Here is a 142,285-nt window from a genome sequence, read left to right as displayed (position 1 = left end):
GTGGTACACCCTGTGTCCCTGGTAGCTGTGGATGCTGCAGGAGCCCATCCCCGAGCCCTGGCTGAGCTGCTGGCAGAGTTCCCCTGGACAACGTGTGGTGGGATGCTTGCATGCCTTCATTTGCTCACTGTTCATCTGGTTGTATTTCATCTAAGACCCACACCTCTGCTTTATTTCCAATAGACTGGTGTGTTCCTCCAGGACTGAGGACAGGGTGATGGGCTGGAGGTCCTTTCTGGCCATTTCTGTGGTGGTTTGTGAGACCCTTCTCACCATCAACCCTTCGGCAAAGCCCCAGCACATGGAGAGGGCTGACCCTTCCCTCAGGAGGGCACAGGCTGGCTGAGAAGGGCAGAAGGTTTCTCTGGTGATTTCTCTGTAACTTGGGATGATTTTCCCATGTTTGCTTTGAGTGCTCTAGAGGCTGCCACTCTTAACACACAGCTCCAGTAAAACTCTTCTGCCTACAGACCTCTCCTAAAGAACTCCGGTTTTGACCGATATCATCATATTGTTTAATTCATTTGATATACAGAGACAGTTAGTGAAATATGCATGCTATACTAGATTAAAGAGAAATGTAACTTCAATTGGTATCTGATGTGCACTTTGCAATAACTGCTATTAGTTGTCTATAAAACTCCTAGACATCATTTGATTTTATTACCATTATATTATTTTACTTGGGAACATATAGAAGGAGTGGTGATTGCAGGTCTTCAAGTGCTTACTGGGAAATATTTAACACAGAATGTTTTATTTATTAGCATAAAGAGACACAATGGATTGTTGGTGATTAAAGTGATGATACTGCTGCCATACTTGTCAAAAATATAGACCTAATTCAATAGAAAGGCGACAGTCAGTCTCCATGTTGATCTATGCTGAAGCAAACTGCCTCTGAAAGCAGTACAAAGCCTGAATTGGCCTCTTAATTTTATGCTCTAGGGCATAGTATAAAAAAGGGAATTCTTTCTAAGTGCCTGTAATTGCATGTTACCAGAACCTAAAATATAAGCCAAAATTTTGAAATTATAAGTGTTAAGCTTTCCATTTCAATTCCTTCCCCTCCTCCTCCTCCAAAAAAAAAATAATCAAAAGAGAGCTTTAAAATGCCTCTCTATCCCACATCATTAATAAAATATACAGCATACTTAGCCTTTAATTGCAAATGTACATTTTGAATGAAAGTACTTTTTTAAAAAATAAATAATTTTTCTTCTCTCTCAGCCATCCAGCGCCGGAGCCGGGGACCCGCTCGCCCCAGCCGGACGTGTCACCCTCCATTTTGAAGTGGTGCGTTTCAAACAGCAGCAATCTCCTGCATGTTTTAGGTCTGCTTGTATGGGCTGGGGTATTGTTTGCCTCACTTAGACGGGTAAGGCTTTGAATTAGCTAAGTCGTGCAGGTCAGATGGGCCTGGCTAAGTGCTGTGTATCAAGAGGAGGGAGGAAGCCCAGCAGCCCCCCAGTTGGGTTTGGGGGCTGGCAGGGCAGTGCAGGGGCAGGCTCTGCCCAGCCTGGCAAGGCTGATGCTAGAGGTTGGGCCAGCACAGTGACGCCAGGGAGGTTTGTCAGCAAGTCCAAGCGGTTCAGGTGGAGCAGCTTTGCAGTGGCAGCCCAAAGTGGGAAGGGCTTGTGTCCTTCCTTTGCCCTGTGCTGAAATGGGATTCGTTTTGCACAGACACACCACAGCATCTGCCTTGATAAAAGTCAAATATCTGCCCCCCCCCCCCCCCGGCCTTGCATGGATCTGTGTTTACAACTTCACTCTTTTGAGCAGACAGCAGGAAAAAAAATATAAGATTAACCATTTTGTATGCTTGATGGTTTCATTGGACAGGCAATAAATCAATACAATTGAATTGGAGAAGATAGTGTTCAAATGCTATTATCTGTCTCTCTGTTATTGAGCTGGGATCCTCGGACTGACTTACTGAGATCCCTCCACCTCCATGATTCCCTTCCCCAGGAAACCTGCGGGGTTCAACCTGCTCCAGGGCTCACCCAAACCCACTGGGCAGTCCTGCACTTTGCTGCAGATTTCATCCTTTTTGGGTTTGTTACCCCAGACACATCCCTTCTGGATTTGCTGATACATGGTTAGGTTGTTAAGAGTGCGAGCAGGAAATCATCTTAAATGCTAACTCTGGTGAAAGATACTGTGCTCATATCCACAGAGGAGAAATCTGTCTGCAGAGCCGAGGGTGGCAATGCCACCTGCCCCAAGGGAGAGTTTCCAGGGCTGGAAGCAGGGGCTTTAGAGATCTAATCTGGTCCTACGCATATTTGTTTTGGCCTTCTAGCGGCGAGTTTGCCAGCGAAGGTCACGCTGCCGCAGTCCATGCAATTGTGGGCATTTGTTTATTCAGGGCTGCCTGGAGAGTACAGGGATTTTACCCAAAGGAATCTCCTGGTGCTCCCTGCCTGATTTGGGTGCCTGTATTTCCATAGCTTTCCAGGGAAGATGATAGCACTGTGAAGTTTGGTTTTTTGCAGAAAAGTAGAGTTGTCTGTAACAGCTTAAGATACCCAAAAGGCCAGATTTAATGTTGATTAAATGGATCTGACTCCAGCAAAGTTGCTGTTAAATTATACCTTCATAAATTAAAGGTTAGTCAACCCAAAAGTTAAACACTGCAAGGACTGATGCTGATTGCAAGTCTTTAAAGATGTTTTGCTAGCAAAATATTCTGTTTCTCTAACACAATTTCAATATTTTAAGGTCATACCGTGGTGGCATAAAGGTTAAAAATTCTTTGTTTACGGGTGAAATCCCTACTCCTCCTGCTATCCTAGATCTTTTCCCGGACCCAACAATTTGATAAATTTTCCCTTCGACATATGTAATTTCAGAGTGCCCTCTGGTGTACAGACATCTTCAATGCAGCGCCCTCGCTCATGCGTCCTCCTCTGACAAATCCACCTGCTTCTAACACTTGGCATTTGTTTATCCTTGTTGCTTCACGTTTCCTACGAGGGAGCATCAGACCCAAATGCGAGTCCCTGTCCTGTAATGCACTGACATGACCTTAGCTTGAGTACCCTGAGAGCTCCCAGACTTTGCATTAGTTAATGAAAGGTTCTGCTTATCTGATGGCAAAATCAGAGCCCAAAACTGTGATGAAGATGGTTTAATGTTGCCACTGATGTGAAAAATACTTGGAGTGTGGGGCCTTAGTTGAGTCTAAGAGAAGCAGCTTCTCTCAGCAGTGACACCCCTCTCGGTGTGGTGCCACTGAAGGCGGTGAGCCTCGCTGCACAGATGTGGCTGCAGAACTAATCTGTGTTTTCCAATGTATTAACAAGAAACAAGTGAGCCAAAATAATCCTTGCTCTAGCTCCAGTGGATTTAACATACCTAGATGATGATGTTCTTACACTGACTAATGACATTTATATCAGCTGAGAATCCAATCCCTTTTTTCATTACATGGAGTGACTTTTAAAATATCTATTAGTTTTGGAAACAACTCTACAGAATGCTGTGTCTTGTAAAACCAGTGGAGCCTCTGTGAACCAGAGGCTACACACCCTTTAGCACTATATGGAGGAGCAGGTGTGCTATGGGATGGTGCTAGGAGGACCAGTGGAGGTACTGTGGCTCTGCAGGGACCTTGGATGCTGGCAGCAGGTGACAATAAAAGCACACCAGGTCTAACAGTCTGAGACCCCCTCTGTTGACCTTTGCTTCCCTATGGGCAACATATACATTGTGGGTTTGCACCTGATTGCAGCTGCTTCCATTTAGATTGGGTCTGATGCAACCTGTTGGTGGACACTGTTATGGCCGTGACAGAGCATGGAAGGACACCATCATGGACCTTATGGAGCTGATCCACCTGGCCTCCTGCTCAGATCCAGCATAGCCACGTGCCACTTGCTCTGAGGGATGCCCGGGCACACAGGAGGTGTCCCTGCCAGGTGGTAAGGTGTGTTTGCTAGCCAGGAACGTACAACAGTGATGAACCATCCTGCAAGTGAGTGCAACACAGTGACAGCACGTGGGCAATGCTAACTTTGGAAGTGCCAAGCGCTAACTGATCTGTCAACAGCTAGTTATTAAAGGTGTTCCTGGGACACAACTTCCCACCTCAAAACCCTGCTGGTGAAGAAGCCGGAGGGATTCTGGGCTCTTGCCGAGGTGACAGAAATGGCAGATGATAACTGTAGTGACTGACAAGTGCCGCTTTATAATTAAATGCTAAAAGGCACCACAACGAAGGCAAATGAAATTGATGAGTCCAACCTGGCAGCAGCAGGAAGCTGCTGAGATGTTGTCATGGTCCACTTGGTGGACTTGCAATGGTTTGTTTGCTACGATCTCGAAAGTGCAAAATTAAGATGACCAACACCAAAGGGGATAGAAGTAATCAAACAGTAAAACTGTATTGTGTTACCCGTGAAGCAGCATGCAATAGTTAGAGATGGGTGAAAGAAAGGAGAAAAGTAAAGTTTAGAGAGAGAAGGAAGAGAGGTTATAGCTACCACCACTCGTCCCAAGACGTCCTAACGGTCCTGGGTTCGGCTGATGCTGTGTCGTCAATTGTTGTGATCCTTGGTGGGGAAGCTTCAAATTTTCGTTGCCCAGAAGTCATCTTTTATGCTTAGTAACACACCCTACTCCTCCTCTGCCTCAGGGATGTCCGCGCTTCCCAGAATTCAATTATCATATCTCCGCCCTTCTTGAGCGGGGCCATCGCCATGTGCAGGGGGAGTGTCCGGGGCGTGGTCAGTCTCGGAGGCAGACAGCCTTCAACCGGGAGGTGAGTTTTGGTATTATCATGAAGCCAAGTTCGTCTAAAGTTCATGATTTCTTCATCGATGTTATGGCAACAGTTGCGATCCATCTTTTCTGACAGTGGCTATGCGGTTATCTCTAACAGCTCTGGCTGGGCCCAGGTACTGAACAATAGCCCAGCACTGCCTGTGCCACACAGGTCGGTGCTCAGGAGAACAGCTCAGCACTGCCTGTGCCACACAGTTCTGCATTCAGGAGCCTTTGCACCACATTCCACTCCAGGGATCAGCAACTGTGTTCCAAACAGACCGTTGTCAGGTACCTCACTGTCCGTGACCCTGATGACAGTGTTGAGACAATGCTGATTTCTGACCGACTCTTACAGATGTGTGCAGTGCATCTGGTTGTGTCAGACCAGGTAACATTTTTACTTAACAAAACAAGCAAAGATGCTGGCAAATAGGCAAAGAGTTCTGCAGCGACTTGTTAGAGATTTGCAAATAGAGAGCAAAGCCTGAAAAGTGCAGTACAAGACAGATGAGAACTCTTATTCTGAGGTTGCTGTCAGCACTCAGGTTCCCAAATTTGAGATTAAATTGAAGTATTGAAAAATCATCTATTTCTTCTTGAGGAAGCTGGAAATCCCCTTTCTTGTAAAGGAAGCTCTACATTCTTTTGAGAACTAACATCCTATAGGACCCTAACCACTGGTAAACCCATAACCTGCTTTTTGAAAGTCTGGATCACACAGACATGCCCCATTCATGTCCAGAGTTCCCAACTGGTATGGGAAATGCAAAGAATTAAACAGGAGGTCCACGTGCTTTTCCTTTGTGTCATCCAGGAATCGAGTTGGGTAACTTTGCTATTGTATGTAACTGCTCTGGGGATTAGTTTTCCCCACTATAGGATGAAGCCATGAGTTGAGCATCAAGATGATCATGTGAATATTTTGTCACTTTTCCATCTTGACCTGCTGCAAATTACCACCAGCAGTAAAACATAGAGTCTTCATCTGAAATCGTTCCACAGTGGAAGACTGTTCAGTTATGGCAGGGAGTCCTACATGCTTGTACTATCACCTGCATTGGAAAACTGTCAGAGGTGGCTATGCCTGGATGGAAATGGCCAGCCAAAATATCATAAACCTGTGCTGCTAGACCTGAAACCCTACTGCAATATGTGAACAGCCTCAAAACTGAACTTGATTATAGATCTGAGTCTTACAACCAGCACTGTGGTGTATGTATAGTGGGCTGGAGTCAAGCCTGGGTCAAAGGGCTCTTGAGCTGCAGGTCTGCCTGGAACATCTGGCATTAAACCTGGATTGAGAAGCCCCTCGCCTCCTCCCTGTTTGGATCCGACTGAATGCTCAGCCAGCCCTAGTGTCTGGCTGCCAACAGTGTCTGGAAGAAATGTATGACAGCAGTTTAAGATTACAGCGATGTTTTCCTCAGAATATCTGCCCAAGCAGTTCAAGGACTTCTTGAGCCAGAGAAGTGTGTTTTGCCTACTCCCCCTTGACTGATTTTTCTTTTCCCATGAGTGTCCAACGCAAAGTTCTGGTGTCCCCAGCATCCTGTGGCAGTGACTTCCACAGTTCTGCTACGTGTCGGGTGAGGATCTGCCCCCTCCTTTTTTTTTTTTTTAATTTAATCTGCCACTACAAGTTTCATTTTATGCCCTCTATTTCTCGTATTAGGAGAGACAGCAGACAGTTGTTTCTTGTTCTCCATGCTTCTTGTTATTGAATAGTCCTTTATTTTGTCTTTTTTCACAACAGGACTATTGCTACCTATAGTAGTCAAGATGTGGTTGTACCCTGCACTCATACACTGACCTAATGATATTTTCTGTTTCTCTCCCAGTGATTTCTAACATTCAATTTGATTTTTTGACCTTTGCAGTGCTTCAGACAGATCATAGAGCTGTGTATTACATCTCTAAAGTCACACTTGTGATCAGAGATCAGACCAGAGCCCATTGTTTCATCCATAAAATTTTCACAATAGTAGTTTGTAAATGTGACAAACGTTCATTTATTCAGTAAATATCTTTGTCTAAAACCTCTAGAAGTCTATAAGCATATAAGCATATCTCTATATATAAGCCCATAAGGTGAACTCAGGATGTTTTGTGTGCAGGAGCGAGTAAACCACCCTGGAATGCTGCTGCAATGCTAAAAACCTCATCCTGCTGCCGCAACTGGGCCAATATAACCCAGAATGCAGAAAGGTTTAATACTATTGCTTACATTATATAAGCTCAGTAAAGTCCAGGAAAGAAAATGATATATGGGGATGACTTTAAACATCCATCTTCTTCTTTTTCATGATTCTGATGTGGTTTATTTTGGAATACCTTTCCCGGGCTTGTCTCTACAAACTTGAGAGCTGTGATCTAGATCCTTGTGTGTAACCACATGGCTCCGGATTCCTGGTTTCTAAGAGTGCCCTCTAGCACAAGCTGGGAACATGGATAATAGAAGAGCTCACCACATGTGTCTCACATAGCATGACTTTCCTGGCCATGACCTTGATGCTGGAGGAGGTACTTGATGCATCAAAATTCCTTACCATGAGCAGCCAAAAACTTGGGGTTCTTTAATTTCCTTCCCTGCAGCATCCTCAGCCTTCAAGATGCTCTGATGAAGAGTCAAGGAACTGAGAGAATGCAGTAGTGAAGTAGTGAGGGTTGAAATTTGCACATTTCCTGGCTGAAAAAAATAGAGGCATGAAATGATACAGCCATCAACATGATGTTCTTCTGTCTTTATATCCAGCATGGGGTCCCTGCAGACTGTTGTGGAGAGGGTGAAATGCAGCAGTGCAGGAGCTGGGATGAGACAAAACACTGGCCTTTCCAGGCTTGTGTGAAGATCCTGCAGATTTTTATTTTTGTGGGTTTTTTGGCAGGGAGGGATGATGGGAGACAAACATAAGGGCTTGCTGGAGATGTGGCCTGTCTGCCTGTTGCTCTAAGTTGAGAGAGCAGAAGTAATGTTGGCCATGCTTTTGACTCTCTTGACATCAGCTATGTAGGCCAGTGGGATCTTGGGGACAAAACAGGACCTTTCACTGGTGTGCTTGAGGTCCTTGCAGAACATGTGAGCATGTCAAACACAGTAGAGAACCATGGGAAGGATAAAGGAGGATTATTTTCTTTCCCTGAACAGATTTCTTTTGAATGTGGTAACTGCGAGAGGTGCCCAGGAAGGCAGAAAATATTCTCACTGAGCCAAATGGGGTTTGGCAGACAGTTCAGTGATGTTTCTTGGCCTGCAAGTTAATTTGGATCATCCCATCCCAGCTCAGAGGTCTGTGACTGTGGCTGAGTGCCCTCAGCCTCCACCATGCAAGACCTTCTAGTAAGCAACCCTCTAGCAGGAGAGGTGTAGGTAGGCAGTCAGAGAGACCTCATCTGGGAGACCTGGAGGAATGTATGAAATGTGGGAGATAAGGCAGATAGGTATGTATTGGGGTCACTAGATGGTGCTGTTGATCTTTAAATGAGAACAGACAGCGCTCAGAAGAGGGAATGAACTTGTACCCAGAGCATCTGCCCAAAATTATTATTGACTAACAGCATCTTACATGCTTCCCAAACATCAAATGGACCTGCACTTCAGACTCTGACAGTGAAGCTATAGAGACAAAGGAGCACAACAAACACAGGAAAATCAGGAACTGGACAAGCCTGTGCTATGCCCCACCCCATGGCTTTAGCTCTGCCCTTCCCAGAGCCTGCAGGAACCATGGGGCATGGGGGAGAATATTTTAAAGCCTGTACTGCAGAAGAAGTAGATGTAAAAAGTGACCACCAGAAGAGGCTGCGTTTATGTGGAGTACCATCTATCCTCTTCCATCTTCATGGCCTTGGTCACCTCTAGGTGGCCGGCAGACCTCATGCACATTGGCAGTGATGCAGAACATCCTTCTGGATCAAGTTCATTGGACTTAACAAGTAGAGAAGTGCTGTGGGCTGGCAGCGGGTATAGTAGTAGTGCACAGCATCAAATGATATTCCAGGGAGACATCATTGTAGACAAGCTCATGGGGCAAGGTCATCTGGCGTTGCTGGAGCAGAGTAGCTGAAACGGTTATGTGTAGTCTGCCTCACCAGCTTTACACAGACGTGGCTTATGAAGCTCTTCAATGCCGTATATTTTCCTGAGACAACTCAGCCCCACCAACTCCAAACTTTTACTGCTCCTTTTACTGGGAGGTGGTCTCACCTCTGGGAGCAGCAGGGCACAGAAAGTTTCCAAGTATGTTTACTTTTAGGGCCAGTTTTTTCCAGGAGAAATTCCAGAAAACAGTGCAGGTGAAGAAGCAATCTTTGCCTAGGACACAACCTGGAGTCATAGTTCCCAGGGAGGAAACAGCATCTGGGAGTGCCGATAGGTTTGTGTGGCCAGGTTTTGGTAGCGGGAGCTACAGGGGTGGTTTCTGTGAGAAGCTGCTAGAAGCTTCCCCTAGTCTGATAAAGCCAAGGCCAGCCGGCTCCAAGACGGACCCGCTGCTGGCCAAGGCCAAGGCCATCAGTGACGGCGGTAGTGTCTCTGTGATAACACATTTAAGAACAGGAAAAAAAACCTGTGTGGCAGCAGTCAGAAGGGAGGAGTGAGAACATGTAAGAAAAACAACTCTGCAGACACCAGGGTCAGTGGAGGAGGGCAGGAGGTGCTCCAGGCACCGGAGCAGATTCCCCTGCAGCCCGTGGTGCAGTCCCTGGTGAGGCAGCTGTGCCTGCGCCCAGGGGGGTCACCGGAGGAGCAGGTGCCACCTGCAGCCCCGGGAAGAGCCCACGCCGGAGCAGGGGGATGCCCGAGGGAGGCTGTGACCCCGTGGGAAGCCCACGCTGGAGCAGGCTCCTGGCAGGGCCTGTGGCCCCGTGGGGAGAGGAGCCCACGCTGGACAGGTTTGCTGGCAGGACTGGTGACCCCATAGAAGGGACCCACGCAGGAGCAGTTCGTGAAGAGCTGCAACCTGTGGGAAGGACCCACATTGGAGAAGTTCATGGAGGACTGTCCCCCTGAGGAGGAGGGAGAGGCAGAAACAACAGGTGATGAACTGACCAAAACCCCCCATCCCCTGCACCACTGTGCTGCTTAGTGGGGAGGAGGTAGAGAAATGAGCAGCAAAATTGAGCCTGGGAAGAAGGGAGGGGTGTTTTTAAGATGTGGTTGTATCTCTCTACTGTGATGTGATTGGTAATAAATTAAATCAATTTTCCTGAGTTGAGTTTGTTTTGCCGTGACAGTAATGGCTGGGTGATCTCTCCCTGTCCTTCTTGACCCACGAGCCTTTCGTTACATTTTCTCTCCCCTGTCCAGCTGAGGAGGAGGGGAGTGATAGAGTAGCTTTGCTGGGCCCCTGGCTTCCAGCCAGGGTCAGCCCACCACATTGTTCTAAAATGTTGTCACAAAGCAGTCTATGTGCACAATATACAGAAGTTGTTAGAATTCAGTTTATCTGCTAATTATATCTTGTTTAAGGACCAGATACCCTCATTGGGTAAGGACTGCCCTGAATATTGACAAGGGCTTGTGAAAATGTTCAGGATACTATTTCCCCTTGAATTGTTTCTGGTACACAGTTTTTCCCTCTTTTCTTTAAAGGTATGGCTCTAACACATGTCCAGCATGAAGGCAGGCAAGTAGAGACAACTCATCCCTGCATCAGGTCATATAATTCAATGGGTCAAGCATCCTTACACCCTGTCATCTTTCCTCCCTCCCTACCCGAAATGTGGCCATGCTAACCCAGGTACTCCAACATGTAGCTCTCGTGACACTCAGAGCCCTGACCCTACTATGTATCCTGGTTTGTGACCTGTTGATATGGCCCAAGTCACCACAAAAATCCAACTGTTTACTTTTGCAAACACTTGGCTGAGATCCAGGCTAGTACCATTCATTTGGGCATTAGTAGAACCATATCTGAACCTCAGCTTCATGCAAAAAAGACCAGTGTACAGTTTTGATTTATTTTTTTTAAGGGACCTATATTCAGGTACATGTTGTATTATTTCCAAATTAGAACTAATTATCCCATACTCAGGGCTTGATCATTCATACCAAATGTTTGGATCCTGTGTCTGTTGGTACAGCTTTTAGAGTATTTAAGGGGAAAAAAAAAAAAGGAAGAAAAAAAAGAGAGAAACTTCAGGCTATCTCAAGTTTTGCTGTTGTGATGCTAACACCTAGTATAATCTAGCTGTGTAATTTTATTTCTTATCATCAATGTGATACCTGAGTGCCTTCCTTGTGGACATCCTGGCTTGTCTGTCATTCCTCCCTTTTAGGGATGAATGTGTGAAATCGGGGCCTAACATGAGAAGGATCCCATTAAAGTTATATGCAAGAATATAGAAGAGGTGGAGCAGCAGCATCATGTGCTGTCACAAGCATATAGACCAGGTTGTCAGCCTCCCTTGGCTCCCCTTCCAGTGTGCAGCTTTCTCCAGTGATGAAGGATCTCTTGATGCAGATCTTCATGCAGCTCTGCATAAATCCTGTGTTATAGACAACGGTGAGGATGGAACAGACAGTATGTTAAAGAAAGATGATGAAGAAATCTAGTGCCCACCCAGGCAGCCGTAAAAAGCAGACTGCAGGTAAGGATGGTCTTCTATCACATCTCCCTGTCCTGAGCTGGCTGCAAACCCACCAGGAAGTGAAGGGAAATTACAACCTCGAGGACAAGTCTTCTCAAAGCAACTCTGCAGGGCAGTGCAGTTCTCACCTGTGCTGCAGCTCCGTGTTTAGGGCACAGGTTGGCCTGACAGCTCTGTCCTCGCTGCCGCTGCAATGCAGGAGCAGTGTCCTGCTCCTGCTGCCCGGTGCTGCTAACAGTGTACTAATGGTAACAGCTAGTGCCTCCCTTGTGCTGCCCCATCCCATGATTGCAATCTGCAGGTGTTTCAGGTTTAATTGAAATACTTGGATTTTCAGGCTTGCAAGTGGTCTTTTTGATATCAAGGAATGGTAAGTGTTTTGATACCTTTTAAGATTTTGGCCCTGAGTTCACTGGGGCAGAAATTATTGACTGGTGAAAGGAGGAGGAACCTGGTGAAGAGGTTATGAGACAGCTGTGGGGCAACACAGCTGAAGATTATGTCATTATGTCAGCGTGTAAATTAAGATTGCATAGGAAATCTTTATTGTGTCTGCAGCTTCTGATTGCTTGACTGCAACTGTGCTGTGGCTTTAACTGTGTTTAAAATGCAATTTCCTAAGTTTTGTAAAAGCTTACTAAAAAGAGAATTCCATTAAGGGAAACCATGTTGACTCCGATTTCTTTCCCAATTCTCCCTGTACAGCTATTTCTAAATCACTTGTAAGCTTTTTCAGCTATGCTGAGTATTACATAGCATAGAGATGAGCAGAGTAAAATGATCGATATTGTAATGGACTTCTTATCCTAGTACATGACAGAAATAATAAATGTCATGATATATGACAGCCCTTCTAAAGCCCTATGGAGCCAAACGAGATGCAGTAAGCATATATCTCCTACTTCCTACTCCTGTTTTGCTTCTCTGTGTCTGTCCTTTGTTTCCTCCCACATTTATTTCCTCAGTAATGGAAGACTGTAATTGAATTAAAAGTGACTCTGTATGAATGAGAACATGCTGTGGCTGCACCACTCCCCTTCGACAGCACTGGGTGGACTCCTGTAACTGCAGTCTGCTTTGTGACCTGCGTGGAGCAGGTTCTGTGGTGGTTTTGACCAGTAGCCATGTACTCCTGTTGGCATTACACCAGGTAAACGTACATACAAACAGCTGCAGCCTCTTTCACTATTACCATGTAGCATTCACGTTCCTGATCCAGTCTGTTTGCCATTCAGGTCATGCCAAACCTTCATTTTAAATTTTGATACTAGTTCCCGTTGTCAAGCCAAATCAAAGTGTTCTTATCTGCATCTGTACAGCTCTTCTTGGCTGAGATGGCTGATCAATTAATGATGCCTTTCTTCTGCCAGTGACACCCGCCACCATGCTCAGTGGATTTTCCTGCCTCTGCTGCTTCATGAATCCCTGTGTGTATCTTCTCTATACTGCATTGCCAAACTGCCATTCTTACTACATTAAGGGTCACTCTTAGGAGTAGAAATAAACACGGTTCCTTCGCTGGTTTCCTAAGGACATTTTAAGCGGAGTAAATGGGAAGGGGTGTTCATAATGCTTAAGTGATCACCCTGCTCTCCTCTTTTTTTGACTTTGACATCTATTAGGGTGTTATTTCTATACATACAAGTGATGCATAGGTCGCACATTAACTATGTTCCTACCATAAGATGCAAAGGAAGAAAACAGTTTTTCTGGCTTTGCTTAAGTACTCTTGCCACATGCTACAAGTTTGTCACCTCATGTTTAAGAGAAGAGCTAGTAGGAAGATGAGAATAGAAATGGAAAAAAACCCAAACCCACCAGTAATTTTAACCCATATCAGTATTTCCAAACCAGCTGTAATTAGCATTGGTTAGTTACTGCACCACTGTAGCAAACTGGCCCAGACAAACTGCAGAGACAGAGCCCTCCACAGTGTGACCGCACTGGTGTCACCGTGAGCAGGGTACCGGACCAGATGGCCTCCAGAGGTGCCTTCCCGCCAAAATTATCCTGTGATTCTAAAAGAGGGCTCACAGAGCAGCCCAGGTCCCCTACCCTCACTCAGGTAGTAAGCTGCACTACTGTTTATTCCTATACCTTGTTTTCACACACAATTCAATTTTATTATTATTGAATTTTAGTTAGCCTGTGGCAATCCACTTGACAACACCTCAGTATATGATCTACTTTAATGTTAACAGGATCGTAGGGGGATGTATCCTGGTGAAGCCACAGCTCAAATAACCTTCTATTTGGAAAACTAATTGTATCTTACAAATAGGAAACTATTTGAAAAGAAGCTGAATGTACTGTGGAACTGTACTTACTGGTTTTCAAAGAGGTGAGCTTTGTGGGGGAGTGAGAAAGAAGGTGAATGCCACATTTTGACAGGTAAGATTCACTTTACCACTGTGTCAGTTCTTTTTTGTTTCAGTTTGTCTCATTTTCAGCAACAGAATGTAATGTTCTTCCTTCACAAATACGAATGCAGTTATGATGAATATGAGTTACACATTTCAAATTAATGGACAGACACGAGCATTAAGAGACTATATACTTTTGAAGAGTGGGTGTTCAAGTAAAAGTAATCTTGAGATTTGCTACTTCACAGCACCCAAGACACCTGGCTCTTACAGGTCAGTCCCTGGACATGAGGGCCAGCCATGGAGTAATGCATATGCAAATATTTTCAGGCCTTGTGGCACAGTACAAAAAAAACCCAAAACCCTTTTAATTCTCGTGACACACAGATGCCCCCACATGCCAATTCACATGAGGTAGTTCACTTGCATCTCATAGCAGCTGAAAGGGGCTTCCCAAAATATTGTTGCTCCCTGGTCCTCAGAGCCCAGCAGCACAGGGAACAGTAACTCAGAATGGCAACTCATCCTAATAGGTAATTATAGGAGATAATAATAAATCTAATAGGAGACACGAAGAGTGTCTTTTGTTTGTTTGATCAAAGCTGAGAGGAGTCGTCCGTTTGTGGCACATGCAGTAGCAGAACAGGGACAAAACATTGCATCGCAACAGGCCCTTCCTCTATGCGGAGGAGCGCTGGGAGATGCAGCTCCTGCCTTGCTCAAGCTCCTCCGTGGCTCGGGTCTAGAAGCCCTAAGGCTGTGCTTCCACTTCTCGGTCGGGGTTGTTGCTTAGGCCACAGCATTCGCATTCAGCCTTCGCTGCCTCACAGCGAGCCCCTGCCCCCGGGGGCGCCGAGCCGCCAGGGGGAGGCTGCCCACGGCGCCCCGCTGCCGGGCGGGCTCTCACGCTCTCGCCTCCAAGCTGGGCCCGTCCCCTTGAGGGCACCTTCCGGCCAACCGCCCGAGGGAGGCGCCTGAGGAGAGCGGCGGGGCGCAGCCACCCACGGAACGCGCAGGCTGCGCCCGCCGCGGGCCGCAAGGCCCTCCGCGCCGGGAGCCGGCCGCGCCCGCGGACAGCCATTTCCCGCCCGGCCGCCCCCTCAGGCTACAGCGGCCATGCGGGCACCGGCCCGGGCAGCACTCGCTGCCCTTCCCCCGCCAGGCGTTCCGGCGGGGACACGCCGGCCCCACGCGTGCGAGAGCGGCCGCCCGAGCCCCGCGGGCCCGCCGCCGCGCCGCCAGGCCGGGCCGGCGCCGTCCGTCTGCCATTTTGTACTCGCCGCGGCCCTCCCCCGCCCCGCGCCGCGCCGCGGGCCGCGCTCGCGACCACCCCTCGGCGTGAGCGCGCGGCGGCGGGGCGGGGCGGGGCGGCGCGTGCGCGGCGGCGGGGCGCGGGGGCGTGACCGGCGCGAGGGTCTCGCGAGAGCGCGCGGGCTATATCTGGGGGTGGGCGGGCACGGGGCTTCCTTTAGTGCGCGTCCGCCGGCAGCGCCGCATCCCGCCCGCTCCGCCCGCGCCAGCAGGCCCAGAAGATGGAGGACAGCGCCATGGACATGGAGAGCATGGGCCCCCTGCGCCCGCAGACATTCCTCTTCGGTAACGGCGCCGCGCGCCCGGAGCCTGCCGGCTCCTTCCCTCCGCCTCGCTGCCTCGGGGCCGGGCGGGAGGCGGCGGGGCCCGCGGGGGGTGGGGGGGGCTGTGGCGCGGTGCCGGCCCTGTGCCGCGCATCGGGGAGGGCGGGGGAAGGCCTCGGCGGGGGAGGGGGCGCCCCGGTGCCGTTGCCGCCGCGCGCTCCCCCGCGACGCGCCCCCCCCCCCCCCCCCCACGTGGCGCGCCGCTCGCACGTGGCGGAGGCCCGGCCCGGCCCGCCGCGCTTTTGTTCCCTGCTCTGCCCGCCGTTCCCAGGGACTCGGAGCGCCGGGCTCCGGGCCGCCGCCGAGCACATGGCAGCGCGGCGGGAGGCGGAGCACGTGGGGGGCGGCGGGCCCGCGCTTAGCTCCTTGCTTGCCGCCGGCCCCGCCACCGCCATTGGGCGTCCCGGGAGATGGCGTATCCTCGGGCAGCGCGGAGGGCGGCGGGCGCGGATGCTCTTAAAACCGATGGGCTTGGAAAGACCACGCTGGCACCTGCGTGGTCGGTAGTAGGCCGCAGGCTCGCCTGGGATTTTCCTCACCCCACGTGTTTCTGTTCTTGTGGCCGGGAAGGCCGTTGCTTTTCTGTGCAAGTGCAGAGCCTTGAAGCAACAAGTTTTAAAATAATGAGGAGTTAGCAAATAACTCGCGTCTGAATAAAACAGTGCGCTTATAATGCAATGGTCTTTTCACAGGCTGCGAGCTTAAAGCAGATAAGGAGTATCAGTTCAAAGTAGATGATGAAGAAAACGAGCATCAGTTGTCTTTGAGAACGGCAAGTATCGCTTGATTTTAAAGCTGCATGTTTTAACTTTTTATAGTTAAGTATAGTGGTGTGCGATGTTGTGAGAAGTGAGTTTTTTACCGTGTACGTTAATGTCCTTAAACTTGTTTTATACTTGTTAGCGGTTTTATATTAAATGATAAACTCTTACTGGTAGTGGATCGTGCCATGTCTTTTTAAATATTTCTTTTATGAAAAAAAGTTTTAAAATATTCACTGATGTTTTGTTTACAACAAGCAACACAAGGCTGGGAAAGTTTAAAAACGAATTCACAGCAGGGTAATAAATGTATACTAAACCGAATTAAAGGTCAGAATATGCACTCTTGACATATCTAGTGCAGTAGTTGAGATGGTACAGGAGCACAGGCTGAGGATGGATGTATGAGAATCCTACATGGGCACAGTTTAGTAGACTTTACCAGAAATTTTTTTAAAGAGCTTTTCCATATATTCCTGAACATAATTCCAGTGCTTTTTTCCATAAGCAGCTAATAAACCTTCCACCTCTCATTTAGATTGTTATGTTTTGATTTATTATCCTTGGTGTGACCCCGTCTGAGGATGGAACTGGGAAACTCCATCTTTCATTCAGATAATTTGTCTAACAGACTCTTCACTGAGCAGGTTATTCCTGAAAACCAGTATATGTACACTGGGAGTTCTTAGATGTGTCCTGAGATCTTTCTGTTGCCACACAAGCAAGACATAATACTTAAAGGCCTTTGTTCTGGCCTAAGCCTGTTCCTTTTGGTTAGCAGAAAGGTAATATGCCCCAACTTCACATGCAAGGAATTTGAGAGTTGTAACATCTCTCCGCTTCTGTGATTTATTACTGTGTTTAAATACAAAGAGATACCTGGACACAAGAGAGTCTTAAAATTGTGGATTACTTCCTACAGTGGAATTGCTTACTAGAGAGACTTGCATCATAATGCTCTCCAAACTAATTTTGTGATACTAACATTTTAATACAGGCAATTATGGTTTTGTGAATCATGTGTCTTCAGTCCTTGCATTTTATGAAAATTACAGCCTGGACTTGACAGTGACTAGTTTGTTCTTAATTAGAATTTCTTTTGAGGGAAGAATATAACAGTAAAGTATGTATAGGACAAGTTCATGTGGTTAGTTCTTGTATCTGAGTGTTTGTCATGCAGATGAAGTTAGTGAGCTGTATGGCTTTATCCAAACATCCTGGTTTTGAATAATTGTTTATAGCATCTCTTCTGTTGCTATGCCTTTTCATGGGGCTTGAAGCAGATGGATGCATACCAGTACTTATTTTTTAGGGAAAAAATGTCTAATTCAGTAATCTGTCTCTTTAAAGACAAAGAATGACATACAGAAGTGGGTGTTGAAAGTAACAAATGACAAACTGGAAATGTCTAAGAAGCTTGGAAGATCTTAGACATAGCTACAAACAAACAGAAAATGCCTTGTCAGGCAGAGGAAGGAGTTGATGGAAGATAAAGCAGGAAGGTAGCAAATAGTCCATGAGTGATCTGTGCACCTGATAAAAGACTAGATGTGTAAGGGTTGACACATGTCAGTTCAGATACAGATGTGGTGATGGACTTGGGTATGAGGTACAGGAAGAGGTGGTAAGAAAAGAAGGATAAAAGTGAACAGGGGAGGAGGATTGATGCATGTAGAGGTAAAGTGGCATGACGGTTTCTATAGATGTCTTACTAACGATAGCTGAGAACATAGAGGGATGATCACTGCTTCATTACCTATTTATTGCCAGTGTGCATGCCTTCAGTGCAGAAATTAAGCCCATGAATGGACACTTGCCAGACATTCGGTAAATAAATTGTAAGTACCATAGTATTGCTTGAACTGGTGCAAATGACAGGAGTAACTGGGGGTGGAGGGCATGCTCTTAAACTCTTTTCCTGGTGGGTAGTCTCCCAGTTACAGACTCAAGTGTTGTTGCCAGCCCATTTGAGAGGTGAGATCAGAACAGCAGTTTCACCTCTTTAAATTTACAGTAACAAAACTTGCCAGGAGTAGTGAATCCTATATCCTATTTCTCAGCCTTCAGGCTGATACATCTAGTCTGGATCATTATAGCCTGTCTAGAACGCAGCTCTTGGAGAATGGAAACTTAAGTTGTATATGCCTCTGCCTGGAGTGTTGACAACTACATCTTCCATGGAGGGTGGAAAGCTTTCTTTTCATGGGCTTTCAGAAAGGAAACAGCCTTGTTCACTGGTCTCTGGAATAAATGGTACTTAAAGGGATATTTGGTTTTTCCATCTCTTGCATGTAATTGTGACTTGGATGTCAGAGTTCGGAGAACTGGAATTTCAGGCCTCTCCCATGTCTGTTGCTCATTTGCCTCCCTACAGCTATGATTTTTGAATCTTAGGAAAGTGCTGGACTTGCACTCAGTGTAAGGAATCCAGGCACTTGAGTTTTGAAATGCTCTGGGACAGCAGCTCTTAGTCCTTGGTGAATCAATGCACAGGGCATAGGCATAAATGACCTTACTGACGTGGGCAGTTGTTAAGACAGCTTAACTCCCCACTGAATATCAAGTAAAAAGTGTGTAGTGTGATAAAGTGAAGCAGTTGGCAGATGAAACATGTTTGGAAGGGGAAGGATAAAGGCAGTGATGCTGCAGTAGTGGTAGCAGTTGTTTCCATTCCTCTAGGCATGTGTCTAGTTCCCTTGGGTGGGCTTCAGTGCTGACTGTACTTATCACTGACCTGTTTGAATGCAATAATCCAGTAGCAAAGGTCTACTTGCCACTCATCAAAACACGTGGCTGGAGTTGCACCTTGCAACTGCCAGTGTTATTGGGGATAGAGGATATTGGCTTGGGGAGGCGTGCAGCTGAATCATTAGCGGTCAGAAATGCAAACTTCAGATGCAGCACAGTGAATGGAGTTTAAAATAATTGAGAATATTTGGGCAGATTCTGAGTATGTGCACTGTTCTTTACTTCACAGGTTACTTTAGGGGCTGGAGCCAAAGACGAATTACACATTGTAGAAGCAGAAGCACTGGACTATGAAGGCAACCCTGTTAAAGTAGTACTGGCATCTCTGAAAATGTCAGTGCAGCCTACGGTAAGTCCAGGAACTTGGAAAAATCTGTTAGTTAGGTCTCAGGTGAAAGACAAGTCAGAAGAGGTTTTGGTTGACTGAATTTTAGTGAGTGCACACTGGTCAGTGGGTTCAGACAAGTGTCAGTTTTGCCATGTGTAGTAACTACAAGCTAAATATGAATATTTTTCTTGTGCCTCTAGACTTAACTCTGGTCAGCTGGAGATTACAGAATTTTGTTCAAATAATGCATTTTTTTAAGAGGTGATAGTAATTATACATGTCATCTCTGTGTATACAAATTACACATTTGTAAACAGATGCATTTATATCCTGTGTTGCTTTCTTTGAGCCTGGGGTGAGAAAGATTAAGTTTTTCTGCAGTTCCCAAGCTCTTAAGAGATTCTAAAGATGACTGCTACCCTTTCTTGATTTAAGGGCACCCTACTTGTCATTCCTGCCATCTGGAATGTAACTTGAACCAGCGTTGCCGATGATGTACGAGTGGAACTACACAATACTGGTGGCAGGTGTGATGGATAATGTTCAAGTTGGCATTGCTGCCAAGATGAGTAGAAACAAATGTGGATTGGTCTGGCTTTGACAAGTGTGCTTTAATTATGACAAGCAATGAGAATGTAGTAAACCCTGTTATGGCTTATTGACCCTGATTTGACTAATCACTTCTGGAACATTCTGTCACATGGAAACTGGGAGTAGCTATTAGCCTTGGAGTCTACAGATGTTTGTACTGTTGGTTTTATTTGAATGGATTCTCTATTAAGCACACTTTGCCTTCAATATTGTGAATGAATAAGTAACGATGCTTTTTTCCTTAGGTTTCATTAGGTGGCTTTGAGATCACACCACCAGTGGTCTTGAGGTTGAAATGTGGTTCAGGGCCTGTTTACGTCAGTGGTCAACATCTTGTAGGTATGTGTTGCTATGGTTACTAACCTGTGATCTTGGTACCTGTCAGCACCAACAGAATTTGAGTGATGTTTCTGGTATCTCAAGCAGTACTTTCTCTAATGCTGACCCTGTGAATCTTTAATTCACTGCTCTGAGGCATGAGATAACTTGTAGGACAGAGGAGTTCAGAGAAATGCTTGCATACCTTTTCTTGCCTCTTGTTTTGTATGGATGAGGCATGTATAAGCCTTGCAATTTGAGCTCTGATTTATCTTCTTAAAAAGGGGTGTTAGTTTCCCTGTGTTAGTGTCTCACATCAAAAAAGCTGTGAGCTTTCTGCTTACCAGTTGAGAGTGTGAGAAGAGTGCCCATTAAATAGTTCTGAGTTTGCACTAAAAACTAAGCTAGGACTATCCTCTATTGTAGAATTGTCTTCAAAACTAACCTTGCTCTCTAGAAGTTCTCTTAAATGTGTCTCCCTAGAAAGGGAACAAATTTTATTCTTAACTTTGTATGGCTGCTTTTCTGTGAGGAATGCTACAGGCAGTGTATGGATGGCTATTAACCCATTTTGGATTTCAGTGTAGCATTGGCTGCAGCCATCAGAAAATTTCTGATCTCAGTGGTTAGATCGCTAGTAGGAAGAAGCTTCCTTCTATCAAGTCAACAGCTCAGTAAGACCCTGTCTAGTTGTGGGTGATACTCTTCTGTTTGGTTCTTACTAGCATTCTTGCTTTAATTATTATTGAATGAAGTGGGTTTTTTACATATTGCCATCATTTTACCAGCATTAGAGGAAGAACCAGAATCAGACGATGAGGAAGATGATACAAAAGTTGTGAACACTTCAGCAAAAAGACCAGCAAGTGGAGGAGGAGCTAAAACACCACAGGTGTGTTGTGTGTGTGTGTATATATATATATGTCCCTTTAGCTTGTCTGTAGAATTTTCTTTTTGTTTGGTATTATGATGCCTCTAGGAGTAAGCAGTTAGATGGCTTGCTGTGATTTAGTATGTGCTTTATGGATATCTGTGGGGAAGGATTATTTTGTATTTGGATCTGGACAAGTACTAAATTACAAAAGTGTAGTTAAGCACAGATAGTTTCCAAAGCTTTGCTGGAGGGGCTAATATGAAAGCTGCTTCTATCTGGAAGTTTTGCCTGCTGCAGTAGCTGAGTGTGTCCAGATTCTAGTGTACTGCAAAAGTTGAAATGCTGACTGAAGCACTGTAGTGTAGAAGGAAGGGTTTGTATGCTCTGAGTGTGCTGTAAATTTGTCAATAGCTTTTGACTTGGCAGCTGTAACATGTTGGGTTTTAGCTAAATTGATGGAAAATAGTTTTGTAATTATGCCTCAAATTACTTCAGATCAAGGTTGTTGGTTTTTCAAGATAAAATGGTATTGACACTTAGCATGATCTTTTTATAGAAAAAGGCAAAACTAGCAGAAGATGATGAGGAGGATGATGAAGATGACGAGGATGACGATGAGTATGTGTTGTTTTGAGAATGTGTTTTGAAGTACAGGGTTAACTTTCAGAATACAAATTATGTGACAGCTGATTGATAAGTGAGCAAGCTACTCTATCTTGGCTACAAAAAAAGCCAGAATTACCTCAAGTTTATCTCCACAATGCAATCTAAAAGTGTTACTCAAATATGTCATACTGGGTTATAAAACGTAGTCTCATGTAATTCATTAACTTTAAATGAACTTAAATTTCTTTAGTCATGGAAGTCCTAAGATACATGTTTTCAGTCAGTATTAAAGCAGAAGGGAATGCACTTAACTGCAGTAAGTGGAGTGTTTGGCCTGACACCTTGCCATATGTTGGAAAAAGATATAGGATAGACTTGGGAATATTACTTGCTTCCTTCATGAGTAAAACGTTTTATTGGGAGGGAGGGTGAATAATTTGTAATGTGGTTAAAGCTGTAGTATGAATCTTGAGTTACGGTGAGTGACTTAACTTTCTAATTGTAGTGATGAGGATGACTTAGAGGATGATGAGGAAGAAATGAAAACACCAATGAAGAAAGTAAGTGGCATATATACACACACATTGTGACCCTCTTCACCTGTGAAGTGTTTAAGGAACTTGAAAGGAATTGAGTGATAACACCAGATGGGCTTAATATTTGCATCTAAGCTTATTCAGACAGGGGGAGTAAGTTAAGACACCTCTTAAGTTACTAGTAGGTGTTAATTAACAGTCCCAGTTGAGTCATCTTTAAAGATTCATCTGAAGACCCCTAAAGCAGAAGGGGGGAGGGAAAGCTGTGTTTGCATAACTGGTTAGGTTTGAACTCTGTTGTCATGCAGAAGCTAATTGAGGTGTCCTCTTTGTGGAGTGTTCTGTTTTGTAATGGACTAGATATCAATACAAGGCATGGCAGTAACTGGGCAGATAGTCCTTTAATGAGCTTAAGCACAACAGTTTGGAATGTGTAAATGAGATGGTTTTGGTTTAGCTTTGTGTAAAGAAATTGTAGTAGGACATTCACTTCAGTGTGAATGCATATCCAATCCATGTTTTATTTTGCTGCGGAGAGGGGTGGCTGGGTTTTCAGCAGCATGCATATACACATGTGCAGTTGTCAAATTGGTATGATTTTGTGTAGGGCTGCTGAGCCCCAAAACAATCCTGCTCAAAGGTGTGGGTTGTGCTTTGCCATTTCAGTTCTGCATGCTGTGAAAAAGGTCTTTTTAGCAACCTAACTTTCAATAAAAGAAGGATCTAAATGTGTGAGCCTGTTGGAAAAGGTTCATTTCAGGCAGCCAAGTGCTTGAATGTGAAATTACATCAGCCCTTGAGTGCCATCTGGTGGTAAAATAAACTGTAAGACAGCTTGGCAACTGCAGAGGTAGAAGGTAGTAGGGTTTTTTTTGAAACTTGTGTACTTTGGCTTGAGCTTGTATGTTCGTATCCGGTGTCTAGAAACAAACATTTAGTGTTTTACTTCACTATATGCAGCTCTGTCCTAATGAATTTCTATGGGTGATAGTGCACAGTAGTTTAAGGCCTGGTAAAGACAATCTGAATGGCAGATTTCCTGCCTTCTAATTAAATCTAGGGTGGTTGAATGAAATGATCCCTTGATTTATGAAGGAATGTAGGAATTCAAATCTTCAATATGCATGTGGCATTGCCCACGCACATCTCAGATGATACTTATATATGAAATGCCAAATGAGGTAATGGTTGTGTTCCAAAAAACAAGTAGCACTGAGTCAGATCTTGGAATTACAGTGCCGTCTAGAACTAGTCTTAGGCAATGTCCCCAAAAGTCTGCATGGCAATATATAAGGACAGCTGTAATATATAAGGAAAATGTAGTGGAGGTCCCATGTGTAGCAAAACTTGATCTCTGTTATGTTATACATTGTGCTGCACTGGCAGTTATTCATTTGAGTTCCTGTAGCACACATGCTTTTTGCTTCAAATAATGGACGCTGATGATGTTGCATGGACAATGAGAATGCTTTTTGTTTGATGTTAAATAGTACGTATTTGTCACTAAGTCTTGAGTATTATATTTACAAGCTTAACATTTACTAGCAGTTTTTCATGGCAGATGAACTTAAGTGCTTTCTTTTCAGCCTGTCCGTGAGGCTTCAGGAAAAAATATGCAGAAAGCAAAGCAAAATGGAAAAGACTCTAAGCCGTCCACGCCAGCATCTAAATCAAAAGTGAGTAAAACAAATGCTTATTCTAGAGTGGAAGCTAGTTTTCTTGCCTAAAGGTAACTCTAAATAATGTACTAACCATTAAGATAGGTTTTTGAATATGAAGCGTGCTGGAGATACTGTTTGTTCATTGCTTCATGTTGCCCTGTGAAACTCTTCAGTGATTCATATACCTACAACAGCCAAGATTGAAGATCAGACATTCTATCCCTTTTGAGTATTGGTGATTCCATGGTTTAAAATACAAATCTTTTTTTTTGTGCAGTTGCTTGTACAAGAGGATGAGTACAGTAGTAATTCCAAACTTAAATATTGTTCTTTTCCTGAAGAATGTGTTGAAAGCACAAATGCAACTTCCGTGACTTTTTGAAAACTATCTGAACTATCTATGTGATAGCTAGTTCTTCTATTCCATATAAATTCTTAGGTTTTCACATTATTGTTTTTAGAAAACTTTATCTTGTATACTAAGTAGCTTTATGTGCAAGTTGCTAATGAAATGAATTATTTTCAGACTCCAGATTCCAAGAAGGATAAATCTCTAACTCCAAAAACACCGAAAGTCCCTCTGTCATTAGAGGAGATTAAAGCAAAAATGCAAGCGTCTGTAGATAAGGTGAGTTTTTATAAACTTGGTATTTCTTAGCCTTATTTTTACATGCCCACAGATGAGAAGAATTTTATGTTTTTAAGAAATGGTTGCATGTCACTGTGCTGTTATCAGGGTATATTGATAGAGAAGCTCAGGAATGAAAACTTACTCGGGGCAAAAAGCCTCTGTACTCATGAGAAACTCCTTGTCTTTGTATTCTTCAAGTAGTGGTGATTAGTAACTTGGTATTTCTTAGTGAACTATCTCAGTTAAAATTTGAAAAAAACCCAAAAAAAACCCCATCACACAACAAAACAGCAAAAACCAAAGCAGCGAACCTTGGGTGGTATTTATTCTGAAGGTGTCTTAACTAGTGTACACATCTTATTTTGGGCAACTAGAGTAAAGGAGAGTTTTTTACCTGCTTGGAGTAGCCTGGTCCTAGAGCAGTCTCCAGCTTGGATACCCAGATGCTTGTAGAGCTTTACGACTTCCAGAAGGGGGAGACAAGTGATTGTGATATGCATTAATGAATCAATGAAGACCTGAAAGCATTTGCTTTCTGAACTGGAGCGCTGGGGTTAATGGGAGTCTCCCCTCAATGGATGTTTCATCTTTTTGAAGGTCACAGGGCAGTGACTCGGTTTCTGGTTATCAACTCTGACTAGCACTTCATGCTTATGCATGTGAGTATTGTTAGCTGCTATTTAAGTATAAAAAAGAAAATGACATTTTGGATGTAGCTGGTTGGGTAAAAGTATAGCAGGTAATAGCATTACTTCCCCCCTTTAGCCAAGTTTAGAAACCTGTGAGCTAGCTAGGAGTGCAGTTGAGTACACAGCAGTACTGCAGGACCTGACATCTAGACTATACAAGTCCTGGTTTTACTTCACTAGCTCAGGAGTGTGCTTATAGATTGTATGCTCATTTGTGACTGAAACAGATTCTTTAGTGGAGACTTATTTGACTGATTTTATTTTTGATTGATGAAGAATTCTGTTTGGATTTTTTTTCAGTTTGGTCTGATGCAACAAACTTCTTCCCCCTTACAGTGACAATCAAATCATCTAAAGAATTAGGATTGTCTCCTGCTTAAGATTCTTAATGTTTTGAGGTAGTTCTGTCCCAGGAATGAATGCAAAATAAGACAAAAAATGTTTCCGTGCAGAGTGGATGTAGAGTGAGCAATTGTGATTGCGATCAGGATCGAAATGCATCTCCCTAAATTGTGAACCTGACAGTGATGGATGGTATCATTCTGCTAGGTCAGACTAACCTCTTGGATCTAGTGGATGCTAGGGTGGTTTTTTGCATGACTCAGAGGAGCCTCGTTTAGTGTTATTTCTGCAGTGTAAGCAGAAGCGGCTGAGCTGCTCGCAGTAGGCAGATGTCTCTATGGAGGGAAGCATGCAGACCAGATGACTGGCAAGTAGCTTTAGAATATACTCGCTGTTGCTGAAGAGTGTTTTTACTGGGAAATGCTGTGTAAGCACAAACATGTAGAAGCTATAGCAGGCAGCTTAATTGAATATTTTCCAAGCTGGTGTGAGAACATACCTTAGTAAGGCAAAAGGCTTGTGCACTGCCATATACAATAGCATTTCTAGCTGATAGCCAGCAAGTTAGCAGCTTTAAAAAAACACTTTATTAAATTAATAAGTAATATCTACAAGCTATCAGGAAAGCGTTAGTACTTAACAGAATCCAGAGGTAAGGCACTGTCCAAATCCAAGCTTCTTGGTTGCAGTTTCAGATACTACTAATGTAGCTTTGTTTACTTTGAACATAAAATTGTTGTCTTCTGCAGTGTGCTGAGTAGCAGCGAAGTGTACTTGCATAATTGGCTGAGTATATTTCAACTGATGTACTTGAAAAATGGGGAAAACTACTCATGGAGCCTATGAAAGTAAATCGGTGTTGCTTAAAATTATGTGCTGCATTATTTTGCCTGGAGATAGGAAGAGATGTGAAGATAAATCTAGATCTGTGAATTATTACTGAATCTGCTTTGTACATTTGAGTATGTACAAAGACAATTTCAGAGATACAAGCAAATGTCTCTGGAACAGTTCTTCAAATTCGTATAACTAATGTATTAGAATCAACCTTAAAGGGGGTGTGGAACATCAGTTAATTTTTTGCTTTAGTGAGCTGAAGTCAAAAAAATGTACCTGTGAAGGACAGTAATGTCTCAGGTTGCATGCTGTAGCTAGAATCTGTAAATACGGAATTAGTTTTTCTGAATAGCGTATGAATGTTGACTACAAACAAGGTTATTCAAGTGGTGAATGCTTGCTGTTAGGTTTCTGAGCATAAGCAAAGATGCTTGTACAGCCATTTTAGTGTGTAGGCACTCCTGTGAGAAATACCTGGGTACTGTAGTTGAGTGAACTTTTAAAAATGGTTTAAAAGCAGATTGGGTTGGGATGTTGCAAGGTGAGTTCAGTAAAATTCCATCTGCATTGCAAAGGGTTTAAGCTTCATAAGTTACTTATTGGAAGCATTAGATGACCTGCATACACTAAAGCTTGCTTTTTTTCAAAATAGGGTTCTTCCCTTCCTAAGCTGGAACCCAAATTTGCCAACTATGTTAAGAATTGCTTCAGGACGGAGGACCAGAAGGTAACTGAATTTATTGGAACTTGATAAAGTCCAAAAACTTTTATAACCTGACTTAAGGATTCTTTTCCACTTCTTAATCTTTACAATCTTTGGACTGTTTCAAAGGGTTACAAACCACGAACAATACTTCAAATTAAATAAATGGGAACGGTTTTAAGGGTTTAGTTGGCTAAGATGGGAAAGCTAATATTTTATTACATTTTTCCAGCTTTTATATGGTTGGTAAATTATCTCTTGCTTACTAAACCCACAGAATTTTCCTTTTGGCACCACATTGGCTAAGGAAATGAGCTGTGGTTTTCCTTGCTGCTGAATTTGGCCACCTAGGCCTGTCTGCTGTTCAGCCTTTTGTTGGGGAGGGTGTCTGGGAGGGGGAACTGTTTTGTGATTGAGATTATGGTTTTCTTGCTACATTTTCTCCCAAAGTCAACTGAACTCTTGTAAGAGGGCAAGCCAAAAGGTGGTATCAGGAAGCAACTTTCTGAATTAGTTATTACTCAACGTATACTAGGCTAAAATGTGTCTTAGATTTCCCTATCAAAATTCCTGCGAGTTAAAACTTTCTTCCAATGACAAAATTCCTTATGCTTTCCTACTTCCCTCAGTGGTTCAGAGTAAACTTGTCTGATAGACAAATTGATAGGTTCTTGAAAGAATGTTTAAAAGCAGTTAGCCTCAGCTACTGGAGTTGGTCTGACATTAGCCAGGGTAGGCAGAGTTCAGCCAATATTTGCCTAGCTGGTCCACACCCATCCTCTCACTTACCTTCACTGAATTCTTACTATTGTGACCTAAAGTGAGTAACAGTCTTATAACAGATGGACCCTAATGTCTTGCCTTCAACTTGATTTTCTCTGAAAGGAATGCATTTTTTGTTGTAATTTGATGTCATTATTTTGTGGAGTAAGTGTAGATAGTAAACTAAAAATAATTAGAAAAATGGATTTCAGTTTCTAACTTTTTGTGTACACTTCCAGGTCATTCAAGCTCTCTGGCAGTGGAGACAGACTCTGTAAGAAAAGAAAACAGTTTAAACAGTTCATTAAAATCTGCAGTCTTATTTCTGTAACCATTATTTGGCTGTCCTTTTTACAAATGCTGAAAGAGCTTTCCCTACTGTGTCTGATAAATGTCATCCAGATTACCTTGCCAAGAATGTGTTGTCCAAAATGCCTGTTTAGTTTGTAAAGACGGGACTCCACCCTCAGCTTCACTTTTAAGTATGTATGGAATGTTTTGATAAGGCATGGTGGTGGTGGTGGTCAGACAAATGGAAATGGTGGGGAGACTAAATGTATGTGGAAAAAAAAATAAAATTTAGTATTTTAATAAAGTACTATCGTTTCTTTTTTTATGGGTTGGGGGTAGTCTGCGTACTGAATGAAGAAGATAACAGGGCTTAGAAGTTCTCATAGGAGAACTACTGTCAAGTGTTTTAGCTACTTCTCTTTACCAAGTACACATTGGATAGTCTCACTTATGTTGTCAACTTTAAAAACAACTTAACTCCAATTCCATGAGCTTTACAGCTACTGAGCAGATGATTGGTGAGAAGACTTAAGTGGTAAGCAGGGCTTTATTCTTGTCTGCAAGTGACCACTAATTATATAATTGCCTAAAACAGCCTTTCCTGCATCTCAGTTTCTGACCTGCTTCATTGCTCTTTGGTTTATGGTTTCTCTCTTAACAACTGAGTTTGTAGGGCTTGTGTCTCCACTTGTAAAATGTAATACTTTTGATTTGGGAATTGCTGGCTTTGCTGTTCCTCTGAGGGGCTGAATCACTTCAAATGCTTGAATGCTATGTCTATGCGTAGTAACTGCAGTAATGGTATGAAGATGGAAAGAATACTTAATAAGAAAACATTTAAGCAGTTGTATGGTTCCTATTAAACTTTGATTTGATCCTTGCTATGTGTGAGTTAATGCAACTGGCTTCTGTTTTGCACAGCAGAAATATCTTACTTGAGAACAGAAAGGCATTAAAGCAGGCTTTAGCAGGTAGGTTTTTTTCCCACTTGAAGGACTTGCACAGTTGGGATCTTAGAGCAGTTGCCTCCAAGATACGGTAAAATCTTACTGGGTTGTGCTAATTGGGCATGGGGTCTCTTTTTACTGCGTGTTCTTTTTTTCCAAGTTGTTCTAGAAACAGAATGTATAATTTAGTTTGTAAAATTGTCACTGGAAATACTTTTAAGGTTTGCTATTATAAAAACCTTAATTTCTGTAGTTGTGTTTCTGGGCATGGTGGAAACCAGTGCAAGTTTCCAAAAGCAAGTATTTCTTGGAAAAACGAAACCAAGCAAAGTGCATGGTAGAGCAGTGAAACACAGTGCAAGTCTAGTGTCAAAGATTCATTTAAGCTTGAGTATAATTACAGCATGTGAAATGGCAGAGAGTAAGGGTTTGAGATGCCTGTTTTGGTGGGGTTATGTCAACAGATGATGTCATATGCACAAGTGAGAGCAAATTTCCCTGGTGAAATAGAGCTAATGGCACAGTCAAGCTTATTTAAGCAAATTGCCCTCAATTTTGGCTGAAACAAGTGAAAATTGTACAGTAATTTCAGTAAAAGGCTATCCAGCCAATAAAATATTCCGAGTATTAAACTTTTAAGAAAAGCTGGGGTGTTGCCTGTCTATAGTTCACTGACTAAAGCAGGTCTTTGGGGTGCAGCCACACTCAGCATAAGGGTTGCGAGGGGGAGATGGAGCCTGTATAGGCTGCTGTAGAGGAAAATGTATTCCTGTGCTGAAGCCAAGGTATAGTAATGTAAGTCAAATCTTTGTCAGGCTGCCATTAAGCATCATGAGGCATCTTTGAGGCATCTGCATCATGGCATAAAAATGATAACTTCACTTGGCCTGGGTTAGCTTGCTTGCTGTTTTCTGCCAGTTTACATTCTGCTGTGGAAAGTGGTCAGTGGTCAGCCTGCCCTGCTCCTGGCTGTGGGGCTGTGCCCCGTCCCTCCCAGGAACAGGCCTCGCCCCTTCCTGCCAGTCTCGTCTGCAAATGCTTGGCTCTGTTGGGACTGGCCATTCCATGATTCGTGGGGCTGCTGGGCTGTGCTGTCGTATATTCTAGGATATTCACATGCAGCTGCCAGTTCTTGACTTCTTTGAACGGAGCCTCAAAGGTTGAATTAAAAAAAATTTAGTTTAAGCTCAAATGTGAAAATACCTGTTGAGAAGATAACAAATATCAGCTGTGGGTTATTGAAGTACTGGTCCTGACTTTCTGTAGAGTTGAAACATGTTATTACTGTGGTAATAATGGCATGATTGCAACAAAGCTGTAGAGTTTGATAGCTGTGTTGAGGGCTATAAGCCTGTGTGGTCCTGGTCCTAGGGAACAGTTTACTGGACACCATGCGGGTCTGTAGTCCGGTGCATCAGTGAAAATCCAGGCTTTCTCTACCATGGGGAAACAACTCTTCTTCCCTTTACAGCATGGTAAAAGGCCTCTCCAGGTGGTTGTCCATTGACCTCTTGTTTCTCCATGAATTTCTCCCCCTGCTGCCTTGCCTTGTGCTCCTTGCTTTCTCCATGCTTGGTTTCCTCCCAGAAGCACTTCATTCCTTGCAGCAAAGAGGTAGGTGGTGGTGTTCCCCTGCGCAGGACAAGGCGGAGGCTGAATGGGTGTGCGGGACCACACGGGGTGTGGAGACACCGCTCTGCTGCACAGTGTTGGCTGTAGATACAGCTGCTCCATATGGATATCTGTTTTGTGTCTGGTGTTTCTGGACATTGGATTTCAGAGGAAGTGAAATAGAAGGATACTGTCCTGCTAAAACCACCTTTTCCAGCTTCGGGAGGTCTTGGTCTGTGCCTTCTTCCTTGGGGTGTTACAAGAAAAGGTGCTTGTGGTCACCTTAGGTCTGTCTGAAGGTTCCGTTTGCTCCTGTGAATCAAACTAGCTTGCCAAAATGGTGTTTCAGACCCCAAGCACTACGGTGAGTATGGAGCTCTTATTTTGCCCGTGCTCAGCAATTGTTGCAGCCGTTGGAGAGGAAGAACTTGAGCATGGCTGGCAGGAGGGTGGAAGGGAGTGTGTGTGGGCTGAGGTAATGGAAAACAGGGCCAGGATGGGTGGTGGTTCTGGGCTGCTTGCCACCCAGACAGTCCCTCAGGGGCTTAAGTTCATGCTGGAACATGCTCTCTGTCCTCTCCTCTAGAAATCTTACCCAGATACCCCAAGCTATGTTCTGTCTCCTTCCAATGCGCCATTACTGACGAGCAGCCAAACTCTCCCAACTTTTCCTTTCCTCTTTTCCTGTGGAACAAGCACACAGATCCTTATTCCTCTTCCCATTTTCCTAAAGGGGAGTGAAAGACTGCATCCTACCTACAAAATGTCATAGAAAAAGCTGTAAATGAATTGAGTGGTTTGGAGTTAAGTGTTAGATGGAGCGCCTTTATTCCCTGGCCTTGTCTAATGGGCAGTAGGTCCTGGCAAGCAGCAGCAAGCACAGTTGGTTGTGTTGAATGAGGTTTGGAGGTTTTGTGATCTGGTATTTATTAACGGTTGCTTCGTCGAAGTCCTGGCTCTTGTAATCTGAATGAGGAGAGCTGAGCTTGTGTGATCAAGCACAGGAGAAGTGGTACAGGACTTAGAGGTGTGCCTGAAAGGGCTGGCTTGTCCTTCCTTTTGCAGACAGCAGAGGGAATCCCCTGCTCTCTACTTGCTGGGTGTTTATCTACAGTACACTTCGAGGAGCAATTCTGCGTGTTGTGGTGGATCAGATCTTCAGTGGCTGGCTGGGTTGTCTGTTATGCGAGCGGATTTTAAGCCATGCCTTATTTGAACCAAATAAATAAATATATGAAATGTTAATTAAGATGATGTAAGGGTTCCATGGAGGCTACTGGACTCTAACTGTATGAATGCATGGCCTGAGGTCAGTTGTGTGGTGATGACTTTGCTCCTTACTTCAGAAACTTCCTTCTCCCACCTCTTTCTATCAGCTCACCCTAAGCAAGACAGAAGAGCCTTTATAGGAAAAGGATCCTGGGAGAAAAGGATGAGAAAAGGCAGTGAATCAAAGAGTAAAAAGGGAGTTGAGGGTCAAAAGAGAACAGGAAAAAGAGACCCTCAGTGGGTTGCACAGCAGGGGACCTCTAACAGTGCCTGCCACTTACAGAGGTGTCCATGGGGGCAGTGATGTGCTGCCCAGAGGCTTGTTCAGCCAAAGGAATGGAAATCAGCATAATTGAATAGTAAATGGCAAAAGGAGGGAACATAGTCCACTCAAACCAGAATTGATGTGGTTCATCTTAGAGCTCATGTTTACACTGGTACTAGAAACAGCTTAAAACTGAAGGTCCTACAGTCTTACTCAAGATCCCTTCAACTAACTGTTGGAGCCATAAGCCTGCTGAGCCCAGTCCAATTCTGTTGACTTACTTGGTATTTAAGAGAAAATGAGTTCCTCTTGAATGAGGATATAAATTTTTGAAGCTGTTTTCAAGTTAAGCCTGAGGGTTTTTTTAATTGAATTTTTATGAAAAATAACTGCAGGGAGAGTTGAAGGCAAATTGTAGCTTGTCGAGGTACTTGGCATTTCACTGCTATAGCCACCTTTATCCATGCTTGATTCCTGTAACTTCTTTCGCATTACTCTTTACGCTTTTCTCAAAGCTTGTAATTGTGATGCTCTCCCAAGAGTGTCCTTGCTGAGAGACTTCCCGTGACACAGATCATGCTTTATTGAGGCAGTGAGAGTATATATCATCCTAGTGTTGCTTCCCATAGCACTTGCTGCTTTAACTGTTCCCTGTATGTGAATGTTTGTGGACACTGAGGCACTGGACAGCTAATAGATAAAGCTTTCCATGTAGTAATAAGGCCACCTCTAGCCTTTATGATATTTCCCTGCCCTGTAATACTTTTTTTCCCCATACTTTTAAGCATTTCCTTCAAGTTTTCCGCATGGAAATTGCTTTTTAACTAAATGACCCCACCCCTCCTAGCTAAGGGCAATAACATGTCATGGGATCACTGTACTGAAGAAGGGTCCAAGCCCTTGTGGTCTCCAGAGACTACAGGAGGACCAGGAAGATTTGGGGGATCTTGCCTTCTTTCTTGGGACCTAAAAGTAGAAGTACTTCTGCTTGTTCCCTCTAGCTTTATGGTTCTGGATAGTCCCTTCCGACTCATTCCTAGTTCTAGATCTTAACACAGCCTTCTTACTGACTTGGTCTGTCGCTGCTCCTTAGGCTTCTCTCTGTCTTACTGCTGTTCCTTATCACTTCCTCACCCATTTTTTTCTACCCATTGCTGTTAGCACTGACTTCTCTGGTTAGTCTTGTACTCTCAGTCTCCAGATAAAGCTTGAATACCATTGCAAACCTGGTGCTCCTGCATGAATCTGTTTCCCCTTCTGTGTTGCTTGGCAGTGTGTCTGAGAGCACAGCAGAGACTGGTGCCCTCATTTCAGTTGTGGTGAAGAATGGTGATGAAAAAAGCCCAGTCCTGCTGCTGTACCTCCAAGCAACCAGAGCTTTCAGCCTTACCTGTTTGCAGGGCTGCAAGATGCTTGTGGGTGCACCAGAAGAATGACCTTCAGAGATGTCTCTCTGACCTGTGACACTGGTTTTCCAGAAAAAAAAGCCATGATTGGGTATATTTTTGTGGAAACAGTAAAGATGATGACACACCTGTCTGTGGTGTTTTCTGAGTTCTTGCTCTGAAGCCAGGCTCCTCTTCAGAAGGATCAGGAGAAATACTTTCTTCAGTGTTGTTTTCAGAAAGAGCTGTCCTATGTCTGTCTCAAGGCCCACCTTGAGTTGCTCCAAGTTGCTTATTCAGTTGTGCCATGGCTGAGGACAGTGACATGGGGCAGTGAGAGGTCCAGGCCATCACCAGTTGATCAGTGCCTGATCTGTGCATCAACCCTCAACTGCCCCAGGGGTGGCACGTGCCAGCAGTGTGGACATGTGTGGTCACACACCCTCCATGTGAGGTCCTGCCTGAGATAGCACCTGGAGCATCCCAGGGGCAGTGGGCAGGAGCCTCTGGTGGTGGTGTGGGGAGGGATCAGCTGTCCCAGAGAGAAGGAGGCTCTGCAGATGGGGGTTGAGATGGTGACTTGCTGGAGACAGCTTAATTCAGGAGACTTCAGTCAAAGAGGTTTATGTTTGAGCTGTTGAGCTGAAAAGCTCTGAGTTAAGGAAATATTAAGTTTTGAAGCTTAACAGCTTGTGATTTTTTTTTTTTTTTTAGGGAAAAATGAAACCATGGAGGGATATAAATCCAAGAAGCCAAGCCCTAGGATTTAATGCAGTGAAAAGGCTGGAAAGTGGAATTTCCCACTGGTTTGTGTAGGGTTGTCTGCAGAGGTTTGTCTCTTCTTGCCTCCCTTTGGAAGCATTCAAGCAGCTACCATATGCTTTCAGAGAGGAGCTGTGATGCTCCTGGGTGGTGGGACCAAGGAAAGCCCATGAGCATCCTCCCTGTGCAGGACAGGCAGGACACCAGAGCAGGGGTGGCCAGGGTGCGGGCATGCACTGGCTGAGGGGTCCTGGGCACTGGATGTGGGCTACCCTGGGAATGGCACTAGGCCACTTGTCTCTCTTTTAGCTTGAGATGTCCATCAGTTTCAGTGCTTTTGTTTTCTTCATTCCTCTACTGATAAAGCACTGAGATTTATTTAACAAGTATGCTGGAGCTTTCAGAGAAGTCTGAGGTTTCAGTTACCTCCTGAACTTCCACAGGATTTGGCGTTTCTGTGGAGAAAAACCTTTGCACACCCTGAAACTGTGGCTGCTGAATAAGAGGTTTTGTTAGTTGTTTTTTCTTACAAAGTGATCACACACATCACAGCAAGGATTGTAGTATGTTGGGTTATCCTTTTGCATGGGCTGTGAGATGCGCATATGGTCTGGAGCTGGAAGAGGTGCTGCTTTTGCCTCTCTTCCCCAATAGTCCAGGAAGGGCCACTGGCTGCAGAAGCTCTTGAGGAGGCACCCCTGCCCTCTCTGGGGTGGGACAGCCTGTCTGCAGCACTGGGCTGGCTTGTGGCAGCTTTTGGGATTTCCTGGCCATCTTTGTCCTCCCAGGACTTGGTGCTTTGCCCTGCCTCAGCCCCCTCCCCTTCCAGTCCACAGAAAGCTTGTCCCACTTTGTTGCCCCTCTTAATGCTACAGAATGAAAGCTGCCATGCTTGATATCCTATTATTTGTGTTATCTATAGTATTCCATTATCCTGTTGTGTTATATTTCGCATGCATTATGTGTTTTTTCAGTCTTCATTCTCGAAGGCAGTAGTGGTCAGAAGGGACCTCCCCTGGTCAGGGCAAGGAGGGCTCCAGGTCTTGCTCACCATTAAGAGACTTCAGGTCACTCCTCACAGCAATTCTCTGCTTAATGCTGATGTGGTATCTTTATCCAGGCTGCAGATAGAGACCTTCACTTTCCAGCTGGGCTTCCCAGCAACTATTAAATAGCAAATATATCTTGCTAAAAAGATGGGGTCATGCCACATCTGGGTCTCAGTTGTACCAGTATTCGGGTCTCTTGACTAAGACCCTAACCCACCCAGGTGCTGGGTCACTGCATAGGATTGATGCTTCTGTATTTGCAGGTTTAATGTCTCTAGTTCCCGGTGCCATCCCCACTGGCTGGCGTGGCATGGTATAGTTCATGTGTTCTATGTTGGCATCTGATTTGTGGGGCTTATCAAGCACCGCTCAACACTCACAAGCTAAAAACTGGGTGAACATAAGGCACTCGGCAGCAAAAGCACTCTTTTGGGTTCTTTTTTTAGTGTAGTAAAGGAAAGCTGTATTACGCATGTTCTGATTTAGCTTGGTGTGGGAATTCAGCATTTCTGCTTTCACTGTATTTATGCCTTTGGTGTTTCCATTAATTTTCTATGCCTCCATGCATTTTCAAAGTCCAGGCAACCAGCAGAGCTATTGCAGACACACGTTGGGTCTGTGCTGATCTCCCTGGCTCTTAATCTGTCTCGGGGCTTGGTGAAATCCCAGTGCAAAAGCTGATGACGTATGGTTTGGATTGCTTTTGTTTCCCTACACATGGTTTGTTTATGTCCAGGGAGAAACTTCAGTGTGCTAAAACCTAAATTCCATCTGGAGTTAACTGATAAGTGAGCCTTCCCTATGCCTTTTGGTATGCAGTGAAATCTGGGAGCTTCAGGGGCTGAGCACCAGCACCCAGCAGCTTTCCAGCCTCTCAGCTGCTGTCTGACAACTCACGGTGAAGCAAGGTGCTGGCGACCAACCATGGGTGCAGAGCACCAAAATTGCTAAACACCAAATCATCACATGCTCTTCTTGTGTTCAAACCATCCTGACGTAAGAGTACGGAGCTGCTGCTTTCGGCTGCTACCTGTACAAGGCGGGGGAAGCATCGCAGGGTGCATTAGCAGTGTGAGGGGTGAAGAGAGCTGCAGAAAGTGAAAAAGCTGTCCATGTCTGCTGCTCCTGGCTGCCCCGCCCTGCTCTAAGCACCTTTCCTGTGCAGTTGCTTACAGGGCTTTGTCTCAGGGGATGCATTTTCATTTAGAAATTGTAGCTTAGCTTGTTAACCTTTTGTATGGTCTTTCCCTCTCTTTGCCCATATGTACCAGCAGAGCTGTTGGCCATGCTGCCACCTACCACACTGATGACTTGAAAATTGCTTTCAGAATTTTCATGCAATTTATATATGCATATATGTCTCCCTGTGTTGTGCTTTCAGTGCTTCAAATCAGAGTTTTAGCCTGGCACTTTGTAGCTGGTGAATCTGAGTCCTGACAGTTTGCTCTTCATGTTCCTTCTGCAAGGTTGTGGCTGAACATCATGCTGCTAGGGCTTAAGTCCTGTCCTCCTGGGTATTAGTTTAGGGTTGTTTTGAGGTGGTTCTTCTGTCAAATGGCACCCTCTCCCTCCCTGCCTGTCCAGGCTATGTGGCAGAAGTGCTTCTAAAATCCCTTCTTACCTTGGGATGAAGTTGCCTTTTTGTATGTAAACTGAATAAAGACAGAATATGCACCACAGCCCTTCTGAAAGTTGTCTTTCCTTTTACTGAGGGTTTAAAATATAAAAATGCTCTTCAAGTTGATTTTCAGTAAGAACTGCGTATTGAAATGACCCAAGGTTTCAGATGCAGAAGATGACAGGAGCAAATGGTGCACAGGTTTGCTTGCCAGCCACAAGGCTGGGATGTAGAGCTGAGCTTGGACTTTGTAAAATGTCAGTCTGGGTTTTTTCTTTTTCCTTTAAATATTGGATCTAAAGGAGAAAGGTCCCTGGTGGTGCAGTGGGGCCAGATCCTGCGCTGGCCTTTGCTGCCGGCTTCTCATTCACATTCCAAAGGGACATCCAGTGGATGGGAAGGTTTCCTGCATAAGCATGCTGCTAAGTCCTTGGGCCCATTGAATGGGTTTCATGCTCTGTGAAATGTCTGCTTGTTGGATGATATGGACCACTGGAGCAGGGCAAGGGAAACTCATTTCACTGGGGGGACCTTCACAGCCCTACAAGCAAAAGGTCATGCTGCTCAGACTTTGATTGGAGCTGCCGAAGAGCAGTCACTAATCCAATAAGCCACCGAGGCACTGTAGGACATAGTCTTAATTCAGGCATTTGCATGGGTGAGTGAAAGGCAGTAACCCTGGGAGATCCCAGGGAACGCCCTGCAGCACAGAGACCCTACCTGGCCTGCATCTGGCTTAATAAAACGTCATGAACGCCAAGCTTGCAGGAGCACGCTGCGCTGGCCTTCGTGCCCCACGTATGCCATATGGAAAATAAAAGCTTAAAATAAAAGTGTTCGTTTCCCAGTAGGCATTGGCTGTGCTGGCTGGGTTTGTGTTGGGAATTGGATCAAATAGCAGCCTTCAGCAGAGAAGCAATAGGCCTATTGCTACACACATACACACATTTTCATAACAACTTGCAGCTAAGTGGTATTTCTATTTTGCCACAGATATATGTGAGCTGCCTAATTTGTTTTCTGTGCTCAACTGTGTTTGTCAGGGCTGGTAGCCTGAGATTCACTTAATATTGGTAGTATTCTCCAAGTAACCACTGGGATTTTAAAGGGTTTTGTCCAACTATTGAGGTGCAAAGCATGGATCTAATTTAAATAAAGAACTCATGGGTGATTGCAAATTAAATGTTTTAATAATCAAAAAGAGAAAAATCCAATGTGGCCTCTTTAAAACACCCCCCCCCAGGTGTTGCCCTGTCAGTTCTCACTGAGGTGCTGTAGCTGCTGTAGTTTTCCCTGTTGTTGGGGGAACTGAAATTATAAACATTAGCGGCAGCTTCACAAATGACTTTATAGCCATGTTGCTTCTGTTTGGGTGCAGCAGCCCTGGGCTGGCTTGGGTGTTGGACAACGCCATCGGTGGCTGTCTAAGGAGCCTTTTCTCAGAGGTGGGTGTTGGGGCTGCCATGATGCAAAGTCCTGAAGTGGTGGGATGGGTGCTTGTGGCCACTGTAGGGACTTCCATCTCTTCCCCAGCGCTTGCCGATGGCATTTCTACATCAGACTGGCCTTCTGAGGGCACACAGCAGAGAACCATGAACTTCCCTTTGGGTACTATTTGCATCACTGGGGTGTACAGGTGTAAAACATTGTCCTAGTTAAAGACCCTGAGGTCCTGGAGGCCAGCCCACGTGTTGGTGACATAGAGCGGCTGATGCGCTCAGAGTGCTCCAGGCTGTGCTCACATAGGAAAGGGGGGCAGGTCGTGTGTGGGATGCTTTGGATTTGTGTGATGGTTTGACTTTGGCTAAACGCCAGGTATCCACCAAGTTGCTCTATCACACCACCCTGCCCCCTTTTTCCCCTTGTTTTCTCAACAGGACAAAGAGGGGAAAGAAGATAAACTAACCCTTGTGGGTGAAACAAAAGCAGTTTTAATATAAGCAAAATGAAGCAAAGGTCCATGCGTGGAAGCAAAAGCAAACAGATTTATTCTCTACTTCCCATGGACAGGCGATGTCGGGCCTTCTCAGGAAGCAGGGCTCCAATACGCGTAGTGGTTGCCTCGGAGGACCAAGGGTGACCCCACCCCCTTCCTCCTTTCTCCCAGATTTGTAGTGGTCAGACATCACATGGTCTGGAATATCCCTTTGGTCGGTTCGGGTCAGCTGTCCTGGCTGTGTCCCCTCCCAAGATCTTGCCCACCCCGTCCCACTGGGGGAAATGTCAGAAAGAGCCTTGGTGCTGTGTAAGCACTGCTCAGCAGCAGCCACAACACCAGGGTGCTACCAACACCCTGCAGCTCCCAGCATAAACCACAGCACCGTGAGCGCTGCTGTAGGGGAAAACCAATTCCAGTTCAGCCAGACCCAATACAATTTGAAAACCTCACCAAGAAATACTGACTTCCGTATTACGGTTGTTGAATTTTCTGTACTCGTGGAAGGAGAAAAACACGATGCTTTCAGCTGGCACAAAATGTCACCTGTGTGAAAGGTTCAGCTTTGAGGCTTGGCAGGATGAACCTGATGTCTGATGGTAACGGTGCAGCAGCTTGGCACTGTCATGGCAAGGGTGGAGACCAAGTTTCGGGTACTTGTTTTCTGCATGGATCCTGCTTCCTCAAGGATAATTCTGGGGTTGGGAAGAGAGAAAGGTGACATGGGCTGTTGGTGGAGCAGGAGAAATCTGATTTCAGCTGAGGATGACATCCTTGGTCTAGTGTGGTCTGTGGCGCACTGGCCATCTGTGGGAGACTTGGCCTTTTCAGGCTCTCCCTTGGGCGGAGAGGCCATGCAAGGCTTCCCACGGCCAACCTCTACCATCTTCCCCCTCGGCATGTGATTTATGACAAGACTCATTTTACAGCTTTCATTTGTGCCTAAAGAAGAGTTAAAGGGAAAAAAAATATCTAAGGAGGGCCACAGAAACCCATCAGGGCTCAACTCCTGCCATGGGGCTATTTCTGAGACAGCTCAGATTAGTTTTCTGGTTGGTCTGAGTTTCAGAGGTTGAGAAAGCAGAGAATGAGCAATCAAAGCTCATGCTTGCTGATGACTACGAGTAGCTGCAAGTGTTGGAGAGGAGTTACTGCCTTTCAGCTCTACAGAACTGCTGCGTGCGTTGTGCGGGGTCTCCTTGGGTGGCAGATACTGGATTTAGTGGGGTGCTGGGCTGGTGCCCATGGAAATGATGGGCTTGACTCCCCGCTGTGCAGTGCCCATGGGTGACTGAGCAGTGCCCAGTGGCAGAAGATGGGGTACGCTGGGTTCCTCCACACCCAGACTGCCTCAAGGAAAAGAAGCATTGGTGACGATTAGGAATATGTCGAATATTTTCACATCTAAGCTAAATGCTCTCATCGTGTGAGTCCCCAGATTCTGTTTCTACTGTTTCTGTGTGGGCATCTTGGTGAGTTCAATGTACAGGGCTCGGGAAAGTGGCTCTGATGGTCCTGGCCATCCTTGGAAACAGCCTTCAGCTGTGGCAAGGTGCCACGGGACCACTGGTGATGGTGGTATCAATAATTGACAGTGGTTCGGATTTTTTTCTTTTTTTAACTTGTGGATCTGTAAGACCAGAAGTGTGAAGTCTGTTAGATATATCTAATACGTGAGTTAGTGCTGGAGGTTTTGTAAGAACTCGCTTTGGTCACTGTTTTCAAACTTCTTAACGTTTTCTGTGCCTCTTGGGCCTGAAACCGTAGGTTAAAAACCCTGTGATTTGGTGTCTGAAGGGTCTCTGGTGATGGACTCCGGGGATTAAAGATGCTGCTTGCTTCGCGGCTGAGAACACGGGGGCAGAGCGCTTCGCTCCCCACAGGTGTGGGAGCAGCAGGGCCCAGCGTGCTGCGCCGATGTGCGCTGTTATTCGAGTGGAGAATTTGGAAAGCTCAGAGTTATGAGCTATGGTTATGTTCTCACTTAATAAGGTGTTAACTGACGTTAGGCGCTCTTCGGAGAGTTAGACTATGCGTGGAGGTTAACAGTTCCTGGCGTTTTGTCTGCTATAAACGAGCTTTCAGAGACGGGGAAAGAGTTACCGCACGCTCTCAGCGTGTGAATATTTTTCTTTACCTGGAAAAAAAGAAAAAAATCAGGAGGAGGAAGCCCGTCCGGCTGTCCCCGGGGCTGCCGGCGCGCTGCGGCGGGGCCGGGCCGGGGGTGCGGCGCGGCGGCGCGGCCGCTGGAGGGCAGGCGAAGCGTGCCGAACCGGGCGGGCAGCGGCCCCGCGGCCGCGCAGCGCCGGGCAAACCCCGACAACCTGACCCCGGTGGAACTGTCCCGCCGTGGGAGCGGTGCCGGGCTCATGGAGCCGGGCGGGCGCGGCGCGGCCCTGCCCGAGCGGCGGCGGGGCCGGGGGCCGGCGGGGGCGGGTGCCCCGGCCCGCGGGGGGCCGCGCCGGGGCTGGCGGGGCCGCGCTGCCGCCCTCCCGGGGCTCGCCGGGGACGGGAGGCGCTCCTGCCCGCTCGGAGGTAAGAGCGCACCGGGCCGGGCCCCCGCCGCCCCCCGGCCCCGCCGAGCGCGGGGGGAGCGGCCGCGGCTGACACGTGTCGGCGGCGCGGAGCGGGGCGGCAGCCCGGCCGCGGGGGCAGCGGCAGCAGCCAGTCTGTTGGGGCTTGGTGGTGGTTTGGGGTTTTTTGGTGGTTTGGTGTTCGGTTGGTTTTTTTTTTTCACCGCGCGTTTCGGGCGAGCAGCGGCGGTGCCCGCTCCGTCGGGCCGGGGAGGGCGCGGAGGTGGTCGGAGCGGCGCAGCCCGGCTCGCTCCCCCCCGCCCTTTTTCTTTTTTCTTTCCTTATTTTTACAAAAAAATTACTTTCCTCGCCGCCCCTGCCCTCCCGGGCGGGCTGCGCAGGCGGCGCCCCGTCCGCGCAGGCGGTGCCAGCCCCGCGGGGGGCTGCCCGGGCGGGTCCCGCCTCCCGCTCCGCGCCCCGCGCATCGCCATGCCGCCCGCGCGGAGCGGGGCGCGGCGGCGGCGCTGTGCGGGCGCGGGGCCGCGGAGAGGCTTTATCCGCCTCGCGGGGCTGGCCCGGGGGGGCGGCGGGGGGGCACTTGCTGATGATCGGAAGTTACTGACAATAAGCACCTTCATCCCCCCCAAAGGCGGAGAGAGAGAGAGGGAGAGGAGGAGGAGGAGGAGAGACAGGGGGAGAGGAGAGCTGATGCCTAAGCGAGTCACTCGGAGGAGGCAAAGCGGGCGGTACCACAACTTCTCGGCGGCGCGGAGCGGCGCGGAGCGGCGCGGAGCGGAGCTCGCCGGCCGGATCGCTCCCATGTCAGGGCGGCGGTGGGGAACTGCACTCCGCTAGCGTGAAGCCACTGACCGCCCCCTCTCCTCGCCCAGCGATGTATTCACTGCTCTCAGCCTGCACTTGCCTGTAAGGATTATGGCATATTTAAATATATTTTTTATTATTTTTTAATTTTTTAAAAAATTGTTTTTGTTTTTGTTTTTTTTTTTAAACTTTTATTTTGGAGGCTCCGGTTGCATTTTCCTTGCAATCAGGTGGTAATCGGGACCTGAGCCTTTTTATAAGCAGAGCATCGCTCTGCGCCCTTTAAAGAATTGCAAACAAAAACAAAGAAAAAAAAATCAACTTTAACCATTTCACCGCATCATTTGATCTTTTGTTGCTTTTTTTTTTCTCCTCTCCAGATGTTTACATTTCCTGCTGCTGTGCTTTCAGGTACAGGTACGTGTCCTTTCTGTCCTCTTTCGCTTTTGGTTGTAAAATAGAAACAAAGGCGGCGTGCTGACCTCGGAGTGCCAGGCAGTTTTGGCTAGGGCTTTCACTTTTTTCCCGTCTAGTTTTTATAGCCGTATTAAACGGATCCTCGCACCAGATGCCGGAGTGTCACTTGCGCAGGGAAGGGGCTGCCCCTCTCGCCGAGCTCCTCTCCCGCGGGCGCGGGCCGGGGCGCAGCCGGGTGCGCCGGTAGCCGGCCGTAGCGGGATCCTCTGGAGTGCATTAGCCTGGCTAATGATGTGAGAGGGAGTGCAGGACTCTCCTCCGTGCACAATATCGATTGATGCACTTGCCTTGGAAGAGCAGGCGCTCTCCTGGTCGCCCTCCTTTTTTTGGGTTTGGTTTTTTTTTGGTTTTTTTTTTCCCCTCCTAAGGAACTTACTCCCAAAAACTGATACTTTGAAAAACACGAGTTTCCCTAGCCAGGAGAAGGAGGCTGCGTGCTCCCTCCCCATTATTCAGTAGAGAGCCGTCCAAGTCAGATCCTGCCTTTGATCCTGCCTCGGCAGGAATGGAGCGGCGGGAGGAACACCCTGAGTGGCGAGGCTCTGCAGCCCGGGTGCCCGCGGCACGGGGACGGTGGCTGGGGGTGCCGGGGCACCCGCTGCCCCCCAACAGCCCCGGGACCACGCACCTCCCTGGGATGGGGCTTCTGGCTGGGCATCCCGGAGCAGACCCACCTGTGGGGCCGGGCAGAGCAGGTGCCGCTGCCCCGGTGGGTCCTGACCCCCGTCCCGCTGGGGCTGGGGGACGCTTGTGCCACCCCCTTGGCCCCGCGCTGGGCTTTGGCCCGGATTGCACCTGCTCACCCTCTCGCGGGTACCCGACGGCAGCGAGGGATGGACCTGGAGAAGCACAGCCCCGCAGCCTGGGTGGGGGCTCCATCCCTCTGGCCAAGCTAAAACCCAAACCAGCCCCAGCCCCTGCTCCCCTACCCCTGAAAAAAAATCCCCGGTCACATTTTTTTTTCGTTCCCCTCTGAAAACTGCAGCTCGAACCTAACACCAGCAGAGCCTCCCTTCGGCGGAGCAGCCTCCTCATCAGGAGAGGATCCACAGCTGTAAATTATCCTGCGGTTGGAAGGCGTTTGCTGTATTTCTCCGGTGCGTTTTGGTTTTTTTTCAAGCCCGAGGAATAACAGGCTGCGCAGGGCTCGCAGCAACGGCACCCTTTGCAGCAGGGAGACATTTTTTTGCGCTTGTGCGGTAACTGAAGTTAATCAGCCCTCCAGCCCCCTCCCTCTCCCCCTCCCTTTGGTGCTTTTAGTGAATCAGAAAAAGTTTGGCTGGCTGCCTGGAAAGCACTTGCTAAAATCTGATCTCTTACTTCAGCAGCCTTAAAACTTGGGAAGTTATTGGCATTTATACAGTTGGAGCTTGCAGGCTTCCAAAGCAATAAAATAATAATAAAAAAAAAAAGCTCTGCGCTCTGGTGCTATTAGAACCATACTTGCTCCATTTCGTGCTGATTTTGCAGCGTTTTGCGGGATTTGAGGCGGGATTCGCTGCGGACGGGCGCTGCGGAGGTGTCCTGGGCCACGGCTGGAGGGGCAGCAGATCGTGCTGGGTGTTACACTGAGAGGCGAGCTCTTTCGGCGATTAGCGTTGGGAGCCAAAACATTAGATTAGTCATACTCAAGGGCCTTCGAGTGAGTGTTTACAGTATTAATGGTAGATGAAAAGATGTGAATGCTGTAAGTTTTTATTGCCCATTTTGTTACACTTTCTTTCTGGATTTATTCACGGGATTACATGTTTTGAGCCTGAATGGGAGCGAGGGATTATAGGATTTCTTTTATAATGATCAGTTTGGGTAGGAGTTAGCCTTTGGTGAACTGGAGTAAATTAATGCGTCACTTAGGTTTAATATTTATTTAGGCTAAAGGAAGTTGTTTAGTTTTGCTTAAAGGGCTCTGTGTTGTATTGGGGAGATTTAAGACTGCCTGAAATGGATTATATTCTAAGGCCACCATTCACCCTCCCATGCAAGCCATGATCAGCAGGTCTTCCCACGTGTTAGTCTTTGAGTTATGCTCCCCTGATGCTGTTACCCTGTAGCTCTGAATGCAAAGGTAAAAATCCCTTCAGCATGTGTTGGGGCTGGAGGTATTCTGGAGTAAAATACTCCAGAATCTCACGTATTTTGTATCTTCTGTATCTATGTTACTCGGGTACAAAGACTGTGGCGCGTTGGTGTGCATGCTGCCTGCAGTTAGGTGGTATGGTAGCTCAGCTGCTGGCTAAAATCTTTCTTCCAGACCCCGAGCCCACCTCTGCAGCCACCCGTAGGTGACCCTGTGGGGTGTAGTGTCACCTGTGGGTGGGTTGTGGCAGCCCTGGAGAAGCATCGCGCAGCCTGGACCATGGGGAGGTTGTAGGGATGGGAGTTTTTAGGAGCAGGATTTAGACTCCTGGACGAGTCAGACTCCTCCAGGGCTTTGCTGTTGGGTGACGTTTCCACCAAGGGACACCCGGGAATAGCACATGGCAGGTTAGAGGGGAGCGCTGCTGGAGCTCAGGTGATGGGTGCTGGTGGCTGCGTGCTGGCACGCCATGAGGCAGCTCTGTACCTCTGTACCAGAGCTGTGAGGAGGACATCTCGTTCTGTGGTCCCTTCTCCTGTGGCAGCAGTGTCCCTGTCTTGTTTTCTTCTCTTGCATCTTGGGATGTTCCTTTGCTGCTCGGGGCTGTTTCAGTCGCCAAGGCAGCAGGGACACTGGATATCCTTGGGGACACTGGAGAGATTAATTTATTTATGCAGGTTGTTCTTACGGTTGCCCTTTCTCTGCTGCTTACTAAACTCTCCCTCTATCACTTACCTTTAGCACCCTTCAGTTTAATTCTCCTGCTGCTTTCTCATACTTCCAGGAGCAATTTGTCCTCCATATGCTTTTTCCCTCTGTATGTCCTGGGGTGTTTTGGGGTTTAGCTTTGGAGTCAGTCCCTGCTCTTCATGCAGGTGAGAAACCCCAGGAGCACCGTGTGTGGATGGAGGGGATCTCCTATGCTGTGCTGGCTCTGGCAGCCCTGGTGGCCCTTAGGACATCAGGGTTGGGGACATGGGACCTCAGGAGCTCAGAGGTTCTCCTTTTCCAGGTCAGGTGGGGGCTGGAGGCAGCTTTGGTGTAGATTAGTAGGATGTGAGGTTTTGGGTACTGCCCTGGTTTGCAAGAGCTTCCATCTCTTCTGCCTCTGGGCCACCTCCAGCACATCGTCAGCTGGAGTTTGGAGTGAAGCCGGCATGGGCTGCCCCGGCCATGCTGTATGTAGAGCAGAGGCTGATGCTGCTTCAGCCTCTTCCCTGCCCTGATAAACCTCAGCGTGTTCTTCTACATGAAGTTCATCTGTCTTAGATTATGAAGAGGTCTCTGATAGGGCCAAATCCTTTGCTTTTATGGCCTTGTAGGTTAAGATCCAGCTTTGGAATCTGATCCAGAAGCAAACAGGAGGTCAGAGAAGCGCACGCAAGGCAGCACCGGGCTATTTTCACATCTGCTGGTGTTGTGTAAGAGGAAGGCTGCTGTGCACCATGCCAATAGCAACTTATGTTTCTCCTAAGCTCCTGTGCAGCGACAGACCGTTATTGTTTGGGGCTCTGTAAAGTGAGACACAGAGAAGTGTTGCTTCCACACGTTCAGTGAGCCAGATCCTGCGGTCTGGCGAAGCTGCGCGCAGCACATGTCAGAGGCGTGAGCCTGCTGAGCGGCTCCCTCCCCTCTCCCTGTCTGCTCTTCCGCAGCTGTCCTCCCCAGGGGTGGCTGGATGCAAGTGCCACCAAGTGGCATCGGGAACACCGTTGTGGACAAGCCAGAATGTGGTCCTTGTCACAGTCCAGCTTGCCTGGCCACGGGGCTTCTGGCCGCCCCTTCTGCAGGCATGAAGTCGTGCTGGAGTCACGGGTCCCTGCTTGTCCTGCCCTCACCCTCCTGGCAGCAGCGCTGGTGGCCGGCTCCGAAGGCAGGGTGCTGGGCCGCACGGCCCCAGTGGGGTTATCCTCATGCCTGCCCTCCCTGTGGATGGGCGCCCACCTGCCCACCCCTCCTTGGGGTGACACGAGCATCTGTCTTGAGATGGCGGCCAAGGGTGCGTGTGCTGCCAGGGGGCGGCTGCTCTGGGACTTGGGCATCACTGCATCGCTCCTGAAGCCCACGCTGTGCGATAGGGTGGGCGCTGATTAGATGCAGCATACAGCTCCTTGCAGCAAAGCCCTGCGTGCCGGGACTCGGCGGGGGCCCGGCGCCCTGCGGCCCCCAGGCTGGCAGGTGCTGTGCTTGCCATCTCTGCTCAGCCTGTCCACCACCGAGTCCTCAGCACAGCACCCCCATGCTGGCATCCGCCTTCTGCTCCACGCGGGTGTCTGAACCCCCTCAGATGAAGGTCACGCTCCTCCATCAGAACATCTGAAGTGAGTTACGCTTCCCAGCCCTGTCTCGCTGTGGTTCCTGCCACGCTGCAACGCCCGCCTGAGCTGGCCCAACCTGCGCTCGTGTGGGGCTGCTACCACACAGGCTGTAGAAGTGATGCTGTGAAGGACAAAATGTGGCAAAAGTGGTCGGGGAAAGGCTGGGAAGTTTTCTGTTGATTTTTCTAATCACAGCTAATTTAATAATTAGGCAGTGAGAAGACAAGAGAAACTGCATAAGCAAAGCTTGATTTAATTAGAGGAGGAGGAGTTCGGTGATGTTGATGAAGTGCATGGCGCTGTCACGGGCTGGAGCTGATGAGATGGTCTATGGCTCTGGGTCTGTGTTGCTGCTGCTGGACTCGTGCGGCAGATGCAGTGCCTGCTCGTGTGGCTCTGCTAGTCTGCAACCCACAGAGACAGGGTTTGCTTGCTCATTAAATCATTTGTTCCTGTTTAAAACCCCCTTGCTCTCCAGGAAACGACTGTGCTGCTTGGCAGAAGGGATTTTTATTCCCCCTGCTGACTCATTGCACGCCAGTCTACGAAGTGTTGTGTCCTGAAGCTGCCCCTTGTGCCCTGCTTCTGCCTCCCGGTCTTTGGAGAGCTCAGGCTCATGGAGGAAGAGGACACACATTGGAGCAGTTGCCATGGGCTGGAGGGGGAAGCCTATGGGTTCTCCTATGGGAGAATCGAGGCTGAGATTAGCATGGAGTGAGTGCAGATGTGGGTCTTGCTCCTACACGGATGGGGGTACGCAGTCTGTGCCCCCCACAGTGGCTGCTGGCTGCCTGCCCTGGGCACATGCTGCCTTTGTTTCCCACAGTCCCCAGCCCTTCAGTGTGCTGGGACAGGTCCTCTGCCAGAAGACCCCTCAAAGCAGGAAGATTTGCAACGACAAAGTCAGTCAGAAACAGAAGTGAACTCCTTCAGCATTTGGGGGCTTAAGCTTTTTTGGGGTGGGTTGTGGCAATGGGCAGCAAAGCAGAGCAGCTGCTTGGAGGCTTTGACCTGCACACCTGCATGCATTGCAGTTTGACTTCTCAGAGCTCTAGAGATGTCCAAAATGCTTCAGAGTAACAGAGAAGGACTCAGGTGTTGTTGAGGAGAGCGTGTAGAAGGGTATAATAGGTGCAGGGTTCAGATTTCCCCTGTTTGAGATAACTGGATGCATTGTGTTTGTTATATTTCATTTCTATTTAGCTTTTCTTATTGCACCTGGCACGTCCAAGACTGGATGGATGCGAGCAATGCTGGGTTCGGAGCAGTGCTGGGTTTTGCAGGAGGGTGCCTGCTCAAACCCCACTTGTTTTATGCTTGTAGAGCAGCTTGCCCATAGCGTACAGAGGCAGGAAAGAAAAGAGCAGAACAGGCAAAGAGTGAGACTTCCCAAGCCCTGCCAGTGCATTTGGGACGTGGTGATGCAGCTGGTGGCAGGTCCTTTGGCAAGAGGGAGGCGGGAGTGACTGCTGAGGGCTTCTGGGTGCTCAGGTAGGATGAACAGTGTTGGGGGGACTCAGGTGGCCACTCAGAATATTTGATTTTGCTGATAGCATCAGGCTGGTCAGCCGGACAAGTGGATATCTCCCTCTTCTGCAGGAGTCTGAGCTCAAGTGAAAGACTCCCCTGGGGCTGAAAATAATTTTTTTTGATCTATAATGCTACTTCCCAGATCCTTGGGAGTATTTTTATGTGTCTCTTCCTTTCCTTAGAAGCTGGGAAAACCCCTGTTTGCTCGCTCTCCTCCCTCCACACTTGCTGAGCAATAGCTGCTTTTGCTTTGATTCTCCCCAGATACAGACACTTTAGATATCAGTTGTGATAACAACAGGTGAAGAATGTGTTCAGGGAACAGCGTGATTTAAAAAGGAAAAAAAGGGAGTGGCTGCTGTTGGTGCCTGGGCAGGGAGATGTGAGGCCAGGGCCTTTGCCTCGTGTCTCTGCAACCTGCTCCGGTCACACCATGTGTGCTGGGGGGGCTGGAAGCCGTGGGCACAGGGAAGTGCACAGCCCTGAGAGGGCTGGCAGGCAGGAGCCCCCCAGATGCTGCCAAGAGAGATGCTTTGCTGCAAAGCGTGACCTTCCCATGCTCTGCTGCTAAGACCAGGGGGGCTTCCACATGGGAATCTGCGGCCCTGACAGGTCTGAACCTTATGGGTTTTTTTTCCTTCCCTGGGTTTTTGTGTTTTGATCACCCACTGTGCCGTAACAGCAGGTACAACCAGAAATTATGCAAAGCTGTGCATTACGCTGCCTACCTGGTATGTCGCTTCTGTGTCCTGGTACCTCTCCAGATGTCCATGGAGGATTAGGCATCCAGTGAAGCAGCTGGAGGAAAAGTAAGAAAAAAAAAAAAAACCAAAATAGAAAAGACCGTCTGGCTCTGCCAAAGTATTTTCCTATTGGCATTCAGCAGCCTCACCATAGCATGAAGAGAAAGAAAGGGGAACAGAGAGAGGAAGGAGGAGGCTTAGCCTGTCATGGTCTGCATGTTTCCCTTTGTGCGAGCTCCTTGCCGTGCTGGGGGCTGCTGGGGGCTGCGGTGGGTGGGAGCTGACGTGCCAATCTTCCCCACTTGGCCGGGGCAGGCTGCGGGGTTGTGCCCCTGGCGCTGGCTCACCAGCTCGCTTCCATGCGGGCCTGGGCTCCCCGGGCAGTGCTCTGACACCTCCCTGCCTGTTGTGCCTGCCCAAACAGCTGGGTTTCAGCTAAACTACAGGGCAGTGTTTTCCACGTAGTGACAGCACATCCTCCCCTGGCACAGCACTTTGCCAAACCTTTGCTAAACTCCCTCCCACCCTGCTTGCTGCACACATTTGCTTTTTCAGGAGGTTATCTGCTTTATTCTGCTGCAGCCAGTGGAAAAGGGGTCGTGCTGCCAGGAAATCTGAAATGCCTTTAACATACTGACCTTAGAGTGCCACATCTAACAGCATCCTCCTGCATGTAGCTCCTGTCTCAGTGTGGTGTTTCTGCTTCGTGGCTCTAGCTGAGTGTGTGCCCGTCAAGCCCGCTGGCGGTGCTGGCTGAGGTGAACTTTGCTTTGTAGGCAAGCTGGGAGGAAAGGGGGAAAATCTGAGATTCTGTTGTTGGGTAATCACAGCCCCAGCCTCGGGGGGCAGTTGAAATGGGATAGAAAGAGGGCAGTGGGGAACAGTCCAGCAGGTCCTGCTTGCTGCCACATGGCTGGTAATGATGGGAGAGGAGACAGAGCCTGGCCCTTGGGCTCCCCCCACGCTGAGATGGAAGGTGAGACAGTGCCTTCCTGGGTTCATCAGAGCACACTGGGGGTGCTGGGGCTTGTCCCAGGCAGAGGCAGAGCCCCAGGCAGTGGCCAGGCTGAGGGGCCTGATCCTGCAAACAACGTGGGGACAGCACTGAGGGGAAGCAGAGTGGTGAGGGGCTGGCTGTGCCCTGTGATTCCTCTGTTGATGTTCATAATCCAAATCATGTTGAGAATGATGAATGCTAAACCTTGGTGAAGGTCTCAGGGAACTGCATATTGCACGGATACAAATACCGAATGCAGCAGTTGATACCGGATTACTCTTCCTACAAGGTATTTCCAGCACTCCTTATTCCTCCTGGTTCCTTTTTCTCCTGCTGCATGTTTCAAATCCCATTCTTTCCTGCTAAAATACTATCTTTGGCATAATTTTTAAGGACAGCTTGTTAAAAAGCTGTTGTATCTTTTGGAATACCCCGAGCTGCTCTTCTGCGGAAATCCAGAATTAACAGAAAAATGCAGGGAGCAGTGGCAAGCCTGGTAAATAACTGGGCTTGCAGCATGTGTGCTAGGTGACCATGGGCACATGGTTGGTGGGATATGAAGCCCGGGGAATATAAATTGGAAAATGGGATGAAGGACACTATTGATAGAAAGGCATTTTGCTGCTTCTCTGTTGCTATTAACCCATTTGAAGAGGTCTGGAAAGCTGATTGCTGCGATCTCAGGGGTTCCCTCACCTGCAGGTGGGACTGGGGTCACCTCCTTCCCTGCAAACCCTGGGCAATCCATGAACCCTGCTGCTCCTTGGGCTTCTCCTGTCAAATTGTCAGGTCCAAACCTGAGCAGATGCTAATACTTATGTTCCCAAGTTAGGTTCAAACCATAGGTAGAATTGGACTCAGTTATAGGAATGTACAAACTAACAGCAAGTGGGATGCGCACTGTAATTCCAGCCAGGATTTCCAACTGCCAAATGAAAGCTGGTTTTGACCCCTTTAAGGTGCCAGGCCTTAAGGTTACAATCCTGTATGAGTCGCATCAGTCCCTCCATGTGAGGCTGTACTGTAAGATTGCATGGTGCAGTGCAGTATTGATTATCTGTAAAATAAATTATGATGTATGTAGTGCAGGTTTCTGACCCTGTGGTCACGACCTCGTGGTGATTGGGGAGATTTCCGACCAGCTGAGATCAGAATAGCAAACAGCCCCCCAGCAATCAATAGGAAAACTGGCAGGTCTGAATTTTGGGGTCTTTTACAGGAATAATGTGCGATGCTGTGTACACATGGCATTTTTATCCTGGGGAACAGGCAGTTCTACAGACTTCACCTGGAATTAATTGTGAAACTCTGTGTTGGGTGTTCTGCTGTGTGGCAAGCCAGCCTAACCACGGGGCAGTCAGGGACGGAAGGCTTTGCAGTGCAAAAGGGAGCGTGTGTGTTTCTACGTTGGGGTTTTCAGTGATGAGCAAAGCTGGTATGTCTCAGGTTGGAGGGGAGGAGTGAGGGCAGCTCTGCCGGGCAGTCCCAGCCATGATCTGAAGGGCAGGCATGGAGGATCTGCCCTGCTTATATTGTGTATTTATTTTGTGAATTCAATATAGCATTATCTCAGTCCCTACGAGAGAACTCTTCTGACCTGCAAGCCAAACTGACCATTTTGTGGCAAAAATGATAGCTAGATTGTGGGGCTGAATTTTGAGAGATGTGCAGATGCCTGCAGATGTGGATGTGGTGAATGAGGCGCCTGGACCAGTGCTTTGCTACACCTGCACAGGTTAGCGGGGCAACCCCAGCAAAGCACTGGAGCAGGCATCTCATTCACCACAGCCACATCTGGTGCAGGATGTGGTGGGGGACGGCACTGGGCTGCTCTGAGGCACCCTGAGAGCATCTTCCTCGTTCCTGACCCTGCTAGCGTGAGCATCACTGCAGTGTCTCCAGCTCCTGGCCGGCCAGGCTGCGTTGGCTGATTTGGAGAGAGAGCAAATAAATGGGAATAGTCTGAAAGAGAGGCAGAGGACTTGCTTTTGTACTGTTTATGTTAGAAGAGTAGGTAATACGAATTTAATTGCCGTTTGAATTTAACAAAGGAGAAAATGGAATTTGTGCAGTTTTCATTTCCTTCTGGGAGCCTGATTTCCCCAGCGTGCACCATCCCTGTGTGTGCCAAGAAGCTGAACAACACCAGGTTAAGTTGTGGAGTTTCAGTTCTAAAGAAAATCTTTGCTAACTCTGACACAGGGCCAGCAAGGCTGAGCTTGCGAAGCTGCTCTGTTAGCCGGGTGGTGGGCCTGGGGAGGTGGGGAGCTGTAGGCATTCCCAGACCAAACGGGAGCTATAGGCATTCCCAGACCAAACGGGGAACTGTTCGTACTGCTTCACTGGCCCCGTTTGTGTGCTGGGCGCCTGCAGGGCTCCTGCAGGTCCCCTTGCAGAAGGATGCTTGGGGAGCAGGGGATGGGGATGTCTGGACCGAGGAACAGTGCTGTCCAGCATCCCAGAGCTGTGGGCACCATTGCTGGTGGTTCAAAGAAGGGGCTGTTGGGGAATCTCCAGCTTCATGTCATAAGGTCTCCTTTCCATGTGTGTCCATGGCTGGCCTGAATTTCCCCCCAGCAGCATTTTTTCCCACTACTGGTGACTGGTGATGGGTGCAGCAAAGCGTGTTGGACTCTGCCTGGTACCCACAAGCTGCATGGGGATGCGGGAGCCCAGACCTTGGAAGGTGATTGTAAAGCCTCATTTTCCTTTTTCTCCTCTTTAAAATGTTTCAAAAAGGATTTATTTTCCAAAAACTGTTGAGAATTGTTCCCTGAAAATGGGAAACCTGCAATCTCAGTTAATTAAGACCAAATGAAACTTTTTCCTAACTCAACAAAGCAGAAAGATAAGAAATCCTATTTGTCTGGCATTTGCAGTGTAAAGATTTCCACGCAGGAGCGCAGCTAATACAGATCAGTACAAATCTTCTATTAGAAAACAAACTGTGCTTTTCATTTCTGGCCCTAGGCTCACATGTTTGTTATATCTGATCCTGAAGGCAGATTGACAGTTCGGTTTGGATTAAATTCAACACATGGTTTATGCCATACTTTTGATAAGGCTCAATTTTAATCTGATTTTTTTTTTTTTTCGGTGCAGTCTTTAGCACATGAGCAGCAGAACTGTCCATTTCTAGGAATATTTTCACAGTGAAACTATTGAGGAATTTATATCTGGAGGGAAGATGAAATTACTGATTTTAAAAACTCAAGATCTCAAGTAAAGTTGAAATCCTTTAACTGCATGCAGTAAGCTTACACGATCCAGGCAGGTTTTAACTATTTTATTAACTGATATAAATAGCATTTTCTTTAAATATCTTTGGAAGGCAGCAGGGGAGGAGACTGGCTCATGCAGAGGGACCAGAGCAGGTTCCTGTACTTTTACCACCAGCATCAGTTTACAGTTCTGGTTAGCTGGGAATGGAGATAGTCACTGTTTGCACCTTTACGTGCTTGTGAGCTCAGGTTTGTTCATGGGAAAAACAGGCATTACCACTGCCCACGGGTTCCCTGAATGACCTGCACGTCCCAAAGATGGGCTTTTAGGTACATTGGACCATTAGGTACAGTTACTTTTTTGTATAGTATATATTTATTCTGTTTATAAAGGGGCTTCACTCTCCAAAGCTGGTGTCTTTCATCATTTCCCTGTTCCCTAGAAAGAAAGTGGGGAAAAAAGCTGGAAGACTTGTGAATGGGGAGGACCGAAGGAAAAGAGAGAAGAGGCAAAGGAGGAATTATTGTTGCCTTTGAACTCTGTGGCTCAGCCGTTGTGTGCCTGGAAACCCGACTGCAAAGCTTTGTGTCCATTCTCACTGTAGGATGCAGCAGTGTGTTGTGGCTAATTCTGGGGCTACCTCCACCTCTGATGCACACATGGCAACCTGAAAATGTGGTTATTTTATCGGGTGTGAAGTTGGTCCCAAAGCTTGTCTTTGGTGCTGGAAGATAACCGGTGCTGGCAGGACCTGTCCGTTGGTTGTACGGTGCTAGAACCACGCACTGGAAAAGCTCTGACGTGACAGTGATGCTGAAAGCAACTGGGATCCTTATCCCAGCTAAATATTAACTTCATAAAAAATTAAATTAATGGAGGTGGAGATGAATATTGCCTGGATCTGCATTCATTTGAAGCTGCGTCCAGCAGCAAGTTGCACCCGGCGAGGTGCTTAGGTGAGCTCTCCTCTTGAGTGATGGAGCTCCTGGGGCATGTGTCTCAGGGTGAAGTCCTTGTTTCTCAGCAAGACAGTGCAAGTTCCCTATATCCATCCATGTTGGGTGAGCCGCAGATCTCCAGCCTCAAACGGAAAATGTGTGTTTGCACAATTAGCGTGGCCCCTTCCTTCCCTGGGAGCAGAATGGTTTATTGATTGCTCTGGCCTGCTCGCCCCCACCTATTCAGCAATAATGACCCTTCCACCCCAACTCTAAATCATCCCAGCCTGCCTCGCCCATAAGCCCTCTAATCTTTTTGGGTTGTTGTTGGTATTTATGCTCGTGGAGGTTTATGATCTGTCGTCGCTGGCTGCTGAAATGCTTTATTTATCCATATGCTGGGCCACACAGGGAGCGTCCTTATTCTGGTATCATGTTCAGGATGCTGTAGTTAAGGTTTGTGTCAGCACTTCCATGCACAAACCTTGTTATTCAGGGGTTTTGCAACTCCGTGGAAAAGAAAACCAGAGACCTGGCATGGCGAGGGGAGGCTCAGAGGCACACATGAAAGCCCAACAACCCACTGCCCATTTAGGGATTATTAGATGGGCAGCCTCTTTCCCTGAGGAAAATAGCCAAAAACATCCTCCTCTGGTTTCATTTTGTAAAAAGAAAACCCTCTTTTGTGTGCTTGTGTTGGTATCTGATGGGGAAAACACAGTGAGGTAGGACACAGGCTGGAATCCTCTCCGGATACTTAAAAAATAAACATCTGGCCAATGCGGAACAAAACTGCCTTCTCCTCTGAACAAATCGTGTGCTGCAGAGGGTGGAGGGTTTGGGGAGGGCAGCGGCTGCTCCCTGCTGCCTCGCTTCACCTGGCCCGGCCAGCAGGCTCGGCACCGCAGCCCTCCGAACAGTAGGTGACGGGGTATATAAATGTGATTTATTGCCCTGTTAGTGCAGGAGCTTGTGGGCTTATAAATTACTGGGAGATTTCTTGATAATAGAGGGAGTGTGGTATAAACAGGAGAGATAATAGGGCTTGAGAATGTATTTCAAAGAACTTTTGGGGAAGGAAAAGTTTCGTGGCTGTTGGCAGATATGGGCTGATGCCTGGCTGTGGTGGAGGAAGAGCCTTTACAGACCAACCCAGCTGGGATATTTTTTTATTGCTCCCTCTTAACAGCTGATGGATTTTGTGGGCGCTCCATGGAGCAGCCTGGAGCAGAGTTGGTAAGTCAGAGTGAAAATGCTCGCAGAGCCTGTTAGCCCAAGACAGCAGGCTGGGGATTGCAGTGGGGGTAACTTGTTTAAGCAGAATTGATCGGCCACTTGTGTCTGCAGGCAGGAGCAGGCAGTGATGATGCATGCTCTGGCTTCCTCAGAAAGGGGACACTGGCAGCAGGGTTTTTATAATGGGAAGCCGGGAATGCCAAATAGATGCTCAACCCTTTCGTTAGCAGGTACCAAGCTGGTGTGGATGGCAGCTCTATGTTACTGCTCCAAAGCCCTTTTTCCCCATCTCTGGGCTGGTGCCAGCAGGTATTGCAGCACCTCACCACGGGTAGCTGAGGGGACTGTGCCACTGCGCATGGCAGCGTGCAGCAGGCTGAAAGCAGCAGTGATGATACAGGAACATCGTTTGGGGAGGGCATTAGTGCATTGGGAGGTACAGAAATACATCTCCTCAAACATGCCCTCAGACTGGGTCCAGGGGATGCCCGGCTTTCATGCTTACCTCCCTCTCAGTCCTTGGTTTGCTGACCACCTTTGTCGGGACATGGGGGAAGGGGTCAGCAGCTTCTCTGTGGGCTTGTGAGAGCACTTGGCTTGATGAGGAGCATCTTGGGTGCCAACACAGAAACAGAGGTGGTTCCCGTCTCCTCTGTTTTCCCTTGAAGCTTTTGAGCTGGCTTTATGTCTTCTTCACTGAACGTGAACTTCTAAGACATTTTTGAACATCTTGGTGTCTTATGTTGAGGATGTTTTTGGTGTGAAATCATGCTCCTGGAAGCTCTGTAGCGTGTTACTGTGTGGCCTCTCAGACCATGGTTTCAGGTAGGGCCACGCTGGGCAAATGATAGGAAATGGAAAAGGTGGTTGTTAATGATGACTTTAATTGAGTTTTGCTAAATAAAAGTGAGTCTTCCCATGTAAGTTGATTTGAAGAGATTTATTTAAAGTAAGTAGCACATTTTCAAAGAGAAATTCGTTCTCTCCACCTCCTATGTCAGCAGGGCTCCCACGGTGATATGTTTGGGGTTCAGTGGACATGCAGAGAGCTCCATCCTGCCTTACAGTTCATGAAACAGATTTTCCAAGGCAAATAAAGTATAAAGCAAGATCAAAAGAAAATACCTCCCTTTCAGAGACAAAGAAAATTTTGCATCTTATGTTTCAAATAAGAGAATTACTCATCAAAATCATCTCTGGAAAGCCCTGTGAGAGAAATAGCTTGCAAGACTTCTGTAAGTAAAGATGTTTATCATCTACATAGAAAGAGAACTAGGCAGGAGCAACTCTAATATTGCAGGTGCTTGGTCATAGTAACTTGGGGAGAGGGAAAGGAAACTAAGCAGCAATGTGTTGACAAAGTGTGCAACTGAAATGGGGAAAACCTATTTGAAGGGCAAGAGGGTGCTCATCTCCATGGCTGTGAATTCACAAATTGACATTTATTTTTAGGTAATTTGTTGGCCTGCTCCACTTTTCACCCTGACTGCTCTTCCTCAGCACTGTCACCTCAGGACCTTGCCTTTAACAAGTCCCATTGGGTTCAGAGAGCTCAAGTGACTTGTTCCTGGGAGCTGGTCTCCAGCATTGTGCTGTGCTGTTGTCCCAGTTCCCTGCTCTCTCCTGTTCAGGAGCCTCCAATGGCCTTTCCAAACCTAAGCCTTCCTGTGGCACAGCAGCACCATGCATCTCTGGGCCCCTGCATGAACACGGCAGATGAATCTTACATCCCCTCTGTCCCCTTTCTGTGAATTTTGGTTTTTGATACAGCCGTGTACTTTGCTCTTTAAAAAGCAAGGGTTGTGCCCCTGACTCTTCCAGCAGTATCCCAAGTCAGGGCTTGTCTGATAGACTGTTTGGGTATGGTGGATGAAGTCCAACGGCAGAGAATACATATCGCCAGCATCACTGACAAGTGGGAACTGGAAGTACAAAAGGAAATGCCCAGTGGTGGTTGGTATTTTATTGTTTTTTTAGACCTGAGGAGAAGTCATTGTCTCTGTAAATCATAGCTTGAACTTTGCAGTGATATTCTTCACATACAACTCCTTTTCCTGTTTTGACACTAAAAGCTTTGGATCAGCCTGGCAGTTGGGGAAGGGCAGGTCCACAGTGACCCCTTGTAATGCTACCATGTGTCAGACACGTTCAGCAACACCAGCCCTGCTCTCACAGGCTTTATTTCACTGGGTCAGGATGAAGGGCCTGAAGAGGCTGTCCCCCAGGCTAGGCATCCCCATCGCGTACTTAGGCTCTGAAAGAAAGATCAGCCCAGAGAGACAGGACTTTTCCCCCTCAATATCTAATATTAGCAGGCTGATGTTCAGGAGACATGTAACCATTGAAGGTGCTGTATATTTAGCAGTTTCCAGTGATGTTTTGGTAGTTTCCTTAACATGCTCTGAACCTGCAACCGTCTCCCTTCAGAGTGGTGCTGTTGGAGGCAGTAGGAGTAAAGAAGATGCTCCGCTGAGTGATGGAGAAGACAAAAATTTTAAATGTAGGAGGGGAGAGTGCAAGCTATGGGAGAGATTTTGGGTCTCAAACAGCTAATGTCAGCCAGTCCTAAAAGCAGGCATGAAAAAAATGGAGGCAGGCTAGTGGGAATGAATGCAAGGCAGAAGTGAGGTATCAGCAGCACAAACATTCCCAGCAGAATGACTCCTGCAATTTCAGTAAATCCCCCGATTGGCCTCCAGTTATTGTTAGATGGATTAACCTCCCTGTCCTTGGTCACAACCATTTTCTTATATCCCAGCACTATGTAGCGGCTGCCAAATCATGGGATGAGTGAGCAGTGACACCTGAGGAGGTCCCTTTCCCCTTGGCACCATTCCCGTGCAGGGTCACTGGGTGTTATCTTGCTAGAGTAAGCAGGAGCGGGACCGGTTGGAGCTTAGTAAAAGGTTTCCAGAGAGGAAACTTGATAGAGGAAAAGTGGCACGGGATAATTCGATAGGGTCTCCAGGCATCTCTGCTGAATCAGCTGTGTGGTTTTGGAGAAGCCACCTTTCATGTGAGATCAGTGCTTGGAGCTACTGTCCAGGGAGATAGTTGTTAGCCACATCTCTATTTTCTTTGCAAATGCAATGGAAAAAGGTGTTTTGGAAATCCTGTCCTGAGCTCATGTGCGCTGCTCGGCAGTTGCCATGTTTTACCCTAGAGGGAGTTGCTTTTCTGCAGTGGGAGCAGGGATCTATGTGTTCCTTGGACCATGTCAGGGGACTGGGATGAAAGGAGCTACCAGGGTAAACATTGGCTCACTGCTGCGGTGCTGCCACTGCAAATGTTTATTTCTTTTATGGGGAGATTGGTCTCTGGTGATCTTCTGTCTCCTTCTGACAGTGGTGTTTTCCTGACTATCGCTTAGGTTTCCTGTGTCTTGTGCTTTTCCTTTTGTTTTTGTGGAGGTCCTGGTGTGGCTTGTATCAAGAAGAAGAGCCAGAGATATCACCTTGGACCTGATGGGTCCGTGTTTTAAAGTGGCATTGTAAGTCCTAGGGATGAATGACTGCCTTTTTCCAGGGTTTGGAAACCCATGACTGGTTTCAGGGGAGTGGGCTTGGGGTGTCTGCTCTGCCCTACTACTGTGGCCAAAGAGGTTTGCAGCCGGAGCATCTGCCCTGGTAGGAAGTTGCTGCTGATGGAGGGAAGTAGAGAAAAGGTCAGGAGTGCTTTGAACCTGGCAGCTTTCTCAGTAATTAGGCTTACGTCTTGTTTGAAGAGATAAACAAATTGCTGGTAAGTATTTTTAGTGGGGTGCCTGCAGCTTTTGTCCCAGGAGCACCCCGCTGGGAGGACTGCCCTGGTCTCTGCTGCAGCCCAACCAGTGTGGCGGAGCTGGGTTCCTCCAAGCTGTGTGTGAAACGGGGCGAGGAGTGGAGGGCGACGGGGACCAACTATGTGCTCGGCTGCAGCACCCTGGGGATGAGTGGGGACAGGGAGGGGCAGCCCCCTCACCCTAGTTTCTCACCTTTGCAGAGCTCCCTGTGCATTGGGCAAAGGCTTTTAAGTTGTTTGGGAGCAAGCCCGCTGCTGCTGCTGGGTCTGTTTCGAAAGGGACCTCCTTCGTGACTTGCTGCACAGGTGACACGTGCTCAGACATGGGTTACTGCGCTACTGCCTTGTCGGGGACCAGGTTTGCTTTTAGTGTGTTTTGGGCTGGAGAGACTTTGTGCTTTCCTCTCAAGGTTTTGTTTCTTGAATGCCTGTTTCAACTGCTCAAAAACACTAATAGACAACTACTTGCAACAGTTTGAATTGCTGAATGGTTTTAATTCCTGCATATCAAGGCAGTTCATTTCAGCAGGAACATTTTCTCCATAAAGAAAATAAACTTTTTTTGTTTTGTTAAAGTAGCGAAGGCAGTTGTAGCATGCCAAGCTCCCTGAATCCAACTGCAGGCTTTGTGAATGCATGATTTCACAGAGGTTGATTGGGGCTATTCTGGAAAGCCTTGTTGCAGTTTTCTTTGCAGAGATACCTGTGCCACAAAGAGGGACACCAGCATGAAACTACTTCTGAAAAATATTTATGTCCCGGTGCTAGCAGTGGGGAGGGGTGGCAGTAGCACAGAGCCATGCAGGGATCCCGAGTCATGTATGGACCACATGAAGCCTGGAAGGATGTTGCCACCTGTCAGCAGAGTGTGTGGGGAATTAATGAATATTGAAACTTCCCCCCGAGCAGAGAATACACCCCTTGAGAGGCACAGAATTGTTTTGGGTTTTGTTTTGCCCTCATTGAACTTGACAGTGTTGGAAATAACTGTGGTGAGGTGGCAATGATGGGAGCTTAGCTCTTACCCAGCAAAACCATCTGGGGAGAAACCACGGTAGGAGATTTCAGCTGTAAAGGGGAATATTTTGGAAAGTTTAGGCTTGTGGAAGTAGTGACATTTTGCAGATCAGGACTGTTGTGAAGGCTGTTGCGGTGTAACACATCCTTCAGAGCCGATCCTGTCTCCCCTCGGTGGGTTGTGTGTCTCGGGGTGGGTTTGATCTGCCTGGTAGGATGTGTCAGGAGCAATGCACATGCAGTGAGGTCTCAGTCCTGGGGAGATGTGAGGGTTTCTGCTGACACCAAGGTTTGGGTTGCCGTGATCATACACTGTCCAGGTCCAGGCCATGTAGTTACAAGGCAGTGTTCTTTGGGCAATATTTAGCACCAAAGGGGATGACATCTGAGTGAGTGGCTGGAGTGAGAGATGGCAGGAGGGTCAGTGCCTGGAGGGGATATGGGGGCTTCACCCTGTCCCTGGATGTCTCTGCCAAGGTTTAAGGTTAGTAGCAGAGCTAAATAAACAGTTGGGTGAATCTAGTCCAGTTTATTCCTATGTTTCTTCCAGTAAAAAAAATTTAAAATTATCAGTGCAGTAGTAAATGGGAATGTTGTACATTTTTGAAAACTGTGCTGAACATGGGAACAAATTTGGAGCCCTGAAACCCAGCCTATCCAAGTTCTTTCTGGCAAGTTTCACAGTTACGGCATTAACCCTTACAACTTTATGCAGCTCAGGCTGCCCTGAGATGCCCCATGGAAGCCTGAGGTGATCTCATGAAACCATCATGGAAATTTAACGTGTTTCAGTAAGCAAGGGAAGAGTCTGTTGTGCTGTTTGTTTGGTTTTATTTTAATATCCTCTATTTTTTCCCTTACTTATCTTTTTGAAATTCCTGTTCTTATTATTCTGTAGTCATCACACAATTTCCTAAAAATACAGTTTCACTAAGATGTGACTGGATTTTTTAAAACGGAAAAGCAGTGGATCTTGTGGAACAGAGTTGTAGCACTTGAGCAAAGCTAAACTGCTTTGCACCCACATCGGCTCAAAGTCTCTTTGCATCAGTATGATGATATAAGTCTCGTCTTCCTGAGACAAAATCACATGGATAAATGACAACTTTGAGTCAAGATTGCTGAGATTGCCTTAAACTGTTATCACATATATCCTATAAGACCACAGGACCGGATGTTTTAAATCTGTGTTATGATCTTCCCAGTTTGGGAACCCCAGAAAGGACAACCAGAGTTACTTGACAAATGTGCATTTCAGCGTGTCCATCTGCTGCATGGAGGATCTCAGTTTTCCTCTTGAGGCCTTGGTTGACTGACAGTCAGCCAACAGTCGGAGCTGCAGAACTGAGCACCTGCAGATCCCTTTGGATATGTGGGGACCTGCAGCAACCCTCTGAAATCATCCTGGGGGAGATGAGGTGCCAAAAGTGGAGTAGTCACCTCTGTGTGGTGTCAGGTGGCTTCGAGTCGGACCTTCCTTCCAGCCCCGACCTCCCTCGCAAGCCCTGGGCAGCAGCTTTGGAAGGCAACGTTTTGCCAGTCGCAGTGGAAGTCAGAAGGACCACCCAGTTCTGATAAGGGCAATTTAGAAAGGAAGGGGAAGATTGTGAAAAGAGGGGCAAAGGGGCACAAAGGGAAGAAAAAAAAACCCCACCGCTGAACAAAAATGAAGATCAAGACCGCTGTTAAACACACTGCCTGTGAGGGAGGTCTCCACCGTGCCTTTTCTAATCTAGAGCCAGCAAGGATTGTATTAACAGCTTCAACGCAATGGAACAAATTAATCCCTGATGTAATTGAAATCGGTGAGGTCTCACAATAGGTGAGTTTGACCCAGTGGGATAGAAATAGAACAAGTATTGGAATGAAGGAGTGAAATGAAGTCACACTGTTCAGCCATTGGTATTTCATTCCTAGAAACAAAGGCCAGACAAATGCAGAGAATACATGGCTCTGCTGGGCATGGTTGAAAGCTGCTCAATAATATCAAGCTTTGAAGGGATATTTCTGTGTGGAGAGGAAGTATATAGCAGAGATATAACAAGCATTAAAAAGAAAGAAAGACAAAGAAAGAAAGGAAGAAAGAAAAAGCCCTGCTTGCTCATTGCCTGATTGATAGCTATGGTAAAATAATACCAACCCTGAATTTAAAAAAACTATGTATCACAACTGGAGAAAAATAAGAAAAACAATTAAGGTCTGAATTGTATTTCCGGACAATCAAAACTGTCAAGTGCTCGTGGTGAAAGGCAGTGTCCTGCAGACAGCCCTGCAGCTGAGATGCACGGGGTTGGTTTGCTTTGCTTGGCACAGGTAGCGGGAACTGGTCCCACTGGGAAGGAGGTGCCTTTTGGTGCTGGGAGGTGGCTTGGCCTTGGCCCCTTTGGTGCTGCTGCACCATGGCACGACACAGGGTCTTGTTAGGGGGAGGTTGATGCTGGAGGAGGGGGCTCCCTCTTGCAGGCTGCTGAGCTGCCTGTTGTTCATGGTAATTATATTAATAATGTGACTTGGGGGCTGCAGCCAGTGACCTGGTTCATAATGAGTGGGCAGATGCAGGTGGAGATGTGGAGGATGGAGTGTTGGAGCCCATTCAGGAGAGCTACATTGCAGCACTGTCATGCTGGGCTTTGCACCGGCACGCAGTGCTGGCTGGAGGCGCCTTCCCTTCCTCTGGTTGCACATGAGTACGGCTGGGGTTTTGAAAGTCATTAATCAAGGCTGAAACCCTGCTCTTCCCCAGACTGAACCATTTCCCAGGGTGGAACAAGTTTAAAATGTCACCATCTTGCAAATGGTGCATTTTCACAGCTCTGGCTCAGGCTCACTCAATCATCAAAAGGAGAAATTTGGTTTTCTTGAACGCGGCATCATCTTTCTCTAGAAAATGGCCAAATACTGACTGATGGGCCATAAAACATTCGTTTCCTCAAACTCTCTCAGGTTCCATTTTTTTGGCACTCCCTCCCACCTTCCTCATGGTTTCATACCAGGCTCAGTAACATTTGTCTGCCAGCTGAGAGTTGATAGACGCATTGCTTTGGGGGAGCTGGATAGCAGTGGTACATGTCTTGGAAAGCTGGTGGGATCTTGGGGAGATGCTGGGGAGTTTAGCTGAGCGATAGCCGTATTTCTCGGGGGCTGTGTGTTTCAGAAAAAATGAAGGTCTGATGCTGCCGAGGAGGTTTAATGTATGGCCTCTCTGAATGTGGCAGGCAGCTCTCTGGAGAAAAGGAGGCTCCGCTTGCAGAGCAGCTTTTGGATCCAAGTATGTGTCACCTCACTGAGCTGTATGTCCCCTCTTCCAAGCCCTGGAAATGTCTTCTCTTTGGGTCTTGTTTAACATTTCTAAAATCCAAAGGGACAGGCAGGCTTGACCCCCTCATCACCCCTTTTCCTTCTCCTTTCCAGCTCCATCGCTACATGCACTTCACTCAGAGTGGATTAAAAAAAGAGCAAACATCCTTGAATTTCACGTACTGCAGCAACTTGAAAGTGCTCAAGTCAAAGAAGGGGCTCAGTTTCAGAGATTATCTGTGCAGGAATGGGGAGAGCTCTGGGTTTCTCCCCATGATGGGCTGATGTCTCCTGCATGGGCCCATGCTGAGAGCTTGGCACCGCTTCTTGGTGTGGGCAGGAGCTCCTCTGCAATGAGGGCAGGCGCAGGAGGGAGGTGGAGTTGGAGGTGGTCCGGTGCTTGACTTTCTTCCTTTCCCGGCATGGTGAAATGAAGGTTGGGAAGAGACCCGAGAAAGGGAATAGCCTGAACACATTGCAAGGAGAAACACAAGGGGAAAAAGTATTATTCAGACTAAAGGACACTGTTGGGACAAGAATAAACAGATATAAACTGGAGGTAGATATACGAGGTAGAAAATTAAGGCAGAGAATACTAGGGAAGTGATTCTGAAACAGCATTCTAAGAAAGCAAAGACGATGGTTCATGACTTGAGTTATGAACAGGCTATAGAGTGGTACAGCTCTTATGGAGCAAGATCTTTTGGCATCTGGGTTTTAAATAGGATATTCATTCTGTCTGATGAAATACTTTTTCCCACCAAAAAAAAAAATTACCCAAAAGTGTTTCAAGGGAAATACTTTATAAACACCATTGGTGAAGTCTTCCGTGAAGTCTCATGTCTTACTGTTTTGAGCAACCCCTTCCATGGTGCGCCGTGTTGCCCTTTCTCGCAGTGCATCTTGGAGGGTACACAGTCATCACCCAAGGTGACATCTCTTAAGACTGAGAGTATAACTTAGCTTTTTGGATATTTATTTTTCAAGGAAAAAATATTTTTCTGTGGATACCAGGAAGAAGCAAACACCAAGACAAAGGTTAAGTTCTGTTATTTTGAAAGGCTTATTTACATTTGTGCAGTTCTGGCACTGTCACGCCATAGCCTCTCTCCCGTTGGATGCACAGAGATTCACTCTGTAGTGCCCTCTCCCTTTGCTCCGAATTTGTGCTGTGCATCTGAATATGGAGATGCTTTGTGTTAGGTGAATTTCCAGATATGATACTAAACCCAAAGAAGTGAATATGTCAAAGCAGCGCACATCCCCTTCTGTCTGGCTTCGAACTAGGCTCCGTAACCTAGAGGTAACAATATCCTGGTGATGGATTGACTTTGCAGTTAAGAGGAGGAAAAAGCAGCAAATAAGGAGTGCATTGTGTTTCACTGTATGTCGAGGGTGGCTGTCATGGTGAGCTAGCAAATCCTGCTGTAATTGGCATAGAGGAATTTTGCCAAAGTCATGGAAGCAAAGTGGTTTGTTACTTGCCTTTGCAGACTTGAGAGAGATCTGTCTTGGATATCCTCTTGTTGACCTTAGTGAGTTAACTTTCATGTGTTTAGAAGGTCATGGAGAAAATCATTAATATTAGGTTGATTTGATGGCTGAAACGTAATAAGTATTTCCTGCTTATCAGATGGGGTTTGAAAAGATTTTGAATAGCTTGATTTGTTTATCTTTTGTAATCGGTAAGGCCCTTAGCAAGAGGGATTTTGTATTTTAGTTCAGTTTGGGGAATGACATATGGTTTGCTCTCTGATGAGGCTTGGAGGCTCCGTAGGATAAAATAGAAAAAAATCAGGAAATTCTGAAGTCCAGCTCCCAGCTAACTTGCCCATGCTGTGGGCCTTGGACATCTCATGCTGTAACTCTTTATGACATGAGCAGTAACAGATTAACATCCCCCTTTACTGGAAAGCTCCAAATAGAAAATTCAACGTGCGTAGAGGTTGGTTAGATGGAGAGCCAAATCCCGTAAACATGGCTTGGCACCATGAGGGTTTCATCGGCCTTGGTGGGGCTGTGATTGCTTTCTGTTGACAACAAGGCATTGGTGTTTTCAGAGATGTGGCACAAACTCGTGCAGGAGTAACACTGCAGTGCTGCTGTCAGAGGCTTTTGCTGTTCTTGAACTTTTCTTGGATTACTTAATGGTGAAACCTTAGGCTGCATCAGCAAAATGGTCTTTCTTTTGCCCTCCATCTGGGATTTAACAAATAGGAGAGCCATTCTTTAAGCTGAAGGATCGTTGTAAAGTCATTTAAAATTAAATGCACTCGTTGTCTGAGAATCATTTGGCAAAAAAGCACTTGAAAAATCTCCCAGTGTGGGCTGTGTGAAGACAGATGTCGTTTCTGGTTTCTGTGGCTGTTTGGAAAGGAGGTAGGACTAAATGCAGCTAGCTTGAATGGCTGGGCAAGTACAACAGAGAGGAGGGAAAGCTGCTTCTTTTCAGGAGTGAGGCATTTCTGATGCATCAGTTGTTTGAGGTGGTGGCTGTTTTTAAAAGAAATGCTGTTTATTCCCTTGCATAAGCTCTGTATTGCCGACTGTATTTTTAGGATGTCTTTGTAGCTGTATATTATCACTGAAAGATGTAGTGATAAATAAATAAATAATTAATGGATGGGGGAATGATTGAAAAGAAAAAGAGAAGAATAATAAAAAGGAAACCAAATGTGAAGCTCTGTTTTAACGACTGGGATTTTGCAGACTATAAACTGTTGGCAAAGAATGAGATGGAGTTATATGAAACCCACTATGCTGAGATGCTGAAGTCCTGCATAGACAGCTGCCCATACCAATTGGATAGATTTGTAAAATAGACCACAGTACGATCCCAAATCCCGCTAAAATGCTGGAGGGGATAAAGTAATGCAGGAAACCTTTTTCCTGTCCCTAGAGAGTGTCCCACAGGGTACATTGGTGGTTGGGAGCTAGAAGGTGCAAACAGCCATTCATTTCAGGGACCTGTTGTGCTGAACTCCAGAGTCTGTAGGTTTTGCTACCTACAGCATGGATACATGGATGACCAGATTGAAAAGCCAAAAAAATGGAGATGATTTTGTTTATGATGTTTTTATGTGCAGTAATAACGTATCAATAGTAAAAGTAAAAAAAGAGGAAAAAAATTTCCTTTTGCTTTGGTGAACAAAAGTGAAAGCCCTTAAATTTTCAAGTGGGGTTGGGACTTAAAGACATTTCTGCATTTGTTTTTGTGTGGTTGTGATTGTTATGGAAATGTATTTGGGGGTGGATGGACTTGGTTTTAGGTGACCTTCTTGAGCGAGTGTTGGCGATTAGTTACCGAAGGAGGCATGTGTTACTAATTTTTTTGAGATTTATGAAAGAGAGTCTCTCTTATGGTATATATAAATCGACTTTCTTATCTCAGTAAAGTTAGCTGCTTGAGGGAGCATACTCTTTAGGGCAGGGATACTGTGAGAATGGATTTCAGCAATGATCAAATGGGTTTTATCTCATGAAATCAACACTGCATGAAATTTTATTTTAGAGTATTGATACTCCCTGCTGCAGGCCAGATGCAGCCCAGGCTGGCAGGGCTAATTCACCTTGGCCACACTCCAGCCGAGCATCCTGTTTCAACAGAGTGGTTAAGCATGTGCTTATCTTTAAGCAGGCAGCTAAATCCTGGTGGTTTCACTGCTGCTCTGGACCATGGCTTCTTGACCAGGGGACAAGCCAGCTGGAAGGAGAACCTGTAGCATGTTCCCCCTCCAGGATTTCTTTCCCTGGGTTAGAGCTGGGCCTTTTACTGGAGAAGTGATGGAGTGATACATGCTTGGGCTGACTTTATTTCAGGGGTCAGTGACCCCTGCTGATCCCTGCATCAGGCTACCACTGGGCTTGGACAAGGGTGTGGGTAATGCCAGCCAGGCCCTCTGCTGGGGGAGGAGGAGACATCATCCCTCTGGGCTGCAGTGTGCCCTTCTTGCAAAGGGACGAGACACTTAATTAGCTGATCTTGGACAGGAGAACTGTGACAAATGTATGCAGGGGGATTTGTGGCACGTTCGGAGCTGACCACAGCGCAGGATCACTCCATGGGTGCTCTGGAGTCCACCCAGCACTGCGACTACAGGCTGGGGCCTCTGCGGTGTGAGTGCTTGAGAGACAATTAAAAGAGAGAATTAAAACATGTTTTAGAAAACAGATTGCCTTTTCTGTTTGAAGTTTCCAAGAAAGCAAAGCCACCTGCCCTTCCCCCCACTTCAGATCCCACCTGTTTTGTTTTTTTTCCTAGAAAAATGTGAAATTCATTAACATGTGGTGAAAGCAATGTAACGACGTCATCTTGATTTAAAATCTGTTTTAAATCTTAAAATGATGGAGCCAGGATCTTAACTGCAAATAGCCTTGCTTTTGTGGGTACGAGGCAGACTGTCAACATTACTTGCACATCTCTGTTTTTTAGTAGTTTAGCATCCTTTGCAACAATATCATTTGAAAAGAAAACAAGAAGTATGTAGGAAGAAAAAAAAAAAAAATTCATGTCAAAAGCCAAGTCCTGCTTGCTGTGCTCAGACATAGCCGCGGTGCCTCAGGAGAGGAGAGCGAGCAGAGCCTGGCTCAGGAACTCCACCAGCATCCCATGGTGCCCTCCTGGCAGGTGTTCTGGTGCTGCTGCTCTCACATCCTCAGCTTTGGGTCATGGCTTCTTGCTTCGCTGTCTTCTGAGAGTGGGAAATATTGCTATGATTAATTGTGTAATACTTGTCTGTCACTTCTGTCGTCACCTTCACTGTCTGTTTAGATCCAGTGTCGCCCTGAATCTCCGTTTGCTCAGCCTGTGCGTTTAGCTCCTGCAGTCTCCTGCTGACTTCTGACAGTAAAATAAGAGAGCTAAATCACTTTGTCTCTTAGGACTTGGGATTCAAATAGCATAATCCCAGCATTTAATAAGAGCAGCAAAGGTGATCCCGCAACATCCCTGTGAACCTCATTGCTGTTGCCACTGTGTTGAATATAATGTTTTTGTTTGGGTTGCTTAGTGAAGGTCTGGTGCTAAGTAGCACTGCCTGCTTGAAGTTTTCCTCCTGCTGCTGATCTGTGTGTCTACTTGATAATTGGAAACGCTAAAAAGTTCTTTTGAGGTTTTGACTTTCAGGGAGTATTTGACTTTGAAATATTTGCTGGTATGAGATGACATGCAGGAGGCTGAGGTGGGATTGTTTTGCGTGTTGTGGCCACTTGCTCTTATGTGTTTTAGCCTGAAGTAGACCTGAATGAGGATTTATTGACTTTTTTTCATTTGCATTGCACGCTTCATCCCCACACCAATATATCGGAACAACATTGCTTGCAAGAGTGCTGTAGTAGGAATGTGTTAGGAGGAGAAGTAGTAACCCTGGTAGGAGTAAATGTCATTCCTCTGCCAGTCCCAAACCTAGGCATCATTAATGTGATTTTTATTCTGTGGTGGATTTGAGGTCTCTTACACGCAAGTGGTACACAGCATTAGAGCTCACTAACAAGTAGCATTTGAATGGACTTTGACTTGTTCAAATTAAAAATTACCTATTGTGCAGTGGTTTCATGTTTGTGCCACTCGATAATATTTTGATTTTGGTTTCTGAATGATTTATTCTGTGAAGGGAGTCTTCCATCAAAATATTATCCGTCTGTGAGTTTGGAGTGGGCAGTGTGGATGTTGTGGTGCAAACACTCTTGGGGACAGATCATGGAGCGATTTCTGTGCTTTCATACTGTTCGGGTGTGAAGTGCTTTTGGGTGCATGCTGCCCAGCTGCCCCTTTGGGAGGGCATCTTGAGAACATCTGGGTTGTCTGGTCCTCTGACCTTGGGCAAGGCAGGATGACTCTCTGGAAGCAAAAGCAGGAATCCTGTTTTAGTATTTCTTGGGAACAGTTAAGATAGGAAACAAGACCTCCAGAGAAGGGCAGATGTGTTAGCGACAGTTTCTGGTAATATTTTAAGGCTGTAGTGAACTAAGGTTAATTTAATCTGTTGGCCAGAAAAAACAGATGAAGTGGCTCAAGTGATCAGACCCCTGATAACAGCCTCGCGGTTGGACGTGGTGGTTTGGCTCTCGCTGGTCCTTGTGACCTCTCCTCAAGCTGTGGCCCTGTTGAGGCAGACAGAGATGTATCCACAGATGCTCACCAGTGAGCTGGCTTCACTGAAAAGCAGAGCTGACAAAAAAGTTAGGCTGAAGAGTGCCCATGTACAAATGACATTTTTATTGTAGTAGGTTTTATGCCTGTGCAAAGCTAGAATCCAGTCTGCTAATGTCAGCATAGTATTTTCCCTTGACTTCTTCCCTGCAGTTAATCTGAGGAATCACTGCAGCTGCTGAAGGTGAAGCACAAATTTTCTGAAATGGAGTTGTCCATCCCCTTTCTCCCTACGTGTCTGTGTAACCTGGTAGAGGCTGTGCATATGCAAAGCAGAGCCTAATTTATGGCCAGCATGGCTGACCAGGATTAAATCAAAGCAGGACTGAGCAGAAGTTTTTACTCACTCCCCCCCCGAGTTTGATTGTAAAACCCCAGGTTTGGTTTACTGTCAAGAGCTAGCTCTGGCTAGAATTACATGTCGAGTGCCTGATACCGCGGCCGCGGCTGTCAAGCGCAGGGCAGCCAAATCCGAGTCCTCTCACGCCACGTGCCCATTGGCAAGTTGGTGTGCAGTGTCTCTGTCCAAGAGGCTTGTTCTGTTTCATGGTCTGTTCTCTTCTCTCTACCCCCTCCCCATCTGCTCTCAGATGTTTGCTGCCGAGGAGAATGTAGATTTTCGGATACATGTGGAGAACCAGACGCGAGCGAGGGACGACGTGAGCAGGAAGCAGCTTCGGCTCTATCAGCTCTACAGCAGGACAAGTGGGAAACACATCCAGGTGCTTGGCAGGAGGATCAGTGCCAAAGGAGAAGATGGAGATAAATATGGTAAGAATTTTTACTGGGATCCCCCAGACTCCAGGTCAAAGGCTTTAATTCTGTATGTTGGGCCGAGAACCTCTTGGGAGAAAAATAAGAAGAGCAATAAAGAACAGGATAAAAGGGAAGAAAACCTTTCCATGTTAAGATTTGTTGTGTTGGAGCAGGCTGTCAGCCTGGATCCCAGCTGCAGGCAGTTCCCACAGTAGTGTCATACCCCAATATATTAGCGTATGATGGTGCTTGAAGAGAAAAATCTTTTTCTGTCCAACAGATGAGCTCACAGTGTGTTTACTGTAATTCATAAATGATACCCAGGTTGGTGATTGGGGATGTTCTTTCCCCATGAACTCTGGGCTGGAGTTTGGGTGAATCCAGTGAATCCACTCTCATCTTTCTAGGAAGGAGGGATATTTGGTTTGAACTGAAATTAAGCCGACTTTGGAGCTTTGAGAGTACCCCAGAGCTTAAGTTGAATCTTGGGATGTGTGGATCCTGCAGGAATGCAAATCACTGAACTGCCCCTGGGCTAGCAGCATGTTCAACTATCCTCACTGTGATTTGTACACAAGCAACATGCTAGAAATGATGCTAACATGCTGAATTATGAAAAAACTCTGTAATTCTGGAACATTTTGAGGTGGTTGTGCAGAGATACTTCTGCTCAAGTTGGTTACTGGAAGGATTTTAAGGCCGTTTGGAGAACTGGTCCTTTTTCTCTTGTGGAGGTACAGGCCTGTGCGTTCATGTGTTGCAGCAGAGGTGCATTGTGTATGCATTGATTAGCATGCACGTTCACATGAGGCTGACTTCATGTGTGGCACTGGTGAGGTGGAGGTGGGCTACGATGATGGCGAGTCAAAATTTAGAAAGGGTTGTTCCTTCTAGGAGCTTCAGGCAGGGTGAGGCACAGGCCATGCCCTGCACAGAGGGCAGCTCCTGCCCGTGCCAGTGCAGGTGGAGGAGCAGGGTGAGCTGTGCTGTGGGAGATGACAACTAGAAAGCACCTGGCTGGTGTGACATGAACCGCCAGGGCTGTTGTGTGTGTAGAGTCACCCAATCTTTCAGAGAAAGCCCTGCCCTGAGATCTCATCAACCTTGTCCTTTGTCATTCCCAAATTTCCAGATAAAACAGGAGTGGAAGGTGCCACTTGGCTGCTAATTATTGTGTCATTTTATTGCATTCATCCTCTGAAGGTTTGATATGTAAACTAGTCGCTGTGCCCTAGCTGCTGGCTTCCCAGGAAACACTCTAGCCCACAGTGACTGTCAGGTAACATGATGCAGTTTTTCTCTCCATAAAAGAAGGCAGCATTTACAGTGGGGTGCAGCAGGGAAGTGTGCCCGTGAGCAGCTGACAAGTGCTAATTTATGTGTCAAAGCCCATCTTGTCCCCTTCATACATATGCAATCGTGTCTGAACAACAAATCCTTGCGCAGGAGCGTGCCCGTGACCGGTGGCGATGCTGCACAATTGCAGAGCCTGAGATTTCCCATCTGGGAGCTCCCTGGTGCCTGCGTTGCTGCTCACCACCAAATCCTCTCCACTCCTGTCTGCTGGTCTCCTCCTAACAGCCCAGAGTGCTCCGATCATGGAGGCCATTTGCTGACACCCCAGCCTGCTCCCTCCCCCACACTTCCTAATAAAACTCCTTGATGCGTCAAGCTGCAAAGCCTTCCCATCCCTCGCCGTGCTGAAAGGTTATGGAAATCTGTTCATCATCTTGCTTGGCACGGGAACACTTAGAGCATGATAATCGGGGAGACAGTGAGGTGGGACATGGAGGTCCAGGATGTGACCACGCAGAGCTCCTAGCTGTGATAATGAAGGGGGGTGAGATGTCAGAGTTACTGAAGTGAGAACCATCTGTGTTACAGCCAAAACTGGATACAAAGGCAATGACACAGGATTCATTATGTGCTGGGAACCCCTCCTCCCGAGGCATTATTATGGAGTAACCTTTGATCAAGACCAGAGAGAGGCTTAAACCAGGTCTGGGGATCTCAACAGTTGCAAACTTTTGATCCCCATCCCTGTCTTGCTGCTCAGATCTGCCTCTGAAGGAGGACACCTTTCCTCTCGTGCAGCAGATGGCTTTTTTTTTTCTCCTGCTCTTTTTCTCTTTTTCACTGCCTCTGTGCTGGTGCGGTGAATCAGAGCCAGGCTTAGCACTGGGGACTGCCCAGCTCGTTTCTTGGCTACATCGCTCTTGCAGAGGGTGCAGTCTCCCACAGCTTCTCCGCTGTCTTAACCCTGTCCCCACTGACAGGGGAGATGGTGGTGAAGGGGATGTGGATCCATGTCCTGAGGGTTACAGCCCAGGGAAGGCTTTGGGAGGATGAGCAAGAGCTCCTGTCTGAGAAGAGGCAAGAGACGTGGGAGAAGGTGCCTGTGAGCTGGCTCCAGCCCTGAATTATTCCAACTCAGTCCCATTAAGAGAAGGTAACATTAGGCACGGGCAAGGCAGACTCAGTCTGAATGTGGGAAACTCTGTCCACCGGCGGTTGTGGCCAAGGTCCATAGTGCTCATCACCAGCAATTAGCACTAGCCAGTTCTAAGGATGGAGGAGCTAATAATGTTTTAGCACCTCTTTCCCCTCTCCTCCCATACATTCACAAACTGGTTAAAGAACAGTGTCCAAGTGAAGAGATGCCTTTTTTTTTTTTTTTCTTTTTTTTTTTTTTTTAATTCACATATACAGCTTACAAATGGCTGTCGTGGGAGGGTTGTCCTGCCTTTGAAGGGAGGTTAGTTTTATTGCAAAGTTTTATTGACTTCTGTAAAACTTCTCACCTCTTGGTTGAAGAGAATGCCCAGAAAAGAGGGGAAGTGGCAGATTCAGGCAGGGAATTGCTCGTTTCCAGGCAGCCACCATGAGTACAGCAAAATGACCAGCCAGCCCTGATTCAGGGAGAGAAGTTACCCCAGGACTAGGGGAATCTGGTCCCAGGAAGCCCCCTTGAATGTCTTATCCGGGTCTGCAAATGCTATGTGCAAGGAAAAATGCATGCTGTGCAATGCATAGTTTTGCTGGCATAATAATTCTGGTATGTAATTTTTGGTTTATGTGTTCTTTGGGGCCAAGATCTGGCCCCATGTGTCGAATTATTAAATGGCAAATTAAATCAGTTAATAGAATTAATTGAGTCGATGTAATCCTTTTAATCAGATGGATTTGATCCCTTCTCAGATGAATTAGAATCCATTAACAGATAAGTCAATTATTGGACTAAATTAAATCTAATAATAATGCCTGCTGCTCGCAGCAACACTAATTAATCTAAATACACTTACCTATCTCCCAAGGTTGTGTTTTGTTTTGTTTTTTTTTTTTAAGACTTAATTGATGTTCCTAAAGTGCTCTGAGATCTTTAGATAACAGAAGATCTATGTGAGCAAAATATTATCTCTTAACAGACTATAAACTAATTAAAAGACTGATCTATTTACAGATTGCATTTTTACTTTAATCTCTTCAACCTATTCAGGAGTTTGCACTGGCCCAGAAAAACAGTATTCCTGTTATAAGCTTATTATTACTTTACAGGTTCCTAAGTGGTCCTTTCATTAAGAAAATGAAAGGGGGAAGGAGAAAAAACAACCATTAAAGTGCTGACAAAAAAAAAGAAAAGGACCTGGAACCTTTATATTCTACCTCCGATAAATGGTACAGATAGGGAAGAGAGGGATCAGTGACCTGAAACCTTAGATCCTTTCATTTATTTTCATTTCACAAAAGGCAGAAGACATTCTATCCTGTTTGTTCACGATCTTTGTATCCGGCGCAGTTGGGGAGACAGAGCTCTCTTGGTTGGGTGAAGGCATTTTTTGCCTAATTTGTATTTCACAGCCATGTGACTTTTGTTTTAATTTGTCCCTGGCTACTGCTGTCCTGCCGGTTGATGAGAAGTGATAGCCATCAGGAGAGGCGAGGGGGGTGTGAGAGGTCTTTAGGCTTTCCTGTTCTGTGGAGGTAACTTATTTGCGGCAAGTGCTTGGGTGTCCTGAAGGCTGGGATGCGGCACATGTAGGTAGATTATTAGTGTGTTCTGGGTGCTATCAAGTGGTATTTTGTCCATTGACCTAGTCTATCACAGTTTAAAAAAACTCTTGGGTCCCCTAGAAGGTTATAAACCATCTGTTTTATAAACCTCTAGTCTACAGCATGGGAGGCTTTGTTTGAGGACACCTCATACAAGGGGCAGTGCACAGGTATGGCATCTCTCCTTCTCAGCATCCCATCGCTGCCAGCGTTTTCAGCCACCCTGAGCCAGTGAAGTCCTCTCAAAGACTTGGGCTGAGTTCATTATGTTTTAGCTCAGGACTCAAGAGATGCTCCTGAGACAGGAGGTTTGGGGAGGTTAACAAAACATGTGTTTGCTAGCAAGGTGTCGACAAATCTGGCATCAGGCAGACCAAGGAGGGAAGCAAATTCAAGAGCTGGTGTGCACGCATGCATAGGATGACAGACATTACCTCCACGTGTCATGGGCATTCTTGGTGCAGAACATTGTGCCTTGTACACATGGTGCTTTTTTGGGTGGTATGGGAAAGCCAGGAGCTCGGGGAGACGGGTGCCTCCTTCCTGGGGCCACCCTAGCCTGGGTGATGTGCTCCAGAGTTTGCAGTCCCCGCCTTCTGTTCTGGCTGGAGCTTCCCAGAGATGCCAGTGGACAAGCCCATGGAGAGCACATTACAGCTGTCTAGACATCAGCCACACTCCATCCCGCCAGAGATTTCATTTGTGGTAGAAGCGGGCTCTGTTCCATGAGGAGGTGTAATATGTGTGGAAAATATTATTATAGCAAAATAGCCTCCTTTAATTGACTCTAAATTTTGCAGGATTCCTTTCTAGGTTTGGGTAATCCTGCACTCTCCAGAATTAATGAGCTGACATAGCACTTCTTCGGGTTTGGCAGCCTGACAGCTAATTTAGAACTCCCTAAACTCATTTCACTAATGACTCCCATTTGTTCTATCTCAAAGCCTGGAAACAAATGCAAAATAGCAGTGCCATTGTCCCATCTTTAGCAAGTCATTCTTTCCCCTCAGTATTTCTGGCACCTTAACAGCAAGCTGCCTTGGGAAACCTGATTAACCCTTTTCCTTCCTAGAATAGTCAAAATCAGTTTTGACCTCCCTCCTGGGAAGATCAGGAAGAAAAAAACTAAAGTCATTGTGGCTGGAAGCCACAGAATTAACCTGCAAGAAAGATGGGAGATGTAGCCCAAGTAGCAATTCGGGTTAGTTAAATATAGCTGTATTTCCACAGGCTGGACATTGAGAAACCTGCTTTTCTTCCCAGGAACCAGGTATGTGTAAAGGGGCAGTCTGTCTCGGTGCAGCTCAGCCCCATACTCCGCATGAGCTGTGATTTGCTTTGTAATTTATTCTGCTGAACCATCAGGATGGCTGTTTCCTATTTAAACGACGAACGTATCGCTGCCTCCAGTCTCTTCCCATTACAGTTTTGACATGACAACAAGACAAATAATTTTTTTAAAAGACCTTTTATCTTCTAAACCATTTATTTTCACTTACTTAGCCCGGGGGCAGAGCTGACCTCAGCGTAAGGGATGATCATTCACCATGGCAGCTGTACAGTCATATGGGTCCTGGGGACTGGCCTGAGCCAGAGAAGCCTTCGCCGTCCAGCTGCTGTGTTGTGGCTGGTTTTTTCCCTTCTTGCCCAACATCCCCTGATTGTTTTATTTTTATTTTTTTTTCCTTTAAAAGTCTCCCCTTCTCATCTGCAGTGGGGCAGTGGGAAGTTTTCGGCTGAAAGCCGGCGTGGGGCTGAAGGGAAGGGCAGCGCTCCTGGCCGCCCTGTTGAACTGTAGGCAGGGCGGCTGGAGCGGGAGGTCCCAGGCTCTGCTGGGCAGCGAGGAGCCTCGGCTGCCCTCGCCTTCCAGGCGGCTTTGAAAGGTTCTGCAGCCATTTGCAACGTGCTATAAGCATCTCTTACGAACCATCTGTACGTTTAAGACATATATATTTTTTATTCTGCCCTATTCTGTGCCTGTGACAAGGGTAAGGGAAGGCTCTGCTTAGGTGATAAAGTTTGGGAAGAAAAATCCAAGCCTTTGTCTTTTTCATTCATGACAAACCTGTTTCAAACAATGTATTTGTTGCCAATTTCCTTTACTTTTGGTTTTGATAGCCGCAATCCCAAACTCCCACTGTGGCCAGCTTCACACCTGAGGTTCAGCTCTTTCTGCAGCAGTCCTTGTTTTGTACCTGTAGTACCAGCAGAAGCTGTTTATTTTTCCTCTACACTACAGTGATTTTTGATTTCCTTACTTCTGGACCTTGAGATAGCTTAAAGAGCCCTGACTTTCACAGAAAAAAAAAAAAAAATCACCTTTTAATATTGTGTCCAAACTTCAGGTCTCCATAATCACTGCTCAGGGTGCACAAAACATAGGCCTGTCTGTCAGTAAATATTAGAGACCCAGAAATAACGAGAAGTAATTTAGAGGTCTGCTCATAATTTGTCATTTTTAATTTCTGTGTGGAGTGGAAAGTGAGCTACAAAGTGAAAAATCTTTATTTTCATGCAAGTCATAAAAGGGTTTTTGTTAACAGTTTGTGTGTGTATATAATTCTGTGCTGTGATTTAAGTGTTCCCATTAGAAATGCAGAATAGGAAATAGGATCCCATCTGTGAGCAATTTAAGAGGAAGTGAGACAATGGAGTCGATTGCTGCTTCAGTTTAGATAATCAATACAAATATTATTAGTATAGTGATTTATCTTCTGAGACACTTTATGAAAATGTGAATGCCAGACCCTGAAGACAGGTCAATATGATATTATCTGTTCCTGCCTTGCTGTGATTACGTTTTTTTCCCATGAAGCTCAAGCAGCTGCTTTGCTAAATGTTCCTCCCTAGCTGTGATGAAATAGTGGAGAAAAAAAGTTAGGGCTTCTCTTTCTCCTCATGACTCAAAATGCACTGTACATATTAGTACAAAGTTTACTTTTATCTGAAGTTTGTATGAGGGGACTGCTGGGTGGATACTGGGAGGTGATCTTTAAGGTCCCTTCCAACCCAAACTGTTCTATGATTCTCTGATTCTATGAAGAAGTTCTGGAGGAAGTGTGCATAATTTAAAATATATTTCTAGGCCATGAGTGATTCTGTGCACAAATACTGAGAGAGCTCCTTTAAGTTTACTGCAGTTGTTCTATGTTAGTGTCCGTTATCAAGCTTTGTATTGTGGTATCTGAGTTTTTCACATATCTAAGCATTCAGCCAGTCATGAATTCAAGCTGGTTCTTGAGAAGCAATTAAAAGTACCCTGTGAATAGGCTAGTCTATATTTCTGGAAAGGGTTTTTTAACTCCTTTTACTTTGGAGAGGGGTGAAGGAAAACATCATCAACAAATTGTCTGGTAAGTTTTGGCTTTGGTGTACTTTACCATGCATGTTGTGAAGCGGCCACTGAGATTTGTCCTTCATAAGAAACATTTTGAGCAAATGAAAAATATCAATAACCCTGTTAAGAACATGCCTGGTTAAAGACAGGGTGGAAAATTCAAAAGTTGTTGTGTAAAGAGCACACTTCTGCTTGAAAATAACATGGGATCTTGCTAGGTTGTTCTCTGAGAGACTTAAAGTCAGTAGCTTGCTTTGCTGGAGGCTTAATGTTGGTGGCGTTAGCCAGGTTGCTAAGCTGGAGCATCTTCTGCACTCCACTTTGCCCAGGTTAGGTGGTGGGAGGCCAAGGCTGGACCCTCTAGGCAGTGGCGAGAGAAGGACCTTTGCTCCTCATGTATAATGAAGTGGCAGGAATTTCATCCTCTCAATCTCCTCCTGTTCCTCCCTTATCTCCAAAAAGGGTTACACCATTCCCTCACCTCGTAGAAGTGCCTTCAGGATAAAAGTATTGCAAATGGAGAGATGCTAAAGAGATGGTGGCAATGAATACCACATCAGTAGCCTGGTTAGAAGTAATTATTTGGTGGTTTTAGATGCTGTGAGACCATTCCTGTTTAAGATTGGGGTTTGCTCAAGCAAGGTTTTAGACTTTATAAAAAAAACAAGGCACTTTAATCGCACGTATTTCACCTCAACTCTTTTAAAAAACAGATAGTCAGAAATTTCTGCAGCTGTGAGGTGGAGCACAGCAAACATTAACAACGCCAGTAGCTTTGCGTGGCTGTCTGGAAGAGGAGGGAAGAGCCTGGTCCTCTACAAAACTGCACTGAGCCTCAGGCTCGGTGGAAAGGTGAAAAAACAATGAAGCTCCAAAGAGGAGAAATTGCTGATGCATGACGCTTGGAAATCTGGAAGAGTCCGAAAAGTGAGCTGAAAATACCCCCCAAAAATGACTATCTGTGGCTTGAACGAAATAGTGTCCGATCAGCATTCAGAAACCGCTGAATTCAGGCTGTTCCAATACTGGCATTTTCCAGACTGCCTGCCAGTCGGATGCAGAGGAGAACACGTGTAGAACGTCTGCGGTCTCAGCGCTCACAAGAAGGGGAAGGCGAGCTGGAAGTAAAGGCAGTGAGAAGGCCCAGTAAAAAAAACCCTATTTTTTCTTACTATGAGGAAGAGAGGGTTATTGGGGTTGGAGGGAGATGGCCGCGTGGCTACACTGTGTGAGCATCCCTTGTAATGAGCTGTGCCAACAATAAATAGCACACGCTTTGGTCCCTGGTGAATTTTAAGTATTTTCTGAATGCCCACAACAAGACAATTCATGCTTTTATGGTGACATAGGAGCTGAGACCTAAATGTCTCCTGAGCTTTATGTCCCTGACTTCTGCTGTAGTCGCTCTGGGGATGTGCATGTCCTTTGCTGATGCTACCTGGAGTGGTTGAACTTGGAGAATCACTGGGTAGTGCTCAGATTTATTTTGCCATTGTCTCTGAGAGCTGAAATGAGTGCCTAAAAGGCCTTCTCCTCCTCTGCATTCACATCCACCAAAAAGGGGGCCTTTCTTCCCTAAGCAATAAGAAAAACATTCTGCCATCTGCCGTGACCCTGCCTTCTTCTAGCTGTAATGAGTTTTGGGTCTTCTCCAACAAGCAGTTTTCCAGTGATCACAACTGGACGGCAGCTGTGCTGGCTGGAAGGATCTGGCCCCAGGTAGTGCTGTGGAGAGGAGTTCCTGTTCTCTGACGCTGCCTGGCTGCTTCTGTTCCTCATCCAAGAGCTGGGCTGGTGGGACAGAGGAGGAGCAGATGTTGTGCCTGAGTGGTGTGATGGTGACGCAAGCCATTGGCGTTTGAGCATATGGCAGGCGCCATACGCTTGTGATCCTGGCTTCAAGTTGGCGCGGCTGGTATGGTTTGGTTTATACCTGATGTTCCCATTGGGAGGACAAGCAGGAGAGGAAACAGGTGGTTGGATGTGAGAGGGGAGCTCTAGCAGGAGGGGACATCACCCACAGCGACTGGTGGTGGTGAAGACTTCAATGTGGAGAAGCAGCAGGGAAGGGCTAAGAATAAGATGGCATGGAAACACTTCATAAATCTAAAAAAATAATATCCACATGGCCTCAACACTTGGCCAGGGACAGTCATGAGGCTTACAGTGAGTCCGTGCCCCCATGTGGTGTGGGTGTGAGGGGCATCCTCACCACAGAATGCCCCATTACTGCTCTGGTAGATTTTTGCAGGGGCGAGTGCTGAAGCAGACTGAGGGGTGCTTTCAGTTCCTAGTTTCAAATCACACATTGTGGTGAGGTGGAGGGTGAACTCCATAGCTGCTGAAAGCTGGTCTTGTCGTATTGGGATCAGTGATGTTGTCCCAGGTTCCATCAGCAAAGGAGCTTGCCTAAAGGTAACTTCAGTATAAATCCCAAATAATGTTTCTGCTGGTTGCATGGAGGGATCACACGGCTGGATCTCTGTTACAACTGAGGCCTGATTATCCTCTTTCCTACACTCATGAAACTCCACTGACTTCAGCAGAGCTATTCCTGGAGCTCCTGTGTGAGACTGAAAGGAGATTAAGTGCCCAGCAGTGCTTCCCATTCCTCCTGTGTCTTGCACCTTTGTTAAGACCTTGCATTTCAAACCATTTTAGCCGGTGGGAGGCAAATCAAAGCTGTTAGGTTTTAGCCGGTGACAATGGTAGGGTGCTGCGTGGTGTGTCCAGCCCCTTGCCTTTGTGCAACGTTTGCTCAGCAGTGATTCTTGCCTTGAATTGGTGATTCATTTGCTTCTGCATCTGCATTTGTAACCATTTTTTTAAGGTTAAGTTTGTGACTGGTGACTCATTAGGAGTAAATAGGCAAAAGAATATTGACTTTACACCTGCTAATTTGGGGGTGCTAACAAGCAAATGTAAGAGCTGTATAGTTGCTGGGTAAATTGTTCCACCTGGTGGACCGGAGGAGGGGAGATAAAAAGTATTGCAAAGAAACTGCACTTTTGTGTCTAGTTACTGGCATTAGTTGTTCTTGCAATCATAATGTGCTTGGGTCAACGTTTGACGGTCACCATTGCTGTAACCTCTTTTGAGCTTTGCTAGGATTTTGTAGCACTGGAACCATTAGACCTGTGTGGGCATGAGAAGAAGCTAAGATCCTAATTAGAAGATGCTAAATACGTTCTCTCAAGAATGAGGTGCCCTTTATGGTGGCTGGTGGAACAAACCCTTCTTCCTGCAGCATATGTGAGTGCGGGGTGAGAGATGAGTCAGGATGTGTGTTGCTGGTGGTGCTGGCATGCTGTGTGCGTGCTGCACTCGGATAGGGAGTTAGAGACATAGAGCAGCTTTCATGTAGCTGGTATAGGTGCTGACAGCAGCACACATCAGCAGTGTGGGATGCCCATTAGGTAAATGCAAATCAGTGCGGCTCCATGGACTGTGGCTGCAGGGACGGCAGAGGTTCATGGTCACGGCTGTGGGCAGCTTGTTCCTGCTGAAGTCTGTTCTCAGTTTTGCTGGTGCTGGAGCCCAAGACACCTGCAGATGTGTCTGGCCCTCTCCAGCCACCTTTCTGATGCAGTGACGATGCACCCTTGCTTAAATCAAGACAAAGGTGTCAGCTTTCTTGGGAAGAGCAGAGAAGCTGGAGCACAGCTAAGGAGCAATGGTCTCTAGCCCTGATGGTCCTGCTCTGGGCAGAGGCTTGAAGTGGATGACCCTCAGAAAGCCTTCCCATCCTGAATTATTTTGTGATTTGGTGAGCATTTTTCAACACTGATTGTCAGAACAGAACTGTAAGATAAAGTTGTCAATGATCCCTTGCTTTGAAGGCAGTGGTTCTCCTTTGGATATATTCAGTGGGACCCTTAGGAGGTGCCTTTTTGTGGTTTGTCCCTCCCTTTTCTCCTTGTGACTTTTGTATTGGGTTTTTTAAGGATTTATATTATTTTAAAAAATTGGATGTAGGCAAAGTTTTCCATTCTACCACTTCAGTCTTTCTGCCCTTTTGCTCAGCTTGGGGTGTCCTACTTATATTTGTCAAGATGATACCATCTGAGCAATGGTACATGAAATGTAGTTTGTCTTAAAAGGTGGAGTGGAGAGGCACACTTTGTACCAGTGCAATAACCAGTTACCATCTCTACTCCTTTCTGGACACTAATCCAGTTTACAGCATACTTTGCATGGAAGGAAGGAGTCCCCAGTCCTGCTGTATCCAGTGTCAGGCTCCCTCTCACCGGCTCTCACTCTGGGGCTGTGACTTCCAGCCTCACTCCTCCTCCTCCTCGGTGCCTGACCTGGCTGCAGCCAGTATCTGTCTCTCAGTGGGAGGAATCTGAAGAAATGCAGCAAACTTCAGCTCCTGAGGCTAAATTGTTGTGCTCTGTAACAGCAAACTGTGTTGAACTAATTGAGCTTTAAATGTACCCTGATCAAGCAAATACATTGATTTATTTTTTCCTCTCTTAGTGAGTGTTAAGGAGCTTCCAGCTTGGTTTCCTCCCCAACAACTGGATAACTCATCTATTGTGTAGTAAAACTGATGGGCAGTTTTGACCTCTATACAATCCTTTCAGTATGTTGAGGGAGGAAGGAGTTTCTTATACTCGTATGAATGTTTGACCACTTAAAAAAAGCAAAACAAAAAAAGCCCAACCCAAAACCACACACAACAACAAAAGATGATCCATTTTCTCTGGATGTCTTTGAAAGAAGCTTAGTTTAGAGACAGACTGGAGAGAAAGGCTATTGATTTTGTTTGACCTCCAAACAGACTGCGGTCAGTATATTTTCCCTGTTGGAAGCGGTTCAGGGCTCTGAATTTCCGTGTCAGCGTTTGTATTCTGAAGTGCACTGGAGCTTTTGCTGCTTCTTCAATAAATAGCAAGCTGTAGGCAAAGAGAATGCTGGTATATATGTATTTCCCTCTGGATCTGCCCTTCCTTTCTTTTTCTTTCCTATATAACTCGGTCATATTGCTGGGTAAGCGTTTATAAGTCCTTTTCACTGAATGTCATGCAGGTTAGTGGCTTAAGCCTGGGCTACAAGCAACAACAGTTTCATAATCCCTGTCTTGCTTTTTCCGGTGCCAAGCCAGGTCTTTTCCTAGCCTCTTGCCTGCACCAGCACTGGTTGCTGTACCTGGTGTGAGGAGAGAGATGCTTTCCTATACTTAGTGATAACCCCTCTGAAAAATACCATCCCCTCTTCTACCCTGGTTATTCTCGACCTTTCCATAGGAAACCCTTCTTGATTTGCACTTAGTCTACTGCAGTGAAATAAAATATTCTGTTTGGTGACTCCCATGTTACTGAAAACGCTCTGCTTGGTACAGAGCGTTTGCATAGTTTTGGAGATGTTCTTGTAAAATGGCTTGTGACAACTGATATGCCCTCTCTCTGGCAATCACCTATCAAAGAGTGGCTTCAAGGGATGGAAATACCTGCAGGATATGTTGATTGTCAGGTTTCTAAATGAACTTCTCAGAGTTCCTTTGAGATGAGCAGTACCAGTTGGCATCTCTCCATGCCGAGGTGTTGACTGTGTTATCTCCTCCTAATTTAACAATAATGCTTCACACAGTGTGTTTTTGGTTTGTATGCTTCTGCCTGCACTGCGGCAAATTCAACACAGCAAGTTTGCTGCTGTTGGCATATCAAAGGACCGCCTGATAAACCTGCCACGATGTAATCAGGCTGTGGGCAGAGGGTTGCTGATGCTGGATAACTGTTGCTGAGCTTCCCTTTTGGCTTTGGCAGCATGAGCTTCATTTCTAACCTACATGGACAGATGTCCCTCTTGGTCGTAATGCTGATCCCCTCTTTAGAGAAAGGGTTGTTCTTCATTGCCACTGCCAGTCTCATGTCTGCTTTTAGCTGTGTTTTGGGTCAGGGTGAAGCCTGCTGGTATGGATGCGTGAGAGTCTGCAGCATATGTGGTCTGCTGACAATTATACAGCATCAGTTTCTAACTTAAGTGCTTAATTTCCCAGAGACTAATAGCCCACTGTATCCTTAAAAAATAATGAATGGTGGAAGATGTATGTGTGCAGCCTGTGCCAAGTCAAGCTGAGGTTGCAGCCTGCATCGCGTGTGTAACTAGTGACTCCCTAGAGCAGGACTTTAAAGGTTCCCCAGAACCTTTTCTTGCTGTCTTTAGCCCAAACCCCCCTCTCCCTACATCTGAATATTCAATTACATTAACCCTTTGCAAATGGCTCAGCAAACACCTCTGAGAGTGGTGAGAAAGCGAGACGTAACTGTTAAACCTCTACACAAACATGAAGGCAAGGAGCCGATGGAGGGAGATTGTGGGAGGTGATGGACTCGCTCCACAGGATCCCCCAGCCCGAGGCAGGGTGTGAGCCTGCCCGGCAGAGCCCACCACTGCTTGCCCTGTGGATCCCCATGGCTGGAGCTGCTGGAGCGGGGTCCCACGGGTGCTGCTCCCCTGCTGCCCAGCCACACCGGGTGCTCATGTCTACGCCAGCTACTGGTGCTACTAATTATCCCTCAGCTGCAGTTCCCAAGGCCTGCGTGGTGAGTGGTCCCCCCCATTTGCACTGGGCTGTCGGGCAGAAGAGGGCAATGCAGAGGGGCTGCCATGCTGCCTGGGACGATTTAGTAATAGTTATTACTAATACAGCAGTAATATTTGTCAGCCTGCTACTTGTCTTGGGAGTTAGTCTTGGACTTGCAGTCTGAACACAGACTGGTCTGTTTAGGTATTACCCACCTCAAGGTTATCATGAAGCTTTGTTAATTAATAAGCAGAAAGTTTTGCCAGAGCCCTGAACAGCAGATGATGTATCAGTAAAACATGTCATTGGAAATACAGGTAATCACTGGGAAAGCAGCAGTGCTATATGTTGTCCTATTGCAGTGGCTTCCCTAGGTGGTCTCCAGTACATTGTGATGGTGGATCAGGAATATGACAGTTTCTTGTTAATGACCTAAATCAAAAACTAAACGTGTAGAAAAGTAAGGATGTCCTTGTGTTTTAAGTGCCTGTAATCTGTTTCTAAGAGCTGGATACCAAAATATCCCTTTGATTCTCAAAGGTAATTGTACCTCTTAATTAGCTGGAGAAAAAAAAACCCCACAGCCTGAGATCTTGCTATATAAATTATAATTAACCCCTTGGCACTGGAAGTTGAGATTTCCTGCCCCCGAGCACAAATGCAAAACGCATTAGCAGCACTTAACGTCAGGCACTCTCGCCCACCGCAGCCGAGGGGTCAGCTCGCTACCCCATAAATACTGCTGCGCTCCCAAGCTGGTAGGAAAATGGCAGGGAAGCCACGGAAACCCGAGGGGAAGCACTAAATACACCATTTGAGGATGTTTGACCTGGGGCTTTTTTTTTTTTCAGAGCTGCAAATGCCCCAGCAGGAAGGACAACACAGAAAAAAAAAAAAAAAACCAAACCCCGGTGAGGAGATAGGAGCAAGGAAAGGGACACTTCCTGGCGAGCGGTTTTGTTAGCCGACATGGCTGGTTGCTTCGCCGTGAGAATGGCTCTCGGTGCTCCCGCCTCACACACCTCCAGCGAAATAATTGTCTGGTGCCAGACACACTTGGCTGTGCCTGTTGTATACAGAGCACGCCAGGCAGGGGCCATCGGCCACCCACTGCTGTCATTCACCAGCATCCTGCTTTTTTGTCTCCTTTTCATTCGTGCCTGTTGGGGGATGAGCTTTAACTCTTCACACCGGAGGTGGACCTGCCGTGAAACACCAGGCCGGGGCAGCTGGAGGCAGGGAGGGGGGCAGCTGGAGGCAGGGAGGGGGGCAGCGTGGCGGTTGCTGTGGGGAGGCTGGCGGCTGGCCTGAGCCTGCTCGCACCTGTGGCTCTTCCCTTCCCGCTCCCCTGATCTACAAAAGGTCTCTGCTTACTTCATGACCTCAGTGGAAGGCCAGGCCTGGTGGGCACCTGGATTTAGGGAAAGCCATCTGCTTTCCCCACCAGGAGCTTGCAGAAGCTCCTTAGTTCAAGGTAGCTGCTTCCTTTGCTCCTTTGGAGTTTTGGAAGGAGAAACGACTCTCTTCAGCCACGGCTCAGTCCCAGGGTGGCTGCAGCTCTGCGCTGGGCTATAAAGCCCTTGCAGATAAGGTGTTGTTTGCCAAGGGCTGTCTCTTGCCCCACAGGCTGTGTGCCGTGTCCTCTGACTCCTTCGTGCCAGTGGCTGTGGCGGTGAGGGGTATCGGTGGCACTGGCAGCTCCTGCAGCAGCTCGGTGGTGGCAGCAAGCGTGGGGTGACTTGGCCACCTTGGCAGATTTCTAAGGTGGTTTCGTCCTCCCGCAGCAAAGGTGAGGGGCAGCCCTGCTCCTCGGGCTTGGCATGGAGATGTGGCCATCAGGACTACCTGTAAATAAATATTTCAGGTCTGCTGTGTATAAATAATGGTGGGGAGTTTCCTTCTCCTGTCTGCTCCAAAGATTGTAGAGGGAGATAAAATAGGAGGATAACAAGGTTTCCTGGTGGGAAAGAGGGACATGCTCACTGGCATGGAGTAGCGACTGCTGGAAGGAGGGTTTGTCCTTTGGTTTTTGTCCTTTGTCTGTATGACTGAAGATTTTAAAAATGAATTATGTGCTGATTAAAGAGCTGGCCAAAGAGCCCTCCAAGCTAAACGAGCTCTGTTTATCCATGTTAGCATGGGTACAGGCAGGACACCTATCGCAGTGGCATCACCTGCCAGTGTGGCACCCACTGCCTCAAGGGACCATCTTCTGTGTACATGCACAGGGCCATCCCTCCATGGTGGAGAGAGGAAGGAAGGATGCTCTAGAGCAGGGTGGAGAGAAAAGGGCTGAGAAAATTCTGGATGGAGATATGGGGCTGAGTTTGAGCTTTGTAGGTGACCTGGGTCTCTAGATAAACTGAAACTGGGATAAGTAACAAATAATATAACACAAATTTTACACTGTCATTGCTGATTCTTTAAACACAGAATACCCCCAAATAAGCTATAAGAGATATTGCCTCTTTTCTTTGCTTTCTTCTTGTTCATAATGCCACAGATGGAGGACTGACTTAGTTCTGTGCTTGATTTACTTTTTATATTAAGATTTAACATGGGATCTCCATTTCTGAATCCAAACACTTATGGTTTGAATGCAGTATTATATTTGAGATTTTTAAAGTACCTTTATTAAAACATAAAACTAATTTTACAGTTCTGACAGGTCTTATTTAAATACCTAGTGCCAGATGCCTTTTGTCCCAAATGACTCTAGGGAAAAAAAAAACCCCACAACTTTTAAAACTTCTCATGCAATTAAAATACAGTAAAAGGCAAGTAAATAGTCTTACCTATGGTATGGACTGGGGGTAATAGTTTAAGAAAAGCCCTGTGACCAAATGTATTTCTAAAAATAAATACATGAAACCAAAGGTGTTAAAGGCAGAGTTAATGTGACATCTGATTTTTTTGTTATTTCTGTTGCTGCTGCTCTGAGAATAGTTGGAAGAATTGTGCTATGTCTGTAGGGAGAGACCTTTTCAAAGGGACTGATGCAGAGGACCCTTCTTCAAGGTGCTTCATCTTAGGGACTTTCTTTGGCTGCAGCTGGTTCCAGAGGATGTGTCCCCCCCGCTGGTATAGATCACCTCTTGTTCACCTCTTTCACCCTTACTCCAAAATAGTCATACTTTCCTTATCTAAGAGTGACAATTTTCTATACTTCACTTAATAATATGTTATCTTTTATTTGGCAAAAGTGAGCTTCAGCAGCACAGGCATTAAGAAGTAGGGTATCTCTGATGTTTGTGTCCATTTGTAAGAGCCAACCCTGTTTAAAATCTTAAAACACAGAGGAATTTTCCCCATATGCCAGAACATTTTTTCTGGTAGGTTGCACTCCTGCCTCTGCTCTTCTGGGTTCCAGAGCCACAAGAATCCCGTTGAAAATACTGGAGTGTCTTGCAACTTTATTTTCAGCATATTTTTTGCTCACTGGAAGAAGGGAAAGTCATACTGAGCTTCTTTGAGAAAATGTGTGAACATGCTTATATTTCTATCCATATAATTAATTGTCATAATTTCAACTTTTACTGGCACAGAATAAGAAACCTACTTGGTAGAATTTAACATCTTTGTATATCAGGCATGGCTGATAATCTTAATTCAGCTAACACTGTAAATGCTTTATGCATTTCTCCTGATTAGCCCCATTTTGGAGCACTCACAAATACAACAGTGGAACCTGGATGGACTAACTTTTGGAGTAAGTGAAACCATCATGGTGTTGGCATGTGGGAGAGATTTATGTGTTTGGGATTCCTCAGTAAGACGATATGGTGATGCTAACATCACACCTACTTCATTGCTGAGGATGAGCAGCCAACCACCAGGTTGCCCAAGAGAGGTGGGTGAGTGCTTCTGAGTAAATGTGGTCTGTCCTACACTTCTGGCCACATATAAAGCAGCTTTGGAGAAGCAAATAGTACATGGGGTTCCCATACTTGTCATTCTCTGTTTATTGTTATTTTTGTGTACATCAGTATTTTTATTGGGTTCAGCTGAGACTGGGAACAAGAGAGTCAAAATAACTTAGGCAGGGTTTGTTCTTGCGGTAATTCTAACCCTCTGTGGGACAGGAAAGGTTCATGCTATTTCCAGACCCAAGAGACTCCAGTGCCTTGGATACGTTTCAGCTAGGCGCTCAGGGCCAGGATCTGTGGTCCTTGTCTGTCGGGCTTGACTATGTCAGTAGGAGTTTATTCAAATGAGAATGATCAAAGACATCAGGGTTTGGTCCTTTATTTTTCATTTTAGGTGCTTTTTCAAGCATAACAGAGCTTCTGAACTTTTTTGAGGCTCATCCTTCACTAATTCCAGACTCGGAGCCTGGCAGCTTGTCAAGCAGTTTTCCTGCCTCTGTAGAAATACTGTCCACTTGAGCTGTGTTTGGAGGCAGCAAGACACCCTGGTGAGATAGAGGAATTTCTGTGCTAACATTTTTAACGTTTGTCTTTCCAGGCCTACTTCTTAGTCATTGCAAGTTTGCAGGTGGCAAAGTTCAGCGCAGAATTTGTTCGCTGCCACTCCCCACCCAGGCGCTTTTAAAGCACACAACCTATTGCCTCCAGTTTTACTAAATCTTGTCTAAATAAGCTTATTCATCACCATTGAAGCAACTGCCAAAATATTTTTAGTGTTTCTTATGGTGAATTATGTATAAAACATCTGCAAGAAGCCAAGTCTGATTCCCTACTGCTTAATCCTGTTTTCTTAGATCTACAAATGGGTGCAAATGGCTCCATGTCAGAATGACAGTATTTTACATTCATTTTTCACGTGGATAAATGATGATCAGACTCTGGGTAGTGCAGACTTGGGACAGTAATATGTTACTTATAATTTTAATGTCCTCAGATATTTTTTGTTTGTTTTTCTCAGAATCACAGATTCAGGGATGTATTAAGTTTTTGTTTAAGTTGGGAAGAATCTCTAAGACCTACCTTGGTATTTATTCTGGTCTTACATCAGCTAAACTGGCAAATAATTTGCATATGCTTGGATTGATAAAAGACCTCAAGTTACTGGATTTTCATTTAAGCTGCTCCCAAGATGTCGTGAATAGAGTTAGTTTCTAGGGACTGTGTCTGGAAGCTTTGTCATCCTTTAGGAGCCTGGGCAGTCCTGAGAAGAGTACTTTTTTTGTTTCAGAATCTCCTTTTTTCTTTGAGATTGCCATAATGCCATTTGGCATAAGCGCACCTCCTACAGGGTGGGGAAGCAGGCTGTCACCAAGATTGTCCCTGAGATGCTTGGGGAGCACCAGCAGCTCAGCATCATTCCCTGGACGTGTTTTATTAGCCACCACTGAACTAACTGGTAGGGGAATTTTTTTTGGGTGGGCGTCCTTACGGGTGAGACCACTGTAATGGTGTGACAGGCTTAAGTAGTGGAGGTTTCACTGGTGTGCAAGTGCTATTTTATTACCCGAGTATCTTGGTCTGTGCACCCTATGGGGTTAACTGCTGTGGCAGTGTGTCATGCTGGCACATCTGTCCTGGGCTGGGTACTCAGCCTGGCGTGGTTGGCACCAGTGTGGATATTTCCCCATGTCTTGGCTTCGTGTCATGTAGACGTGCCCAGTGAGTGCCAAGGGGATAGCTCAGCATCCTGGAAATGGGACAGGATGCCTTCTCAGTGTGAGATGGTTGTTTGCAGATGAGAGTGCCTGAAAGCATCTCCTGGAGACTGAAGCTCTTATCAGCTAGTGCAGAAGCGAAACCCAGAGGAAGGTGTCCCAGAGTGCACCAGGAAGAGGAACATTAGCCCTTGTTTCTCTGTTAAAAATGCGGTGATCCTGCAATTTTCTCCGTCACATCAAGGCCTTGGGGCTGTTGCAGGTCGTCAGGGTGAGGAGGCAGCCCTGCAGAGGGCTGGGGAGGGGGGAAGCTTGCACCTCCCTGTCCACAGCCATGCTCCCAGCGTGTTCAACCATGTGGCTGGTGGCAGAGGCAGGACCCTGAAGCCATATAGGGGTCTTTATCAGCACTCGAGGGACTTCCGATGTGTGTGAAGACCTTTGTGTGAAAGTATTTGCAGGATCAAGTTGCTGCAGTGTAAGTGCCTTTGAGGTCTTTGCTGCATTATAGATTTTCTTCTGATGTCTCCCATGCAAATATTTAACCTGTCTGGTTCCTGAGAGCTACTAAGGCTGTTACACAGGTGGCAGGTTGTCTCTGCAGCCTTTCCTTTGTTCATGCAGAGCCCTCGGTCCCGTTCCCCTTCCCACCCCAGAACTGGGCAGGAAGAAGTGCTGCAGGGGACACGGCATGGTGTGTATTGATGTGTTGGTGCTCTGAGCAGCTTATGTGCTCCAAAGCATGTCTTTTTCCCTAACTGCATCAGATGACTAAGTAAAAGATGTGATGTTTAAAACAAAACCTCATTTAGAGAAACAGCATTTTTAAAAGCCTGGGTTAAGAGTGGGTGTGCTGCTCCCTGTGCAGTCCCCCTGCTCTAACACAGGGTAGTTCCCTTGCCTGTGCAAAGTAGTGGCTTAAAAAAGAAAATACCTGGAGCCTGAATGTTGGAGCTGGTCTTACTCTGCCTCCCCATGACCATCCCTTTTAATAATTTTACATACATATCCTATGCTCACTCAAGACAGACTCGATGAGCTAATTACAGTGGTATGTGGGTCAGAGCTCTGGCCTCCTGAGCACCAGCCTTGTTGATTTTGGTGGTTACTCCTGATTTGCACCTGAATAATTGAGAAGGGAGTTGGGTTGTATGAGTTATAACTATTTAAAATGATAGTTTGGAGGAATATACAATTGTGTGTGCAGACAAAACTTGAGGATGCAGCTTAGATTCCCTCACTTGTTCATAGCCTGCAGGCCTTATTAGACCCTCCAGACTTTACCTAATTTTGGCATTATTCCCTCGTCATTACATCATGAATGTGGAGACAGGGTCATTCTCTCCTATGCTGTGGTCATGTAAGGGATTCACATGGTTTTGGTAGGGTGTAGACCATGTTTGAACAGGTTTCAGCTTTATTAAGCACCCTTGGCCAAGCTGGGGTTCACACTGGAAGATTCACTCTTACCAGATGGTAAATTTTACTCTCCCATCAGATGCGATATATGCTGTGAACTATGGAAATGTGCTTTGTCTTGGTTCATAGCACCAGAGTAACTAAACTGGAAAGCCACTCTCCATCACAGATGCTGTGATCCCAGCCTCAGTGTACCTGTACATTCTTCTTCTTCATTAACTGGAAATGGATTCAAGTGCTGAGAATGGTTTCCCTGACTTTATAATTGCATCGGAAAAAAAAATGCAACAAAAGCAACAAAATCTCTGTCCCTTCTGAGAGCGTTTACCCCATGAAATCTGTTTTAACTGGCCTGCTTCAAGATGCCCATGAGCAGTGTAAGCTATAGTTTCTTTCTCTCTGCAGTTCCTTTTGCAGGATTTTCACCTGAAAAAAACCCCAACCAAACAATGATGGATAGACTCAAAGTATCCAGTCCTTCTGCACTTTCCTTATGTTTTCCCCTTTATCTCTTTATTTATCTGAAATGGGCTGGTGCTTAGGATTTTGTGATAGGTACATGTAAACCTTACACTTCTCAGGTGCCCTCTTTCTCCTTTCTTTCATGGTGCTTTTCTGGCTCCCGTCCTCCCACTCCCAGGAAATATTTGAAAGATAATTTGGCATATTTTCTGCCACCTTCACATATCTCCCTGACTTCATGTTTTCTTAGCTGGAAGATAGCTTTTCAACATATATATGTAACCCTTTTCACCTAGACATGTGAGGAATTCCAATCTCTTCCAGTGGGAGTTTTCAGGAAGGTTTAGGTTAAATGGGCCAATAAGGCAAAAGCATGTAGCAGAAGATCTCACCCTCTAAAGACATCTTTTCTCTTTCGTTCTTTCCCCTCCCCTTCCCTGGAAAATATATCAGAATATCTAGCTGGCAAAGAATTTAAACAATAATACCTGATCTGAAGGCTAGAGTGCAGGGCTTTTGAAAATAAAGATTCTAATCTCTCTGTGGTGTATCCAGGGACTAATGGAGCTGCAGGTCAGGTGTTCTGAGCAGCAGACTGCTGTGGGGACTGCTCTGGCTTGGTGGGGGCTTGTTTTACCTGAGTTCTAAATGGGAATTCTTTTGGATTTTCCCTGGTGCTTTTGTTGTGGCCATAGCATCTTTATCACAGAGATGAGGCAGCAAGGCAAGTCCAGTTTACATTAATTTAAATCCTATTGGAGGTGACTGAGCTTTTCTCCTGCTGCCTGTGAGTGGGCTGGGAGACCTTCTGCTGGGCCAGCCTCCATCCCCCAAAAACTCTTTTTGCAGTGTCCAGGGCTGGGATTCATCCCATCTGATTTTAGCTGACTAGATCTGTTGTGCAAGGTCCCTGTCTGGGCCCCTGAGAGAATTTAGGGAGATGCCTGTTGTAAAAAGGAGAATCAGCTGTAAGGGGTGCCTTAGGCTGGAAGCCAACGGGGTTATGAACCCAACCTTAAAGCTACACTGATCTCTCTTGTAGGAAAGGAGGTCAAGGATCCCTGGAAAAAAGAACATGTTTCCAACATCTTACAACTCAGATTTTTCAGAAGTGGGTGCCTATGGGTAGCCTTAGCTTCTACTTCGGCAGCTGGGGTCGCAGTGAGGAGCAGACAGCATCTGCTGAACCTATTTCCTTCTGCTCCCCACTTGGAGACATTGGGTGCAGGACGATCTCTGGGGCTCCCAAGCCTCCTCGGGGCGCTGGGGTATGTATTTACTGGTGTGGGCGTCTCACTGGATGCTTGCCCATCCGCCGCTGCTCTGTGCTGTGGCACTAGCCCGGGAGGGATCTCAGCACTGGCGTACCTTTGCAGCCTGCAGGAAAGGTGACTTCCATTTAGTTCTAAATTATGACATTATTTTATTAGATCTTTAAACTTTATTTAAATTCTTTATTTAAAAAGGGGGAGGAAGGTATCATATTTTAATTAGTAGCGGTGTCAAAGGAGACCTAGATTAATTATTTGAAATCACTCCATCCAGATGGTTTTAATTTTCACAGCAGGGAACCGGCATCTTTTTAAGGTGATATTTTTCAAATTAAAATCAGCTTGGATATTACTCATACTGGCTGCAGAGCGAGGGGGTGGGGAATGCAGGCCGGCATGCCCCGTGTTTGTCCATCTGAGCGCGGGCAGCCAGTGAGGAGGACCTGTGTTGGAGAGGTGCAGGTTGCCAACTCTCCATCAGGACCGCAGCTCAAGGCTCTTGCGTTGGAGTGTTTTATCAATGTTAGCTCCTCCTTTGGCTGGCCCAAAGCAGTATCTGGTATTCAACATTATTCTTAGCAGCTCTAGGCACAGCACTGAGACTGGAATGGACAGGGAATGCCTTGCAGCTTAGACGGGAGCTTGCTGTGTCCTGTTCTTGCCTGTGTGCAAGCTGTGGAGCCCTCGCTTGACCCCTTTAGTGGGTGGATTCGACACTGTACATCTGTTGGCAACTCCTTGGCGCTCTGGGTGTTGACTGTGGTTCTTGGGCCAATCTTTGGGACCTTTTGTGCTGGCTCCATAACCACCCCTCATGTGCAAGCTGTTGCTCTCTCCCTCTGAGACTGACCATTAGTCCTCTGCTTATGTGAGAGGAGGACCTTTCACAGGCATCTATTTAAAGATGGTCATATTTTGGCTATTCCCTTGTCTATTAATCCTGTGTTGCATCTGAGTAGCCTCCTTGAGCTTCTTGGAGCAGTAGGCCTTTACCAAGTTCTGTACCATGTTGGTCAGCCGCCCCTTGAAGACCTGTCTTTGACCCTGTGCCATCTTTCTCCATCCTGACTTGGCTCATCTTGATATCCTTTCTATGATGGGATATTTCTGTTTCACGTGGCCCTTCCTCACTTAAGTGGTCAGTGGTTCGATACCACCTTGGCAGGTGGGGAGAGAAAGCCTGCAGAACCCAGTTATCACTTGCAAGATGCTCTCCATCACAGATACCCAAAACCGTGGTGCATTTCTGAAAGATAAATACATGTATTTATGCGTGATTGCAAGTAATGTTCTGCTATAATACAGGTGTTATCCCACTTGCTGTCAGAAAGAAGTTATTCTTCAAATATCCTCTCTGATAACAGGTTTAACAAATATATCTAAATAAATGTAAGCAGCTAGTAACTGGAAAATCCTGAACTTGCATATGTGACTGAGCTGCAAAGGGAAAACCATTTAAGGCCCTTGTGAGTTGAAGGTTTGTGATATTTGCACTGCTGCAGAAGCCAAAAGTTGATTTTACAAGTGGGAAAAATATTAATGTGTTTAAATGAAACAAACTCCTATTTCTATTCCCATGGTAAATCCTTACAGTGAACATATTTGCTCTTAGAGGGTTTTAAAGTTTGAAATATGAATGCCAAAAAGAATGTGACTTTTTGCAGCACAGATCAAACATTCTCCAGAGTTTGGCAAAAGCCATGTTTCTACAGTAAGGCTCGGGTCTTACAAGCGTGAGTATTTCCAGAGCAGGACCGTGGATTTGCACTTGCTGACACTTACACATTCTTGCATTGTGTTTTGACCATGTCTCGCTTTCTCCCCCTCCATATCAGAGATGGATCTGAACCAGAATGTCCAGTCTGCCTGTTCCTGCCTCTCCAGGGAAATTCCTGGAATCTGAACCTCGAGCATGACTGGAATTTGTGTTTAGATCAGAGGCAGAATAAAATGCTGAATTTGGACGTGTCTAAATTTTCAAGATGATGATAGCATGCTACGCATCTGGGTGGCAGCTCAATCACTTCTCCAAAACCACCCAAATTGTGTTAGGGCAGGTGTTTTATGAAGATGCAGCAGAAATCTGCCCTCTACCGTGGCTTCTGACAATGCTGCAGGCCAGCGCTGGCCTCAGTAAGCCTGCAAGGTGCTATGAGACTGGCCGTTATTTCTCCCAGCTAGAGCAGGACTCATGGACTTGGACTGTCAGAAAGCCATTAGTGACCTCCTGGGAACATAGCTAGACACACTGAGGATGTCTGCAGGGAGGGTATTGATCAGACAGAACAAGCAGCACTGAATTTCTCCCCTGCTAGCTCTTGTGGTAATCTTCAGGAGATCACTGTGATGTTTTGCACCATGAGCGTGTGGCAATACCACTTCTGTGTAGTGTTTGAGGGCTGCTAGCTGTGGGGAAAAGACTTTCATTCTTGTCACGCTAATCTTTTATCTTCATGAGAACAAAATCCATGTTCTTACCTTCCAAGAACCCTCCTGCAGCCTAAAGGAGAGCATTAGCAGCAAGCTTTATATTGCTGATGGGGAGGTGGGGTTGGTGTGGACAGATGGAGCACACACGTGTTTATGATACTCTGTGCTAAGCTGGCATTAAATCTGGAGCCTCTGCGCAGGAGACGATGGAGACATGTCAGACCTACACCTGCGACCAAGCCTGGAGCTCAGCCCCTGGGTGGTTCCATGGGTGGTTCCTTCATGGAGCATCCCAGCGTGGTGTGGGTCAGGTAGAGGTAATGGGACAATGCGCTGATGAGCTTCGCACGCTCTGACTTAATGGGACCACATTGATAAATGCTTTTTTTCTTCTTCCTTTACAAGCCCAGCTTCTAGTGGAAACAGACACTTTTGGCAGTCAAGTCCGGATCAAAGGGAAGGAGACAGACTTCTACCTTTGCATGAACAGGAAAGGCAAGCTAGTGGGGAAGGTAAGTGTTTCCTATTAATTCATTTGTAACATGAGTGTTACCTTTAGCAGCCTCCTCAAGGCTGTAATGATGTGTGCGAGCTTCGCCTGTCAGCCTCAAATGAAAAGCAGGATGGAGGGGATGTGGGGCTTGCAAGACCCTGCCCGAGCCCTCCCCCACATCCATAAAATTTAGCTCCTGAGCCAGCCCTGGGATTCTCTGATGGCGCTTCGGATGCGGATGGGTTTGCGCTTTACAGTTGAGTTAAGTTGACATGAGGTGTCACCTCAGCATCCCAGCGTCGTGGCCACCTCCACAATAACTTTGTTACGTGATCTTTTTATGGAGGGAAATTCTAAATAAAATGACAAGTGGAGCACTCTGCTGAGGAGGTTGGTTAGTGCTGGGGAGGTTAGTGCTGGGGAGGTAGGCAACATAAGGCCCCTTTCAGCAGTGAGCCAGGGGATGGTGTGGCAGAGCTAATACTGGAATCCGAACATTGTACTGGGGCTGGGCCTCACGGTTCTAGCGTTACAGGAATATTTTATTACTTTGGATCCCTGCACAATGGAAGCATGTAACAAATTACAGCGTATTCACCCATCTAGCTTAACTTCTTTGCTGAAGTCATATTTTTTATGTATTAACTTGTTTTTGTAATTTAGGCAGTTCTTCTGTATTGTTGGCAAACTTAGAGGCTTACTAACCAGGCAGGAGCTTGCTCAAAGCTAAAATATCACCAAAAAATAAATGTAAAATAAAATACCTCAGCACTCAAAAATCCCCTCCTCCACTGCCTGCACTTTGCACCACCAGAAATTAAAATCTGGTTTCTCTGTGGCTGTGAAAAAGGGAAGCTGAGTTTTGTTTTGAGTCAACACAATGAAAGCCACGCTCCCAAACAGAAACCAGAAACCAAATTGCTCTGATGAAACATTATTTACTTTTGTGGTCCCAAGAGTGACACTTGTGGGACAAGTGCCTTCCCCAGAGGATCCCTCCTGCCACTTTTGTTTTCCTCACGAGCAATGCAGATGCTTCTGTTGAGACTAAGCGCAGATCTTTCGCAGGCAGCCGCTAGCCGTGGCAGCCTGCCTGACCCACTGCGGAGCTGCTTTGGCAAAGCAGGCAGCATCCAGGATGCTGCTCGACGTCGGTGGGGACTTGGAAATCGATGCTCTGGGAGGACTGGACCAAAGCGACTCAGTCTCTCTGCTTCCAGCACTTCTGTAGTGCAATACGGCTCTGAATGAGACACTGTTGCTTGATACTGGACAAGGAAATCTGTTTTTTAACCAGATTTAGACCTCTCACATGAATGCTTTTGAAGATTGTACTGAACACAAACCTGTCCTTTGAGTATTTTTTTTTTTGCCACAATTTTCCATCCCTTAAATGTGATAATAGTATTTTTCCCTGAAATGTTATGAGGATGATTTTGTTAATGTTGATGAGGTGCTGATACCACAGTAACGGAGACCTTAGAAGCAGTCAAATTAGAAAGGGTAAAATGAGCATGAAATCTTACCTTTTTCTTTAATAGACCTTACCCCAGGATGGATCAGCTGTGGTCCACAGTGCAACACACATCCTTTCCTGGTCTACACTGAGTGTCCAGTGAAGTCAGAGGCTGTTTTTTAAAGCATATAGTATATTCTGGCAAGATTCCTGCCTTGTTTTGGCCCATTAGGCACCAAGGCAGGATAGTTCTTCAGCTTGTCACCTTTCATGCAGTGTAAAGCTTTTGGTTTTTTTTTTCTTGATGTGCTTTTCATAAAGTTAAGTTGGCAAATGGTTTGTTATAAAAAAAGTAAACAAATCTATTCTTGTAAATATGAGCCTTCCCACATCAGACTGCTGACAAGTTCACAAACCAGCCGACCTGAGCAGGAGTGGGTACGGAGCATGGCGTTTGGAAGGAAAATGTTCCAGACTCTTTGCCCATATTAACAGCTTCTCATGAGCAAAAAAAGAAAATAATAGCATGTCTTCCTGATACCAAAAAGTGTGGTTTTAATTAGTATCATAGTTTCAGCTCTTTTTGTGGCAAGAGTTTGAGGGAATGCTTTTTAGCTTGAATGCTCTAAACAGCTAGTAAACCCCAAGGAAAACATTAGATAAAAGTTACGCCTGGGCTTATACAAATATTTAAGTTCAGTCTGGGGGTGGAGGGGAAAGAAACCCATAAACTGATTGTTTCACAGTTGCCCCGGTATGTTCATTTGGCAGGAGAGGAGCCATGGGACCAAACTGAATCTTTTTCTCTGCTCATTTCCTATTGCCTTACACTGCATAATCCCTAACAATACCAGCATATGCCATCTGGCTTTGTTCTCCTCCTCAGTCAGCAGTTTTGGATCCCCCCCAGTTGAAAACCTGCTTTGAATTTAGTCCTTTTTGTTTCCCATAATCACCTACAAAGGGTATTACAGACTGGAGCAGGTTGTTGTTGTTCGCAGCTGGAACTAGTGACAAATGCAAGAGCTCCAGAGATGGGGCTTGCTCCCCGCCTTGGAGCTGGTTGTGTTGCAGGCAAACAGGCTAACCCACAGGACTGAGAAGAGCAGCCTTTGTGTCTTTTTATTTATTTAGTCAGAAGTTGCACCTAAGCCAGCATTTCTGAGCAGAGGTCATCTGATGGAGCTTTCTCAGGAGCCCCAAACCTTGTGTTTTTTCCCTTGCTTGGTAGTTACCACATGTGTGTTCACAGCCACCATTGGCCGAAGGGCTTGGAGTTGTTTTGGGCAGGTTTCTAACTTTATTTATTATCACAGCATGCAACTGCCGAGGTCTCCGACGCTCTACGTGCTGCTTATGAAAACTGGAGACAGGACAGGTGTTATACAGAGAGTGACTTTTCTGTCTAAGGCGACCAGCACCGGTGGAAAACAAATTGGATTGTGTTTTTTCATTGACTCTTGGTATTATGTTGAAGAAGGCCCAAGAAACATTTCTCTCTTTTTTTGACCATATTTTTTTGTCTCTGAGCTTTTGGTGTCTCTGTATACACATTTAGAAATTGTAGGTCCTGAGTTTTCTGACTGCTGAAGTTTTCTACAGACTACTGAACGTTATCATAGAATAGTTTGAGTCGGAAGGGACCTTTAAAGGTCATCTAGTCCAAGCCTGCCTGCAATGAGCAGGGACGTCTTCAGCTAGATCAGGTTGCTCAAAGCCCTGTCCGACTGGACCGTGAATGTTTCCAGGGATGGGGCATCTACCACCTCTCCGGGCAACCTGTGCCAGTGTCTCACCACCCTCATTGTAAAAAATTTCTTCTTTATATCTAGCCTAAATCTACCTTCTTTTAGTTTAAAACTGTTACCCCTTGTCCTATAGTAACAGGCCCTGCTAAAAGGTTTATCCCTGTCTTTCTTATAGGCCCCCTTAAAGTATTGAAAGGCCGCAGTGAGGTCTCCCTGGAGTCGTCTTTTCTCCAGGCTTTTTGGTGGAGTTATATTACAAGGAGAGAGACTAAAATATGAAAACTCAGAAGAGGAATGCTACGTGCTTTTCTTAAAACCTTTATCTTTTTTTTATTATTGTTCCTGTTTGTTTCTCCAAGGCTTCTTACAAACATGGGGAGAAGGGGATTCTGAGAGGTTCAGCAAGGAGAGGTGCAATGTGACTTGTCTGCTTGTGACAAGGCACAACTTTACCAGTCACCTAGAATGCAAGAACTCTGAATATTTGCAGTAATTCAATGTTAGGGGAGGAGAGGAGATAATGGTCTCTGCGGAGGAGCTCTGAGTTTCTAACTGTGATTCTCCTGGGGAGTCCTTCTGTGGTTTTTCTGTCTGCCTTAGCTTCTCTTATCTCATGCACTGAGATAAGGACATCAATATAGAGGTGACCTGATGTTTGTAGAAGACTGTCAAAGGTAAGTCTTTTAAGTCTCCGGAGCAAGGAATAGTGTGAGCAGGTGGCTGTTAATTAGTTTGGCCACCTCTAACTGCCTTGCTGAGTCTGTCCTTACATCAAATCCATGCTCTCTAGAATTACAAGACACTGCAGAGATTTTCTTTTCCTGCTGTGACCCAATCCCCTTGTCAGGAGAGCATTTGCAAGCAGTCAGTGATCTCTGTGAAGCTTAAATTGGATCTGTCAGCACCATTACAAGGTGACCAAAGCCCTGACTCTTCCTCTAGGCACTGCTAGGGCTAGTGGCTGGTACATGGTGATCAGAGCATCTCCTAATCCCCAGGCACTGTTGCCAGGGAATTTCCGGTGGTTCTCTACCAGCCACGCATGGGATCATACAGTCTCGTCAACACTAGTGCTCAGGAGAGCAAGTCAGGATAATATTTTGCACTCCCAGCTATAAAGGGAGAGGAGAGAATAGGCCTATTTTTCTGGACGGACCTTGGCTTCCTGCAGAGCTGGCAAGTGGGAGTTGAGGCTGGTTATTGCAGTGGCGAGGGAGACTTCAGTTTTCAGAGCAAGGTATAGAGGCAGGGAATGTAAGTAATGACTGGAAGGAATCCAGAAGATTTGAGAAGAATGGGAAAAGAACTAAGCACATCTTTGATTTGATCCAGAAGTTTCTTCAGAAGATGCTCCAAGCCGTCCCACTAATGTTCTTCCATGGCATTAGGTGGATTACATCTTTTCCAGATCCAGCAGCAATATTGTTCCCTGCTGGTTTCATTTTGAGAACAGCTTCATCTCTCAGTGTGTTAAATCACTCCTGGAGCTCTTCCAGGACAGAGAAGCAGGTGGTGGGTGCTGGAGCCATCTTGTCAGGGTGGGATGGGACTCAGAGTGCACGTGGAGTTGGGGCAGCATGGTGACTGTCAGTTGTGTCCTGTGCTCCTGTGTAATGCTGCTCCACATAACAGGGCTGTAATCTTGAAACTCTGAGCCTGCAGGAGACTCCTATACCACTGTAAATGGGTAGGTTCTTTTGAGGTAGGATGTGGCTACAGATAAAACTCCAGAAATAGAGGCGTTAGAAAAGTGACAGACAGAATGGGGTGTATCACAGGTATCACCCCTGCCAGCTCTACAGAAAGGGAGAGCAGGAGGGTTGTATACTGAGAAGTCCCTGCTCATTACATCACTTCAGCTCCTTCTAAGAATTCAAGCCTGAGAGCATCTGATTATATAAAATAGGTGATTTCCCACCAAATCTGCATGCTGACTTGCGTCATCTCTCTATGGGTTTTCTTTCAAAAATCCTTAGTGATCTGGTATACACACACTCTCAGAAAATCATTATAGTATACATGCATTATTTTTTAAAAAGCATTGTATATATGCGTTATTTTAGAAAAAGCATTTTAATGAGTTTGGTTTTATTTCTCTGTTCTCTGTGCTTAATGTGAACAGTGGGAAAAAACTGTGCAGTGAAAGGTAGGAACCCCCTGGCTGGTTGGGGTGTCTGAAGCATTGCTTCAGATCAGCGACAGGTAACTTGGGTGCTTTCTGAGGACAGCTTTGCTGCCTCTGGTGCTGAAGCCCTCCCAGTGCTCACAAAGCACAGAGGAGCAGTGCTGAGCTTGTGCCCTCGAGCACGGTCCAGCTCCTAAAGAAAAGCTGTGCCAGTGGAAGCGTGGCTGTGCCAGGGGCACGTCACTGTGCTGGGGGCTGGCGGTGACGTGGCTCTGCAGACCACCATCACCTCTCCCCCAGCCCTGACCAGCACTGCTGTACTGATACCACTTACAGCATAGACCTGCCTCTCAGATGTAAGATTTTTTCTGGTGTGATAACTGCTTTCCAAGCCAATATATTTCTTAATGTTACCAGAAAGTTGCTAATACCATATGGCAAGGCTCTCTGTATTTTTGCAGGACAACAAACAAATTGTTGCTAGATGCCAGACTGCTCTGGCAGAGCTTTATCACTGATGCCTGCCAGCAGTAGCCTTTAGGGGATAGTAATAATTTGGGGTTGTTTACATTACAGCTCTAAAATAGGGGTTTTCTTAAAACATGTGTGTGTTTAGTCAGGAAAGTTGGCTAAAAAATCTCTGACAGCATCAGAGGGAAGGTGCTCGCTATGGCCCATGCATGAAGTCTTGGTCCTTTATAATACCCCTGGCCTTCCAGGAGTGTGTTATGTTACAGGAGCTCCAGATGGTTCAGTGGGAGCCACCCTTGGTAGAACAAAGAGACTTACCTGCGTAGGAGACACCAGGGGGGTTCTCCAAAGCTTTATCAGTGTACCAGGACCAGCTTTTTCATCAGCTGACTTTGGTCAAGTCTGAGGTTGAGCTTTCTTGAAAACATACCTTTGAAACACTGATGGGGGAAGCCAGTGCCTTGCCATAAGGCCAGGGGTCTGTGATAGCCTGAGACAAGGTGACTCGGGGGGAAGCTCCAAGCCTGATGCCCTTCGCGTGCCCCAGTCCTGCGTGGCATTTGGGTTTGAGTCTTTCTGGGGCCTGCCTATGCTGGGGACTGTCCTGACGGCCAAATGTGCTACAAAGATGTTGGGAGGTGTGTGCTGAGGGCAGAGGGCCGCTCAGAGGTTTGCAGTTTGAAACTCTGATGCAGTAGATGAGGTGTTTGCACTCCTTAGCTTGTGTATTTAAACTCATGCCTAACTGCATCTTGGATTTGGGGCAGAACTCTGAGTTTCACAGGGTTTTGATGCTCATCCAGAATTTTTCCCGGAGTTGCACAGTATTGAAAGGGGCTTGTAAAACCTAACAATTTCTGGGGCTGAATGCTGAATTTGCAACAAAAACACAACCAGAATTAGTGGGGTGTCGGGTTTAATAGCGTGCGTTTTGCGGATCTCTCTGTGACATGTTCAGCCATAAACTATTCTGACTTGGCATCTCATGTGAAAGCAAAACTTGACATGGCTTTTGCTGGATCTTGCTCAGATCTCATTTTGAACTGCAGTCTGGTTCTTCATATGGAGTGGGATTGGTCCTTTTTTAAAGTGAAGTGTTCCCAGGCTTTTGCTCCCCTGTGATTTTGTTTTAGTTTAAGTCATCTAAATAAATGCTTTCAATGGAACCTGGAGCCAGGCCACCTTGGACCCTGTCGTACTTTGAACAGGGACCTGATCCGAAACCAGCCTCAAATGTCTGAAAATCTTGTTTCAGGGCCTGCAGGATTGCAAAGGTCTTAAAAGCAATGAGATGACAAAACCAGTTTTCATTTGATTGAGCCATTAGAATCTTCTGCATTCACCTCATCAGGCTTTTTCCTGCAACCAGTGGAAAAAATTTTGAGTTCTGAAAACTTAGAAGCTGAGATTCTCGTGAAATTAAAAGCAGAAGTGGAAGCTAAAATCAGCAGTCACCCTCCTCCATTCTCAGCCCCCAAATACTATGAGGCTTTTGGTACACAGCAGCCTTTCACGGCTGCTTCTTTCCCATTGTGGGGTCATCATTCAAACTTTTGCGGATGTTGGTGGAATTTGTATCGTCTGGTTCATTTGTTGCAGTTTCAAATCTTTACAGTGGTGGAAACGTGTTAGAAGAATTCCCCAAGGAGCGTTTGCTAGATGTTACGGTAGGGATGTTATTATCCCACAGTTTCAGGGCATGTGGACACAATAATTTCTCATGTTTCTTCTCAGTAGGTGTAATGTGCTCAGATCTGGCCAGACCCCACTGTGCACCCTCCTTAAGGGGCTGTGGTGGCTCTGCCCTCCATTGTGGAGCCGTAGGTGGCACAGGGACGAGGTGTCGCAGCCTGAGGCGGGTACGGTTGTGCTGGGTTTGCACACCCACGAGCAGGAGCCCTGCTGGAACAGCTCCTGTCTTTGAGCAGAGGCAGCTGTCAGGTGCTGAGCATTAACTGGCTTTTCCAGGAATCCTCGCTCGGGATGGCACACTGTGTAATGCTTCCCAAGAAGCCATTTATGGTTGAGCCCGGTGAAACTACTTCCCAGTGTTTATTGCATTGAGGCTGCCTTGGCACAAAAGTGGATAGACTGCGGGGCTGCGGTTCCTTCAAAGTGGTAGGACTTGGTGTGAGCTCGCTGGACCTTTGCAGAATTAATATTTGCTATGAGCAATGGGCCTTGTCCTGCCTGGTTCAGTAGTTGTGACAGTTTGTTTACAGCAGTGTTTTGCACAGAAGATTCTCTGGAGGTGGGAAGGAGAGGGGAAAATGATGTGAATGTGGGTAATGAATTTTGTGGAAGAAGTTTAGCTGTTTTGTAGTGGTGTGGGATAGCAGGTGGTTGATCTTGGTGTTGCAGAGAGAGTAGAGTTCATTTTGAAGCTCCGTGTGCAGAAGAGGGAGAGCAGTTTGGTGGATGCTGATAAACGCTGAATGGCTGCAAGGCTTGGGAAGGAGAGATGGGGGAGTTTGCAGAGAGAATGCGGGTAGCTGGGGAATGCTGGCAGTGCTTGAGCTCACATGACACAAGAGGTTGAGGAGATGGAAGAAACGTGCTTGTATGGAGAAGAACCCTTTGTTTCACAAATGGTTAAAATTCCATCAGTTCTTAACAGAGTCTGTGTGTGCCTGTAAGCTTGAATGCCAAGCTCTGAAGGCTGTCTGAGCCAAAAGACTGTGGTATTCATGCCACTGAATGGAGAGAGAGAAACTTATGGCTCCATGTAGGCCAGCGTCTTCCCTTTGCTGATCAGTTGTTAGTGCTGTATGTGCATTTTACCTGCATGGTCTGATGGATTTAGGTCACAGGTTTCATAAATGCAGCACATCATTAAGCACATTGATGTCCACACTCTGTTGCTGGGGTTGGATTTGTATTTAGCTGCTTTGCCAGGCAGAACACTGGCAGTGTTGATTGGACATCACCTAACATCTTATAAGAGTAATGTCTATGCTAAGACCTTCTCTGCTGCTTTCAGCTCTTGCAATCTTCTAAGCACCCCAGATGGATGCTGATCCTCTCAGGCCGAGCAAGGACAGGAGGTTTTGCTTTAACCAAACGGTGGGTAGAGGAGCTGTGCTGGACATGAACTGTGAATCCTGCGAGCAGGGCTTCCTTGGATGGTAGTGGGAACATCTGAGATGGAACTGGTGCTTAATACATCATTTCATGGGCCAGACCACCTGGTCAAGAGGTCATCGTAGTCACGTTTTAGCCATGTATGAACATCTCCAGTCAACTTAAACTTCTCAGCACAACCACAATGCTTTAGGTGTTTGCTCTAAAATAAAGCAAACAGTTCCTCACACTTTTATTTTAAGAAATAAATTCCTTCATGATACTGGTTTTACGCTAGAGAGGTGCAGTTGCTCAGCTGAGGATGTGAGTGTCACAGCCCTTTATCTCCCAGCTGCATCTGGTCACCAGAGAGCTGTGTAACAAGTTTATGGATTTCTTGTGATTCCTCTTTAGAAAAATTCATGTTTTCATTTGGATATTCCTGAGAAGCACTAATTCTCTCTCAAATCTGAGTTCTGCAAAGTCAAGCTTCACATTGCAAACCCAGCTTGTAAGCTTGACCTCTAAATCTTTTTCTTATCCGACGGCTGGAAGCTGTGTATTCCCTTCCAGAGGAAAAATACCACCTTCTTGAAAGCTACATGATAATTTAATTTAATCCTTTCTGTGTTCAAGGAGCAAGTGTCACCATAAAGCTGCTAACATTCTGTCCCCTGTGTTTCTTGGTTGTTGCAGCTGTGTGTCATGTTGGAATATTTCAGTTCCCTAAGGTTAAATGTTAATTAAAATTATTGAGAGGGGGTCCCTAAGCCCTAGTCATGCCTCACTCTGTTTGGGTGAAGAGGGTGTGCTGTATGTGTCTTGTGCTGACAAGTATCAAGTTGAATTTAATTGCTTTCGTCAGAGCATCTTACCTCCCAAGTGCAATTTTTGGTGGTCTTGAGTGTCTCTAAGATCAGGGTGATGTTTCTTCTAAATGTTACTTTGAAAATACACTGATGTATTTAGCTTGCAGCAAGAAGCAAAGCAATGCAGCCTTGTCTTCCTCAAGTGGATGCAGTTGAGATGCACATTCAGGTGGATCCTGCTCTTTAAAGCCTGTTTCTACTTGACTCTCAATTCATTTCTGGAGATGAAGTGAGGACAGAGTCTAATTTTGAAGTGGAGAATAAAACTTATGCTCCAACAGTAGCAACAGATAGTCCATTTGATATGGCCATTACAATACCATTTTTAAGGTCAAAGAAAAATAGATCTTGCTTAAATACATTTTTGTTCTTGACGTTTTCTTACATTGTCCTTTGGATACTTAAAGATAAGAAGTTTTCCTAAGGGAGGACAAGTCTCAAAAGCCTTGCATTTGTTGTATACAGATGGAAGCTTGTCATTCACAGTCTGAAACCATTCTGGATGATCGTTTTTAATGGAGGGCACTTGATTTGATCATGGATTTCTCTTTTTTCTTAGTAATATAATTTGACACAAATAGAACTGATGCCATCCTGGAGACAATCAATGACCTTACCTGTTCCTACATTTGACTGATTTAAACTTGTCCCAGGGAAACTGGTGTCACTTCCAGAGTGTTGGCTGAATGAGATTGCACTTGTTTGAAATGATAAATTAAAAAGTTACAGTGTATATTTTTTTAATGTGTATTATGTGTCTGGGATTTACCAGACCTGCCATGGGATCAGCAGCTGTTTTAGTCCTGTGTTCTTGCTCCAGTCATCTCTAGACCTGATGTTTTAAACAATTGGAAAAAAAATTCTCCTATAGTGGCATAGGTGCCTATATAATGAATTTAAGTCTACATTAAATGTGCTACTGCTCTTAGTTGGCTTTTATAGAAAGTTCTGAACTAGGCTGTGGAGTCTCCGTGGAGGCTGAAAATGACTGCTCAAAAAGGAAACACAGCAAACCCCGGCAGTGCATTTAAACAACAGGTTGTGCTTTGTATGGGTGGGTGAAAATGCCTCCCCAGCTCTTGCCATACTTAGCACCTAGAAGTGTACATGCAACTGGATCAGGTAGATGCAGGTAATGGTAGATGCAGGTAATGGTAGATGCCATAGATCTGCTCAGATGTCATGTCTGAAACCTGCCTGTGGTTTCAGATCTCCTGAAGCAGAAGCTTCCTATTGCAGGAAACCCATAGTTTTGACTTAAATTTTCCTAAATTTTCTGTTGGTTTCATAAAGTTCATTTAAAAATTGATTGACATTTCTTGTCATTAATAGTAAGTACACGTAGCTCTCTGAAATGCAGTTAGGAATTTGTGTTAACCAAATGTACATCTTTCCAGATGAAGCCAACCTAGTTTGCTCTAATTACTAATATGAGCCGTCCTGCTGTACTGTTGGCAATACATGTGCGTGTGATGGAAGGAGCAGGTTAGGAGGCATGTCCTGGCCTAGCCTCAGCCTTGCTTGGTTCATCCCTACAAACACTCCTTTCATCTCTCTATCCTCCTGTTTATCCTGTGACAAAATGCTCTTCCAGGGCAGTATCAGGGGTGTTGAACAGGTATTAGAGAAGTGGAATTTTGGAACGAAAGGTAGAAGGAAGAAAAAATTTTGAACTGTTCTCTTCATTCCTTGGCGCTTGCAGCTTGTGTCTGGCACAAACAGGGACAGGGCTCTGTGAAGCATGTAGGTCCCATCCCACACGTGCAAGACTGTGCCTATATTTGCATGCTTTCAAGAGAGATGGGATACATCCCCCAGTGCATGTGGGCAGGTGGGTGCAAACATGGGCATTGCTACTTTGAAACTGGGCCTCTGAATGGGGATGTACCCTCTCTTTGGAGAATCTCCTCTGCATGGGTTTTGTATTACTTCCCCTGCTTTGTGAATGCACTTAGATGTCCTGTATACATAATTGACCTCTCTGCTGTGCTGGCAGACACTTTTATTGACCTGCCCATCATGACTCCTAAGTATTTTCCTCAGAGGATTGTGCAGGTTCAGAGGGCAGAGAGCTGGAGGAAACGTACATGAAGCTGAGTAACTCTTGGCAGTTATAGATGCGGCTTCCCTGATTTACAGCCTGATCTAGAAGCAAGAATGTGCATTTGGGTCAAGAGGTGTCTTTGTGGTCAAGATGCCTTGCCATAAATCCAGAATGCTGAGCATCAGGATGCTTATGACGGATCTGTCCTGATAATGCTTATAAAGTGCATGAGGATGGCTGGGCCCAGGTTACCAGCAGCCAGAGCACTCAGGTTGCCGTGTTGCGAGGGGGTTGTATTTCCCACAGCATTGTTGGATCTGGCAGCTGATGTACCCACCTCGTTGTCGCACCTTCTGACCTACCTTTAAAAGGTGTAAGTATGAAGTGGGAGAGGTGGCAGTACTAAAAGCTGCAACATTAACACAGCTCCTGCCCTATCTTCTTCCGCTCAGGATTTTCCAAGCCATGTGGAGTGAGTCTGGAGGAGGCTCTGAGAGCATTACCTGTCTGACTTTGAGCTGAGCTTGTGCAAAACCATGGGGAAGTGTGTTTCAGGAATGCTTCCTGAAAATCTTATGTCACTAGGTACATGCTGTGTGAAGAGCTCTGGGCCTTTATAGGAGGTTATCAGTGATGCTGTGTGCACCAGCCCTTGGTCCTCAGCTGGGGATGCTTGCTGGGACTGCTGAGCCACACGTCTCCTGAAAACCCAAGTCTTCCCTGCTGTCATCGTTCCAAAATTTAGGAAATACAAAGCAGGATTTGTCTGTATAGTATGCAGTGTGTTGAATCTAACATTGGCAGCATTTGAGGAAAATTACAGCAGCCCTTTGAAACAATTGCTGAGCTCAGTGGGTGTGCCTTGCACCTGGGGGTGGTGTGAGATCCAGCACAGTGGGGTACCACTGCTCAGAAACCCCCTCTGCCTGCCTGTCTGCAGAAGGGGAGGGAGGGTTGCAGAAAGGGTCCATTTTCAGGGGTTTTCCTTGAAAAAACCCTAGGTGCGTACACTTCTTGGAAACCTTTTGCTTGAGCAGTAGCTTTCCCCACTCTGTGATTTTTAAGAAGTGGGAGATTGCTTTCTTTGCAGAGGGAATTGCTCCCACTTGTATGGAGAGCTGGTATCTCCACAATTTGTCTTCGAGCCTGGGGAGCTGAACTTGTGGAAAGGTGATAATTAAACAGGAGAGGGATCCCGTTGTCACTTGAAAGGTTGAGTCCCACTGCACCCTGTGCTAAGCAGGCATTCCTGGGTTGTCACAGATGTGTTTCCTATGGTTTGGTGTTTGTTATTATTTGCAGCACATCATCAGTGCATTCAGTCGGCTTAGCAGAGGGCTTCTAACTGCTGCATCATTTGCAGAGGGGAGAAGTGTTTTAACAAGCTTAGCTAACGACAGCTTAACACAGCATCACCCATAGGGCTTAATTTGTGCCCTGATTTTGCAAACAGAGAAACCTTTCAGTCTTAGAGGCATCTCTCCCTGCACTGTGGTGTTACCCGAGCTGCTTGCGCGAGCTTATTGTTGCCGTAAAAGCCGAGTGAAGTTTGGATTTGCCGGTGCCCACTGAGCCAGATTTGTGAAGCATAAATGAGAAAACCTGCCCTGGCCTCCCTTTCCCATAAAAAGCTGCTCAGGTGGCTTAGTGTGGCAGGCTAATAGGGAGAAGGCGGAGGCGGTGGCTGCACCTGCTAATGCTTTGGCTCAGGCTGGTGGCACAGAGGCTGCCGCAAATTCCCCCTGAGCAGCAAGCTGTTAGTGGCAGGAATGCCTCGCTCGGAGGAGCGCTCCTGCTACGACAACAAAGAGCCCTTTGATCCTTTCCATTTGGAGAACTTAAAACGAGAAAGCCAAACTACAATAAGACCAAGTTGGGTCATAAAAAGGAGAGCAGGAGCACCAAAGCACTCCGAAGTGTAATTGTAGAAGCAGCAAATGCTTTGGCACTTAATTCTGCTTTAGTGTCAGTTCAACATGTTTCACGTTTAATACTGGAGAGCCCGTCGCCAAATGCTCTGCACAAACAATCCGGTGCTGCTCCTTGGTAAGCTCAGGGCACTCGGAGAGCCCCTGGCTCCAGCGCAGCTCCTTCAGCTCCGCTGCCTTCAGCTGCACGTGGATGGAATTGGCCCGTGGTGTATAAACAGTCCCACTCTCAAGATATCCCTTTCTGGAGGGGGAGCCTTGGATAGCTGCTGCAGCTCTAACCCTGCTTGATAAAGGGACTGGAACCACTTGGGTCCACTGCCTTGTCACTGGGCAGTGGCTTGCTGGGGCGGGTCCCCCGCTATTATTTACAGGAGGTGGTCCAGCAGAGCCAGTGCTTCATGCTGCTCGGGCTTTACCAGCACGGCTGTGCTTTCCCTCGCAGACCTGGGCGATGCCCCAGGGGTTTCTGTGGAAGGTAGTGTTTAGATCAGGCATTTTATAAGGCATTTATCAGAAGTCTGGCTGACAGCTACCACATCTTCCCATAGCTATTAGGGGTGAGTTTAAAGAAAAAATGCTCTGACTTACTTCTCTATGAAGAACTGAGGTGCAAATTGTTGCCTCCGTGGTGGCATGGCCTCATTTCATGGCCAGACAGCAGCCCCTGGGGGCAAAATTGGCAATTTGGGGGTGGCTTGCCACAGGTTTGAGGAGGTGGTGATTTGAAGAGGGCCTGTTCCTTTTGTGGGAGCAGGGTTGTGCCTCTGCAATGGCTCTCACCCTGCTCTAAGCAGGGAGCTTGGCTGGACATGCTGCCTGTGGAACGGTGGTGAGCAAAACACAGGAGCAGCTCATCCCCTAAGCATGTGTGGGACATCTTGGGGTCACAAAGCCCTTGTGCCTACCGTGCTTTGTGAGGCTGATGGGAATGCGGGTCCTTCCCCATCATGTGGCAGTGCCATCACACCAGGCCAGGCCATTCCTGCAGAGCTCTGAGGCTTTCAAGAACTCTTCTTTATTTTAAAGAATCAGTTCAAAACATAAACCTCCACATTCTGAAGGGCAAGCACTCTGCAAGGTGCACCCTGACAGTTAAGTATGTATGAAATGCGGCTTGGCAATGTCTCTCAGCTGACGTCTGCGGCAGAGGGTGCAGCTCTGTGTCAGCAGGAAGCGATTGCTCTAGGAGCTCCTGGGAAAGGGCAAGCAGGTGGCTGGAGGAGGGAGTGATGCTCGGCCTCTTCTCTTCCTTCCTTCTCTCTTTGGAGGAGTGAGGAGATGGGTGACAGACCCAGTGAATGTTTTGTGATGTTTAAATAGGGACACAATTAGACCTTAAGTGATGGGCACCTTCTGAAAACAAGGTCACACTTAAAAATTATTGAAAACCCTCATAAATTGCTTTTTCCCCTAACAGATTATCATGGGTCAGCTCTCCATGGTGTTGGCAATATGTGTGAGCGATTTATTCTATTGGGGATTATAACAAATGCTGTAAAATCATTTTGTAAGTATCTGAAAATCGTTTGTCTGTCTCTGACGTGTCTTAGCATGTATAGGAATGCTCCGTTTAGGGAAGTGAGGTCCTTATCCTGATTAATCTCGAGGTACTTGTAGATGTTACTGTAATTTCATGTTATCAAATCATTTAGCTCTTCCTCTTCCAGAACGAACTTATTTTATCTCATGCACCTTGTTTACTTCAAATTAGCCCTGAGGTTGGCCTGAAGTTGCACCTTATTATTCCTCCACCTCCTGTCTCTGTCTTAGGCTCTGTTGGCAAATTTGAAGGTACAGGTAAATACTTCTTGTTACTAATAGAATAACTTCCCCCTCCTACACACACGTTTTCTTTTCATTCCAGTCTTCGTTTTCCATGAGAAACTGACATTGCAGTACAAGCAGAAACCTCCCAAATTGCATGAAAATGCCTTAATTCTCCTAGCAACAAGGTCAGGGCTCAAATCCAGGACCTTTCCACGAGTGTGGGGGAAACAGCCTTTCCAATTACCTGCTCCCCCTGCGGTATGGATCCGGTCGGTTCATCAGCACCTGGGTTTTGGTGGATTTGAAACTCAGCCATGGTATTGTTTAAAAATTCTCCATTCACAGGGGAAGGGTTTGTAGTGGGCTGAGCCCTGAGAAACCTGGGGCTGGTTTTATGGCTTCCCATTGAAACCTGGTGGAACCCCATGGTGTCGACTGATTTCCCCCTTCCCAACTCATGTGGCTTTGATCAAACCCAGGGCTCGGAGAACAACCCCCCCAGGATCTGGAACCACTGAGCTTTGCCCAGTTCTGTCATTCATCAAAGTGTTTGTGAGCTTCCAGTTGTAGATGATAAAATTAGGACCTTTGTGCCTAGCCTGGGATGGAGATTGTTGATGGCATATGGCAGATCTGGCTTTGTCCCCATATAGGGCCTTATAGCGGCCTTCCAGTACTTAAAGGGGGTCTACAGGAAAGGTGGGGAGGGACTCTTGATCAGGGGTGTAGGGATAGGACAAGGAATAACAGTTTTAAACTGGTTTAGGTTATATTTTCTTTGAGGATGGTGAGACACTGGCACAGGTTGCCCAGAGCAGCTGTGGCTGCCCCCTCCCTGGCAGGGTTCAAGGCCAGGTTGGACGGGGCTGTGAGCAACCTGGGCTGGTGGAAGGTGTCCCTGCCCATGGCAGGGGGTGGGACTGGATGATCTTTAAGGTCCCTTCCAACCCAAACCATTCGGTGATTCTAACTCCCTCCAATGCTGCGTATGATGTGTAAATTAGAGTCCTGAATCCAGCCTGAGATCCACGTGCTGCTGCATTCAAAGTGCAGTTCTGGGTCTGTTAGTCTAGGTCTCCAAGCTGAGCTGAACAGTTTGCCAAAGTCTTGAACTAGCAGCTGCATCGGGAAAGGAGTCCCAGCAGGGTGGGTGTTTTGCTGCAGGTGATTGGGGAGCAGCACTCATGCACAGGAGCTTCTGGCCTCCAGTTCTGTGCTAATCCTGGCTCCCTTTGTGAGAAGGAAGGTAATTTAGGGACATGGCTTCCTAAGCCAGGTCCTTGAGCTTTGTGTGGTTGCTTTTAGGCTGAGATTGAAAGTCGGGAAAGGGAAGGATGATGTCCCCTCTGCCACCAGAAATAAAACCATCTTCCAAACGAAAACCTACCCTGAGAGAGCAGGCGTGTAAAATGAGGCTCTTGTGTCACCCCTTCTGGCAGTGGAGCTGGGGCGGGTCTGGTGGCTGAGGACACTGCTGCCACACTGGGATGCTGTTGGGATTCCATCCCATCTGGGGAGCTGCGCCAGCGTGGGGACAGCCCCTTCCGCTGCTCACGTCACTCAGGGATGTGACTTGGAGCTAAGCCTGGGGTGTGCAATGCGGCTCCACAATCACCACTGGTTTCAGGGCTCTCCAGGGTCCCAGGGACTGGAGTGGGGTCGGGGACCTCAATGCCTCCAGCACTGCTCTGGCTCATCCCTGGAGCTCCATGCACGGTGACAGGTATCATGCCCGGGGCAGAGTTTTCAAAGCACTGGGAAGGCTTAGACTAAGGCTTGTAATGATTTTGATGGAATTTGGATAGTTAGGGACACAAGGCCATAAGGTATTTCAGAAAACATATCAAAAGTGAGTAGGAGAAGGGGAAACACTGTTGTTTGGCCCATATGTGATTCTGATTTTTAAATTTTTTCTGATTAAGTATGATATTTCCCTGGCATGAGTTCAATTCATCCTCCTTTCCTAATGGGAAAAGCAAAGCTAAATGTCTTGTTTTGCTTGCAGTTGAAGGAGCTGCCCTGGGTAAACTTAAATGTTGTCTTTCTCTCCTTGGATAGGAGTGTTTAAAAAAAATTAAATTATGACTTCATGCTTTCTTGCTTTTTCTTTTTTTAATCATTTCTATTTCAGCTGATGTTTGTTACTGCTCCAATTAACAATGTTTGAGCCAAAACCAAGGTCCAGATGTGATTATTTTATTGATGCCAAATTGGGTTTTGGTCACTGAGCTTGCATTTGGATAATGAATTTTTTTCTTTTTTTTTTCCTTTTTCAGCCTGATGGCACCAGCAAGGAGTGCGTCTTCATTGAAAAAGTCCTAGAAAATAACTATACGGCACTGATGTCAGCAAAATATTCAGGCTGGTATGTTGGATTCACCAAAAAAGGGAGGCCACGAAAAGGGCCCAAGACCCGGGAAAACCAGCAAGATGTACATTTTATGAAGAGGTACCCAAAGGGGCAAGTGGAGATACAGAAACCTTTCAAGTACACGACAGTCACCAAGAGGACTAAGAGAATACGACCCACCAACCCCAGTTAAAAATAGACAAAAACAGTGTCACAATAATAAACCACAAAAAAAAAAAAACTGCACCAGAGGAATATTTTTACATTAAAAATAAGGAAGAAGCTCTATTTTTGTACATTGTGTTTAAAAAAAAAATAAAAATAAAAAAAATTAATAAAAGACTAGATGGCAAACGCTGGGGAAAAGCTGTTAGGGATTTATTGTGACTTGAAAAACAAAATGAACTGCTTTATTTAAATTGACTTCTTGTTGATGATGACACACAGGTGCTTATTTCGCTTTTTTGGAAAGGACAACTTTTCAAGCATATCCCCAGAGGAAAAAAAAAAAAATTAAAAATAAATAAATAAAACCAAAGAAAACCAAAGTTCTTTCCCAAAGTTACTGAGACCCTGCCCCGAAAAGTGCCGGTTTTGCAGTAATCTATTTATTGTCTGCTGCACGCCGGCCCAAGACAAGATGGTGTGTGCCGCAGTGATTGAGTTTCCGTGGAGTTCTCGACGCATCGATCTTCTGTAACCTTTCTGACGACATAAGGTGTCACGACTCTGTGATCCTGCATTATGCTCAGTTCTGGAGAATGCTGCTAAATACATTCAAGTGACTACAAGATGACCTAGTACACCAATGATAAGGGAATATTTTAAAACCAGCTATATTATATATATTATATATATATAAGCTATTTATTTCACCTCTCTGTATATTGCAGTTCCATGAACCAAGTATTACTGCCTCAACAATTAAAAAAATTATTTAAAACACATGTATATATTTTTGATGTTCACACTTCTTTCCCCTCCCTGAGTAGCATTTTTTTAATGCATATTTTTCTTTTACATGAGGGCAACAGGATATGTTTGGGGTAGTTTCCCCACTATAAACTTCACTGTTAGTTCTGTAATTCCTCCTTTTCCTTAATACCATCTTCCTTTTCCTCCCTTTTTGTTTCCACAAGGAAGAAATCTTGTGTGGGGTGATGATGGGCTGAAAGGGGGGGAATCCACATTGGCGTTTTTCAAGAGCAGGAGTTAAATTTGATACTTTTCAGCCCAATAAATATTTCCTAAAGCTTTGGCCAAGTTAGAGGGTAAACTGGAAAATTAGCATCTGACTCAATTAACACGTACTTATGTGTGGCTTGTGTTTCCTTGGCTGGAGGTTTTGAGATGGGCTATTTATTTCAGCTATTTGATCAATATTGTATCTTTTAAAACTTGCCCTCAACTGGACAGATCCCTCTCCCTTGCCCTACATCGTTCTCCCAGCCCATCAGTGACTTGCTTTCCTGGTCAGTGCAGCCAGCTTTCCTCCCACGTGTTTTGTATAGGATATGGATGATGTAAAGCCACACATAAACCCAAGGTGTGAACCTGTATATATAGACTGAGCCACGCGTGGTGGTGGGGTGAGACAGTGTTAAACAGAGAGTGGGAAAAAGAAGCAAGATGAAATAACTGACCTCAAACTTTAGCTGAAGTGACAACCGAGACCTAGTGAAGCTTTAAGGAGAAGCTTGCTTGACTTTTTCCTTCTCTCTGTGTGCAGACATTGCTACACTCCCTAATTCCATCCAGGGCTGAAAATGCTCAAAGCCACTAAGAAAGCTTTTTCTTGTTAATCAGAAGAACAACTCTCCCCAGAACAAGCTTTCTCAAGATAACTTTGAGAGCTGCAGCCAAATCCTACAGATCAAAGCCATTTGGGAGATGGTGCAGATGATAAACATGCAAGCTTGAGGATGCTTATCTGAACCAACCTCCAAACCTCGCAAGCCTAGAGAAAAATGAACAGTGCTAACTAAGCAGGGTCACTCCACGCTGCTCCACAAAAAGCCAGGCAGCCTTACAGGTGATGCCTTCACCCCAGCTGAGCATGGGCGGCCACTCGTGCAGCCCCTCTCCCAGTGAATATACTGGGAGCTGCTCTCCTGGTGCACCTGGAGGCCAGCATGGAAGTGGGACATGATGGCAAGGTGGTGGAATTGGTTGGTGGGGGCTGGAAGGCTTTGCCAGCTTTGCCTTCAGATTGATTCATGTGGGAGAGCTTTAGGGAAGGTTCAGAGGAGCACTGGGGGTGGAGGGCTGGGAGCGGCTGGAGATTTGCTGTCTTAGTACCTCCAAGAGGAGAAACCCCATTGATTTCCAGAGTGAGAAAGGATTTATGGGTGTCTTTTTTTCTCCTTGAAATATCGCCATGGCCTGTGGCACTGATGTCAGAATGACAGGGTTTGTTTGCCCTCGGGGAAATTCAAAGGGGTGGAGGCGGTAGATGCTGGAGAAGTCTGGGCAGAAGGGATCTACTGTGAGGTTGAGAGCAATGAGGGAGGATCTGCTCCCTGTCCCACGATGCCTTCTGGGTTTGGAGACTGGCAAGTGGGAACCAGTGGCCATGCAATTGCTGGTAGGGACCTCTGGCACTTGTTCCATTGGTTTACGAGAGTATTTCCTGGACAGCAGTGAGGCAGGTTCCTAGGGCTCTGAAAAGTCAGTGTGGTGAGGAGACATGGTGCTCACCTAGGTTAGATGCCATCAAGAGAGATTTGTGTGCATTGAGTAATTGTGTTTGAACACTTGCTCTTTAGGCTTTAGTAAGAACAAAATCAGGGACAAAGATGAGAAGCACTCACAGCAGGTTCCCTTCAGAGCACCTTCATGTTGGGTAAGAGGGTGCTCTGGGGAGGAGACATTCAAGAACTGAGCAGAAATAGAGGAAATCCATCACATGCCCAGTGATGGACAGCCGTGTGCTTGTGGCCACCAGGCATGTGGTTTTTCCGTGCCTGAGTCATGCTTGGTGGTTAAGCCAGAGGTTGTGGTTGTCAACAGCCTGGTTGGACAGGTCCCTCTGCTGACCTCCAGACTCTAGAGAAGCAGCTTGTCTGTGGTGTTTGACTTTTATTCCTTTCAGAAAGTCTTTGGGGTCCCTGAATATGAGCTGCGATTCACTGTGTAGGCTATTCAGTTTGATCTATTTATAATTAAAAATTGTTAATGAGGATTTAATTACTATTGTGGAAATAACCTCAAGAGCATGGGGTGTAATGTGAGGTGATTGCTTGAAGCAACTGATGGCATTAATGTGTGGGGAGCTCTGGGTGGGCACATTTTAAAACAAATACACTACTTCACTGGATTTAAGGAAAACATTGTAGCTACTGTTTCAGAAATACTGCTAGATTTGTAGCAATGTTTTCAGAGCTGAGATCAGATAGTGACACACTCTGATAATGCCGTGGTTGGTTTTGTCATGAACCTGGGCACAGGGGCCACCAGGCACTCAAAAATGTGAGTCCATTCTAGGAGGGAAACACTGTAGGTCTGGGGAAGTTTTCTGTCAATACTTTGAGCATGTTGCACAAACCAGGCTGCTGTTTGGTAAGACCTTGTGGGTGGTGGGTCTCCCATGCTGTTCCTGTTGATGGTGAAGGCTCAGCTGGGCTCTGTGTCTGGCCCAAGTCAGTCACCCTTCACCAGAGCATAGCTGTGCCCTGCCCAGGGCTCAGCACTGGCCAAGAAGACAAAAGAATGTCCTGGTCCCTGTGCGAGGTGTCTCCCAGCTCACTGGCAACCTTTCCTGGACCACAGAGCTGTCAGCAGGTGGGAGCGGTTGACCAAGCTGACATCCCTGCAGCTGGAGCCCCAAAGCTGGTGTGGTTTTTCCTGCTCAGCAGCCAAGTAGTTTGGTTCTGCCTCTGCCTTGTTGATGCAAACGCAGGTGCTACTGGAGGCTCCGTGCTGCAAAGCTGGGTGGTTGCTGCACCTGGTCTGCCCCGTTTGAGCCTGATCTGCCCCTTTCCAACAGTTGTCTTCTGGCACCACATCCTTTGGGAGCACAAGCATGTGAAGCTTGGTACTCATTTTCTTGCAGTCTTCTTTAGTTCAAGATCATCCCCATAGTGCTGGTTCACAGGGTCACAGTTAGAGATGAACTTTTTGCAGATGTGAAGCAGTGGGGAAGCATCTTCCAGGAACACTCTCAGAGTTTTCACTGTGCCCTTCTGCAAGTGAAGGGTTATTGCACATGCCCAAAGGTATATCCTACCTATGCAGGGGAATTGATTCATGCAACTACAGCTCTTACACACCAGCATGTATGATATCAACACAGTTAATATTAGCTTCTGGGAGTGTAGCTGATACACTCCTCCAATAAATGTCACAAAGTGGGACAAGGTGAGAAAGAAGAAATTGGGACAAAAATAATGAAGTCTAGGGAAGAGATGCTGCCCTAATGCTTCAGTGATGAGAAGATCCAGTTTTTATATCCATGACTTCTGGAGTTAAGGCCATAGCCTAAATGAGCTGGATGCTCTAGTGCCCCTGAACCCAGTGAGTCTGCAGTGAGATGCACTTGGGAGTGGAGCAGAGCTTGGAGAGGATCCTGGAAAGCACCATGAGGCCTGAGCTTGGCTCACCCCTCTGCACCACCTCAAATCACCTTGGTCTTTGCAATACTTATTTACCTTGGCTCATGGAAACATGGCAAGGTGGAAGTTAGGTCTGATTTAAGCAAATACCCAGCCTACACCAGCTCTCGGAGCAAGGCTTGACAGGCACATGCGTAATGCTACAGGCAGTGTTTTGCCCAGTGGGTGTTCCTCAGCTTTCCTGGAGTCACTGAGTGTTTTGGTGTCTCCGAACTTTCACAAAAGTAGTGGAATGAGATTTCAGCCAAGACCTCAGACTCCAGCTGGAGAAGATGGTCTAGCAGTTTGTCCTGTCTGGGAGAGTTTCTCCCCCAAGAAAGATCTGGCTTTGAGTAAACAGAGTTGGGTCTAGGTGGGATAGGTTGGGTAAGAGAAAACATGGCTCTAAGAGCATGCTATGTTGCCATACCTATCTCTGAAAAATGAAGCTGTAATATGTGAAAAACTGTGTGTGTAGAGTGGCGGTTGTTCTTCAGGGCACTGAATTACTCTACAATGCAGGTATCTGCTGATGAAGGAGGCAGAGGTGTGTGTCTGTTGGTGTAGCTGTATATAACCCCTGCAAAACCTGTTGCAACACAGCCCAATGCCCTGCTCAGTCCTGCTTGTCCAACATAGCAGAAAGGGTCAGACAAAACATGGGTGTTCCCCAGGAAAACAGCTTTTGTCTCCCGTCCACTCTCAAGGTATTAAACATCTTGATTTTTGTCTGCTGCAAGGGAAAGCAGGTATATTCCTATGCATAATTTCCTGGTGTTGTGCCAAAGGGTGGAAGTTTATACTTAAGATTCACAACAGCTGTTTAAAGTGCCTATGTCTCGTGCCAGCCATACCACCTGAATGGCCAAGGGATATATATAAAACTTCAATTATTTTTTGAATGTTTGTTGTTATTCATTTGGAGACAGATGAGAGGAGATTCCTCATGAATGATGTAACCTGCGTAGACTCTGTTATATCCAACGGTGTGAGCTGAAAAATTAGGGAGGAAAAACCAGGTCAAACTGAAACTTTTATTTTTTTAAAAGTGAGACAAACTACTGGGTGGAGAGATTTGGGTTTACCAAAACCGTTTAATTCACCCTATTTAACAATTTACTTCATCTCTTTAAATATAGGTATTTGTAAAGGAAAAAAAAAGAAAAATAAGAGAGAAATCAGAAGCTTCACTCTGAAAGCAAAAAGCAATATTTGATGTGTAAAAATATCTCACCTGCCTATTTCTTGGTTACCATTGTTTTCAAAGTCTCTGAATAGATTTGAGCCCCCCTCCAAAACCCCATTTCTGTGGCAGTTTACCGTTTCTTTGCAACACTGGCCAAGGCCCTGGATGATAACCCCCACTGCCTTTCCCTGGAGCCTGATGAGTGGTCCAGAGCCCAAACTTGCCCTGGGTTGGCTGTGTCTTACCTATTTCTGCTGTCCCTCTGCTGCCACCCCCTTTTCTCCAGAGGCTGAATCCTGGCTTTTGGGAAAAAAGCTCGTAACACCATTTTCTCTCTCCCATGGCATTTGAAGTTTGCAACACCCATGTTGAGGTGCCAACCCAAGGAGACGTAGACTGCAAGCATCCCCTTTGGTGTGTCACCTGCAGAGTCCCTGTCACACAGCAAAGTCTGGCACATACCAGGGTCTCCCTGGAAGTCAAGACCCACAGATTTAGTGGTTACCTGCAGAGACAAGCCAACTTGTGAGCTCTGGGCTGGTAGTCATTGCTGCAGCACCTGGCCATATTTGCTTTGGGTGGGGCTTGTTTCTGCTCAGAAAGTTATGGAAAGATGTAGTCCAACCAGGGCAACCCAAAGGTGGCCAGCACCTCCTCAGGCAAGAGCTGATTTCCAGTTTTGGAGCAGACAAAAGGGTAACTATCTGCACATCCCTGGTGTCTGCCAGGCTGGGGGACTTATGGCTGAGCCACAGGGAGCATAACCAAGTTACGCTGGGCTTGGGAAGAGACCAGTTGAGTTTCCCAAGCCACATCAAACCAATCTGAAGTGAGATAAATTGGTCTGCTTGGGCCTAAAGGATAGAAAACACTGCCTTTGTTTTGAAAAAAACAACCGCAGCAGCCAGGAATAACAGAAGATGTAACCGCATTGAAGCCTCTAATGGGAATTTCTTCCTTGGTTAAGCAGCACAAGTGTCATGAGGTTTCTGAGGCATTTTGAGGGATGTCCTGGATGCAGGACAGCATGGCCCAGCTGCGGGAAGGATCGCAGACAATGCTGCAGTTCCCCCTTCCCAGCTGGGTGCTGAGGACCCACTCCTCCCTGCGTTGCATTTTCACTGGCTTGCACAGTCCCAGACTTCGAAGGGCCATTTATTTTTCCCACAAGAGTCAATTCTGAACCTGCTTCCACACTGAGCAAATGAAAGGAGCTGTGGAAATCATGGGAGAAATTTGTAATTGGGAGATTTCACCCCAAAACTTCCCAGCTAGGGGATCTGGAGACACCCACCCATTCTGGGGTACACCAATCTCCATCAGTAGCTGGGAGAGTTGTGCCATCAGAAGCTTTGCCATGGGTGGAGCAGAAGGGACACAAGGGAAGGCTCTCCGAGTGTTTGGTAAGGCCACACTGAGAGCCGGCTTGAAGCAGCCCCCGTCCCGGCTGGTTCAGAGCCAGCTGTCTGCTTGAGGGATGTTGTGTGCAAGGACAGGAGGAAGCAGCGTCAGGAACAAGGAGGGAAAGTGATGGTGTGAGATAGGCCATGGCCTGCGGCACGCCAATGATTAGTGCATTAGTTCCTGGGAGGTAGTACATGTTACTTTGATCATATGATTGTATTTGCATGAATCAGAATGTAAAAATCTTGGCTGAGGTTTACAAAGGAGCCTAGAGGAATGAACTGCCTATCTATCTATGTATCTGACATGAGCACACAGCGAAAACCTTTCCACTCCTTCGTGGGACTATTTTCCAAGGAGAGACAGCTATGTGGAGCTTAAATGTTGTTTACAGCCATGGCAGGCTTTAGGGCTGTGATCATCTCTACTTGAGAGCTTTCAAAAGGATAAAATGAGCCTCCTATTATAAGGGCTGAAAATGATCCTAAATGAATAACACACATGCAGCCTTCACAGGCACACATTTCTGAGCCATTGGAAATGTTGGCACATGCAAACAAACAAAACCACATGTCTCGGGTCTCTGGTTTTCATAGATTTGTGCATGCCATGACATTTTGGGGGGTGGCATTGCCAAGAGCTAACGAACCAGATTCCCGAGCTTGGCTCGCAGACCTGGCTTGGTGACGCAGGGACTAAAGGGGAGGCCTTTGGGCTGGGGACAGGCTTTGGGGATTGCAGCACCCCGGGCAGAGCCTTGAAAGGGTGCCCGCCTGCTGGAGGATCAGGCAGTGGGGAGGTCTGCTTCCTCCAGAGCAATGCTTGCAATCGTGAGGCTCTGGAGCAAGATTTGCAATTGGGAGGCTCTCTGGAGGCACTCACCTCCACTTGGCAAAGAGGTAACGCAGAGCAATTGCTCTGAACCTGCAGCTGGCCGCAGTGCCCAAAATACTCCCTGGAGAGAAAGTCTGGGGAAGAGGCATGTGTACGGCTCCATCTGATCCTACAGTTGCGATGACAGTGGCATTGGCAACTGCCGTCAGAGACCGTCCTGGGACCTTGAGGCCGAGTGTGGGGTTCAGAGACCCTGTGGAGAGATGGACTTGTTCAGTCTGTGCTCCGCAGAGCGACCGGTGCGGCCCACAGCGCTCACCCAGCTAGCGTGCACCGTCCATCTGCCTGCCTCCCTGTCTGGGTTGCTTGGGAAAGGTAAAACACCATTTCCTGCGGGGTCAGATATTTTGGAGGGGGAAGAAAGCAATTTGTGGCTGTGTTGTCTGCCTGATCAAAAGTGTTACCGGACTCGGCTACACAATGTGCACTCTTTAAACCGGTCCCAATTAGCCCTTCTTGCTAATGCTGCGTTTCATTCCTGGGAGACTGCACTCGGAGCGCTGTTATGACTTTGTGATTGTGCACATACCTTTATGTGCTTTCATTCTTAATCCCCTTTTTGCAGAAGCCAAAAGGTCTTCCAGCCAAAAAGGAAATCAAAACCTTTTGTTGGCTGCTTCATAAGAATTAAGGGTGGGATGAAGGTTGTAGCAGGATCTTAATTAGCCATTGTAAATAACGAGAGCGGCAGTGCCTGCAACCATATACCACCTTGGGTTGAGATATTGTCAGACCACACAAAGCTAGGTGAATGGGCAGCACAATGGTAGATAAAATTCACCCCTGACAACTGCAAGGCAAGGCACGGCAAGGAATATTTCGAGCTACACATGCACGACGTTGGTCTCCAAATTAATTGTAATCATTTACACTTTTATTGAGCTATCCACAACGACTCCAGGGTCTTTTTTCCTTTTTGCTGTTGGGAAAGTAAAACAAAATATGAGGATGGTTAAAGAGAAGGATGTAAAATATTCCTGAAAGCCTGCCTGCTCACAGCAGAGACCCGGAGGAGACCCTTGCTAACATGCCGGGCTCCGCTCTGGATATCTGATCTCAAAAGGGGATATAGTGGAAATAATAAGTGTTCAGAGGCTGACAATGAAAATGATTAGAGGCCTGGTGAGGGAATGCTTTATGGAGGTATTGAAAGGACTGCGCCTGCTTCATTTAGAGACAGGAAAGTAATGAATAGTCTAGACTGCAGAGAAACTAAATTGGGATCTCCCACTCACCTGCTCTCCCAACACAGGCAGGGAAATTCAATGAAAGGCAGCAAACTTCAAAACTCATGAAAGAGATCGGTTCTTGACTTGGGGGAAAATTAACATATGGCACGGTGTTTAATCTTTGGGTTCAGACTATGAGAGCCTGGAGACTGGCCTTAGAAGGGCAGGACAGGTACACGTTGGGCAGCATACCTGCTTATGGACAGGTGCTTCTCGTGTCCCACCCAGCGAAAGCCATGGTGGCTCAACCTTGTTTCATCCATGTTAAACAGCTCTGAAGAAAGCACAAGATACCTCCATGTGTGCTTAGTGTCCTTTCCCTGTCCTGTCACATTGGCCTATGTTTCTCACACTCCTGCACTGGCTGAAGGAGCAGCAAAGACACTCCATGATGGCCTTGTGGGACCCTTGTAGGGTTTGGTGGTCTCTTGGTTACCTTTTCACCCCATAAGAAGCTCCACAGACACCTCTCCCCAAGGAGACCTTTGCCCAGGTGGCAGCCACCCTGCTTGCAAATCCTAGCTTGCATTTTCCCTTGGTGCTTTTTGGATTCCAGAGTCCTTCCCAAGTCACACAGGCACAATCTCATTTGCTCACCATTGAGACAGCGTCAGTGCTGGCATGTGGCAGTGTTGTATGCTCATCCTCGCCAGCTGGTTGGATCAGGAGAATAGAACTGCTTTCACAGGGTCACCCAGGTCTTCTCCAGACCTCACTGCCTTTCACACCAGCCATGCCCGACAGCTGAGTGCAAGTGGTCCTGTTCTGGGGGTGGAGGAGTTGAGATTACTCATTTGATCTTGAACGTAGCAAGTTTTGAGCTCAGTGTTTCGCAGCCTGATTGTACAAGCTTCTTGCATACATTTGGGCTGAGATCTTTCGTCGCCTGGAGGATTTGGGTATTCAAGTCCCATCCATTTGGCATGTTGCAGCCGGATTTCTCCTGTTTTCAGGAGGAGATCTGTGCACACGGCAGGCCCTTTGCTACGAGAACCTAAATGGCTACACGGCATGATTTGCTGGGAAGCATCAGAAATAGCTGCTGGGTGGGAGATGAGTGTGGCTCTGACAGCTCCAGGATGCTGCAGAGTAACTGGGTGTCCTCTCCATCGCCTGCACAGGGAGCGGGTTTGGCCTGGCCAGCCCAGCTGCGGGGTGCTGCCGTCAGACGTCGCAGTAGGTGGTCTGAACCTGGCCCAAGGTGCTCTAATCTACCATCTACTGTAGCAGCCAAGTGATTCAGGGCTGGATGTTTGCTTCGTACCTCTTCAAGGTGTGAACTGAGATCATGTCATGCTTTTGAAAGACAACCACAAATACAGACCCTCACACTTCCCAGGTGGCTTCTCCAAACAGACAGCAGCTCTGCTCGGGTGTAGGACCAACGGCCAATGGTTTAGCCACCAGCCCTGGAGAAGCCCTTCTCCCTCCCCAAGGCATCATTCTCCAAATGCATGGGACAAGCCAGATACCAGCTCACAACCACCTCGGGAGGCAGGGATCATCTTCAGGAAGTGTCTGACTTGAGGAATAAACCAAACCCCTGACCTTATGTGGAATTCATTTAAATTTATAGTGGCTTCTGTGTGGTGCCGCATTGCGAGGGAGCTGGGAGCAGGACTTTGTGATGGGGTGTGTACCTTTACGGTATGTGCTCCATTAAACATCTTTCCACCCAGGCCAAGTGTCTCATACACCAGAACAGCAATCAAAGCCTTCCCTGGTGGCTTCACAGAGGAAAAAGGGCCATGTTGTCCCCTGGGACACGGAGAAAAAGCTCTGGGGAAGGTTTGGCAGTGAGCAGAGGGGAGCATCGGCACCTGGAGCAATCCTACTGCAGGAGCCTGTCCTGTGCAAAGGGGTCACCTGTGCAGGCAAACAGCAAAAAACATTGCTCCAGGAGTAATTACCCCAAGTTCTTGAAAATGGCAGCAGTGGGGGAAAGAAAAATGCATCAAAAGAGCATGCAGAGATGAAAGATGAGCAAAAGTTATTTGGTCTGGAAGTTTCCAGAGACGTGGTGGTAGGTGCAAGTGAAAATGTGGTTGTGGCTGGAGGTTGGAGAATCAAGGGAGGCCTGTGCCTGTGTCTGCTGGCAAATGTCCAAACTGGAGCATTTTATTTCATTATCTACTTTTGGGGGCTTTATTATCGGCTTCACATCTGTCCTGCAATGTCTTCTCTGCTGTTTGAAGGATGTTGGTAGTTACAGACCAGGAATAGCTGTGTATTCCTGAAGGGCACAGGGACACCTGCTAGAGATGTCGAGTCAGATGTGCTGGGGTGATGGAGGGGAAAATGAGAGCAGCCACCTGCACTGGGAGAGCACTGGGTCTCTGGTGCAGTCCCTCGCTTTCAACACATAAGCACACGGGTGCCTTGCGCCAATGTCAGGGGTAAATTGAGTCGATTATCTCCCACCATCTCTGTTGAAAGTGGTACTTAATCCTTTCCTCTAAACCTTTTATCTGACATTAAATGTTCATTAGTTTAAAAGTAAAAAGTTAAGCTGACTCACTTTCCAGCTGGAAAAACCTTTATAATTGCAGTAAAAATGCACTGAGGGCATATACTGATAACATTGTTTTAGGGAACAAACAAAACCCACCATCAGTTTTGCATTAATTATTTTTCTGTGCAAGTGAATTAAACAGGACTGCTGATTTGTAACTTGTGGGCACATTATTGTGTTTACTATTAGACCTTCCTGGAAATTTCCCGAATTAGAAGAAACATTTAAATTATAACCAGTTACACGTTTCTGGTGGGAATCGTTCCCAGTCATAAATAATAAAGAAGTCTTTAGGCTGATGAGAAGGAATTCAGATTCATCTCCCCGATGATTCCAGTCAAAATCAGGAATCCAAACCCTCCCACTTTGGGAGGACGCTGTCGGGGTGGGGAGGGACACCAACAGGAAGACTGGGATCAATGCTCGGGTGGGCAAGAGCGGGAGACCTGGCTCATCTGCTTATGCTGCTCTGTGGGCTCGTTAGTGGTTTGCATCACTAGGCAGCCAGGCTCCACTCTCGGCTTGGCACCTACACCGTGCTGACCTGGAGGAGCTTGGGTTTTCTACCAGGGCTTCTCCATCTGGGCTGTGTCTTTCTGCTCTGGGGCAGGAGCCTCCTGGCATGGCTGATGCTGTGGATCCTTGTGTTGCAGATGTGATGGGGATCATAAATGTGACGCAGGAGCTGGCCAAGATGAGATTTTCCAACCCCCAAATCAGAATATTATTAGTGACATCAACTCTTCAGCATCCCTCTTTTGCAAAGCTGGAAAACAAGTGGCAGTTTCTCTGTATTAACTCTTTATTCCCCTGCAGCAAGCCTGTGCTGCCTCTGAACTCTGCCACAGTCCTCCCTGTTTGCACGGTGTGAGAGGAAGGAGCCAGAGATACTGGGGGTTGCTGGGAGACTTGCTGCCACCTGCATCTCTTTCTGCTGGAGATCCATGGTGTGACCAAGGACAAGGACTGGGGATATGTCAGCCTGCACCCTGGAGCAGCCTCTTGTCCCACTGTGCAACCAGCAACCACCAGCCCAGGGTGCGTAATGACATCTTTGCTTGGTGCTGGCACCCACCTTCAGAGCCACCTGCACCAAGGCCAGAGATGAATCTGGTTTCTGGACTGGGGTCATTAAACAAGGACTAAACATTAAATCAGGAATTAACTAGGGGTTGGGTGAAATGTCACAGGGAATTTTTTCCTTTTTGCCTTGAAAAGTACATCTAAAGGATTAAGTTTTGTGCTTTTTAACCAGAATTTTTTTCTTGGAAAGTCCTTCACATTTTTCCAGCCTAGAAGCAAAGTCTAGAAATATTGAAACGTGAGAAGAATGCATTTCAGGTCCCAGTTTTTCTACTTTTGACAAAAAGAAAGGTTTCCTTTAATGCAGTTTTTGCTTATCTGTAAATGTGTGGAAATTTCCAGCCAGCTCTAACATGGATTATTCGGTTTGTAAATTTTGAAAGGGAAATGCTGAATTTTCCCACAGTTAGAAGCACAGTGCCAGGACCTCTCCTCCTGCCCCCAGCATAGCATCACCCATGGCAGGGCAGCACACATCCAGAGCGGGTCACAAGCGAGGAGTTCAGCTTCCTAATGCATCAGGACAGTGCTGATATGGCCAATCCAGCAGTTGCTGTCAGGCTGTTTCTGAACGGTCTGTGTCTGAAGCCCTGAACAGGGTGTGCTGTGACCCCCTTCCTGGGACCCTCCACACCCGCACGCTTGCTGCTGCAGGCATCGCTTCCAGAAAGCAATACTGGTCGTATTTAATTTACATGTAAATTATAGATTGTGTGGTCCATTAGCCACTGTGCTGGTGCTGTTGAATTTCCATGAAAGGTGTAAAGTTTCTGCAGTGGAAACCCTCCTGTGGCTGTGGGAGGTCAGCCATGTCACACGAGGTCCCACTGATGCCCAGGGAAGGTTTGCCACCGGGTAAGTGAGTGGGAACTGACTCCAACCTTCTAGGTTGCACCCTGTATCTAGGCCCGGGTCTGTTATTACTTGAGGATGTTTTATTAATATGCGACCCAGCTGTGGCTGCCCCATTACTGCCAGTGGTTGAGATAATGGGGTTATTTGCAGTTGTTCGAATGTTTTGCTTATGTTGGCAGTGAGCCCTCCATTGCTACCTGCTCTGCAAGCAAAGGAGAGCGGCTGCTGTGCATCGGCTGCTATAGCCAGGGAGCTGGCAGGACCAAAGGCTCATGTAGCGCTGTGTATTTCAGAGCAACTCAGTCTTGCAACACTTTGCAGAGTTACCTGGCAATAAGAGCAATAAAACAGACACAAGGGCAGGGGCGAGAGCAGCCCCCGTTCAGGTGCCATTGCTGCTTGTGCATGGGTGCAAAGCTCTCTGCTTTGGGCTGTAGTTTACTGAGACTAAGCTTTTTTGGGCTGGAGGCTTGTACAGCACTTGGCACACCAGGCTTTTTGCATGAGAAAAGTAATCATAACTAAAGGGCAGGACAAAGCATGAAAGAAATGATGTGGAGCATGAGTCCCTTCTCTGTGCTGCGAGAGCTGCTGCAAGAGGCTCCTGTTTGCATAACGAAGTAGCTCAGCTTTTCTGTCTGCCCGACTCATTTATGCTTCTCTACAGCTCCTAGCCCCAATCCAGCCAGACTTGACATTAGCAGATGCCAAATGAATATTTGCACAAATGTTCACCAGCGAGTTTTCGTGCCGCTCCCTCCCTCAAGGTGGCAAGTGTGGGTGTGGAGAGCACTGCTCGTGTTTGCGAACATGTCCCTTTGAACTCCCTGGCAGGGAGGGTGAAAGAGAGGGGAAAAGGTTTTCCAAGCAAGAAAATAAAAATAATAAAAAAAAATAAATCATCTGAACAGGTTCCAGCCTGTGTTATTTTGTTGTTAACCCAGAAACCTGTGGATACTGGAATCTGGGAAAGGAGCAGAGGAATCGAAATGGAGTCAGTAAGAGCAGGAAAGCGGTGAGAAATAAAGCAAACCCAAAAAAGCCCCGAATCATGACTTTGGTTTTGTTGATATGAGAATTAGACACATACAAATTAGCTAGGAAATATCCTGTTTCTTTAGGGGGATTGGGGGAGGAGAAGGTATTAACCTTATAAAGGGAACTCTCTGGCCACCCCAGGGAGGGTGTGAAGTAAGTGTTGGGTGATGTGTTGACTTTAATGCAGGAAAAGAGTCTGCTGCCGAGAGCAGCATTAATCCTGCGTCTGCATTTGGGCTGCAGTTGTTAGCATCCTCTCTTGTCTCCCAAATGTAAGTGCCGCATTTAAAGCGGTGCCTGGAGGATGCTGCCCTGGGCACGGTGGCCCCCACCCTGGCTGGGGCTGGCTGGAGGGGGCCGGGTGGGCAGGGCTTTCCAGTTGAGGATCCCAAATATACTTGTCTGGGGGCTGCCAGTGGTGGGCACAGCGGCGGGTATTTCGCCACAGACAGGCTCTCCCAGGGATTTGGTGGTGGTCCCCGGGGAAGCAGGAGGGACCCTTCCCATTCCTGCACCCCTTCAGCGGGGCAGGCGGGAGCAGCCCCGTCCCCGAGGCAGGATTTGGCCACCTTCCCCAGACCTGGCGTTCGCTGGGTCCAGCCAGGGTGGCCACGGAGCCTTGGAGGGGGGAGCATCAGCGAAACGCCTGAGGACGGAAGAGTTAAGCGCACCCTGGCAGCGCTCCCCTGCCTCCCCTCTCTGAGCTAATCTAGCAGATGGGGGAGATACTAATTATCCCCCAAGCCGGTGGCTGCGTGGTGAGGGCGATGCTGTCCTGGAGCCGTGCCACGCAGCGCAGCGGTGTGGAGGCATCGCCTCGTCGAGAGCAGGGTGAGCCATTGCGGGGTGACCTGCGGGGACACGGGGTGACCTGTCTGGGAAGAGGACGCTGCTGTAAACCCTGTGTTCAGGAATAAAAGCAAGGCGCTAACGGGGCTGGGGTGGAACTAGGCTTGGCTTTTCCCGTCTCGCCGTATCCTTCCTGTGGGCACACTGATATCCTTAATTCCTCCTGGGGATTCCCAGAAAAACAAGTAGTTTTTAACTGCTGCAGTGCTTCATGGCAGGTAACTGGAAAGCTTCTCTGGCAGAGATTGTTTCCTTAAGAAACAAACAAACAAACAAAAATCCATGTATTTAGCATGTCTGAGAGATGCCGAAGGTGCCTCGTCAGCAGGCAGCCTGTCCCTGGTGTTTGTGGGCCTGGAGGGACTGGTGCCAGCTCTGCTGTTTGAGTGGGGGTCTGTGCAATGCTTCCCCCCCCCCCCTGCACAATGCCACCTTCCTCCCCTGCAATGCCACCTTCCTCCCCTGCAAGCCCCGGGTGCCTGCGCCCCTCGACACTGCTCTGGGCTTTGCAGATAAAAGCCGCGTTACGAACAAAGCATTATTGATTATTATCCCCTCGAATTTCAGAGCAGGCTAACATTTCATGTGCACAACACAGTCCGTGGGCTTGCTGGAATAAATAACACATGGGAGCTTGTTCATCTGCCTAGTCAATAGGGAGCTGTCGGCTTACATGCGATTTCACACATTTTTTCAGCTAGCTCAGCAATCCAAATGCAAAAACCCGGCAAACAGGGACATCGTGTCTATTTCTGACAATCCCTGGAGAGGACTCTATCTGTAACCCAATGAATGGATTACACTCATCCATAGATGATGGGGTTTTTTCCATCTGTGACAGATACTATACGGAAAATCTCCATTTAATATCTGATCCAAGAATAATTCAATACAAGTGAGTAATATAAGTTTAAAATATTGTAAATTCTTAACTCTTTCAGGGCAGTATGTGCAGGTGGAAGGCAGAAGCTGGTGGAAATAATTTGTGAAATGGGGGAAGGGGAACAAGGCTTTGCAAGTGGCACTTCAACTCAGAGACCTAACATCCATACAGCTGCTGGGAATGCAGGTTGCAACAAACTGATCATGTTTTGACCTTTCTGGGGGGCATCCTAAAAGCCTGGATGGGAAATGAAAGAGGGGTCTGAAATGCAGAGGTCACAGGGAGATCCCAGTCTATGTTGCCACAGCAGTAGCTGGTGGTAAGATGCTCTTCTGGACTAGTCTGCAGAGTCATGCCTGGATGGAGCACCCAGGGCATGGGCAGGCAGCTGCAAAATAGTGGTAAACTATTAATATGTGGTCATCAGTTCAGAGTAGATGCTTGTGGGTAAATAAATGTGACATGGGCTGTGCAATGTCAGCAGTTGGCACAGTGATGCCAATAATGCCCCGCAGACCAAAATGGGGTGATGAGGCTGTGGTATGTAGGAGATTTCTGAGCAGCAAAGCGCTCAGCAGGGAAGCAGCCTGAGAAGAGAGGGGTGATGCTTCTGGCCAAAGGCTCAAATCATTGTGATCTTGGGCTGTATGCGCCAGCAAGCGCCTTTTTGGTCTTCCAAAGGCGAAGTATGCCTTCCAGTATGCCTGACCTGGTGTGAGCTGGATGAAAGAGGCAGTCCATGGATAAAAGACTCCAGACCTTCTACTGAAAACTCACCAGTGTGTCCTAGAAGCAATGAGAGTGGCTGAGACATGAGCTGAGTATCAGAAACGGAGATAGAGGGGATCAGCTTCTGCTTTCTGCTCTGCTAGCCTGGCATTTTTAAAAAATTAATGTAGTCCTGAATTTATACCGGCATGACTGAGATCTGATCATTAATGATCACATATTGATAAACTGTCACTGTTTTTTTGGCTCATATAGCCATTAAATAATAGTGGACCATTCCTGATGTGCTCCGGTGCTGGTCAGAGGGGCAAGGCAGGATAATCCTTGACCCACACAGTTAGCAGGTGAGTAAAAATTCAATCTGGGTTGAAAAGCCAGTGCCATACCAGCTGTGTCAAAGCCATGTCCAGTGCCACAGGCCTGGTTGTCAGCCCTTGCTTGGGTGAAACTCGTGTTAAAAAGGTTTTTCCTGATCAAGGCTGACGTTTTAAAGAGCTCAGGGCCAGACTTTTTGTCCTGCTTAGGTGGCAGCTTGTTTTAATAACAAAATGATACTTCAGGCTTGCAGGCTGGCTCTATGCAGGTTTGAGCACCGGTCCTGGGTGGGAAGACAGAGCCTGGCCCTTGGTGCAGGGCTGCCCTGCTTCCCTGCCCGCCTCGTGATGGTGGGAGGCTCAGGGGCTGCATCCCAGGCAGCTCACGCCTGTGCTCTCCAGCCCAGCCTGTCCGTAGCCTGGGGAGCAAAGGCTGCAGTCTCCGTGCTGAAAGAGATGCCGGTAGGTAGGTACAGTGAAAATTCAGAGTATTGAAACTCCTGACCACACAAACATCTTAGACAAATTCCATTATCTCATGCTATGTCAGGGCACACTGACATTACTCAATGTGTCTCTGGAGCCACATGTCTCTTGGTCCAGCATGAAACAAAACACTTCGATTTTCCTGCTGGAAGGAGCTGCTCAAACAGAGATCACTCTGCTGACATTTCTATTTCAGTGAAGTCCCATTTTCTGATGGGATTTTTTTCCTTTTTTCGACTAGCCAGAGCAACAAGGCACAGACTGACAAAGACTGGACTCCACTGAGTACATATAGCAATAGAAATATATGCATACACAGGCATATGCATACATATACATACACAAAAACATACATGTATACATACACCCACACATACATGTCTGTGTGTGCCTCTCTGTCTTTATTGCTACCACCAAAGCATCCCGAAGCCTTTGTCCTTGACCTAGGCGACGTGCAGTACCAGCGCTTCGAACCCAAGCAGGAGGGGAAAGACAGCAGATGGGTGCAGACAGAGAGAGAGCACAGGGAGACGATGAGCCAATATTGCTCAGTATGATAGACAGTGGTCTTAGCACACCAGCAGCCTAATTCTTTTTTTTTTTTTCTGTCAATTTTTCGGTAGATATGCTGGCAAAGGATGGATTTAAGGAGGAATGTGATGCAGCAGAGATTGCTGCTGTTTGCAGAGATCCTCCCGGTGTGGAGGGTGGGCTGAAGGAGGGCACTGGGGCCCGTTAGGGTCAGTAGAAATGAGCAGGCACGATGGTTTACAGTACTCAAGGCCAGCATCACACAGGTGAAAGTCTAGCTGAATTCAGTGTATGTTTTACCTGTCTGGAGACTGGAACCCCTTCAGATAAACTGGGGAATGATATCTGGAGGGGGTGTGGGGGAACACATGAGAGGGAAAAATAAGAAGGTTTTGCCATAACAGTGGAATTTCACATGAGATAGACTTACTTTAATCTCAGGAGATCATAGCATCAGTACATATATGTATTTATAAATACAGAATATAACAGCAAAGTTTAGCATTTGGAAATCAAGATACGAGTTAATTTCCTCCCTGGACAATGTCTCTCTCAGCTCCACTCCTCAGCCCTATGTGCTGGGTTCTCTGATGCACCGTGAAACCCTGTCCAGTCACTTGCCCTTGTCTGTATCCCAGGAATGTTCTCTCTCATCGCTGTGCATGCCAGATGCCTCATGCTTTTTAATTCACCTTGGTACAGGCTCAAGAGCATGGCAACATCCTCTATTTGAGATTTCAGCCCTCTGGACCTTTTAGCCCCCCCAGGATGTGTTCTCTGCTCTTACTCCAGGAAGTGGATTTAGGATGTGGGATTGCCGTCTGAGCTGGATTCTGCCCTGAAAGCCTCCTCTCCCCAAGGGAAAGCCCCCATGAGATTCCGTGTCCCCTTCCACCACCCTGCAGCTCATTCCCTTAAATACCTGTAACTTCTTTGAGGATATTTAACTCTTCCCCAGGCTGTGCTGGCCTCTGGTATAATTTCAGCAGCTATTTCCAGCTCTTGTCTTAGTTGTCCGAGCATGCAATCTGGTTTTTTTTGACCTGCTAAGCACAGATGTTGTTATGGACAACAAATGCTGGGTTCTGCTCTCATCTCCATAAGCCTTGGCTAATTCTTTTCATATTTTTCTACCTCAAGCATAATTCATCACATCTTCTGATTTCAGTGGTGCTCAGATGCTTCCTAGGAATTTGGTAATGTTTCCCCTTTTCATGCTGCCCCACTACATTTTTATATCATCAGTGTGTTGACTGGTATCCTAGCGTGTTCTTCAGCCATCGACTCCAAATGGCTATGCAGACTTCAGGAATATTGTGGAACATATGTTCCCCCACCTCTCTGGGGCCAAATATTTAATTTTGCTTCAAATATTGGGGAGGAAGTAATCGATTAACGTGTTCATTACTCATTTCTGGAACAGCACAGTCTAAACATCTTAGGTCTAATCCATGCTTTTTGTGGTGAGCACCATATAAACTCACATTAAGAGACTAACGGCCATTGGTATTTGAGAAATGAATCCAATTTTGTGTCTTCCTGGTAAGCAGAAATTATATCATCATTACTGTTGTGTAGATTTGGATAAACCCTCTGCTGCCTTGAAGATGCTTGTTTATGGTTAGAGCCCTGTGAACTCTTGCAAGGCTTGTATTGTGGTTTATAGCACGCCATAATGTTTGTGTGTGTCCTTATACTTTTACCGTTCGATCAGTGAGCAAAGAAAGAGGAAATAAGATTTGTTAGCAATAAAGCAGTATACAATAGCTATTAAAATGGGGTAATTACATAATTAGCACGGTAGTGGTAACTCACCCAGCATGAACAACAGTAAAACAGGCCCCTGTTTCCCTTGGTCCGACTCGAGCCGGGACCCTAACAAAACCTCCAAAATGGTTATTTAGTTGAAACACACACGAAAAACTTAAAAGCCATCGTAAAACTGAGAAGGGAGGCCCAAAAAACCACAGGGAAGCCAAACACTTTCAAAGAAACAATAGTAAATTAGGTGTTAAAGATATAAAAGCCTGTTCCCTAACAATTTAATTAGGTAGCATGTCTGTTACAGACATTATGCTGCTAGTTTTGGAACCCATGGCAGGGCCTCACAGCTCTCAATTCACACTAGCTCCCAAGAGGGGAGTTTGTTATGAAGGACTGATGTTTTTGCTCTACAGAAAAGTGTGATGGTAATCAAGTGAAAATGGCAGGTAGCACAAGAAATTACTATTTTTCTTCCCCTTTGCAACTTTCTTTGACATATATTTACAGTAATTAAAAGCCCAGTTTGAAGAATAGTCCTGGTTTTAATTAGCACCTGCTTCAGTTTCATCTGAGCTCATTCTCTTGAAGAAGGAACAAAACAACAAAACTCTCCTGGAATGGGCTTGAGTTTGACTGGTGTGAGATAAGCCTGCCTCCAAGTTCTGTCCTGTGTGCTGGAAGGCGCTCAGCAGCCAGAGGCAGAGCCCCTTTGCTGGGTGTGCAGCCTGCAAACGCGCCTTGGCTGAGGTTTCATTTAACTGCTCCGGCAGCCACACGACATCTCTTGTGTTTGGAAGCGAACCTTTTCTTGCCCCATCCTAAGTCTGTCTGGTGGGGTTCTGGCTCCACCAAAGAAAACTGAAGTCCTTGTGGCTTTGCTGGGGCTGAGTTTACTATTAGTGACTTTTAAGATTAAACCCATGAGGTGGAATCAGAGACAGGAACACCTGGGGAGGGAAGGAGATTGCTTGTTAAGAAGCTGTCATTAAATTGAAAGGACATTCCAGGTGCCTCGCTGCTTCTTAGAAAGTCACCCCATCACTAGATACTGTGATAAACCCTCTCTGGAAAGCCTGGCTTTTGCCTCTGAGGCTCTAAAGATGTGGTTTTTTCTCTTTACAGCAAAGACTGTTGCATTTAACGACTGCTGTAGAAAGAGCATAATCTTGTGGGAGGACTCTCCCTGACCTCTTCTCAAAGGCAGGCTACTGAGCAGTACTCCTGCTGTGCTCAGGGTAATTTTGAGGGATAAAGTTTCCATCGGAGTGTTGCTTGACGTTTGTTCTTCCATCACCTCCCAGCAATGTTTATACCCAGGAACAGAGAGTCCGTCATGAGCTGAGGAACCATTTATTTTTAGTGGAGTTTCTTTGCTAAAAAATGATGGCACATCCCTGGTGGAGTTAACTGAAGCAAGTGAAGAAGTCTTCATGTAACCTTCTCTGCTGGTTTGCAGTTGGTTTGCCTTAACAGTCTGATTTTATATCATCTAATGGTGAATGAGCCACACAGAGCCAAGTGCTGCTCTGCAATTAGCACACCATTTTGATGATGCCCTGGCCCAGTCTGAGTCATTGCTTCCCTACAGTGCTGCTTCTCGTCCAGCAGATCTCAAACCAGTGACATGCAGTCACCTGTCCAAACAAGACCAAGGCCCTTGCAGAACTGATCCTGTTCCCTCCAGAAATGTGGATCTTCTCTGTTTGTCCATCTCAGGATGCAGAGACACACAGGTCCACTCCAACATTGCCAGATGGAGAAGAAATCAGAGCTTTTTACTTTCAGAGACTGCACAGGGATGTGCAGAAGTCACTGAGCACTCAGTGCACCACAGAAAGAGGTGATGGCACTTCTACATCATTTTTTTAAGTTTCTAATCCTTGCTTATGCCTTTACATGCACTTCTAGACTTGTACTGCTGTGCTCAGCTGTAAAAAAGGAGTAACACTTTGAAACAGGATCCGATCTGCCTTGAGAACTACCTTCTTTTTAAGGACAGGGCGATGGGGGAAAAGCAGCTCTCTCTGGAAAGAGCCACTTCCCATAGCCCAAGCATGGTCCCCATATTTTGAGAGCATGCACCCCCTCACTGGATTATGTTCTGAGAACAAGCCTGGGCTAAAGTGTCTCTGCTTTGAGAGAGGCATGCACACTGCAGGACTTGGTGATGCTCCCTTGGAGCTGTGGGGAACCAGCGCAGGCAAAACTGGTTCTCGGTGGTAATGACCAGCTGGATCAGGTGGATGGCTTCCTCTGACTCCGTGTCAGCTGCTCAGCTGAGCCGCAATGCTGCAGATAAGGAGCAAAGATCCAGTGACTTCTCTTACTCTGGTATCCATGTCCAAAATTTCCTCCCCAGTCCACCAAGATTCCACTTCTCCTCCCAAAGTAGCTGGCAGCAGCTCCCCTCCCTGGGGAGCAAAGGCTCCTGCATTTCCATGCTGTTGTGTGTATTGTTTGCAAAGGGCTTTGGAGTGAAATCTTTCTCACAAGGCTTTCTTTTTTTATTAGCACTTCATTGTTTTTTCAGGGCTGGAAACATAAGCTCAGCCATCCCGATGCTATTTTGGACCTCACACCTCTACTTGACCTAAGAGAACTAAGGACAGCTGCAAAAATACAAACAAACAAATAACTTAGAGCATTGGATATGCTTTAAACCACTAATGAGCTAAGCCTAACAGTCCCCCTAGGAGGCATATGTTAATTTATATGTTTTCATTAAGTCTAGTCTTCAGCCTCTTGATTTGTCTGTGCGGTGTGCAGCATTGCAGGGTCCTCGGTGAACAGGGGAGACAACAGTGGGACTGAAGCTTTGGCAAGAGTGTTTGAGATCAGAGAATTTTCTCATATTAAACATCTGCTTAAAAAGGACAGTGACTGTGTCACAGAGGTGTGACAAGACGTTCTGGTCACTGCATGTGCAGATACAGCAAGTGAGGCTGAAAAGAGCTGAAATAATGCATGCAACGTGAATAGTGGGGAGGAGGATGGTACAGATCCTCAGCAAGCTGCCTCAGCTCTGGATGGGAGCCTCTACTGACCATCCCTCTGCAGGACACTGGGCCAGGGGCTCATTTTTGCCAGAGCTGCAACCCCCTGCCCATCTCATTCAATTGTATTCCAGCTGAGCCCAGATTTCCCACACCCAGGCACTGAAATAAGGGGAAATAAACCATTGGAGGAAGGGATGATAATATTCCCCCCCTTTGCTTTTCGGTGTTACTAGATGTCAAGCAGTTCTGGCATAAACAGCATGTTCCCCCCTCATAGCTCTTTTTTCCAGCTCATTCCCGTGAAGCTGCAGTTATTCGTGACTTCACTCCAGATCTATTGCTCTGGGATTTGGGAAGTGCTGCCACTCCCTCAGCCCACATCACCACCAGGGGGTGGGGAGAAGGAGAAATGGGGAATAAACAGGGCTGTCACCTTGCACAAAGTGGGAGATGGAGCCTGCCTGGGCTGCCTAACCCAGCTACAGCCCCTTGGGTGGGGATCAAGGGCTGTTTCCAGGGGCAGGGGCATGCAGGAACCTATAGGAAACCATCGCCTCTGTGTATAAATAGCACATAGCAGCTGCGATAGTAAAACACTGGACAAGTCCATGCCCTGCAGCTCCTCCTCTGTAATTCCTCGAGGCTAATGCGATGCGTTGGGTGGTGCAGCAGCAGGGTCAGCAGCCATGGGGCGGTGGAGCAGGCTGCACCACAGTTACAGTTGCCCTGTTGCAGGATCTTGTGCTCACCATGGGCTACCTGATCCACGGGGAATCGTTCACAACCTGTCTTGCTCCTCTTACACAGGGTGGATATGTCCACCTGGATTTTTGGCTTGAGTGGTCTGACCTGTGGAAGCAATGCTGATGATCAGAGGGGTGTTGATAGAGCGGGGAGCCAGAAGTGCTGCTGTGACTTGCAGCAGAGCAAAGCCCACTGACTTCAAGCGTCTCTTTGGTTAGAGGAGTGAGATGGGTAAAAATAGCAGCTTACTGCTGAGGAAAACTACTTCCTGTCTGGGCCTTATTTCATCGGCCAGGACAGCGCCATGCAGCTGCAAAACTGCAGTCTGGCTCTGTCTCTTTGCTCCCTACTTGTACGTGATCCGTGCACTATAATCACAGCACTTGTTGGGGGACCTCTGGTCCTCAGCACTCTGCTTGAGGGTAGCCAGCCTCAAATATTTGGGGCTCCACATAAATCACACTTGAAATATATTAATATTTGTTTATTAGTAATGAAATTGCCCTAAGAGCTTTCCTAGCTCAGCTAGGAAGTTCCCACCCTGTTTTACTTATGATCTAACCTTGTAGTTCGTAACTCTTTGGCTGGGGGTGGGCATCTGTGGGCTGAAAAACTCAGTGCCCCTGCTCTTGTGATAGGAGTGTTGTAATTTTGCGACTGGACTCATGTCCATTTGCATGACAGGTGGAAAAGGCTGTAAGACCCTCGGGAAAGTGGACAGAAGAACAGGTCATAGACTGGACACATTATTTTTCAGTGATCCAAAGGCTGTAGTTTAAGTACAACCAAATATTGGTGGGTGTAGGAGCAAAGACTGAGGAAATTGGAACTATTTGGTCAAGATCAACCTGGAATTACCTGATCTTCCGAATTCTCTTACCAATAGTGGGCAAGGTTCTTCAGCGTCTAGGACTACAACACCGCCCTTGGTTTGCCTGGTAGTCATTTTACAGGTGATCTTAGAAACAGCCCTAACCCTTAGAGCAGGCCCAAAGTTTTTTTTCTAAGGCAAACACTCCTCTGGGTACTGCTGGATTTCTGGGATGGCTCTTCTAGAAAGGTGTAAGTACAACAAAGGAAAGCAAAGAGAAAAATGGTGGTTGACTTGCCAACATCATTTTGAACTAGATCTCATCCTGCCAACTCATGCTTCCTCTGTCTTTCTGCAGATGACTTTCACTCCATGTCACACCAGCCTGTATGGCCACCCACCCTCTCCTTCACTGCACCGTCAGGTGATCATCAAATACACAGGAAGGTGCTACGTCATCTGAAGCCAGGGAACTTGAGCAAGGAGTGGTCCTTTGGAAGAGGAGACACTGGCTGAATCTCACCCAGATACACTGCTCTGCACTGAGTGGTCTCGTGTTTCACAAGCACTCGTGATGTGACTCACTCCAGGAAGGGTTTCCTCTGTTTGTGGTGGGATCTGGTGTGGGTTCTATCTCCACAGCCAAAGCCTGTGGGAGGCTGCCTGTCCAGTGGCACATGGTATTATTACTTCAGTGGCCTGAATTTCTTCACATTCCTATATCTCCCTCACTTTTGGTCAAAACACATTCAGAATTTATTTTTTTTTTTCTCCCTTCTTAGGAGTAAAATAACTCTGAGAATTTAATCCACAACAATTCCTTTTCCCAGAAGAACAGTAGATAAATATTTCAAGCTACATCTGATTTGATTTAAGATCTTATTTCTGTTACTGAGGTACATTTTCCTTGCAAGGAGGGCAGGCTGCATCAGAACTATGATGATTCACTGAGTTTTGCAAAGGGCTGGTTTGCCAGTTGTGTTCTCCAGCTATTGCTAGTCTTGTGAACCAGATCTCCCTTGGACCTTCCAACAGACCTGAAGGTTTCAGATGGGTGAGGAGGTCTAAGTGGTAACAAGAGCTGGTGAGAAGGTAGAATTTCTGCTCCTGGAGAAGCTCCGACACTCACCCGTTCTTTTTGTTATGAATTGAGATGAATAGGCAAAATTTAGAAGTTTCCCATGAAATATAAATTTAGAAACTATTCAGAAAAAAACCCCTTATTTAAATGATGTTGGTTTTGTTTCTGATTTCCTGTTATATAAGAATGGAAAAACTAAGACATTAGGTCGTTCAAAATATAAAATCTGTATAACATTTGAAACAATATTCAATTATGTGCAGCAGTGGAAGCAAAGAGACCGTAATGAAATGAAGCACGTCAATGCCATTGAATAGAACCACTGCGGTGGTGATGAAACACCATGTTTTGACATTCTCCTGTTGTAAAATTTCATTGAAATTGACAAACTGCCGAGAAATATTTTGATTTTTGAATAGACTTTACTGGATGAGAAATTGCTCTGTTGAAAAATTTTCAGTTGGCTCTATTGCAAATTGAGTCGACAGCTGATGAGCAGACCATCGTCACTGCTGGAGAGGGCCTGGAGACGGCGAGGCAAACATGCGAGGGTCAAACCCTGAGCATTTTAGCAGTCACTCATCAAAATACCATTTGACTTGAGCAGGAAGCCGGACTAAATAAGAATGACAGTGTTTGGCACTTTGTGGGTGTCCAGATGGCCTAGCATTAGGCTCTGGCTTCTAAGAGTGGATACGACCCAAGTTGTTATCAAGGCTTCTCGCAGCAGCCATTGCAGAGATTGACAAGTCAGAATGCCTTCATTAGGAGCCAAAGTCAGGTCTGCTAAATCAGCCTCTAAATTTCAAGCAGATGCAAGATGCAAAAGTAGGAGGAAGATGGCAAGAAGAGTTGTTCGCTGGAACAGACATACTGGAACATGCACTTGTGTCTTCTGCTGGAGGGGCCTCTGCCAAAGGAAAACATCAGTTCTGAGGAACTGCTGGTTCAAACTGACATTTAATCTCCTCAGAAGGAATTTCATGTACACCCGTGGCACACAGATTTTAACTGTCTGATAAGTCTGAAAGTCCTCATGGTTCTGTTGTTAGCTTCAGGGCAAGATGAATCAAAAATGCTGAAGTCCACAACTGCCTCACTTCCAGTAATTCCTTTTAAATTAGTTAAAGTATATGCTTGAAGTGCTAAATGATAATAATAATAATAATAATAATAATAATTTAACACTTAGAAAGAGCTGTCAGTCAGAAAAACGTGTGCCCTGTTTTTTGGGTACATAATGATGTGCTGCTTTATCTTATGTGCAAAACTCAGCCTGGGCTCAACTCAACCTGAGGAGCTGCAGCTGCCACATACACCCCCAGACACTCTTCAGTCTGATGGTGACTGAGCTGGAAAAATGTAGGAAGACAACAAATGCAGAATAATGCCCAACTCTATGATTTCCTCAACTGTCGTGCATTTGGACTATTATATGACAGGAGGATTTGTCTTAGGAGTTTCACAGTTGGAAGATGTGTGTGATAGATTTATGGAAGTAGATAAAACCTTTTTTTGATATATGAAGAAGGAGGAATACAACTCTGAAATTATACCAGCCTTGTTTTGTAAAATCCTAACGCACCATGATTCTGGGACCCTAAGGGAGGTGTGTGTTTGCCCTGAAGCTTTGGTGTGCATCGTGTCATTGATGGTACACAGGAGCTCGGCAAACTGGGACTGGGAGATGGGTGTTGTTGCACCCTAGTGCACAGCATGGCTGCTGACTTCACGGTGCTGAGACAAGGGAGCCCTTGTAGAGTTCCCTCCGAGGGCTGTGTTTGTTTTCTGTTATGACTTTGGCATTGACTGAACAATGGTATTCTAGTAAACGAGGACAATGCTGCTTGCAGATAACCTATGTTTCAAGCGGGAAACTTACAAAGCTTTGTTCTGTTTTGCAGTGAAGTCGTATTGCTTTGCTTCCACTGACACTTGGGAAGATCTCAATAAATAGGCGTTTTATCACCCAGTTTGATACTGCTAACATTTTCTTTTTTTCTTTTTATGATGATGTGCTGGGAACATGTTGGATGACTTCTTCTGATTGCCTCTCAGTGTGGATTGAATGTTACAGGTGGGCAGACAAATCACTTCTGGGTAAAAAAGATTTTTGGCACACAGCAATGGGTTGTAGACCTACAAAATAAGTTATCTATGTACAA

At 46.6% G+C, this 142,285-nt stretch overlaps 2 protein-coding genes across 5 annotated transcripts; both read left to right on the top strand.

Moving 5' to 3' along the window:
* Positions 1-15,180: 15,180 nt before the first annotated feature.
* Positions 15,181-28,340, top strand: NPM1 (nucleophosmin 1). 4 transcript variants are annotated; one of them, XM_074916177.1, is made up of 11 exons: positions 15,181-15,317; positions 16,048-16,127; positions 19,094-19,213; positions 20,029-20,122; positions 20,890-20,993; positions 21,532-21,593; positions 22,087-22,141; positions 23,704-23,793; positions 24,305-24,406; positions 26,930-27,004; positions 27,982-28,340. In XM_074916177.1, the coding sequence occupies exons 1-11, from the start codon at positions 15,254-15,256 to the stop codon at positions 28,018-28,020; spliced, it is 885 nt and encodes a 294-aa protein (XP_074772278.1). In that variant the 5' UTR covers positions 15,181-15,253; the 3' UTR covers positions 28,021-28,340. The 4 variants fall into 4 exon arrangements, with proteins under 4 accessions (XP_074772278.1, XP_074772279.1, XP_074772280.1 ...); XM_074916178.1 differs by having other exon boundaries at positions 23,704-23,797; positions 24,312-24,406; XM_074916179.1 differs by lacking the exon at positions 23,704-23,793.
* A 13,724-nt stretch (positions 28,341-42,064) lies between these two features.
* Positions 42,065-115,003, top strand: FGF18 (fibroblast growth factor 18). Its single transcript, XM_074916021.1, has 5 exons — positions 42,065-42,312; positions 42,591-42,627; positions 70,584-70,764; positions 96,234-96,340; positions 114,069-115,003. The coding sequence occupies exons 1-5, from the start codon at positions 42,281-42,283 to the stop codon at positions 114,333-114,335; spliced, it is 624 nt and encodes a 207-aa protein (XP_074772122.1). The 5' UTR covers positions 42,065-42,280; the 3' UTR covers positions 114,336-115,003.
* Positions 115,004-142,285: the final 27,282 nt, after the last annotated feature.

This window comes from Athene noctua, chromosome 12 (genome assembly GCF_965140245.1).
Source record: "Athene noctua chromosome 12, bAthNoc1.hap1.1, whole genome shotgun sequence".
In the NCBI taxonomy this organism is placed as follows: Eukaryota; Metazoa; Chordata; class Aves; order Strigiformes; family Strigidae; genus Athene; species Athene noctua.
This window is presented reverse-complemented; position numbering and strand designations above follow the sequence as displayed.

What these genes read in the sequence shown, in the direction of transcription:
- NPM1 (XM_074916177.1), top strand. Translation starts at nt 15,254, where the DNA reads ATGGAGGACAGCGCCATGGACATGGAGAGCATGGGCCCCCTGCGCCCG. An exon ending in ATCAGTTGTCTTTGAGAACG is followed by an intron (nt 16,128 to 19,093) that starts GCAAGTATCGCT and finishes TTTACTTCACAG; the next exon opens with GTTACTTTAGGGGCTGGAGC. An exon ending in GATGACGAGGATGACGATGA is followed by an intron (nt 21,594 to 22,086) that starts GTATGTGTTGTT and finishes TTCTAATTGTAG; the next exon opens with TGATGAGGATGACTTAGAGG.
- FGF18 (XM_074916021.1), top strand. Translation starts at nt 42,281, where the DNA reads ATGTATTCACTGCTCTCAGCCTGCACTTGCCT. An exon ending in CTCTCAGCCTGCACTTGCCT is followed by an intron (nt 42,313 to 42,590) that starts GTAAGGATTATG and finishes TCTCCTCTCCAG; the next exon opens with ATGTTTACATTTCCTGCTGC. An exon ending in TGCTGTGCTTTCAGGTACAG is followed by an intron (nt 42,628 to 70,583) that starts GTACGTGTCCTT and finishes ATCTGCTCTCAG; the next exon opens with ATGTTTGCTGCCGAGGAGAA.